Raw genomic sequence first — 130951 nt, 5'->3', positions numbered from 1 at the left:
GTACTTATTCTGGGGCCAGAGAGGAAAATATTTGGCTCGAGGTCATGATGTATGAACCGAGTGCACCCCTGAGGGTCTACGTTAGTAGTTCTTGGCAATCTTACGGATACTGGGATTACTTACCCGTGATTGCAGATATTGGGGTTTAAAAACCGTAGACAGTAGAACCTCTAGGGCCTGCGTAATCCATGTTTTTTTTTGGTCCAGAGAAAAGTTATAAAATTTTTTGTAGTTAGAAATAATATTAAAAATATAAACAAGAGTGAGATTCCATTTTAACTTATGAAGAATGTCACGTAAAAGAAATCATATTTTCAGCGTCCTTGACGTCCAACCACAGGTAGCCCATGCTCGCACATTTGCTTCTGTAATGCGCATATGTTTTACGTTGCGCAATGAGCGAAATATAAGGATGTGTATGGGGATGAATGGTCGCACTCTCAAACTAAAAAATCTGACCTAGGTTTGAGTAGAAATCATCTCACTTAGCTCAATTGGTTGTTCCTTTGCATCGTATGAATTTATTGGGCTGATTTAGGGCCGATTTTAGACAGTAACGTCCGATTTTCGACACAAGGGTGCGATTTTAGACACTAGCGTTTGATTTTAGTCACCGGTGTCTGATTTTAGACACAACTTTGGACACTAAAGTCCGATTTTAGGCCCTTTAGTTTTTATAGTTTTGGGGCGCCCTTTAGTTGTAGTTTCGTCGTCTTAAAACAATGAATCGCTTTATCACGTTTCCTAGCTATGGTTCTTACTAGCTAGACTGAAATGTGCTGTCGCGTAAAATAATGGATTTCATGAGTATTTCTGTCATTCCTTTTGTTTCAAATTCTCATTTAATATTGAGGTAGTAAAATGGAGAATTCTCACCATGGTAACGCGTAACCACGGTAAGAATTATTCACTTAAAGTACAGCAGTTTTCACTATAATTTCGCGTCAAATTCGATCTGAATGACGTAAGTGTTGTGACGTAAGACCCTACATAGACTATTCCATTTCAAGTTTGACTTATCCATTTCACTTTTGTATTTTTGGCGGTTACAGCTTAAACCAGCGGCTGTAACACTAAACCATTTCGGTTGGTACCAAACCATTTGTCGTCACGTTAAACCATTTCACTTTACGGTGAGTTTCGTTTAATAAATAGGCGTTGCCTCGTGTTGACAGATTTATTCGATGACAAGAATCGTGATTGGCATTAATTTCAATAAATTGATTTAAAAGCGTTAGATTATTCTGTTTCAAGTCAGTTTTTCAGCAGAATCGAAGTGAGAAAGAAATTACTTTGTTATCGTTTTTCTGTCTCTAAATCCGCTTACCTGGAGAATTTGCTAACCCGTAAAGTGAGACTGTTGTAACGACCCGCTTATATAAGTTTATATTGAAGTTTTTAAATTAAGTTACGAGATAAATACTTGATTTGCGTTTGTTCTAATTGCGAACTATAAATGTATTTCTTTTAGATCGAATAATTATTAAAGCGTGGCTTGATATTATACGGTTGGTGGTGGTCATTTGATCTAACCAGTTCCGAGTAAGTAAACGCGGTGAGTAGATTGATGCGATACTAAGCCATTGCGGCTTACGATTAACCATTTGCTGATAACTTAAGCCATTTCACACTACTCTGAACCGTTTGTGTCAAGTCACTGAGCCAAAGTACAGTAAGATGAACTGTCTGTCATTTCGACATTGAACCATTTCAGTTAACACTTGGCCAATCGTTTTTTTATGGAATCAGTTCAGCAAGGGTGGCTACAAAGTTTCTGAATTGTATAAACCATTTTTTGTTTGAATATTTCATTTCACCTAGGGCGACTTGCCCACTTGTATTTTAAATAAATCTCTTGAGATAAGATAAACCGTTCTCCAAAAGACAACTAGACCATTTCTGTTTATTAAAAACTAATTATTAGGCCTGTATTTTTGGCTTTGACACGGCCGCCCATATACCTGTCTTATTTCAGTGAGGGAATAACCTTTATTTTTTTTAGAGAAAATGGTTGACTCCACGCGAGTGAATCCGACGCTCTTGGTGGGCGTCGATCCTTTTTTATCCTTCGTAAAAAAAAAAATTCCGATCATTGAGTTAAACTGTAAAATTTATTTGGCTTACATTCTGCGCTTTACATTAACATGTGTCCTTAACCAAATATTAACAACATACCTCCAATCCGTATCTGGAAAACATTTATATTATGACGAGAAAGCACAGCTTAAATGTTTTGGTTTACTCTCGCCAAAAATTGCCAAAAAAGTAATTGCCGAAAATTCATCCCCAACACCTCGATCGTACTAGGAGCGCGAACTCAGTTCTTCTCTTATAGTAACTAATTGCCAGGCGGACCTTGCATAAATCTTTTTGGTGGGCAAAGCACGTCATGGAGACTCTTGATTTCTACTATTCTGTTACCCTGCCAACGGTCATATATTTGTTGCTTTGCACATTTTACGAAAAATTTAATCGCCAAAAGTCAGTTTTTTTGCATGGGATGTCCGCTTACGAGGGAGTCATGAGGAGCTTTGGCCCCGAAAAAAATTCGCAGCATACATTCTACGGAGGCGCTATATTTCTGTCATCAGTGCAGAGAATGACATCAACGTTTGCGGTCGGTAGGTGTCTATGCGGTTACTTAAACCTGTTGATTATAAGTTAAAGATTCACCTAATAGTTAATACTTCATCTATGCTCGAATTTCAATTATGAAAACACAAGAAATCTGGCATTGAAATCACTCGGCGCGATCTTATCATGAAGGCCGAAGTCTTCGATCGATCGGCTGAGCTTTCTGTAGTTACGGGATCCAATCTCGACCCCAAAAAGTACTGGTATGTGCTAACGAAAAGTTAATGTGAAATCAGGCCGAAAGCTTTTGCAAAGAACGAATTGTTTCATCGATTCCGCGATGACTACAATACTTTCTGTCCCGCCAGCAGGTCTCAAGCGCGCCAACAAAGGCTGTTCGTTCAACGCCAGGTAACCAAACAACATGCATGTTATATCTTCAATTGGTCTCTGTGCCGGACCAAGTAGACAGGGAGAAATCCAGCAGATGGATTCGCGAGGTCTCAAAACATAATCTTGTTGCTGATGCAGTAAATAAAATCGTCCTCGACCGTACACTTGAGGCGGGAAATGCCTCCAGTCGAAATATCATGGGAAATTGCAATGATGTCAGTCAAGAATATCCGAGCTTGACAAAGACATTCGGGAACTAGTAAAGGATAAGAATTACATAAGTTAATGGTGGATGCCTCAACTTTCAGTCAAAAGAAAGAGTCCAGACAAAGAGCGGTCTCCTGATATAAATTAGTGTGAATTCAATTTTTCGTGCCCTCTTGGGTGGTGTATACCTGAGGATTACCTTTAATCTCTTACATACCCTCTTGGGTAGTGTATACCTGAGGGTTATTCTTAGTCTCTCCTGGGGTTATTTTTAACCTTTTCTTATCCCTCTTAACTCGGCAGTCGCGTAAGACGATATTCTTAATGTGAATTTATTCCCAAAGACCTAAAATGCTATAACGATGTTTTAGACCAGCTTCTCCCCTGTAATAGTCGATTTTGGCAAGACTGATGTCTTCGGAAAAGCTAAAAATGCTGTTCCAAACTGAAACCTTCGCACATAAAAGGTCATTATAAGAATAATTGCGTTGCGCCGAAGCTTGTAGACCGAATGGGGAGACCATCAGTTGTCCTCGAACCTTGGCTTGAATTACTTATGGAAATTAGCTGTCTGGACATTGAATGTGCAGCCAGCTAATTTGCATAATATTTTTTTCCGACGCAAAGCTCGTCATGAACTACAAAAAAAAAAAATCCAATTTTCACTTTCAAAGGTGTCCGGGTCCGCTTACGAGAGAGTGACCATTTACAAGAATGTGTAAATACCGAGCTTGACTGGGAGTCAAAAAAGGAGGATTGAAAAAAGTGTCCGTAAATAAAGCTGTTCACTTACGAGAGAGTTGACTGTTCAGTCACCCCTGTGACCAAGGCGTGATTATCATATAGACAATGATGTGATCTTATGATCAAACAAAGGTGATCCCTTGGTTCCATAAACAGCATTTCCATCGCTTCCGATAACGACTATAATGTTTTAAAAACTATTTTGCAATTGATACTGTTAAATTTCAACACTAGGCGCGATAAAAAGCAGAGATACTGAGATTCAAGTCAATTTCAAGTCAATCAGATATCAGATGGAGCTATCGACTGAAAACTTAGATATTCGAGCTGGTTTAGAAGCAGATGTCGTGGTTCATCCCGTGCAGGGTAACCCGAACCAAGAATTTCACGTAGAAGTGAGTTTGGAATCCGCTGAAAAAGTGCAAATCGTCGGTATTTATAAAGGAGACGACGGCAATTTTCACGTCAAGTTTATTCCTGTGGTACCAGGCACCTACGACATCTTTATAGATGGCGAGAAGCTTGTTGACAGTCATTTTACTGTACAAGCGAAAGAACGACAGATGGATGTTATCAGTAAATTAGAATTGAAGGGAGAAATTCCTAAACAGCCCATTGGAATTGCCGTCAACAGCCAGGGGCTAATCGCTGTTGCTGATATCCACAAACACTGTATCTTTATATTCGGCGAAAAAGGAGATTTCCTGAGAACACTCGGCTGCTATGGAAAGAAACCTGGACAACTTAGCAGTCCCGTTGGAGTAACGTTCCTGAATGATGACGAGATTCTGGTAGCAGATGCACTGAATCACCGCGTTCAACAGTTCAATGTAAAGATAGGTAGGTATAAAGATTTTGCCCCAAAATGAAGTAGAGTAAGCTTCGAATACGAAATATGTGTGTTTGCTACGTCTGCATTCGATGTAAGACCGAGGTCGCACCGGAGAAAAATATTTGGAATTTCCTGTATTACTGATGTTTGTCCAAAAACATGTCCAAGACAATTGGAACGATGCATTTTTAGGGTTGCGCTTGACGAATAAAATTAGCTTAAATTAAGCATTTTAATTGCTTTAAAAAAGGCATAATTGAAGAGAAAGTAGATTCTGAAATAGGAAGTCGGCTTAATCTGTAAAATTTCCATTCTGTCAACAGGTACCTTTGTACGAAGCTTTGGAGGAGAAGGAACAGGAGAAGGAGAGTTTAAAAACCCAGCAAGTGTTTGTATGGATGGCAAAGGACATGTTATTGTGGCCGACTGCTTCAACAACAGAATCCAGGTCTTGACACAAGATGGTGAGCTAGTGCTTAAGTTTGGAGACAACGGCTTAGGAAAGCTTGATCATCCCTTTGGGTGTGTCTTTCACAGAGGCAGATTCATTGTCTCTGATGCCTGGAACAACTGTTTGAAAGTGTTTGACCGTTCAGGGACGTTTCTAAAAAGGATTGGAGAGAAAGGGGAGGCTGATGGGCAGATGTGCTCTCCATGGGGTTTGTGTATTGAAAAATATAGCGATCATCAGAATCTTCTTGTCTGTGATGGAAATAATGGTCGTATTCAACAGTTCACAACGGAAGGTGAGTTCACTGGCAAAACTGTGTGTAAGCTGCAATATCCCACGGCTTTAACCACAACGCCTGATGGACGCATTTTGTGCTGCGATTTACAGATGGGTGAAGTGTTCATTCTAAAATGATTGGTCTGCCATAAACTATTGTGATTAGACAAGGAAATTCGTATTTTCACTGGAATCAATCGGAAGCAAAGCTAAAGAAACGTGACTCGGACACACGCTTTTTCAAGCAATTCGAGTATTTATTTTGTCTTTACTTTATCACGACCAGCTCTTGCGAAACTTTGGCCTTCTGCGCAGACGTCATTAGGCTCGCATGTCACGCAATCATTCCCCAGCCCCCTCACAAAAACACTGTTGGGGTGGAACGATTACGTGACGTGACGAGCTTAACAACGTTTGCGAAGGAGGAAAGAGGAACTTTGAATTTTAGTTTTCAACACTCAACTGAAAAGCCTAGCTAGAGATTAAAATTTGCAAGTTACCGAAGAAAACCACCTTTAAAAACAGGAATCGTATTCAGTTTAAGTAATCCTGTTGGTAGACTTAGCACCCATATCTAGAGGCCGGACTTATGCTTATTTATGGAACCGAGTTGAGTGTGTTTTAATTCGTGTGCTTTATGAGGTGGCCGCATGAATTCACACTCACAAGACAAACACGGACTTGAAAGGGATTGATTTTATACTTCAAAGAGCGACAAGTTTGAAATATAGTAAACTGGGCATCTGTTTTTTAGTTACATCGACATTATTCACCTATCACTTTGCTTTATAGAAAGGATAATATCGAGTGACATATAAACAAAAAAAAATTTTGCACATTATAGTCCGATTTTAAAAACTGACGTCAGAGTTTAGTCACCAGTGTCCGAATTCAAACACTGGTGTCCAAAATTGGAGACTAGTTCCTAAAATCGGACTTTAGTGTCCAAAATCGGACTCTACTGTCCAAAATCGAGAAGTTGTGCCTAAAATTAGACACTAGTGACTAAAATCAAACACTAGTGTCGAAAATCGGACGCTACTGTCCAAAATCGGCCCTAAATCAGCCCAAGAAACTCGCTCGATGCAAAGGAACAATCTCTTTAGCAAGGCAAGTTTGGTTTTATTTAAAACTAGTTCAGATTTTCTAGGTTGAGAAAGGGACCGTTTCTTCTCATACGGGTCCTTTCATTTCGGCCATTGAGCAAGCTAAACATATTTGCATGTTATACGGAGGTTCATTTTGTGAGCTTGGGCTACCAGTAGTGAAAGCGTACATCTTGGGTTGATTTCCAAAGCACAAAGAACACTGTTATGGTCGCAATAAAAAAATTACGAGGGAGCATTTATCTGAAAAAAATATTATCCTAGAGCTAGGCACATCTTTTTACATATTATTTCAACTGATTCCTTTCTGTTCAATTTGTTGCATGCAACCTTATTTAATTCCGTCCACTGATTCCTGGAAATTCCTTGGCACGATGTTACGAATTTAGATATTATTTTTTCATCATGATGGTTACCAAAGATGGTAGCTCGTCTAAGTATGAAACACAGCGGAGATGTAAATTCGAATTCAAGCTTTAGCCGTTTTCCGTCAAAACTGGAGAAAATATGTTTGTTTTTGTACGAGAAAAAAATAAAAGAACTATTCTCCCTTAGAAGGAAATGCGTCATTAGTCTTTCTTTCTAACATGATAAACGAAACTCCAATGCATCCGCATACGATTGTTTCTGGAAATCCTTCATCTTAAGCCATGAATATTATTCGTCGATGTTTCTGAAGCGTCTAGCGGAGAAACTTTCGTTTAACAGTGAATGCCGTAGTTCCTAGCCGCCTGTGAACGAATTTAAGTTCTGAAATCTCGAGTCTATCTGGTGTTAGGTATGTCGCACATATCACCATCAAATCATTGTTTACTTGTTATTCGCAATTTTACTTACATTTTCATCAAACTATAGTAGTTTTTAAATCAATATGCTTAGCCTTGAAGTACAATCAAAATTTAAAGGACGAATTTCACCATCAAATATTGTAATGACGGCTGAAATGGGGGAAAACTCTCCTAAATTTCTAATTATTTATGTCTTGCATCGTATGATTCCTCTTTTTGTAGTCTATTGAATAGCAGGTTATCAAATGACGGTAAATTTTCTTTGCCTGCCTCTTGTTAAACTAACGGATACCATCACTGCATGCTCTCATTTCAACAATTTATTTTTTCAAAAAGAGATCTTTCTCGTATTAAGTTTAGGCGTCTCCAGACTTTTCCACCATGCTTAAGCCATTACAATCCCAAAATTACATTGGCAGTTTTGTTTCACCAGGCAGCTGCATGCAATGGTGAAAAACAATACCAGCATTCATTTGGTAAAAGTGTTTGCAGCTACGTTCCTGGCCAGGTTAGCGCAGTGTTCTCTCACCGACTTGATACAGTTTATGGCGAAAGTGACGTTGATGTCAAACGTTTTGAGTGTTTTTGCCACATTGTGTCTGATTTTTTACATCAAGTTCACGTGTCCTTATCTGACAAGCAATGACAGTACCAGACCCCGCACATTCCACAGTGCTCGTTACCAGATCGTTCCGTACAGCCCCAAGGCAAAACAGGACCGCGCTCCCGAGTAAGCGGACAGAATCTTCATTGTCAAACTTTTGGAAAGTATTCCAAAGCGATTGTCAATTTATGTCAATTTTGTTAAGTTAGTCTAATCTTTTGAATTCAGATTGTAAACCGATCAATCATTAAAATCTTCTTTGCTTCGTAAATTGATTTCAATTTCACCAAATATTAATCAGTAACAAACAATAAGTTGATTGCGCCAATGCAGTCTGGCGAGTCATTTTGGTCCCTCCCACTTTTTACTTTGCCCGTGAAATTTTCGGCGAAATCCCAGCTAATTCTTAGCAAAACAAATATTCGAATAACATGCAGTCACCTTATAATTTTAGACAGTCGATAGTATTGATTGGCAATTCTCTAGATCGTCACGCAATACGCCAATCTAGAAATACCATCTTGACATGAGGCAATAAATGTCAGTCAATCACTCACAAGATTCTAGAGACACTTCTAGTTTAGGAAGTGATGATCTACAGGTCAGTGAGTCAGTAGGCGACTGCTTTAACAGAAAAATCATGCTGAGATCAAACCACTTCTGCATGGAGGTCAGGGAGTGTAATCTCAACGGTTGGCTTTTGAAAATTTGCTTAAAAAATTCCTTTAATTTATTCTTAAAATTATTAAGTATCGATTGAGGGTTAACTTGTAAAGCATTCCTTGTTTACAAAATGTAAAAGAAACATATCAACATGAGTAATATAAATCGTTGGGTGGTGATTCTGTGGTATCACAAAGAACTACAACCACAGGAGCCTAATTATGCCAACTCATGATTTACACCTAACCCTATAACTCCCAACATCTTATTAGTTTTTCTCCTGACTGTCCCCTTACAATTCTTATTATGTTAGTTTGGAGAATTTCGAGTTTAATCAACTAATAAACCACTAACCGATACTTTCCTTTATTCTCGTTACTTGTATGCTTGGAATTGTATTGATATTGTAAGGAGAAATTGTGTCTTCATCACTCATGGGAGTTAAAGGGTTAACTCAATTCTGAAATCTTCTGACTAACATTTAAAAGAAACAAGAGAACTGAAACTCGACAAAGGGCTAGAGTATGCGCATCTCTCTGAACCACAATAGTCTTAAAGGCTTACCCACTGTTATTCAAATCCATATCCTCAATGTTATACGCTTGCTTCAGTAGGTTGCGCATCTAACGCCTCACAACTGAGAAGTTGCTTCATTCAACTTCACCAGAGCTCGATCTCTGAATTATTGATTCTTGTAAACCCACTGATTAATGGCGCACGCAAGGTTTTTTTTTTTCCCAAGCCAGCCATCGAGCGCTGACACTACCGTCAGCTGTTTTCGCCACCGATTAGCACCATATTGAACGAGGTACAGGGAGGTGGCCTAGAGAGAGAAATCCCAATAGTCAGAGGTTGCCCCTACTTCCTCAAGCTGGTCTCAAGCCTTACATCAAACATCAGTATGCACATTCTACATTCCATCCCTTTATATTCCTCAGGTGCTGTCAAGGAGAATTCATGTAACAATCAAGAGCGTCTTTCAAGAGCGTCTTTACTAAGTGATCATTTCCTCAATTCTCACGACCTTAATATTTGATTCAGGGGTGACATTGTTAAGAGAAATTAGATACAGTCATTCTATGACGTCAAAGAGTTAAGAAGGCCTTCTCTGATTTAATAAGCCTGCGAAAATGATATGGAATTTTCAAGCCGTCTGTTACAACAGGATCCTAATCAAAACACTTGGAAAAGACCAATAAGAGACTTACCCTTATGATACCAGTATAATGAGGATTACCAGTAAGTCAGATGAAAATACAAAGATGTCAGATGGTAAGAATCAATACTGAGATCTTGGAGAAAAAGGTTCGTATATGCTTATGATCATCAATTAGATAAACTCAATCAAAAGGAAAATGTTTGAATTGGGTGGAATGCTAGATGGCAAACATGATCAAAACTACATTCCTTACAATTTACTCGGTTTTGAATGACCATCAGCACTGCTCTACAAATGAAATTATCCAAATAACAATTTAAGTAATCCAGACAAAATGACTCAATACACTTACATGAATGTGGCTTTAATTTTTAAATTACAATACTCATGTCAATAGGAGATCCTTTCATGCCCGGCTTTTATTTTAAACAAAACACCAGAAGCACAAAGTTGTTTAAATGCTTCTTCAAAACACACATAAAACAATCATAACAACAAAAACAACCAATGGGGGGGGGGGGGGGGGGAAACACTTTCAAACTGTGGAATCACTTGGGCTGATGACATTGAACAGCCTCTAAATATGTCTGAATCCTTGTACTACTCTGTGATGCAGCTTAAGATTCCATGCTGATAAGTGTTCTTTAGAGGGTGATATCAAATATCAACATCTTGCAGTTCTTCTGCTTTTATATTTTGAAGAGGAGATCTCCATTACTGTACACACTTAGAAAAGCAGTTTTCATTGTTTGCATATTTCACCATATTTTATGTCAAGTTCCCGTAGAAGTCAATGGCTTTCATAAAGAAACACTTGTTGCAGTTGAAGCGAAATATTTATAAATCTTTCGGAAGATTCCCGTCATTCAGGAAGTTTTCTTTCAGTGGAAAATGTCCGCCAAAACCCACTAGTAATAAACGATTTGTGTCTTCAAGTGATAGGGTACGTGTAAGACTCTTATTGTTCATCTTTTCCTGTAATTTTCTTAAATAACTATCATATAGGCCTGACAGCTTCACACTTGTTGCATGCACAGGGTCTAAAAGCTTGTAACTAGGTCAGTTCTTGTAACATTATGCCAAAAGCTCCATCATAATCTTCCTAACTCAATGAAGATTAGTTTCAAATGTATTCCATCGCACAAAGAAGGATTTACTGTGGGGGTCCTCCCCCACGGCGTCCACCACGATCACCTCTGGGGCCTCCTCGTGGTCCACCACGAGATCCCCTTCCAGAAGGTCCACCATGTCTCTGGTCCTGAAATAATTCAAAACAATAATATTTACCATACAAATAAACACAATAATCTAAGAAATGCAGTTGTCCATAGTTAGTCTGCCTGGGTTGTCAAAAGTTTGCCTGATATCTGAAAAATTCAATCATCAGTAATTGTCCATCACAAATGGAACATTCAGCTTTATAACTGACGGTGAATATTGAATTTGAAGTATGAACTATTTTTATGACACTAGGGGCAAGAAGCAAGAAAAATAAGAACAGACCTGTTGTCCATATCCCCCTCTTCCACCACGAGGAGGTCCTCCAAATCCTCCTCTGCCGCGCCTATTTCCCCTCTCACCAGGTGGACCCCCTCTACGATTGTAACCATCTCCTCTTCGGTATCCACCTCTACCTCCGCGTCCTCCACGTGAATATCCATTAGAATGATGCACTGTGTCGAAACCTGCTGAATAAAGCCCATCTTAATTTCTGTCAGGGATTCACTTAACCAACTTCTAAGTTAACTAAACAAGACTAGTATTTATCTCCTAAATCATTCATTTTGGCAGTAAGGTGGATAAAAATGTATTCCACTCACCAGTGTCATCCCCTTGATCACCTGGTGTTCCTTTACCCCCCTGATCACCCCATTCTTCATCTCTACCTGTATTGCTCTCAGGGGGAGCTTGTTCACTCTGTTTTTCAAGAGCTGGGGGTATTTCTGCAGAAGCTGGAGGTTTGGATTCGACCTCTGATTCACTGAGGAAGTTCAGACCATGTTCATTAGAGACAAACATTGCAACATTTCCACCTTCTTTCACTTTTGTTGTTGTATTGTTTTCACCATTGACTTGAGAATCTGAGGGTCCATTTGTTGATTCCACTGTCTGGTTCTATAAAAAAAAAAAGAAGGTCTGGATATGAACAGATATGCAACAAGTTTAAGAAAATGAACAACACTTTTAACCCTTTAACTCCCATGAGTGACCAAGACAGAATTTCTCCTTACAATGTCAGTACAATATCAACCAGATAAGTGATGAGAATAAAGAAAAATATCAATTTGGGGATTGTTCATTGATCCAGTACTTAATTATCTGAACTGACATTACAAGAGCTGTATGGTTGACAGTAAAAAGAATCAAAAATTTGATCTAGGAGTTAAAGGGTTAAAAACATGTTTTGGTAGTTCTTCTGTTTTCTTCAGTTCTGAATAATACAAAGTACAAAGTTGAATTTCAAGTGCGTAACAAAATGCTGATTGGACAAAACAAACAATAGTAACAGAACAGAAATAGTAAATGCATACATTGTTCTGTTACTATTATCTGTCCCTAATGTAAAAGAGTAGGAGACAAAGCAATACACAAGTTTTCATCCTTAATTTACAAAATTGGACTCTGAATACAAGATTCATTACAGTAGAGATCTGCCATTTTGTAAATAACTTTGTTGAAATTTCTTCAGTCAAGATGATTTTAGTGCTGCATGGTTAAAATGTACACCAAACAAAACACTCACTTGCGTCTCTGTGGTGTTATCATCTCCTGAGCCTTCCTGATCTTCGTCATTGTCACCTTCAGCAGCAGCTTCCTCCTCCTCTTCATCCTCATTGTTGTCACCATTGCCTTGTGATTGCTCAAAATAGTCACATTTTTTTATTGATGTAACCAGCTCATTGAGTGCTTTGTCTTGTCAAAGTTAAGGAAGGTACCTGTCTTTAACAGACTTGGGACATTTTAGTGTGAAGAACTAATAAAAAATTCTTAAAACTTACTGGAGAATTAACATTCTTTCTGATGTAAAAAAGCCATGCAATTGCCATGTACTTGATAACTGATGCACTAACATTATTAGTTACACAAGAAAAAAATTTTGGTTAAGTGGTAAGTGGTTCATATTCAGAGCATCTCCTTACAGAGTCTTCTCTACGTGATGAGAAACATGCTTCTGATGGAGCTTTTCAAGTTTGTAAATTACTTCATACCTTTCCCACCTCTTTATTCCCATTTTACCTGTTCTGAAACAGTCTGCGCAAAGCCAAGCAATGCAGTCATGAGGTCTCGTTACTGACAGTTTTTTTAAGATTCAAAAAACTCCGTTAACTTGTTAAACATCAAACTCTTAATTAAGATCATGCTGGATACATGTTGTGTCCACAACCGAGTCTGGGCTTCCCTCTAGAAATTTCACAATGTGACGACTAGCGGCCATTTGTTGTTCCTTTATTGGTTCATCAGCATCAGCATTAGGGGTTATCAACTTGTAAAAGTCATCAATTTGAACAAAACTCTCCTCTGACACCACCTATAAGATTAAGGATTAAGTCGAAATTATGGCTCTGGAAAGGCCAGAAAAAAAGTGAAGGTCTTTTTATCTACCATAAATGACCAAGAGAGAATTCCTTCTTTCAATATCAATACAATATCAAGCAAACAAGTGTTGAGAATAATAAGAAAAGTATCAATTAACCCTTTAATCCCTGAGAGTGACCAGCCTCTAATTTCTCCTTTCAATATCAGCCATGAATCAAACATTAAGGTCATGAGAATGAGGGAAATGCTAATCAACCAGAGAACCTCTTGATTGTTAGACTAATTCTCCTTGTCAGCACATCAGGAAATGTATAAAGAACAGTATGGAGAATATGCATACTGATCTTAGGGTGTAAGGGTTAAGAGATTATTATGTGATCTAATACCGAATTATACAAACTAACATCATAAAAACTGTATTACAGACGGTGAGGCCATTGACCAACAGACAGTGTCTTTTTAATACAATACCACCCTGTCAAAACCATTATTTCACCAATACAAAGCTATATCTTTTAAATCTATGACCAAATATTAAACAGACATTCACTCTCAACTCACCACAGCACCATTTGTGCCATTTAAAAAGTCCACCCTCACATCTTCTGAAAGATTGTCCATCAATGACTGCAACTCCAAGACTTGACACACTTTGCTGATGTCACCATCACGTTGTGCTGCTGCCTGGGCTGCCTGATCACGCTTAGCAAGTTTCTTCTGGAGTTTCTGATGCTGTAATAAAGATAGTGTCAAACCTGTTAACCCTGTACACCTAAACATCAGTATGCATATCCTCCATACAGTTCTAGGTACATTTCCTGAGATGCTGACAAGGAGATTTGTTTAGCAATCAAGAGCCTCTTTGGTTGATGATCATTTCCTTTATTCTCATGACCTTACTGCTTGATTCAGGGGTGAAATCATAAGGAGAAATTAGATGCTAGTCACTCTTAAGGGGCCAAAGGGCTAAGACAGGCCATGTTTTAACTGATGAGTCCTCTCCTGTTTTTTTTTTTCAAGCTACACAAGACTCCACAGGGACATCTCCAATAATCAAGGGGTACCACAAACAATTTGCATCATATACGACACTGAATACATTTCTGTTTAATTACCTCATTACAAATCTGAGTGATGTTCTTCTGCAAATCCCTCGCAAATTCCAAGTTTTGTTCAACTTGATTCAATTGACCAACTGCAAGCTAAAAGAAAACAAAAAAATTCAGGACAAAATAATCTAAGAAGAACTTCTTCAATGTTGAAGAATGTAGAGTAAAATGTAGGTAACCAAGTTGCAACTGGCTGTTGTTTGGTAAAGAGGGGTAACAACTCTACACTAATCATATTACACTGGTACCACAATTATGGGTGGAGAGAGGTGTAAAAAAAAGTTTGGGGGCAAGATTTTTACCGTCAGATAACTATGTTAGCACAGGCAACCTGCCTTATTTCCAGTAGCAACCAAATTTCAAGAGCTAAGAATCACCAACTGTCAAACGTGACCTTACTAAAAGAAGTCAAACAACATGTTGCCACTTGAATTGGAGCCAAATGCTGTGACGACAACTCAATTTTTATGCAAAAATATAGTGGCCAAACTGCCATAATGCCTCAGTCTACTAAAAATCATAGTATTTTAAGACACAGGTTCAGTGCCTTCTATTACAACCATTTTAAGGCAAAGGGTTTTTTTCTGCTGATTAGCAAAAGGTTTTCAATTTATCAACTTTTTCAACTGACATCATGTAGTGGGAAAGGTTAAAGGCTTGGGTAGCAACCATGGTCATTAACACAAACTTTTCGAAGTGAGTGACAACTTCCAGCTGCATAAACATTATCAAAAACACTTCACATGTCCACAAATTCAAAAAAGACAGTGTTCATAAATTTTCTCAAATAGATACCTCTTACTAACCAAGCTCAAGGTCTGTAATGTAAGTTATAGGCCATGATTTTCCTCTTGGATTTATTGCCCAAGACAGAAGCACAAGGGCCATGAATAAGGGAAGGAAAAACCAAAGTTCTGTAACTTACAGTGCAGACTGAGAAAATGTGGCCAGTAAGACATAAATAATAACTCTGGGTTTAAATAGGGGGGAAAGATTGCAATTCAAACAAACTTTTGAATTTAGCTGGCTGTACAGTAAAAAAAAGCTCGCTAAATTGACTTATCATAGTGCACATACTAACTCATTTATTACAATACCTCCTTGCTAAAGTTCCTGGGAATGAAGGGTGCTATGCAATGCAATGGAAATAACCCATCACATTATCATTACTTGACTTGTCAACATGAGGCAGTATTGTAATTGCTATTCCCAAGGCTTACAGTGGTTCTAACCACATCAGTTGGATAAAGACTCAGTTTAGAGACATCAACATTTCAAGGTAAATGGGTTGAACCCAACCATTAAAAATAAATAAATAAATAAAAATAAATAAACAAATAAATAAATAAATAAAAAATATTAGTTGTCATTGTCTAAATTTCCAAAACATTATTCCTGCAGGAAGTTAATATCCTAATCCAATAAAATAAATTAATCATGATTTGTTTACAGAGCCAAGAAATAAAATGACTCATCTAACCAAACTGGGAAAACCAAAAAGGAGAAAGACCAAAATATTTCGTATTGAATTTGTTCCATGAACAATTGTCTCCATCAAAACACTTTCCTGATCAGTAAATCAGTTCATGCTTCACTTGTGATCTGGAGAATAACCTGTGATTCACTGACCAAAACATGTCGACTTTAAGCCGGGATAATGCATTTTACCTTTATGTGAAGTCATCATTTCGTAAACCGCGTGGAGAAATTGTCAGATAGTGTGTAAATATTACACATACCTGACAAGATTTCACTATTACTGTAACTCCAAATCGTCAAATATCTACGTTTTCTGGAGATTTCTGCCCATCTCGCGTGTAGTGAACAATTCATTAAATCTTGAAAAGAAACTTGATCTTGCAGTGAAAGACTTTCTAATTTACTCAAGAGCACACCTGGCAACTTCAATCGAAATTGGACAACTGCTCTGTCTTACTCGGCTCATCGCTACGTTGCCCAAAGAACTAAAATTCGCTTTTGATAAACGCACCTTTTGATCATCATTCAATGATTGTCCAGCGTCGACCAGCTTCTTGTAGCCATCAAGCTTTCCCTGCGAACAGAAACGGATATCTCTTTGGACGTTTAAAAAACACAAATATCTTCATAATGGCGTGGTCGAAAAGACCGACTGCGATTGCCGAGCGATTCGACCGAAACCTCACCTTGCGCTTTTCCAAATTACGAACTTTCTTCTCCAACAAGCTCAAGACACTCTTGGTCAGGTCGTTGTTCTCCATTTGCGCTGTGATCTGCATGGAAGATTGCGATGAAGCGCTTGGCATAATTTCCTCACTGGTCCGAGTTACAAGCCGTCTATGTTCTGTACCATGTGCTCCTTCGCTCGTGCCCTGACGTCATCCGCTCTATTCTCAAGGGGTGCGGCCACTTCGATAGCATCATGGGATACATTTAGAAACTAACAACAAAATTTCATGAGTATTGCACAATTTTATATTTTTGTTCTTCATTTCAATACGATACTTGGGATACTTCCAAATTATTTCAGCTTGCTTGCTTATTGCTGCTCGTTATGGAACAGTGACAAGTCACGAAACACAATTGGTTATCTTGCCACCGAAAACTTTTTGACAACTGGCTTGTGTAAAACTTACTATATTTTTCGACAAGAATCAATGAAAATACAGATAAATTCAACATAAATATATTTCAAACAATATTTTGAAAGGAAAAAAAATCAAACCAAATCTAACAGAAATTAGAATTAAATAAAGTTGTAAAAACGAATATAAGAGATCCTCGCAGCTATGAACACTACTGAGCTAGTAGTTGAAATAACACCTGAAAAGAATTCAGGCCCGTACGGGATTTGCACCCACGATCTCTGCACCGATATCGCAGAGGTCATGGGTGTAAATCCCGTACGAACCTGAATTTTTTTTTCAGGTCTTATTTCAACTACTATCTCAGTAGTGTTCATAGCTGCGGATCTCTTATATTCGTTTCTTCACCGCAGTGCATATATATGATTTTCATATATCTACAAACTTGTAATAATCTTGAAATTAAACAAAAGAGTATAACTCAAACGTGTATTTCAGCGTATTGCCTGTTTATTTTAGAAAACACAGAAAGTAATTGAATCCCTCTAACTAACGTCGTTCGAGGTCTCCACTGTTAGTTACAGACCTAGATTTTCCGGTCGAAGCTCGAAGCCGATAAACCAATCACAGAAAGAAGCTGGATCCGCGGCCTCTTACCAAGTGTAATAAGTTTTCCCTGACGCGTATTCTACCAAGATTCGTGCGTTTTGCATATGTTGTTTCATTTTAATTTTTTGATTGATTTATATATATTTTGGTTGTATTGTACCCTTGCAAAACTTATTGGGACAAATTTCGCAAGCACTCGCCGAACGCGTGACCTTTGAACAAATAACAATTGCGATCGTGTGTTACAACCAATCACAGATGAGAAAGAGTGCTAAAGTAATTACTTTAAAATGCTTCGTATCTATGCAGCGCGTGAATAATTAGAGTAGAATAAGCTTACCACGTGGAGAATCATGATCAGTACTTGCAGGAATAACTTTAAGGTAAGCGCAGAGGTTTTTTGCAGTTCAATATTCGTCCAGTGCGATGCAAGCTCCAGCACTATCTTGTTCGAATTAATTGAAGGGGAAGACCTACTGTGCACTGGCTCGCGATGTCGAAAGCGAATTGATTGGCAAGTTCAAAGGTCTCTTGTTTGGATATTTTACTACATACTGTTTGCAATTGGAACTTAATATTACCGCGAATTTTCGTTTATTTACCTTCCCGATCGATGTTGCGTGCAAGACGTGATGTCAGTGTTTTGATTTTTTTACTTATGTTCATTTTGAATGCAAATATTTCTCCCATCGACTTGTGAGTGAGCCAGAAATTATTTCAGATTCAAGGTTTTCCCTAGGAGCTCTGCCGAACGTCATAAATTTATTTATGTAAAAAGTTATGTGTTTTGTGCTCCGAACACGTGGAGTATTGATGAGAATGCTCTTCAAAATCTCATCTTAAATCCATTAAAAAAAAAACCTTTACAGTTATTAATTGGCCGTGTACGTTTGGAAATATTTTAAAATAAATCTTTGAAATGCATTGATTCATTCAGCGATAATAGATTAATGAGTTCTCCATGAAAATTCATCACACAGTCCAGCAGATAGGGAAAGAGAACCAGGAAAACCATCAGTTGTGGTGGTTTTGTCAATGAAAGAGAACACAAACTGAGATTGCTTTTTTCTTATAATTTACAATGGTAATAGGACCGAGTGGAGTCCAATTCGGTCTGTAATCATACGAGTGATTAACAAAATTGGATGAACGTGAAGCAGGAGTCCAATTTGCCAATCACGAGTATGATTACAGACAGAATTGGATGAGAAGAAATCCCGTTATCATAGCCGTTACAATTTCCAAAAACAACAAATACATTTAGGTCAAATATCTCACATAGATGTCTCAAGTAAAAAAAATTTCTCCATTTTGGAAATTCCTCAATTATTTTTTAGGATAAGTGGTTGTTGTTATGGTTATTTTGATTAATTCCGTGATTGGTGGATTGGGCTGAGTGGACTTAGTATGATTAGCTTCTTCAACTGTCCACTTACAGATGTCCGATTATAGCCACCTGTCTGATTACACTGTCCAATTACAGCTCTATAGAATTATTAGTGAAAAATAAAGCAACTAATGCACCAATCACGTTTAAGGAAATTGTAATGGTTATGATTAACTGAAGGATAGAAACAACTATGACATTGCCATTTGTGTTATTATTTTCTGTTACATAAAACAAATGGGCTCCATGTTACCATGGAGCTGTACAGTAATTAATCACTGAAGATGCCAATATGTGTCAATAACTTCATTGGCAAACTCAGCTGTGCCTCTTGTGCCACTTTCTTGTTCTTGCCACATTTTGACATCACTGAACAGATGCACAGCAACATAGAATTTATTTGTTAAATAGCACACAAGCAGAATTTTTGAAACTAGATTTACAGCTTAAGTCACCAATTTAGCAACCTGTTGAAGGGAGTCTTGTAGTGTTAATGCATTTATAACTTGTGTTTATGGTCTTAAGGAAAAGTAAGGTAATCATTTTCAATGATACCACTTACACTCCATAGTTTTTTAGATAAGAATTTGCATCTCTCTCTTTGATTGCTGAAGTATAAAGCCTTTTTATTCTGTGTTAGTGAACCCCAACTCTCCTAAAAATCAATCTTTTAAAATTTAATTACAGAAGTGACTCTTTAGGTACCCACCTGCCATAAAATGTAATCACCTCAATGAAACAATAAAGCATGGCTAGTGAGGTGTCATCTCAAAATAGCAACTCAGTTTTGCTTGGAAGGGGGGATCATTTGCAGATACAAGGCAACAAAACCTGTTACTTCTACTAGAAAATTTGTGATTGATATGTACTTGTGCCAGCATCCTTTGTTACTCTATAACCAAATGAAATTTTTAGGTTGGTTTGTATGATATGCAGCAGATTACCTCTCAGGGGATGCTGAACAATATTTTAAAGGGGATGGGGGGGGGGTGGGGTTTGGGGGCAGTAACTTGCCTGTGATGATAAAAAAAGTAACTTAGACCATTAACCTATTCTAGCCCATTCAGATGGCCAGGAAGGACAGCTAACAGTCTACGTGTAACATAAGAGAGTGGCTAGTCTTAATCTTTGGTTATTAACAAATATGCTGGAAATGAGAAGAAAACCTTTGGGCACTTCCCGTCTCCCATGGAAACTAAAGCACATCTCTTTCTTTCTCCCCCCCTCCCCCCTCCTTTCCCCTACCCCACTAGAGAATCCAACTTATGCCCTTACTGGGAAATTAACCCTAAAGCACAAGATAGTTTCCACTTTGACATTCATTGCTCTAAGGGGATCACTAAATATCAGGTTTCTGCTTTAAGAGTGGTATTCAAGCCGGTATTGTTATCATTTTACGTCACCCTTATCTTGTATGTAAACTGTAATAGTATCCATAATCACTATTTTACCCCTTTTTTACTGCAGTTGACTGTATCGAAGACCTTATGGCTCTTTGCATTCAGGCCTTTTCACTGCAGTGCCCTTAGACAAAGTTTAGAGGTCCATCCATGCCCAGAGAAGTATAGGCAAGGAGGAGACACCAGGCCTGTGGTGGTCCTGTTTGGATGGCTTTTGGCCAAAAGCCGTCATCTCCATAAATATGGTGAGCTGTATCATCAATACGGAGCTGATGTCATTACTGTAAAACTTGAGGTCATGGAGGTAAGAAAAATATTTTGTAGGTGAGCTATGTCACAATGGATCAATGTCAGTATTTCAGCAACTGCTCACCCTACCCCTCCCTTAACCCAACAACAGTGAACTGATAATAAGTTAGGGATAATTTTGGGTTAGGAGAAGGGTAGGTGCATAGGTGTTCAGATACTGGCATTGTTCCGTTACAATACTATGAGTCATTTCTTTGGGCACAGAAAATTGGCTCCTATGAAAATGACACCCTAAAATAATTGGTTTTTGGAACAGAAAAACGTATAGCTAGATGTCAGTAATGTTATTCAGTTGAAGCCCACGTAATAGACGGAGTTCTTTTGTAATATAGGGTACAGATTAAATTGGCTTGCGCAAAGAGCAATCATGTACTGCGCGCCTCGCTTGAGATGTGAACGCGCCAATGCCGCGCGCGAGGGAAAGATAAGAGGAGGGGCTTCTCGCTTAGGCTCGCGGGGGAAGCAACTAGGCATCGATTTAAGGAGCTAGGTCTCTGTATTCTGTCTCGATAAGCACTTTCTTGATAATGAATCTTTCCGCAGTGCCATATTTAAGATTTTGGGCACGATTTCTAGATCTTCCTGACCCACCGCGCAGTAGATAACAAAGCCACAGAATCAAGGAAGAATTAGCTCTAAACTAAACCAGTTTTGATTTATAAACCCTTTTGTTGCAGATTCTCCGGCCTAAAAAAGCGGAACAAGTAGCCACCGAAGTGTTGAACAAGCTAATATCTGACGAAAACAAACATAGGCCTGTGGTAATCCATGGCTTTTCAGTTGGAGGCTATCTTTATAGCCACGTTCTCAACTTAATGGTAAAGCAAGACAGGTTCTCGTCGGTGAAGGAAAGAATCCGCGGACAAGTGCTCGACAGCCCGGTGGATTTCCACGGGATTCCTTACGGTGTTTCCAACGCAGCCTCCGAAAATCCCCTCGTTCGTTGGTTGATGAAATCGTCCATTGAGGCGTACTTGGCGATCTTTGCAAGATACACGACCAAAGTTTACTTGGCGCATTCACACTTGTTCCACAACAACCCCGTCCGTTCACCGGCCTTGTTTTTCTTCTCTAAGGACGACAAAGTCGCTGATGTGGACACGTGCCAAGCATGCGCAGATTACTGGAAGAATGAACTGAACATGACTGTGAGTCAGCAATGTTTCGAGAGTTCACCGCATGTTTCTCACTTTTACGTCCACAACAAGGAATACACTGAGGCGGTGAAGAAATTTCTCAGGGATCTAAATATACCAGTTGTGACCCTTTAGATTTGTGGGACCTGTAGCTTCGTGCTTTTGATTTCATATCCCTTGAACGATTACGAAAAAAGGGGATATGTCACATGGAGCTCTTTCTACAGTATGGATCCGATTAGGGAGAAAAGGCTTGGCCTAGATATTAAACCTTAGTGACATGTAATTTGACACGAACGAAATAAGCGAGTGTACAGCTTATCTATAGCCTAACTGAGATCGAATGATTTGTCAGAGGGATGTATTCGCCCCAGTCTTGTCACGTTGGTGAACGTTTATTACCAAAACTATTTAGCTGATGATGAAATAAATACTATATGACTGTGCTAAACGCCATTTTATTAATTTGTTCCTCGCAATCCCCACTTTGAATAAGCTAATAGTGAAAGATAGTTGGTCTTGATCAGAGACCGCGCAGAGGGAGGGGCTGAGGGGGGAACTTTAGCCCCCCACTTCAAAAAAAAGAAACTCGTCCTGCTAAGAATGCCCCCATCCCCACTTGATATGAATGATTCATTCGTATTCAAGCGTTATTTTCTCCACTTCGTAACACGTGGGGGAGAGATTGCAATTAAGAGACTAAATATGCCTCAGGAGACAAGAGTTGAAACTCTATTGTTATCACGTCTATTTCCTAGCACGAAAAAATAACTTGTTTCGAAGCTACTTGAAACTCACTATATCTCTCTTCAATTTTAAACCGATAAGGGAAATTCTCCCTCCACAATCCCGTACAACTGGGCCTAAATTTTAGCCTGCGTTGATATTAACACTTCCGGATCTCAAGCTTTTAATCATTTTCTGATTTTTCTTATTCTTTTCCCACTCCTCCAGTTTCCGTTCCTTGCTGTAATATCACCCTCTTACTTAATAGCGAGTATTTTCCGATGAAGTCTTAGGGAAGGGAAAAGACACTCTCTCGTTTCAAAGCTTCGGTCGGTAGCCCAGTTCACTGATGGTTGCGGAGGTCTGCGTCCAACCATTTCCCGCCACTTTGGTACGCGCTCTAGCGCGGGGTGAAAAGCGCGGGAAATGTCAGTATCGGCACTCAGGGAGACAGAATTTATTCAGGTGCTGTAAGCGTTTCTCTTTCCTTCTGTAATTAAATTTTGTAGTACTTGAGGATCATCTCACCCTCAGAATAATCACAAGAAAGCCACAGACAATCTTGTTTTCTTTAGGTTGCACAGTGACAGTGAGTTTGGAAAAACTTTCCTGCTGCATAATCACAACCTTGCCTTCGTACGAGCATATATATTTCCGTCATTGACATTTAAGCTCATTATGATACCCTAAGCTAAAAATTAAAGACTTTGACGCTAAGTAGTAAACATATAGGATATTTCCGTTCATTTCTCATTCATATAGTCTAATATGGTGCTTTATTTTTCCAAGTGTTCTCGTGTACAAGTTTATTATGCCCTCCAATCCAAAGAAAGGAAAGACTAGCGCTATAAAGTGCACAGAAAATCTAAAGGAGTTTTACGAAAATGAAGACGAGTTCAAATTCTCTGAAGGTAAGCTTTAGTTTGGAATTTTTAGAAAACCATTCTATCTCGATATGCATTTGGTACAAAAAAGATTTTTTGATTTAAAAAATAACGCAATTAGTACCGACATGATTTTCAAAGCTGACTTGTCTTGATTAAATATTTTTCCTTATGGCGATCCATGTAATTTCTTGATTGAATGTTACTGTACCACGATCTCATTTATATAGAGTCGTGATCAACGTGATTACAATTTAAATGGACACATTTGTGAGATGGGTGCTCTTTGACACAGTCGACGTAAATATTGGGAAAACTATTCATGATTCTTAACATGGAGCTCTCCCCCTGATTGAGAAAAATCATAAAATTCGTCCCACTTCTTTTAGTAATTGACGTTTGATCTTCCTTCACCATCAGAGTGAAACCCTGTGCAACAAAAAAAATTTGCTTAAGCAGTTAGTAAGGTATGCGGCCTACTTTGGAAAAAAGAAATCTTCTCTTGTTATTTTGATTTGTGTGGGCTCCACTCTGGAGTGAGTTTTCAATGTTGAACTTTAATGACTTGAAACCATGCGAGCTTGCATTTGGATTCCTCTTGGTTCTTGGATGAATATTGCTTTTTAAAATTTGGTAAACTCACGTTTAGAATTTTGGTCCATTTGGTATGAAGCAGCTTTTGGATTTAGCTATTGAAATTAGAAAAGCAATTCGTACGAGTTCCAAGAGGAAGCCAATCTCTTTATCCAGAGAGATATAACCACCCCTCTCCCTTGCTTTCTTTAACAACAATTAATCTTCTTTGTTACAGCGAAACCTGAGCAACAGCAACAAAAACCTGCACAGGTGGTCAAGGCGAAAAAGAGACAGGCTGTTACTCCTGCTTCGGAGTTCCAAGATTCTGATCCCGAAGATGATGAATATGACAAGGGGTACGTTTATGTAAGCAGTAAAAAGAAACCTGAAATCGTCTAACTCTTCTAAACTCTCATTACCTTGAAAGAGGGCAAGTTTCTAGAGAAACTGTGGTGCTGCGTCGGTGGGAGAGTATAACAGGATAATTTAGTGTTATTATTTGAGTTGATAACGTAAATTGGCCACCGTAAAGAGTTTAAAGGCTGACGTTTCGAGCGTTGGCCCTTCGTCAGAGCGACAGGAGAAATTGTGGGCTGTGTGTGGGTTTATATGAAGGAAATGGAGGAACGCTATTAGTGGGAATATAGTGACGAGAAAACAAGAATAAATTAGTTGAATGAAAAGCGGTCGTTGATATTATGGGGATTAAGAGTGCCGATTTGGAAGATAAATTTTTGTTCTAGAGTTTTGCGGCTTTCCGAACTGCCTAGATGTTGGGAAAGGCCGCAAGCTGCCATATGCTGCTTAGAATGATTGGGGATTTTGACCCTAGTGGCCGATTTAGGATTTTGGACGCTAGCGACCAATTTTGGATTTAGGACACTAGCGGCCGACTTAGGATTTTGGACACTAGTGGCCGAGTTTGGATTTTGGACCTCAGTGACCGATTTAGGATTTTGGACGCTGACCGAGTTTGGATTTTGGACACTAGTGACCAATTTTGGATTTAGGACACTAGAGGCCGATTTAGGATTTTGGACACCAGTGGCCGATTGTGGATTTTGGACCCTATTGGCCGATTCTGGCCTAGTGGCCGATTTTGGATTTTTGACATTAAGGGCCGACTTTAATCTCCAAGGTATCAACCGTGTGCTTTTAATTCAACTAATCTATTCTTGTCTTCTCGTCTCCATGTTCCCACCGATAGCATAGCTCCATTTTCTGCATATAAACCAACACTCTCCTTACGTTTAGGTATGATCTAAACGGTACCTAGGCTACCTCCAAGGCCTGTCATTTATGTCTCTTTTTTTAGCAATGGTGCTAAAACAGTTCATTACAGTACTGCAGTTTACAATCCATAATGTAGGGGCAAATTGGGGGTTGATCGGTATGTTACACAAGGTCTTTATTTCTATTACTGTTCCTGTCGTTGTTTCTTCTCTTACAGCGGAAGTGATCTTGAGATGCAAGGAATGCTGAACAGTTTTGGAGGTCAGGAACAATTTTTTTCACTACACTCAGGTACTGAAATGAACTAGTTAAGCAAAAGCGTTGACATAAAGCTCTTGGAGTTTTGCTTTTAGCTGACATAACAAAGACGTTGACAGCCAAACGTAAGAGAATTCAAACCTTCACGCAAGCCTCAATGAAGGCAAGCACTCGAAAGTTTGACGAGGTGTGGCAGTCACAGCAACACGAAAGGTAAAAAAAACATACATATATATCATTATCACATCTCCATAGCTTTCTATATATTATAGGTCGCGAAAATGAAGATTGGGTAAACATTTGTGTGCCTAGTTGCCAAGGTCATTTTTTAGACTATTTTTACTTTTTATTAGAGGCACTCATTATGATGAATTCAGCAAACAGGTCATGAATGTGCTCAACCAGTGGGAAACAGATTTGCAAAAAACAAGAGAAGCAGAAGAGAAATTAGAGGTATTGAACAATTGACTAGCAATGTTTGACAGGCTTATATTTTAGCCTGTCAAACTTTATGAATATTTTAGCTAATTTTTTTCAGTCAGTCAGACCATCATTCTACCACTGCACCCATTCATCAAGTCACCAGCTCGTTAAAAAAGGGTCATTTAGTCAGCCAAGCAGAGGCTACAACTAATATGCTTATTTCATTTATACAGAATCTGTACAAACAGCAACAAAAGCTGTTTCAACAACAACGCATTGTGCAGAGTCAAAGACTCAAACGGGTACGCCAGCTTCATGAAGAACATACTAAGAACTTACAACAAATGCAGAAAAATCATCAAGCCCAACACGTTAGTGTCCAGGAGCAACTTCGCAAGGAGATTAACGTCTTGCAAAAAAAGATTCTAATGGATACGGTATGGTGATTTAAACTGTCTTTGATGCTGAAGAGTGTAACTTAATTAGGGAAATGTCAGGGATTACATATCAAATTAAGCTAAGTATTAATGGAAGCAAATGAAGCTCTTTTTTCCAGTTGATCAACAACTTCTAACAGGCTCTTGTATTCTTGCCTTCAGCAACAACAGGACTTTTCAAGTGTTCGAAGGTCTCTTCAAAGCATGTTGGCGCAAGTATAGATTTCAACACGCCAGAAATTTTTATGCCAAAGAATGTGGAATTTTGTACTTGAATATTATTCTACCCGCCAGAGAACATTTTGTCCCCTTGGATTATTATCCTTTTAAAATAATAGGATGGGAATTTTTAGAGGAAGTTATCTATATGATTTTATGATGCTACATATTATTTCTGACCCGTAAGGTCTATGATAAATGTTGTTTATTTATTGCCAACATGATTTCATTTTACCAAGTTGTTTAAGAAAGTACTCTTGTTGAAATAAAAAATGTTATACCTATATACAAACATTTCCGGGAAGCAGGTTTAAGATCAGAATAAAATATTACAAATACAAGGTAGTTCCTTTGTCCTAATTAATCATATAGTTTGCGAAAAAATGAAGTATCATCTGCTATTTCCATCAACACAGATGTAATCCAAACATCACCAATAAGAAAGGTTCTCTACATTTCTATGGTTTCATGATGAAAATATGTACAAACCAACACAAAACAATTACTTCATTATAAATGTAATGCATAAGCACCAAGCAATGAAATAATTTAGATGAACACTGAAATGCCTCAAATACTGGTAGGGAACTGTACAACACAGCAAGGAACATACAATAGTATTACCAAATTAATTGAAATCCATGCATCCCAGCATAATTATGAATATTTTTAAGAGTATGTGATGATTTTTGTTGCATTTAGCAGCTGATATACACAGTCAATAAATAAAAAGTGAGAGGCTTTCACCCTCTGTTGTGCCTCTTCTGAAGCTCCATCCAGCACCATATGGTAAAGATCAGAATGAAGCTACAAAAAAAATGGTCAAAATGAAGTTAGAGAGAGCTAATCCAGTGCATGAGAGTGCATCTTGTTGGACTAATGTTGAAATGAGCATAACTTGTCCAGCAAACATGCACCAAAAATTTGTTAAAAAAAAAATATATATATATATATAGAAATCAACAAAACTGACAAACACACCTGAGTATTTTCAGCAATGTCATGAGAAAGCTCACTATCTTCCTCTTTCATCCTTAGCTTACAGGAGCTATGTGTCCCTATGTTAAACAATGACCAATCCTCCTATTTTACAAAAAACAAATAAAATTGTGTCATAGACTGAAGAAGGATATAATTCATAACAAATATTGCAAAAAGCATTGGCAGCCGGAGGCAAGCAACAAAGTTTTAAATAAAATAGGCAAACATTACTTTAGAAATGACCTGACCTATATTCTTCCATGTCATTGGTTTGTTGAGGAACTTAGTTGCTGAAGAGTAAGTTTCACATTACAAACCAAATCTGATTGGTTGACACAATGACTTATATCCCAAAGAACTAATTGAAAATGTATTTGAGATCTGATTGGTTCATTCAGGAACTAAGATACCTAAAAATTTCAAGTACACATTAAAATGGTGAAGTACTTATTTAAATGGGGAGGTGTTTTATAAAATATATATAATTTGGGGATAATGGTAACCCAGAGATTCTAAAAGTTGTTCTTGATCGAGGAGCTCACAATGCGTAGCAAATCAATATCAGAAATTCTTACCCTACTACTAAAGTTCTAGATGCTATCTTAGGAAAACTATTTTTCAAGATTAACTTCCAGCTGCTATGAAGAAGAACATAAGAAATTCCGAGGCTAGTTTCTTGAAAGTTCCAGTAACTTAATGGGCCAAAGCCATATTTGAATATCAAAATTTAAAGAATAGAGGAGCAGGTTCTGGCACCCTAACCAATCAATTTTGTGTCTTTAGCTGAAAATTCTATTGTAAAATTACCAAAAATTTTGAAACCCACATCTAAAATGAAGATAGAACACTTTAAGGGCCCACTAAGTTACCTGGAAATTTGAGAAACAGGCTTCAGGACTATTAATTATTTTGGAGCCACCTTAAAAAAATTTGTATAGGAAAATGTGAAGATGAGTTGAAGTCTGAAAAAAGATTAGAACTACCTCTAGAGGCTGTTCATCTTCCAGCTGCTCAACAGCTTGTATGATAATTTTATCTTTGCCACAATCAGCATTCCATTTACTCCATGTATAAGCAAATGCTGATGCTGTCAATGCCATTTCCTGGTAAATGTTGTTCTCCAGCCAATCCTCCTATAATTGAAGGATGTTTCATGCTTTTAAACACAGAACTACCGGCACATTAAAAGATACAGCTTTTGTGTCCTCAGTGCAACCATGGCTTTTATCCTCTTTTGAATCCACATTGCTTTTTTAAAAACATTAAAAAATAAATTCTCAGCTGCTATTTTTAAAACTAGATGTGCTGCATTAGGTTCTTACTAAAGAATGTGACCCCTTTTTTTTTGGCAAAACAGAGTGCTTGCATCTCATCTATCAAATGCCATGAATAAGTAAAAAAAAATTCTGGATGTTGCAATAAGTAAAAATTCTTCTGCAGAGAAGAGCTTTTACTACAGCACTTTTCTGACACCAGAAGTAATTATCCACAACATATAGGTACCTTGGAATTTAAGCTGACATACTTCTCTGCATCAACCGCAGGAAAGACATTCACTCCTGCCTTTTGCATGGCCTGTATACAGATTTGGTCAGTCCAATAGTCTAGAGCTCTTTCAAACAATTAATTAACACAACATTCACTGGACAGTGACTGAAGTAGAGGGATGTGGATAGAGGGAAATTCCCCAAGAAATTGGGAACTTGATGGGAATTAGTATGGGAGCTGAAGAGTACAGAATATTAAGTTTCAAGCCGTAAAGAGGATTGTTAAACAACACTAGATGTACTGTAAGTTAGGAATCCCAAGGTTTATGGTACCTGCCATACTCTCTTCATTCTATGTTAAAAGTAATGTATCACATTGTTACTATGGTTCTAATAAAAAATACCTCAATCAACTTATGTGGCTTCATCCACTTTCCCTTCAAATGAGAAAGCTCTGAGACATCATTTGGCTGTGTCAGTGAACACAAAAAATCCTGAAAAAAATTGAAAGTAGTTCAAATTGAAATAAATAAACTAGCTTCACAGTCAGGGATGAAATCCTAAAAATATTCTGGGCCTGATGAACACCTTGTGTTTTAAATCAAAATTAAAAGATTTACAACAGATTGAGGCAGAGACTATTGTTACTATGTTGGTACCATTTTTCTTTTCTTTAAAAATACCTGTTACTAGTATGTGCTAACCTTAATTTCAATTTCCAGTTCAATGATGGCAGCAATGAGTGTAAATAGGCAACTGTTTGTGGCATGAGGACGTAGCTCCCATGACTGAAATGGCATGTTCAGATAAAGATCCTGTAAAAATAACAAAAATAGAACATAATCATCACAAATTTATAAGGTAGAGAATTTTGGATATCAATAAAGAGTGTACAAATTATTCAGTCTTTATTTAAATCTTCCTCATGAAAATCAAGAAACTTTTTCTCTTTTTTCTTATTTGAAATCTAGTTGAGGAAATTTGCTCTGACTAATGAACTTACAAAAAAGAACCATCTAAGCCTATATGCTGAAACTACTCCTAAAAATGATCATTCACAAATTTAATCATACCTGAAAAGTAGCAATGGGCCCAAAGGTAGACATCTTGAATACGACTGTTCTTTCCTCTGTCAAAAGATAAAGATGATACATGAACATCCTAAGTTTTTCTTTGCAAGCCTCATTGACCCACAGTCCAGTAGCTTAGCTCTCTTTCATTCTTGCATTTGTTCAATTTTTTTTTTCTCTAAGACTTTACATAATATTACCCTGGTTGTTAATGACTTGTAGATTTGTGTATATTTCTTTTATTCTTTTATTATTATAAATTCAAAAGTGACTGCTGTGAATCCACTTCTGCCAGTTGTTACCGGTACTTAATTAAACCAGTATTGACTTATTACCCAAGAGTGTTGTTGTCAAAAATGAATAATTATAAAGGGCGAGTTTATTGTTATTATAATGTTTGTATCATCATTGCAAACCTTCATTATACTGGGAGTCTGCAAATGCATCAAGCCTCCAGTTGTTCTTCATGGAGTCCCACAGTGCCAGCTGAGGTTGCTCAAAATACATAACATCTCCTGGAAGCCTAACACATAGGGAAAATACAAAACACCTATTTTCTCCAGCTAATTTTACCCTTTTCTACACTGCTGTAGGGGAGTATGGAGCCTTTTTGGTTGTGACACTTTTTCGGTTATGACATTACTGGAAGTTCATACAGAAGCACTGTCAAACTCACTTGCAGGTGATCATCACTGGAGGGTTGGTTGCTTGCAGCTGTGTGGCCGATGCAGAGTTTGGTGGAGCAGGAGTACTTGTTGTCGAGTTTGTATCTGCTGGAGTCTGCCCTTCAACTTGATAATTGACTCTTTTGAGTTCTGATGATACAACTAACACGACAAAAGGCAAAAGATTTTCTAACTTTGTAAACTACTAAGAGAAATGCAATATACCTCAAGCGGCACTTCAGTAACTTTGATTTTGAAGACAATAATTTGTGTTGGGGTATCACTTCTATCTAAAATACAGATAAGTAGGGATGGAGAGTTGGCCTACATACACTGTGTATTTTCTTGGTTAAAATTTACTTAACTACGCAATAAAGAAATACTTGTAAGAGCCCTTACTCTGCTGCATAATCCACCCATTCGCAAGTTTTGGCTGTGGTGGAAGATCTAACAGTTCAATAATCATGACAGGGCCAATGGCACTGAATGCCCTAAGGTCTACAACATCATCATCTTCTTCCTCTTCTTCCTCTATTCCACCTTCCAAACCTGCCCCAGCAGCCTCATCCAATGTTTGATCAGTAGATGCACGATTTTCTTCCCCTCCTTCACCTAACCAGAAAATCATGTACTACATAAAATTTTCATTCAACAAATACCTCCTCTACTGAAAAGAGTAAGAATTTGTTGCATAATTTAACAAAGATCATTTCAATTTGATCTTGGGATTATCCCATCTAATGCACATAGCATGGCCCCCAAATGAAGGATGCATGTGTGGGCTAAAATAGTGATGAGTGGCAACCATAACTTAGCCCTCTTTCTGGAAATGCAGATCTTGTCTAAAATATCAAGATTTTTAGATAAACACTGCACTCAGTTGGAACCTCTCACAACTAAGCATTGAACTAAGTCTTGTAAATGCAAAAAAATTAAACTAACAATACAGAAGTGCTTTCTAAAATAATACGGTATATAATGAGTTGTGGAAACAAAATGTATATCATACCATCTTGCTCTCCCTCTTTAGTTTCACCCTCTTTGTCCTGCTGAGTCTCATTTTCACTGACCTGACTTTTTACACTCTTTGCACTAGCTTTACGACTTCGACTGCTTTTACCACTACTGGCTCTTCCACTCTGTCAAACACATACAGAAAATCACAAACAATAAAGATTATTTCACTTTACCACCATCAAAATACTAAGAAATTAAAGACAGTAAGAGAACCACTATTCACACCTTATTTTACATAATTTTGAGTTTCATTTAATATATTTAGCAAAGGCTGATTTTTCATATAAGCTGATTAAATCTGTTCAATGGATACCTGAGGGGATGTAATTATAAATAAAAAAAAAGTTAACCTCATTAGTTACAAGATCTCACAACACCTAACTAATTTTAAATAATATGTAATAACTTTTTGTTGAAGCAGTTTTAAATTCATGTTGAACTGACCTAGGCTGTCATTGACAAATAAAAACATAGTGTAACCTCAAGACTTCACAGTTGATTGAAATGTAATGGTTATCTTTAATTTTTTGCTCACCTTTTTCCTACTTGCTTTACTAGATCGGCTCGCTTGTGATGCAGATTTAGGTGGCATGGCCTCAAGTGTGTCATCTACTCCTTCCTTATCTGCTCCTTCATTCCCTTCACCTGCCTGTTGCATCACAAATAATGCAATTAGAACAAAGGACACACTGTCCTGTACTGTGATTTAAAACATTCAACATAATGTAACCCAGTGTTCACCCCAACATCAGTATGCATATTCTCCAAACTGTCCCCTTGACATTTCCTAAGGTGCTGATAAGAATTTGCTCAATGATCAAGAGCTTCTTAATTTGTTGATCATTTCCTTTATTCTTGTGACCTTAATGTTGGATCCTGGGGTGATATTGTAAAGAGAAATTGGAAGCTAGTCACTCTGAGGGGTTATAGGGTCAAGGAATGATTGGTCAGTTATAATCAGAATACTGAATATAAAACTTCATTGATAATTAGTTGGATCTTTGGTTTAAATCTGAAACCTTGCTTTTAGACTTAGTTATAGCTAAAATCATTTTATTAAAACTGTCCAAAACAAAACAAAACAAAAAAAAGAACATCACCCCTTCTCCATCAGCTTCTTCTGCAGGAACAACCTCATCTACGACAACTTCTGGAGGCTTAACCTTTAGCTTTGGATGGAAAGATTTGGACAATGGTGATAGATGATCATACTTAGTGTACATGACACGAACAGCCATACTGCCAATGGAAATAACTCTTGGAATGTCCATTGTAAATCCCATCTTCTCAAATGAAAATGACTTCACTCTGAAGCAAAATAAAGCAAAAAATATATATATCTTGTCAGTATTAACTATTTATCACTTGAAACTTTGCACATGATTACTGGGTAGAAAATAGATAGTTTACCATAATCGCTCATTCTGTAATCAGTTATAAGTATTAATTAAAATAATAAATTAACACTTGATTTAGACAAAAGAATCAGTTAATTAAATGATCAGACTGTTGGAAAAAATCTATAAAGCCTTACAAGTTTTGGTCTACTACGAAAAAAAAAAAAATGCAACAAACCTTGGATTCTTGGCTATGTTTCCCCAGACACAAACCGTTATGTTTTCTGATGCACTCATATACTGTAAATTTTGAGTATCAGGATCTACATCATCAGAAGCATTCTAGGATAGATCATATTGTCACTGTTGAGTTAGTGGACATAAACTGTGTAGAATTTTACATTTAATAATTATTAGAATGTTTACATGTGGTTTTATTTACTTTTGTGATGAGTGGTTCAGAACACTCCTTCTCAGTTCCTATAAAACTGACGAACTTTTCACCTGTCAACTTTTTGTATCTGTAAGACACTTCTCTTAATTAAGGACAAAACATTTCTTTGTTTGCTAATCTTGATTTTCTGAATTCTCATTACCTGTCTCTTTGATGGTCTAATTAATAAATAGCAAAAGGAATTTTAAGGCTGATCATTTCTAAGACACAGCTGCTGTAATTAGTCACCTGCAGAAGATTCATGGTTGCCTCATCCAACTTATAGCTTATCAATTCTTGAAGTTTAATCACTGACTGTAAAAGAGTACAATTTATACCATCATCAAATATTGGAAGCTAAATGTCTTGAGCACAGTGAAGAAAAAAGGAAACATATCTACTAGCCTTGTTTTCAGACAGTCCAGGTCACTTATATTTACATGCACCTCTCTCTTATCAGAAGGGAAAGGAAGAGTGTGTGTCCATGCAGGACCTACTGTCCACCTTCTTCTAAGAAATTCAATATTGGCTGTTTATCTGCTAATCTGGTGTTACTAATTTCTAAGTGAGAGCTATGGAATAGTAACCTTAACAGCTGAAATGCATAGTTGTGTCAAGACTTTGTGGAATTCTTCAGGAACTATCTCCTTCAGGAGTCTGACTATAATCAGGTTATCAACAAAACTCTCATATTATTCAGTCATCCTTGTTGGCAGGTACACTTTGACACTCTATATAATGCATCTTTAGCCACTTGGCCACTCCTTGATCACAGACAATCATGAACAAGTATGTTTAGTCTATATGACTTTGTTTATATTTAATGAATTGTAATTATGATAATACAATACTGAAAGTAGAATGATATCAAAAACAGTATCAACCTGTTTAAGCCTTTGAACATCATCCTCTGTAAAACCCTCATCTTCTGAATTTGATAGAAAACCCTCAAGTTCTTCTATAAGCTGTAAAATAATGATATGTATCCATTTAATTTTCTTATAAACTTTTTTCAGCAAACTGATCCGTGCCGATAAATCATTGAGAACAACTGGCTAACAGTTTCTTCTCCTGAGTAATACACACAACTGAATTCTAGTTTTAATACATCATTGCGGAAATTCTGATCTATTTTACCTTTAAAGTGTTTTCACCCTCACTGAGTACAACTGGAAAGGGTTTGTATTCTTTGTCATCTCTCCACAGGTTCACAAAAGTATTCAGATCACGGGTATTCAGAGGATCAGGGTTTCCATCACACAGCATGTACCTCTCCCACTGTTAAGGCAAAAAAAAAACTTATATCTACACGCAGGTAGCTGTTTTTACACAATATCCATAAATGAAGCACAGAAGAAGAAAAAATGAAGTAACATTTAGTTAACCTGAAGGTGGAAGGAGAGTAGTTCAAGATGAATGAAATGTGAGTGAGGAGGAGGGAAGATTGAAATAAAAATAGGCTGGAGTACAAAGAATAATGGGAAAAGGGGTGGAGGTGAGAGTATGAAAGTGAATAAGGGAAAGCTGAAGGAAGCTAAGGAAAGATGGAGTTTGATTACAAAAGAGAGAGAAAGGATAGAAGGAACAAAAAATAACCTTTTTTTTTCAAGGAGAGTTGAGGGTAGTCCTGAATAATTTTAATGATTAATTTGAATGAGCAACAAGCTCACTATTGTATAATTATATTATTTTAACCACTGATTACACTCCCTCTTTGCTTTTCAAGCCACAATTTTTTTTTCCACCAACCTTTGCCTTTGCACGCTCATTTTCTTGTAAGCTTTTCAACTGTTGCGAATTGTTTTCAATCTTCTCTTTGAGTTCATCCACTTCTGCCTGGTGTCTTGCACTCTCCTGTAACAAGACCATTCAGTGAAGAAAAAAAATTATTTCAGAGCTGCAAAATAATAGAAATTCCTCAGGTTCTCGATTATTTGGTTCATAATTCTTACTTTAACATTACTTCAGTTTTGCCATTCATTGAGTATGTTCCTATTTCATCCAGTTTGTATTATAATTCAAACACCATCAATGGTGATGAGTTGCATTGAAATTTGTTCACCTCAATGAATCATTAAACTCCTGAACAGGTCCAATGCACTCTTCCTTAATTCTTACATAAGTGGAGAATTAATTTTCTATTTTCTAGTCTAACCTGTTGTCTTAGTCTTTCTCTTTCCTCTCTTTCTTGTCTTTCTCTTTCTTCTCGTTCTCTTTGTTCTTGTTCAGCTTGAAGCCGTGCCTCCTCTTAAAATAGAAATGGTATTTTGTTGTCTTGATTGTAAACTGCAAACTGTAGTGAAGGCTGATTTTGTACAACAGTTCTCTAGGATTGGCCACTATATTAATAACTTTGGCTTAAAATTTAAGGCTTTCCCATGGGAGTTACAGTATAGCTCAGGGCGGGAATGCATGAGGGTCCCATTTGGGCCATTTCATTTTCAGCAAACTTAGTGATAATTATAAAGGGGTAAGTTTCTAAAGAAACTGTGGTGCTGCGTCGGTGGGATTTTTTACCCTAAAATGGAAATTTTAAAGTGGAAATTTTACCCTAAAATGCCAAGGACTCTCTGTTGATTACTGAAGTACATCTCTCACCCTCTTCTCTGGCTTTCCTCTCTGCTTCTTCTTTCTTCAACTTCTCCTTCTCTGCTTTTGAGAGTTTTGCACTCTTCTTTCCCTTAGCAGGCGGTTTAGGAGGCTTTTTGTATAAAGGATTCAATAAAACAGTTAAAAAGCAATTCACTGATTTGGTCACCAATTTATGGGTGTTTGAGAGTCAGAAAATTAAGAGTCACAACTGGAAAATCAACTTAAATTTATGCAAGTTCATCATAAATATTAGGCAATGAAGATTTGAACTCAATTCTCTTACTCTAATATGTGATCAAAGAATAACTTCTCCTCAAATGCAGATAAATGTGAACAATGTCAAGCAGACCGGGGGAAAATCGACAAAAATTAAAAAAATATATATATCAAATTGGGGCAAAAAATCTCACGAACATTGTCGCAAATTTATGGTGATAAGGGCGACAGTTAAGATACTGAATCTCACTGAATTTCAGGAGAGAAAGGGGTTACGCCACTTTGATTTGTTACAGCTGACATGTTGCTGACATGTAGGATTTATAACATTAACTGCATGAGCTGGGCCGTCTGAATCGGCAGCAGATCACATTCAGCATCTCAATTAGTTGGAGCATAATGTATAATATAATACTAAAGCTTAGCAATGCATTGCATTTCAGCTTGTCAACTAATAATCAAGCGAATTGTCTACAAAAAATGCAATCTATATGCAATGTACATGATCGAATTATTTCGCATTGCAAACGTCAGAACCGATCTTAGGCCTACACAGGGTTCTGGAACAGTCAAATTATCCTGAGGAAGTGCTAAAAGTAATATTTCTTTAAAAAAATAGGCCTAAAGGAGGATAATTTTCTCACCATCTTCCCGCCGTCCGGGTATGTTTTCAATTTCGGTGCTTGGTTACACAGATCCTAGTGCTCAGTCTCCATTCGGCTCTTTGGAGACTGAAAAAACAATCATGGCGAAAGGTGAAGGAGTCGTTAAGAGCGACGAATCTTCTCCAGATCTTGATCAGTGCGCCAAGGAAGCACTTGATGAGATATTTGGAAAGGAAGAGCAGTCTTACGATGAATTTGTGCAGAGTTTTATGTTCCTAAATAAGAGTGAGTGACAAAAAAGTTCTAATTCAAACTGTGACAGCTTGAAATAGGTACAGCCTAGCTGTTAGAGAAACAAATAGATCCTTTCTGGAGATCAAACAAGCTCATCAACTTTTGGGATAATTTGCTTGATACAGTTTTTAAGTGGCCTTCATCAGGTGCTGGCTCAACTAAAATTATTTCCTTGAACGAATGTACCTTTTACAGATGATATTTCTGGATCAAAAATTGGCAGTTCTCAAGGGAATACCCACGATCTCCAAAATGGTGCGTCCGGTCACAACAATATGGCAAAGCGTAATGTCGACGACCACAACTCAATGGAAACAAAGGGCCAGTGGACAGAGAGTGACAGCGTACCCGAGGAAGTAAGTTCATACTTCCCAAAATGGGAAATAATCAGTTCTGAAAGACAAACGCTCTTTTGAATTAATGGGGTTTTGGGGGAATGAGGCACCTGTCTCAGCTTCAGGGACAGGGGTACTGACATGGACAAGTCTCTTTGAAGATCTGTTATTTCTTGAAACAATTTACACAGTTTTTTAAGTTTTCATTTTTTCTCAATGACCCATCTGAACCGAGACCTGATAAGAAAACTTTTACTGATACTCAATTAAACAGTTACTCTTGATTTTGAACCTGTAGGTACTAGGGCCTGGTTCAACATCGGTTCCATTTCTCATGAGAACACCTGAGTCATCAGGTGGAAAAATCCTCCAGGTAATTGTGTGTTTCATTGGTTGATGTGTGTTACATTGGTTCATATATGTTACCCTCATATAGAGCTGAGTCTATTTGCAATTAACTTAGAGCTTGGAAGATGACATTTAAAATTTACTGTAATAATCTTTGGTTTAATGCTACTAATAAATCTGCACCAATTTTTCAAGTGTATCCTTGGAATTAGATCATTACAAATGCAGACTCTGCTATTTTGGTACTTTGCAAATCAGTTATTTCCAGAAATAGGTTTACCATACGTTTTTTCATCCTTCACATTTCAATCTGCACTGGCGTAATTCAGATCCTAGCATGATAACTCAGCAGAGCTACAGCAGTGCATGTAAATCCAGTTTCAATCCCATGCTACCAGTAAACTGTTGTGTCACAGTCCACTCTCTTTTGGTCCATACAAAAATAATGAGCTGACTTTGCAAAATTCTTCTCATTTTTAAGTTGCAGTTATTGAAAGAAAGATCCAACATGTAGTCCAGTAGGCAACAGCTCAGAATAATAAAGTTAAAATTATTAAGTCTTTGTTTTTTGTTCTTGTCGCAGGTTGATAACTTTGTTGAATGTGAAGATGAGGAGAGTGAGGATGAAGAGTCCATTTCAAATGTTGACTCCGTGTTGGAGGATGGCATATTCACATCTGGTTATTCTCCCTCAGCAGTGACTAGCTCAAATTCTTTGAAGCATGTAGAAGATACGAACTCAGCTGCAAGAGATATGCCAGCTAACGTTGATTTAGGCATTGAAGCAACTAAAGAAATATATTATCTCCCAGGTAATGGATAATATATACACATTTTTTGGGGAGCCTTCATTTATGTCAGTTTTATAAAACCAGATAGCCTCTGGTAACTGACATTAGTTCTTTGTGATAAACTGAATTCCTTCTGGGATGGGTTTAAGAGGAGGTAGATGCAGGGATCAGGATGTTGCATTTCTTGTCAAAGTTATTATCAGATTCTAGTTCTGTTTATCACTCCATTGTCAATATAAGGTCCAAGCCATTGACAGACTGTTGTCTTTACCTGCAGGAGATGCTTCAATACTTCCTGGGGAAGTTGATGATAGCAAAATGAATGAGGAGCAAGGTAAAGGGACAGAAAATAAGCAGAATGTTATGACTCTGTGTGTTTAATAGAAATAAATTGCTGATTGAAATGATTAAAATTTACTAATCTTCTGTCTTTTACTGATTTTTAGATATTAACACTTCTGATGGAATTGTGTCACCTAAAATAACACAATTACAGATTTCCACAAGAATAAATAATTGTGACAGAAAGAATGATCAAAGAAGCCCAAGTGAGGTAATGTGTGTTTAAGTTGGTGCTTTTTTTTTTTTAACCAATAAGAAAAAATGTTAAAAAATATTCACTTCAATGAAATAAATTTGCCAGTTGACCTGGAGAAAGACCCTTAATTAACACTTTCACATTTGTCGACTGGAAATTGGTTCATTGTTTTGACTGATTTTCCTAATAATTGTTTCTTAATATTAAGTTTTATGGAATTCTTCTGAATTTCCAGTAATAACAAACCCCATTGAGCCTGCACATGGGTGTTACATCATGCTTCAATTTATATCATACTGATTGTAGTATTTCAGCTGGATGAATAACCACAACAGGTGTCAAAGCCCAACAGAAACTATACACTGTCATGAATCATCTGTGGATACACCTGGTATTTTTTTTAGTAAGAGAGAGATATTTAGCAAAGTGGTACTTATATAGGTCATTTCCCTTTTTCAGGAAGTTGAAGATACTGATGAGGTTCAGCCATTCACTCTGGATACAGACTTTGACTATGATAATGTGACCCTGACACCAAAGTTTAGTTTCCCACCAAAGCAAATACCATAACCTTTCAGAGTGAGAGCAGTCAGAGTTTTAAATGAGAATATTCAGGCTCACTAGTGTAATCTCTATACAAGCAATTGTTCAAACAGAGATTGTCTACAGAGACTATTGGTTTCTTGACACTTAAGAGCACTGACAAAATGCCAGGCAGAAACCTTCAGTGGAAGGTGAAAGTGCAATACTCCAAGTTGCATTATGCCACAGAAAGAGAGATTTCTATGAACAGAATGGGCCAATGAGGCTTGAAAGCCGACTTTACCCTTCTAACGCAAGCATGGGGACTGAGAAGTGTGTGGCACCAGTTTTTGACTCAGCTCTTGAAGAACAAACATTGAAAAACACCTGATGACTGTTTATTTACTTGAAGAAAAATTCCAAGAAATGTTGAAAGGAGATAACAGTGTATGTCCTCCTCTGGCTAATCTTTATGCTTCTCTCGTGCTCCTTCTTAGTGTGTCACGTCTATAGTATGCAAGTAAATTGTTCTTTCTCTTTTGAATTTTAATACATTGTTCACCAAACAGGTACAAGAAATAGATAGGCTTTCAAGTACAGAGTGTTATTTTGATCCATCAATAAATGCTCTGAACTTATTCACCAGAAAACATTGAGCAGTGAGAGGGGAGAGTTCTCACAATCAGTAGGTTTATGGTTTCTCAGGCTTAACCATTCCTTGGCTATCCACAGAACATGGTTTAAGCCCTTCACACTCCAAAAATTCAGCATTGATTCTCTTGTATCACACACAATATTTCCAAAGGATACATGTAGAGTCAAAATTTCTCTTCACAAGAGAAAAGATGGACATGAATCCAAATTTATCTCTGTGAGAAGTTTGAACTTCAACATGGCTACTGATTAAAGGATGCAAACTTAACAATTTTCAAGACTGTTTGCTTTTTACCCTAGTATGCAGTGTTCTAAAGACCTATTTAATTAGAACTTAGAGAAAAATGACTGTTTCAAGTTATTAGACATGCATAGCTTACCAATATCACCATAATACTTTGTCATCAGACATTTCATCCAATTGTACTGATTCTCTCAAAAGGGTCAATATTCTATTTTCTAGATATAGTAACAACATAAGTCTACAATGGTTGGTTTAACAAGCTTTAATGGGTTTTGTACAGAGATATCACAAAGTTGATGTTGATTGTTGCCATTTTAACACAAACTCTGGTATGAAGTATGACAAAGATTTGTGATTTCTTCTACAGTCCCAACTTGGTTCTACGCCAGTGACGTCTCTTAGCGTTGTATCTGAAATCAAACAGTTATAGGATGAGGTTAATAATCTGAATTCTGATCATCACAATGAGAGGGTCTTCCTTGATTCCAGTGACCAAAAGCTACTAAGATTCATTTACACCAATGCTTGTCTTACAAATTCCAAGAGTTGGTGATCATCTACAAAACCAAAAGCTGTTTACTATCAACTCAAATTGCAAAAATGTTTCAATAGGTCACATTTTATGAATTTGCAGCCGGGCAGACAGTAAATTTTATTTAGTAGGAAAATACTCCGAGTACATAACACACGGGAGAATTCTAAATAACATTATTGGTAAGTAGTTTAGTTTCTTGCTCCACTTTAGTAAGGATACTTCACATGCATATCGACACACGTCTAATACACAATCAGCAAAATTTCTTCTGTGATGGTAAGGTATCTTTTATAGCTCTCATATCGATTGCCATAAGCACCCTCGAAGATTTCTTTACTGTTCCAGCACTGGTTATTCGGTTGTTCGCTATCCGGTGAAGAGCGCAGTATATTTAGTTAACAGTTAGCTGCTGGATGGCACTTTATCCGTCGGATAGTGTTATCCGCCCTTTATACAACTGAGTCCTGATCTTCTGTTTTCCTCCCTACGCTATCATACAAATTGTCATTAAGTTTATAGAGCTTCTGAAGGACGGATAGTGCTCTCGTACAGTTGAACAGTGACCCACCTGATGGTATTTCCAGTCCTGAGCCTCACCCACTGAGGGATAGGCCTGTTCTGTTTCATTTTCTTGCCCAAAACTCTCTTAATTTTGAAGCTTTTGTGGGACGGCTAGAGTAAGGAAATTTAGAACAACATAAACTCAAAGACGGTACAACATTGTGAAATTGTTACAAAATTAGCACTCTCTTTGGTCATCTTGCTGCAATCGCGAGCGAATCCAGTCAATAATACTTTAATAAATGGATCTAGCAGAAGAAACCCTCTTTGTGTGATTCCAATAAAGTTAAATATGACTCAATACTCACCATTTTGAGGAATAACTAGCTCACTCTTCAAGATGGCGTCAAAGAGGACGAATTAAGGGTGAGGGGACTGGTACCGATCATCAATTTTCCCAGGGATCTTTTCCACCGGAGGGCGCCATTTTGAACACGATGTCTACCTCCGAAGCAGCAATGCAAAATGCAGAGTTAAGTAAAGCTCACGAAGAGGTTGATGTAGAAAACGGTGCTTCAAATTTGAAGCGGAAGAGAGCATCTTCCCTCAATGGTCGGTCCCGTCATCAGTGGAAGTTATGGTGAGAGAAATTCCCCTTGGATTAGAACCCTCGGCCTGCAAACCCATTTGTTGTTTTCTTAGGTATGATTGTCATCAAAGTAGATCAGAGAAGCTTTCCATCACTTAAGTGACCCGTCAGATAGTCTTGGCCGTATATTGAACGGAGTTCAGTTGTTAGACCTTACAGACCAGTTTTGGCCAAACCGGCTGAGTCATTTGAGGAACCGGTCGGCCAGTTTTCATGAACCCGTTCTTACTACTTGCGCAGCAACGTACAGAACCGTAACTCGTGCTAGCATAGTTTGAACACTGCCTGTTAGTATGATTCATTGATTCCAAGAAGCGCAATGTTTGCCTAGAGAAAACGACCCTTGCAAACAGACACAAAAAATTAAAAAAAAAAAACAGTAAAACATTACAAAAAGTCGCCAAAGGGGGTACTGTAAAATAGAAAAAGATAGGGTTACCAAAACAGGTGCCCTGATTGGTCGAAAACCTATCGTTTATTGCACAGTAAACCCATAAAAGCAATAGACCACACTTTCTATTGGTTTACCACCTATGCCTCTGGCTAACTATATCTAATATCTGTCTTATGTTAGGCTCTTGAGGAATTATACTTATTCACAAGGTTGCCTGACATTGCTTAATGAAATTGTGGAACATGCTGCAAGAGAGAGAGACAGCCTGGGAATAGAAATCTCTGCAAGTCGTCAATTTTTTGGGGAACTCATTAATCTTTTGTGGGGTGATAGAGTCAAGAAAGTCAAAAGAGGTCAAAGAATTGATAGAAAGGCCTATGTGCTGAATTTAACTCAAAAACAAGGACAAACTGTGCAGCCTCCAGACTATGACGTGACAAATGATTTTGAACAGTTGGCTAAAGATGATACATTCATGCTACCAACGGGTTGGTTTAAGGTTGTGGACAATCCTTGTAGAATTTGCTTTATACATCCTGAGCCTTGGGAATTTGGAAACCAGCGGATTTATAAAGAGATTGTGATGGAATTATCTCCCGAGAAAAATGTATCTTACTCTGTCAAGTCTCGTTCGTGTGAGCTCCATCTGTCCACCCTGAATATTGAAAGAATTGTCAAAGAGCTAACTGTGCATGAACAAGCTAAGCTTGTATTGGATTTTATAGACACTTCTAAATTATGTCTGGGGTGCAGTCTTTCTGATGATGACTCAAGTGTGTCTCCAATTCTGCATCAAACTGGAGTCCTCAAATCTTTAAACAACAGTGAAGTTCCAATGCAAAATAGAGCTTTTTCTTCAAAGTGTCAGTTGTTTGTCTGTCATGCTGGGAAACCTTGTTCCAAGTGCACTGGTGTCTCTTTGAGTTACAAGAGAAGGAAATGCAGAAGAGAAGCAAGGGAATCCATTCACAAGCATTGCAACAAAAGATATCTCACAAAAGATGAAATACTCCAACAGTTGCAAGAGCAGAGAAAATTGAATAGGAAGCATGATCAAGAAGAAGAAGGTGATCAAAATTCAGGAAGTGAGGATGAAAAAAGCAATTCAAATAGTGATTCTGGAAATGAAGAGGAGAAAGAGTAACATGAAATATTAAAATAAGACTTACCATTTTGAACTTCTTCTGACAATCATTGTAAATGTTTTTGTTTGAGTTGGAAAAATGTTACACATGTAATGATTTTCATTTTGTTTACTGCCATTTTGGATTAGGATGATTGAGGAGGCCTAGATGGAATCCTCAAAAGCCAATGAGGAGGTGATAGAAAAAAAGGTTATTTTGACTTAATTGGCAGCAAAAGTTGCTAATTTGGTGTCTTGTATACATTGATGTAGAATAAAGTCTCTTATTACAAATCTGCGATAACAACTGCAATGGTCCAATACCAGCAGGAGCATCTTACCATTTGACTTTTAACTGTGGGTGTGAATACTTGCCTTGAGATTAGTTAAAAAGCAGTTTGTCAGCAAGGAACTTGTTTCTTTGAAAAACTGGTTCATGAATAATTGTGATTCCACAAAACTGATTACAATGAAACAACTACAACAACAACAAGCATTGTAATTTTGATATGTGAGGGCTTCTTGATCATGATACTAATGAACTTTTACAAAATCCAATAGTACTCCCATATGGCACTGCATTTTGTGTTCAATTATAAGTATTTTTTTAATTGTAATCATGTGTAGTAGAAACAACACAGGTGTCTTTCACCAGCGAGGATCATTGCTTTACTTGGTTTTCATACACAGGTCCACCTAAATTCATTTCATTGAAGTTATGATTAGATCCTTCCACGGGGAAACAAGGTCCCTCTAAAAGGTGCCCAGCTCTGCCCAACTAGTAACGGTATCAGGGGAGCTTGGGTTCCAATGCCATCCAAGCCTGGATTTTATTCCAGGCCTTTTCTGCAATCGGATTCGAACTCTTTCGTCAGCTTTCGGACACCTACGTCTGTTTTTGGACGATTCCGAACGATCTCGAAGCTCTAATCCGATTTCGGACGCTATCATTCGACTTTAGACACTTGTCCAATTTAAGAGGTCATCGTGTGCTTTTAGAGTCTTCTGTTTGATTTGAACGCTTTCGTCCGTTTTAGGACACTCCCTCTGATTTCAGAGAATCCATTTTTGTTTTGAACGCAAAAAGGGAAAAATCTTGGGATATATTAAAGTTCACATGGCAACCAGGTGGACAATCAGACGTGGTTTGATGCCACTCTAGTTTACGAAGGCACTAGAAAGAAATGTCGAAATGTTGGGTCTATGAATTGTAACTTTTTCGGCTACATTCATTAAATCTGTAAACCAGAGTAGCATCAAACCATGTCTGAGCACAAAATTTTGTTTAGCGTACTAAATCAGTCGGGATCACATAAAGACAATAATTTTCTATCAATGACGCCAACGACGTCAGTACGTTCGCGTGACGCCCTCAAGAGAAGCTCGCGCTTCTCCCTCTCGGTTAAAAAGAAACACAGAGAGAGAGAGCTTGCGGTAGAGACAATATTCTTTGCGTTTTTCAGACGAGCGGAAGTTAGCGCGAGGCAAGAACGGAGGGCGATTCACGCGCGTAAAAAATGATGTCTGTACGCGCGCAAAATTATTCCTGCTGTTCCGGCGGTCATATATGAACGCGGCTGTCCTGTCGACAAGAGGCCACATCGTGGTTTTCTTTGGTCGAATAAATCACCGAGAAGTTTTATCTGAGGAACCTAAGCCTCTCTTTACAACATGATTCACTTTCCAGTACCATTTACACGAAAGATTAACTCTTTATTAACAAACAAATAATGTTGGAAATTAAGTGAAATTGACCCGCTGGTAGTCTGAGCAAATCTAGCTAGGCGGGCACGTCGTAATTGATATATATATATATATATATATAATTCGTCAATGAAATACATTCCAAGTAAATCAATCACACGAAAAATAAAATGAGTATAAGCTCATTGACAAGTCACTAATAATAATAATAATAATAATAATAATAATGTTTATTTCTTATATTGCGCAGTCTAGCATGCGATAAAGATATGATCGAGTGCGCAACTAACGCAGCGTCACTAACTTAGTTGTAGACTAGAACGACTCGTCTTCTACAAAGTGCCTAACATGTGCTCATTTTCCTTGAAGGGGAGACCCTTCTCACGACGCTTGATAGTCAAATAATCTAGTGCAGCATCTCTTTATAAGTTTCTACTGTCCAGCTTTTTTCGGTTGAGTAATATAACAGGTTTTTTTTCGTAAAATAAGAATTTTTTTTTTAAAAGCAAGAATCTCCACAGGTTCCTTGTGTTATTCAGTCCTTTAACTATTTCTGTAGAAACTTCGGCTAAATAAAGGAACATAACAACAAAATGTTCCCATCACCTTTTACTATTCTAGTGCGCTCAACAATTCGAAGTTTCAACGTTCTCTTCCCCCTCCCGGGCAACCCAACAGTGTTTGATTATCGTCTGTGCCCGGAGTGGTGGATTTGAAGGACTCTTAAGGTAAAAAGTGTGCTTTCGTGAGCGAACGGCTTAGAAAGACAATTCACATCGCAAAATGATACTTACAAACGAAAAAACCTAAAAGCAACACCAAAAACTTATCCTTGGTAAAACTAATCTATTCGTTGATCTCGCAAAGAATCGTTGAAAAGTGGTTGGGGCATTTGAACGCAATCTTCACCAGGGGGAATGGGGTTGCAGGAATTTGAGCCTGGGAGGTTACTAGGGGGGTGGATGTCGAAGCTTTGAATTGATCGACGCATAATATTTCAAAATGTTGAACCAGGGATGTGCAAAAGTGAAAAATAAAGTGCTAGTTAAAGGAAAGAGAGAGGAGCCTTAGCTTCTTCGTATGCAGTTTTGGTCCGCACCGTGGAAAGGATTGCAGGGGCACCCGATAACAGCCATACTGAGGAGCAATGAAAAATTTCATTTGAAAACTATTTTGAAGAAAGGTTCCAGGTGCCTAACGGATCTCTTTTTGTGATTTATGAAAATTTCAACAATTTCCATAACCACCTCTATAGCACGGGCTAAAGGTGATTTATCAATGATATTTGAGTTAACAGCGTTAGTGGATGAAATATTGTTAACTGATATGATAAAATCAATCCAGAACAAAAATTATCGTCCGGTATATAGGTGGGGTTGTTTCAGATTTTCATTTCTCGTGGTGGACAGAGCAACTGTCCACCAGCTTTGTCTTTTTCTCCAATCTCATACAAAAACTTCCATGAACTGACAAGTAGTTTTCAACTACCGTCCTCGTCAGATAATAATGTTAAACTTTTTTTCGTGATAAATGCATCCAACAGGACTGTCACGCTTACCAGGGCCGCTTTCTCCACATTTCAACACAGGTTCACTATCTGTTGTTAAGACCTGGATTCTATAGCTAAAAAGTCAGCTACAACAACATGCCCTTCATCATTTATACAAATGTCTACGGGATTATCAAACTCGCCGTCTCCTTCTCCATTCTTTCCAAAGCTTTTCACAAAGTTTCCTGTCTATAAATTAAATTGTTGAATGCGGTGATTCATTTCATTTGCTATCAGAATTTCGTCATAGTTCAGGAATGTGACTCCAGTCGGATTAAAGAATTGTCCAGGACCCTCTCCAAGACAGCCAAGTTTTCGTCCAAAGGAGTTTCGGTGCTCTTGGTTGAGAGGATCGCGGGCGCACCTGCTTGCATCCATAATGACGGCCAGAGTTCATTTCAATATTTTTGAAGATAGGTTGCATTACGGATCTTTTTAAACAACTTGTAAACATTCTAGCAAATTCACTACTCATTGATACAGTTCGGTCTAACCACGGCTTATCAATGATTTGAGAAATACAGATGGGTGAATTGAATATTTTTCATTAATATATCAAAAATTCAGAGAAAAAATTGCTGTTCGGTACATAAAAGTGAGAGTTTCAGATTTTCTTCTCATTCCTGTTTACATTTTTCCATTTTCGGAACCATAATATAATCATTCATATTAGGACATATATTTTTTTGGCATTGCCATCGCATACCAAAATGCGACCATCTGGAGTTACGGCTATTGCAATTGGATGTTTTAACTTCTCGAAAGTTTTACCAGTAAAGCGACCTTCCATTGTAAACTGTTGAATGCGACCATTCCATTTATCACACACCAGGAGATTCGAATGATCGCCACGTTTCTCAACACACAAATCCCAAGGGAATGACAGCTGTCCATCACCTTTGCCTTTTTCTCCAATCTCATACAAAAACTTCCCCGTACTGTCGAGTACTTTTAAACAACCGCCCAAGCCATCAGATAGTATCAACTTTTGTTTATGATAAATGCATGCAGTAGGAGCAGTGAACTTACCAGGGCCGCTTTCTCCAAATTTCAGCACAGGTTTACCATCTGTTGTAAAGACCTGGACTCTTCTGTTTGAAGAGTCAACTACAGCAATATTTCCTTCATCGTTTATACAAATGTTTACGGGACGATTAAACTCGCCGTCTCCTTCTCCATATTTTCCAAAGCTTTTCACAAAGTTCCCGGTTTGTACATTAAATTGTTGAATGCGGTGATTCAATTCATCTGCTACCAGAATTTCGTTATCATTCAGGTATGTGACTCCAGTTGGATTAAAGAACTGTCCAGGACCCTCTCCACGACAGCCAAGTTTTCGTACAAAACTACCCTCTTTATCGAATATCAGGATACAATGTTTTCCGCCGTCAGTTACTGCGATTAGTCCTTTACTGTTCACAGCGATCCCATGTGGGCTTTGGAGAATTTCCCCTTTCAATTGCAACTCGCCCAGAATGTCAATCTGTCGTTCTTTCACTTGAACTGTAAATGGATTTTCAACAAGTTTGTCTCCATTTATCTTCACTGTGATGTTGTAGGGGCCTGGTATTTTGGGGACAAACTTTACCCTAACATTTTCAGTTTCCTTGTGTACAGTAGTCAAGTTAGCCACTTCTTGAGAAGGTGCAACAAATGCTTCAACGTGAAATTTTCCTTCAGCTTTGCTTGTGAGATCCCCATTGCTCTTCAGTTTTGGACAAACCAGAAACTCTGCTTCTAAACCAGCCTGAAAATTTTCAGTGAGTCCTTCAACAGTGGATCCATGTACATCTGTTTCATTGGTTGTCACGAAACCCAGGCTGAAACTGTCAGGTGCAATAGTTGAGACAAACTTGATAAATGAACTGACCGGAAGTGCTGATGGGATCTGGGTTTTTTTTAGATCTTCAAAACGCTGCTCCAAATTCTGCTTGCTTTGCATGATATCTGAAATTGAGCTTCTTTGAACCAGGTTATCAGCGAATTCAACTGCTTGTTCGAGTTGTTTGGCCAAGGACTGTACTCGTTTGGTTAGGGAATTTAATTTGTCCATGATCGACACGCGTGTATTCTCGAGGGTGGTAATGGCTTCTCGCTCGCATTGTCGAATTCTCGCGACCATTTGTTCTGCTGCTTGGCTGACTTCAAATTTAGCACTCTTGATATTACTATCCAGTTTTAAGGCCGTTTCCTCGTATTCACGAATCACATCGTTGCAAACTTCTCTCTTTTCTTTCAACAACACGGCTGCCGCCACGATGTTGACTTTCGTTTCATCTGCTGCTTTTTCAAGCGGATCAACATCATGACTCTTGTGATCAGTATTTATGCAGATTTGACAAACACAAGCTTTACATTCAAGACAGAAAAACTTCATCAACTTTCTTTCGTGGTAAGGCTGAGAGCAAAAGGATTGTCGCTTCAACAATGTCTCGTAGTCTGCAGGTTGAAACTGTTTGACTGCTGTGACTTTGTGTCCTTTAAAGGCAGTTTCTCTAAACAATTCGTGTGCGTTTGCACAATCACGACAAAGCAATTTTTCGCAAGCGAAGCAGTAGCTGATCTCAACGCTCTTTTTCTTACAAATAGCGCAGTTTATCTGACTTCCATCGCCACTTTGTCGTACAGCGAGAAGACTCAACAAACTGTTTTGCAGAAAACCAGTCGGCAAATCATCGAAACGATTTCCTTCAGGGATGTTAACTTCCGCTTGACAATCTGGGCACCGAAATTGTCCTTGTCTTTGGGTTTTCAGTGCATGTTCCTCCAAACACTTCAAGCAGTAAGTATGAAGACAAGCTATGGTCTTCGGTTTGGTTAAATTATCCAAACAAATCGAACAAGTGACATATTTTTCGAGATTCCTCAAAAGCGACTCCATGGCAGACGTAGGTTACGAAATGACGACGAAATAGAACATACCTTTAGTCAGAAGAGGTATTTTGTATATCTCATATTTCGTTAACCTGTGTACCGCAGCCAGCCCTAACCCCCGGAAGCTAGCGTTTTACCTTGAGGGGGGGGGAGGGTACGGCTACACGTAGGAACTAAGTAGATTAAATATCTATATCAGTGATGGCCGGACCAATTTCTAAAGTCGGACACTTGGAACAAAGACAGGTCATGTCAGAAAACGACATTTCAATCTTAGAATGTTTAATTAGAAAAGTAAATCAATACGTAATTTGAAATGCAAGAGGTTATAGAAGTTTAGAATTCCCCGCACTGCAGTAAATCAAATTTCCGTAGTCGCGAAAAGTTGTGCTGAAGCAAAACCCTGTTTTAAGTGCCATTCAGGAGCTGAACTGATATGATCTCAACATAGTTGTATGCAATTTGTCATGGTGTCCATAACCATAGATAGATGTAGAGCATTATACAAAATTATTCAATTTATCGCAGATAATGTTCAAAATTACTGAAAGAGTTGCTCAAAATTTTTCCGAAGTTCCTCTGATGTAGATAAAATTACAATCTCAGTCATAGTTTGGTCCACAACAAGAGGATTCAAAATCATCTTCTCCAATTAATGATGATATCAAAGAGACAAATTATTTTTAGGCAGAATAGGTTAGACGTCGCAAGCTTTCCAAGGAAACTACCAATCTTGTTCCCTTTCTGGGTGTTGGGTTACCTTCTGTGACGTTCAGTCTGTGAGTTGTCCACCCAGCCCACCCCGTTGGGTACTACTCGTGAAACGCACGCAAGCGTGTCACGTGACTAGTAAATTAATAACGGAAAAATGTCGCTACGCGTAAGCTTGGAAATATGAAAATGTTCGTCGTTTCGTAGACAACTTTCACGGGTTAAAGCTTTGTATTTCCCGGTTTTTGTAGGACGATATCTAGGTCAGTAAATCCAGTGGTAAATCTGAAAGGAAAAAGTGATGGTTATGAACAACGAATCGCAAAAAACAGGATCGCCAACGCAAGCACGACAACTTGCCGAAAGCGACGACATTGCAAGTAGTTTAGTGTTGGACTCTATGCTTGGCTTTACCACTCACAAAATGGCAGCACGATTTCGGCCTCTTAAAGTCGATCAAGAAGTGGTGAAGAAGGCGCTTGAAAGATATCGTCAAGATTGGGATTTGGAACAAGCCTACAACGAAATCGTCTTCAACGCCGGGGATTGGGGAAGATGTTACTTCATCACCAAATCTAAACCTCAAATTGCGGCTTTCAAAGAACATGTAAGTGGAAGAGACTTTTAATCAAAGTAGCATATTAAAACCGTCAATTTCGCTTTAGATTTGGATGTTTTAAGGAGTGTAAGACACTAAGAACAACTGTCAAACTTGCAATGCGCTCTTCGCATTCAATCTTCTCGTCTAAGCGCGTGTTCGTCATTGTGCGACGATCTTTGGTCAAAAGTTTTGTGCGTTCCTAATTAATTTATGCGAAATCGGTTCTACAGATTATTTCAAGGCTCAGCGTAGATTTTTTAACAGTCTTTATACATGTATTTTTGTAGTTTTATATTCGTCCTCTCCCTTTCTCAAGTATGTTTTTCTGAATTTTAAGAATTTCGCTTTCCACATCCCTCCCACTTCCGTAGCCATAATGGTAGTTGGGATTAGTATAATGACGTAATAATTTCGCTGTGATGCAGATCGACGGTTTCACCATTTGCCAATTACTTCCTGTTAGGGCAGTACATTGTGTTCGATATCTAAGCTTTAATACCTCTGCCAAATTTTCATAGTGAGCAAATTTTGGGATAAATTTTTGTACAGTATACACCTGACATGTCCAACAAAAGTGTAGATTGCACCTTGAAGTTGTTTTGCTTAAATTTCTCTGTAGAACTCCAGGCTTGCGGTCCAAGTAATCTTAGCATCAGTTATTTGAATCTTTGTTCTCCAAATGGATTGATAAATAGCACAGTGCCATGGAGAGTACATTGATGATCTGGCAGCATGCAATATTAATCTATTTGCCACCCAATGAACACTTTACCAACAGTGTAACTGATATGAATTTGAAAAGCATAGAATCAGCCATTTCTCTCCTTCTTTGTGTTTTTTTCAACTACAAATTGTTTTGACTTGGCTGTTTGTTATAAGATGTACAAGCCATGTCTTTTTGCATCAAGGAGTCCCTTGGCATGTACACAGATTAAGACATTAAGTAACTTAAACTTCTGTCATCTTCAATTATCATGTTTGATGGTATGATCAGCAAATGTTTGCTGTCAAGCTGAAGAGGGCTCTTTCAGAGTGTTTAGAAAGCACTGGAGATTGAGAAATTCTCAAGCTACATTGTTTTGAATTCTCTGAATAAATTTAAATGACATTAGTAATTTTTTTTTATTCACATGTGTACCACATTATTTATTTTACTGTAACTAAATTTAAATCCTAAAATAGTTTCCATGCTCTTCTCTATTTGCATTTTGATTATTTGTTATTTAACTCCATTAGAAATATTTTTTAAGCATTTCTTTGCATCCTTCCTATTTTTTTAAATTTTTTTGTTAGAAATTCCCTTATGGTTTACTTGTAGGTCTTCAGATACATAGGGATATTCAATAAAAATTCTGGTTACAAAGTTGTGCCTTGCAGTCGTTATTCAGGAGAAGATAATGGAGCAAAAGTGGTGGCTACTTGTGAATGGTAAGTAAGATTCAGTACAGGAGGAGAAGGTTATGATTAAATCTTTTCTAATTGTTTACAAAATGTTATTGGAGAATTCCAGAAGCTCTTTCATGGAATTTTGTTCATAAGGCTTATGCTGTCTTGTGCAGGCTTTGAGCAACCACATACAATTTATGTTACAGTAATGAATATTTTGGTGGGATTTTTGTCTAAGATAAATGTCAAACGTCAAATTTATTTCATTTGACAAACATGGTGTAATACTTGAAAGAGATGGCTGGCTCAAATTATCTCAAGGTTAACATCATTTCCATGAATTCCTCAAAGTTTTTTACTGTCAGGATGTAGATGCTATTCTTGAAACAGCAGCTGTTAGAATTTCCCCACCACACCCTAAAATCAGTAATATGCAAGTTCTTCATACTGTTGTCTAACATTTCCTACGGTACTTTCAAGAAGAATTTGTCTAACAAAAAGAGCCTTTTATCAGTTTGTGATCATTTCCTTTATTCTCATGACCTTAATGTTTGATTCAGGGGTGATATTCATGGAAGAAATTTAATGCTTATCATGCTAAGAGTTAAAAGCGTTAAGGTTGGGGGTCATTATTCTTTGCTGATCAATTTCTTCATTCTCATGACTGTTATTCATGATCATGTGCAATTTGTTTGTGGAGATATTTGATGCTGTGATCATTCTTGGTGCTTAAAAGATTTCAATTTCTCTGCAGGAATAAAGGTGACAAGCTGCCTTATCTGTGTGGATGCATTGCAGAAATGAATGAGGGAGGAGGAAAAGAAGTTACTCCGCCCAGGAGAGAATGACTTCAGTATCATGTTCTCCTGTAGGAAAAATCTATCACAGCTTTGGCTTGGTCCTGCAGCCTACATTAACCATGGTAAAAACATATTTGTAAATTATGAGACAGTTTACAAATCCTGGCATTAAAATGTAGTCAAATTTAGCTATTAATTCAACCTGTGTGAGAAGCATATGGTATCTGTCATAGAAGTGTTGAAAAACTCGGCTATTTACAGCTACACGACCAGTAAAGTACTGCACAGTGATGTGCTTTTTATCCTTGACCTCTGTTTTGTACAATGTGCATAACAAGTATTGGAATTGAAATATGGTGCATTTTAAGTGCTGCATTTTAAATTTCATTGTAAGTGACTCAAGGAAATGTGCTAGGACTGGTTCTTCATTTTTGTGCCCTTTCTTTTTTTGGCCTGCACCTAGAGAAAACCATTCACACCCTTTCTTTCTCTGTAAGGTATTTGCTTACAACAAAGGTTATTTTGTTCACTATGCTGTTGTCATGTGTATTTTAAATTGTAAGAGCAACTGATTGATAAATGGAGTTACGTGTAAATTTCATGTAAATAATGCAACAAGTTTAAGTCTGTAACTTGTGTTTTCTTCTATTGCAGACTGCCGTCCCAATTGCAAGGTGAGCTTCTTTCGTGCCTCTGTAGAATAACCCAAAGAACATGATACTATGTTCTGTAACACCATGACAGTAAACTTTCAAATTTACAAAACTTTTACTGCACTTCTGGGAGTATATTAAGAATTTTTGTTTTAAACTGAGCTATTTATCGCTAGTTAGAAAGTCTAAGAAACAAGACTACCTTGAGTAAAACTCCTTTTCAAAGGACTTCAATTTTTGCACCAATGTGACTCCACTTTAAAAGTTAAATTGTGCTTTTTTTGGTCTAATGCATCATCTTTTTTCTTTTTTTTTCTGGTATCAGTTTGTGTCCACTGGTAGAGAAACTGCCTGTGTTAAGGTATTACGAGACCTTGAGCCTGGAGAAGAGATTACTTGTCACTATGGTGATGACTTTTTTGGTGACAAAAACTGTAACTGTGAATGTGTGACATGTGAGAGGTATTTTGGCATTTTACATGTTTTGCACAATTGTATGTGGGTTATTTGAGTTGATCCCTGGCTAGTTGAAGGGCTCATCTCAGCCACAAGATTGCCTAGTGGTATGTAGGTAGCCACAAAGAAAATTAAGAACAACAGGCTAATTTGTAAGATTGGTCGAAATGGAGGAAGATGGAAACAGAGTGTAACTGGGTTTCTTAAAAAGTTCAAGACAATAATTTCCTGGCTGAATCTTATTAGATCATAAATTAGAGTTCCTTTGGTTTCTGGATGGTGTGATTTCACTCGAATTTCAAGCTTCATGGCAAACAGTAGAAATTGGACAAGACAGAGATCTCTTAACTTTTACTTGCTGGTCCATCCCAAGGGGCAAATGAGATTTTCTGATAATTCCAAGCTGTTTATAAAAAGTACCTAATATTGCTTCCAAATTTGGCTTGCAGACGAGGTGAAGGTGCCTTCAAGTCTAAGGTTAAGACTGTTGACAAGAAACAGAAGTACAGTTTTAGAGAAACGGATAAAAGATTGAAGAGACTGGCACGACGAATGACAGGTAAATGTTGTCTGAATGTTCGCATGACATGTGCTTAGATGTATTTGCAGACCTTGGTTTTTTTATGCTTATTGTAAATGAGTGTGCTGAGCTCTGGTTTTAAGAGGTTCAGGTTGGTAACATTTCAACACTTTACTTATCTCTGTTCACAAGCACAGGTCAACAAACTGTAGTAGAAAGCTCACAAAAACTGATTATATTACAGTTAGTAATCTCTAATTGCTCATCATACTCATCAAGAGAGTCGCAAAACTTCAAATATTTAGTTATGACACAACTGGAGACAGTCGAAACCCTGCATTATTATTTCTGTTGACAGAGGATTCTGTATGTGTGAAAGCAAATATTTTGATTACTGGTTGATCAGGTTACTCTTCTTATTCTGGAAATTTGATTTTGCAGGTGACCAAACAATAACTTACCCAAGGGGTGTTTATAATTTAGGTGCTGTTGAGCCTGGAAATTTACCTCTCAAGTTGCCACTTAAGTGTTTTTCAATACAAATTTATTTTTTTCTTCTTTTTCTTACAGACACATTCCTTGATGTTGATAATGATCCTTCACCAAAAGTGCTGCCACCCCCTGAGGAAGGCGAAGCGGCAAAGAATTTTCAGGAGGAGATTGATTGTTTGATTTCAGTTGACCTACACACAGTTGACAGAGCTGATGGGGTAGACACTTCAGCTGCTATTCCTGCTCACAAGTACTACTCTAAAACAAATAGACCCAAACCAAGAACAAGTGTCACAATTGGCTTGGATGAACTGAATGTTGGAAGGAGAAAACGAAGGAAAAAGGGCCCAAAATTATGCATGCCGACAAAGCGTAAAAGAACAAGACACACTTTCGCAAGTGCATATGAAGAGGTCCCCCCAGACAGCATATGCAAGTACATTCCTCCTGTGCGACATGTTTCGGTAGACAGTGGTGTGGACATTACAGACAATGTTGATGGTGAATTAATTGCATATGCTGATAAATATAACACCATCATGGATGAAGTGGATTGTTTTCCTTCAAGAACATTGGGAAAATCAGTTGGTACATATATGTTGTCTGGGAGACATGTGCCTGTTGATGTGCCAGTGAGCTCTTTTCCATTGTTTAGAAATAGTGCTAGTTATAGATGCCCATGCTGCCCTTAATCTTTTTTATGTGTTGTTAAGTGCAGTAATGTAGCAAAGGACTTACTCTATCACAATATTCATTCTTACTCTAAATACAACCTACCTGAGGATTGTAGCTTCAACCGTGTTTTTCTAGTTCTTAAGTGGTCAAATGAGACTCAGTATGTAGTTAAATGTGCAATGAATTGAAAAAACTCCAAGTTGTATGTAATAAAACATGGCTCTTGCAGCTTTAATGTTGTAAATGATAGACAAAGAATGGCACTCTGCTGTTAACCTTTAACTCCAGTGAGTGACCAAGACAGAATTTCTCCTTACAATATCAATACAGTATCAAGCAGACAAGTGATGAGAAAACAGAAAAATATCAATCAGGTGATTATTAGTTGATCCAATACTAAATTCTCCAAACTTAAATCACAAGAATTTTATGGTAGACAGTAAGGAGAATTACTAATGAGATCTTGGGAGTTAAAGGGTTAACTTCTCAATGCCCCAATTTTTTCTACTCTATCTCTCAACTAACAGATCCTCTTGGCATTACCAAAATCTCTTTAAATAATTAGCCAAACACCCAAAACAAAAAAAGAAAAATGTACGAATTAGAATATGGAAAAAAAGCAGTAGCTGGATATTTTCAGATTCCTTCCTGTAACTTATCATTTTTCGGACCTGTTATTGTGATATTCCTTAGATTTCAGTTGTTTTATGACCAGTTAAAGCCATCTTTATGATAAAATGCAATTTGAAAGGTTGCTTTTTTTCATCAATATTTTTTTGGTAAAGGTAAAAGGTTTGATCATCTTAAGATGCACTGTAGATCAATCATCTTTTCTTGAAACAACCAGTTCTTGGTGTCCAATATGCGTAGAACTGTAATAACATTATTGTCATTATTAAATTATTATGTAAGAAAGTAGGTAATCTTTCAATGATGAATATTTTTGGAGTGGAATTATAATAGAAAGCTGATAATCTGATTCAATCTGAGTTTTATGGTAAAAAAAAAAAAAAGCTTTGGATTGATTTTACTGAGACTGTAGACTTGAAATTTCTACAAATTGTTGAACATGTGCAAACATCTCTAGGGTACCATTTATAAATCTTCATAAATGTTAAATTAAGGTTGAGGTACCCTCTCCAAGTTTTGGAATCTAACTTCTGGTGACAAAAGAAAAAGAAGTGATACGTACTGTATGTTAATTTACAGGGAGTACTAAGGGCTCTGCTAGTTTGTCAATATAATTTTGTTTTTTTTAAGAAGTATTTCAAAATTAACTTCCAAAAAAAGTATTCTCAGTAGGTGAGACAATTTTTGTACATGCTACTCTTGTGAAGTATGACAGCACATGTTGTAGAAGTTTTTTCTGTATGGGTCATAAATTATGACATTTTTGTAATGTGTCAGTCACTGTAATGAGGAAGTGGTCCCCTAGGGTAATATAATAAACTGCCACTTGAAAATCATTTACCTGTTGGTAAGTTAACAATCTCATACAGATTTCTTGAAAATGTTGATCTGAGTTTGATGTGGTGGAGGTTACATATTTTTTTCATACTCAGGCATATACAAAACTGAGAACCAAGAAAATATTTTTGGTTGTAAAACCAATTTATTTGGAACAGGTATAAAAACAGCATATTGTAATCAGATGGGAGAATCACTAATTTTGAGACCTTGGGAATTTAAACAACACCATGATAAAATGACAAAGTTACATGTGCAATTGGAATGACCAGCTGTCATTGCCAGACCCTATTTATCCTGGAGGGGAGGAAGGGAGGTGAATCCACAGCTTCCTGTGCCTTGCTCTCCTGTTGTGTGACTTCCTTTTGAAGAACAATGTTAATTAAATCTACAGATGTTCAAAAGTTTTCATTTCCCACTTCCTATCCTCATCTCTGCCATCTCTTAAACCCAGTGTGGCCCATTCCCCCTCTTGGTTATAACTATAACATGAAGTTTATGAGTAAATCTTTCTAGGTGACCTACCAGCATTGCTTAACTGCCAATACTCTTGAGTGAATATGAACTCCATCAAATTTTAACTATGGGTAATCGTAACTTAACAACACAAAGAGTTTGTTAGCACTTCAACTTTAATTGCCATTATGTATCTTTTTATAATCCCACAGTGATTGTAAAGTGATGGCATTTATTGTTACTTTTATCAATTTTTTTTTTAAAAATACGTATGGTGTAAGGTACGTTACAAAATTTTGCTTTTGGTGAAAATTTTAAAAAATAGAAGGGAAACAATTACATCTTGACTAGTTGACCAGTGAATTATTAACATACCTGGATACATTACCTTAAGGTTTTACTCTTATCAACTTTCATAAATAAAACAATAATTATGATCGAAGTAATCTTATCGACGGAAGACTTGGTATTCATAAAACAGAAGCGACTCTTCTCACAGAAAACAACCAATTACGATGAGTAAATCGATCAGTTTGGTACATTTTCCTTGCCATCTTGATTGCTACTCTCATTCTGGAAAGCGTTCCCAAGTCGTCGTTGACTCCTAAATGAAACAATAAAACTGTCCGTTATTATTTACAAATAAGCTTAAAGGTGCTTTTAGAGTTCTTGGACATACACTCTGCTAGTTCCATTATGGGAAACGTTTTCCAAATGTTTACGAAACAGCGTTAGCCTTCTCTTTTGAAAAGCTTACAACAGAACCTACAGTGAAATCAAGCTGGGATGGTGCAGTCCTCGTTTGGAGACGAGCTTCCGGGTACATGGTGAAAACATGTTGTCTGTTGGACTCATAAAGGTAGGATTATTTGATCTGCAAAGAGATGCAAGAGATAGAAGTAAATATCACATAGTTCAGATGGAGATCAACATCAACGCCACAGAATTTCGAATTTTTATCAACTGTTTCGTTATCCTTTACCTGATCGACGCTTTCGGTGGTTGTTTTTGCACTTCTTCGTCGTATTTCAGACTACAACCCTCCATTTCTTTGTGGATTTATGTTTCTAAGAATTAAAGATTCTTCTATTTTGCTTTGGGGTCGAACGACATCGGAGACGTTTCGTTTTTTCTGACCTTTGAAAACGACCGCTATTTTCCCAAATTTGGTGAACAATGCCATATTTGGAGTAAGTTCTTTTGTCAGGCAACATGGCGGATGGGTTCCATGGTTCTCGTGAGTTAGGGTTAGACGAAACAGGAAAAAAGGTACGGTTGGTGGCTTTTTCCATAAAATACACATAAGTCATTTCTGTATAAACTTTTAAAGTCTACTGAGTTGAGAAGGATTGTGTCAAATCTCCATTTTGCTGGAGGAACGGCGTGACACAACACACGATACCCCAGCATGTCAAATTGTAACAAAGTTATTACCTCTCCCTTCTTTACAAAATCACGCCATGTCGTAATCAGAAGTACACAAGACATTTGTTGTGCAAGTTTTCTCCGTTAACTGAAGATCGAAACTTATATAGATTTACTTTCGTAAAAATATTACCTTAAGGTTGTTTTTGACCAGTACAGATGTGATGCCAAGCAAAGTGAATCATTCCATACTAATTAAATACAGCTTGTTAAAATTTCAGCGTTTGTTTTGAAATTTATCGTTTTGTTTTAACGGAATTATAATAAGAACTAACCTCATCAAGATTGTAAATTAGGCTTGTGCTACTTCAAATGATGTTTAATTTACTTCTCTTGATTTCGAAGTGTGCACTTCATTTAGGCTAAGACATGTTGTGGACTGATAGCAAAAGTTACTGGCACAATTATTACAGAGGTTATCAAAAATGTTTAGGTTATTCTGAGCAAGGAGGAGTTCACGTGTTATTATAAAGAACAAAGTTCTTTGTACACCTGTTTTTTGGCCAGTTGCAATTGATGTTCCATGGTTCAAGCCACCACCCTTGTTTCAGCCAAAAAGGGAGAGGACTAAAATACATTTGCTCATTTTTCCTTGTTATCAATCCCTCAAAGCTTACAGTTTTACTGGAGTTTTGCTCTCAGAAAAGAAGTTGTTTCTCAGACCAGATTGTTGTTGCACACAATTATCTAAGCTTTTTGTCACGCCAAATGGAGACTATGATCTGTTCATTTTTAAGTGTCACAAATGAAATGCTCCATCAACACTTTCTTTACAATACTTAACTAATCATGTCCTTTTCAAATGTGCAGGAATCCATCATGGAAAGTAAGCCATACCCCACTCAACCAGAAGATCCATACAGTCAACATAGTGGAGCATATTACCAACCAGACTACAGCCAGTTTGACCTGGTCCGAGCAACACAGTATGGCATCTTTGACAGATGTGCTGAGCTGATTGACAAGGAAGGAGTAGATGTGAATACTCCTGACAAAGAAAATGTTTCGGCATTGCATTGGGCTGCAATCAACAATAGAATAAGGATTGCTGAGTAAGCATGAATTGATACAATTTTCAATTTGTATCTTCATTATGTTGTTAATACAGGTCAGCATTAAAAGTTGGTCTCAGTCTGAAGCCTGCTTGTTACTGATTTAAGGATTAATTGCTAAATTGACTAGTATTCTATGAGTTTTTTAGTAAGATTTGTTCGTCCAAAACTCCATGATATATTTATTTACAACAGGTATTTTGTCAAAAAGGGAGCTATTGTTGATAGGAAGGGTGGTATTTTGCATGCCACACCACTACATTGGGCTGTCAGGTAGGTAATCTTGCTTCATTGGTGCAAAATTTCTGACCTCTTTGTCTCTTGACTGAACCACCTAACAGTGTTTTTGCATTTTTTATCACAGGCAAGGCCACCTTGAGATGGTTGTCTTTCTAATGAAGCATGGAGCTGATCCATCATTACTTGACATAGAAGGTACATGGGCATGTTTTGAAATTAACTAAGAAATAAAATTACATGCAAGCACTATTCTTACGCATACTATTTTTATCTTTGAGATCTACTACCTAATAATATTCCTTTCATTATTCTGTAAAAACATGAGCCTTTCTCCTTTAAACAACAGAGTTCAAAATTTCATCAAAAGAGTTAGATTATTTGCTCTCAATTTCTGCATGTGATACTTGATTCAGGCTTTGCCCTCATAAGCTGTCATGTGTTAGAATTCTTGACCTCACAATCTAATTGCTCAATGAATTTTGATACTCATTCGTTGTTGTTTACACAACAGGGTGCAGTTGTTTACATGTAGCTGTTCAGAACAGTCAGATGGGAGTTGTGGCTTATTTGATTTCTAAAGGAATGGTATGTATTATTTTGTATTATTATTTCCAACTAACATTTTCCCTTTGTGAGCATAAATTTCTTTGTCATAAAGAAATTTAATATATTTTATAACTGAATTTGTTTATTGCAGGATGTTGATTTGCTGGATAGAAATGGAATGTCACCCTTGATGTGGGCATCTTATAGATGCTTTGGGTGAGTGTAACTTTAAATCTGTATTCCTTGAGATTTAGAGGAGTTAGGATGTTTAAAGCAAGACAGGGGAAATGGAGGAGGTCAAACCTTTGGAGAATGATGTGTATTAGATTTTATAGGCTTCCAAGCATGTACACAAAAAGAAAGTTTACTAAGGAGTTGCTTGAATAAGAAAGGACTCTGTTCAAAGATGTAAACATGCAGAAACAATTAATTTGTCTTTTTTTTTTGACTTAGAAATTTGTTACATTTTTAGGAAATAATTATCATTTCACAATGTTCACTAGGTTGGAGCTGACAAGGATGCTCTTGACAATGAATGCCTCAATAGCACTGGCTGACAAGTTTCATAAAAATACAGGTGCTGGTGTTACTCAAGTAAAAAAAAAAATATGATGTATTTGGCCAGCACTTGTCTTATATGTATGTGCATTGAAAGGCAGCCTGACTGGGATAGCCGCCATGTTGTAATAAACATGTTTGTTGTGTTGTTCTTTTAAATCTGGCCTAGTCCCTTTCTTTTAAACCATCATTGACTCCTTGATATTTAAGAAAAATCAATTTTAAATGAGTTTTTACAGTGCTTTGGCAATTTAACTAAAAAATTGGGCTCATGTTGTGTTCAATTACTAATCTACAAATCAGTTTGAAGACTTTTTCACCCTACAGCAATCAGTTAATAGGCAAGGTTATCCAGACGTAATAGATGTAACTATCCAGGGTTTCAGTTGAACAAACTAAAGGAACAGTACCATGGGTTTGAGTACATGACACATTCAAGTTATCCTTTGTTGAGCAGATGTGACTCCTAAGAATTGAGGGAATTTCAATTGTCCTCCTAAAAAATGGCAACTTTTGTAGAAAAATTAGCAACCAGCATGACCTAAACCTAGTGACAATCATTTTATATTCTCAGCTTTACACTGGGCAGTGATGTCTAACAACCACAATGTGATACGAACACTTCTTAAAGCTGGTGCCAGCATGGATGCTTTGAATGCTGAGGTACACAGTCTGTCTAATGCTCTAAAAGTTCTAACTTTCAACTTTGTGGACAGCCTTTGTTCTTCCTTTTTTAGTCACATTCATTACTGTAAAAATGAGAATTAACTGGTATTCTTTTGACATGAATAAAATCATAGCTGAACCAGACTTATTCCTGTAATATCAGCTGGACATGCAATACCTGTATTGAGTCCTTTCTCACAGCTTTGGTATTGCACAACTGTGGCTATGTTGTGCTGCTTCCAAAAATTGCACATGGATGAGTTCATATGACTTTTGTTTGTGATGTTCTTGTTCCATGTTTTGATTACAATTTTTTTAACTAACACATTGACAGGGTCAGTCTCCATATGACTTGGCAAAACAGAAGAAAAGCAAGTGGATTTTGGTTCAAATGGATTTAATGCAAAAAGACAAAGGAGAAGGAAAGCCAGTATTTTTACAATCTTTGACCAGAGACAAGGTGGGTGTGGTACAGTTAATAGCAGAGCTGGCAGAGCATAGCCCCATAATTATACAAAATAGTAGTAACCCATCAAGCCGAAAAAATTTGGATGTATGACCTTACGACTGTACAAGGTGCTACTTTTGACATGTGTGGTCAGCTGTACCGCAGGCACGCCAACACCATGGCTTTGTTCTGTAGTCCAGTGGTCAGTGCACTGGGCTGTGAGTCAGATGACCTGGGTTCTAGTCCTGGCCGGGACAAGTTGTGTGGGAAAAAAAAAATGCGAGCTCCACTTTTAGGCTTGGCTAAATCTATATATTAATGCTTACCTCTAATCTTGCAATTAATAACAGCTGACTGTTCAGACAAATATGTGACTGTAAAAATGAATAGGCCCTCTTGAAAATTTCTCAATTTTTTTTTCAAAAGAGAAACAATAATTATTATTTCTCTTAGAAAGCTATGGCATAAAGGGTGTAGTTTATTCAGTGACTTAGGCTGCATAAAACTGAAAATACTGATCAAAGCTAACCTGGTATTTGCTGAAATCTCTTCTCAGGCTGTTCAACGCTATGTTCAAATAGGACTGCCATTCTTTACCATCTTCTCAATTGGTGCGATTTTAGAGTATTCATCGGCATGGTTTATTTCTCTGCCACTCTTTTTAGCTGTAGGATTAACAGCGTACTATACAATGCAGTAAGTACTGTTAGATCTGTTCTTTAATATATACAGTGAAGCTGACTCTTTCTTTGATTATCCTGTAATATACAGTTTGGGTGCGAATTGTGGTGACAAGGATTGTTGGAAAGGTGCTTCTTGTCCCACCTGATGTCTTGAGAACTCTTGCTGCTTGTCATGGAACATGACCACTTAGCATGGATCTGATATGCAGCAAGTTTGCTACCTCAATTTAGCTAACTTTTATATGAATCACCTTCTAGTTAATTTTCAAATGGGAGTCAATGAAGGAAGATAAACTGCCTCAGCAAATTTTGATTACTACTGCAATAATTGCCAAATACTTGGGGTTTCAGTGTTTCATAACTTGCGACAGAAATTCACCCTTTTTTGTCAACATGAATTTGATAATCAACCAAGGCTTTCATTTGTACCTGACATGGCACAACTGTTACCTTAGAAGCCAACAACTCAGCTGATCAACTTTAAACATGTCTTTTTGGATTTTATTCCGTAAACTTGGTTTGAACCATTGAAGTTAGTACTAAGTAATCTAAATATATTGTTTTAGAACCGTTTCAGGCATAGCAGCGATGCACTTGTTTTTGCTAATACTTATTTATATTACTACCATTTACTCACAGTTGGTTCACATTAGTCTATTCTGCTGGTAGTGCTGTTGTATTCGGCTGGACACTGGCCACCAAAGCTTATCTTTACTACAACATTTTAACTGTGTATTTGTATTATATCCTTTCCAACATTGCTTTAGTTTTATTAACTGCACAATTAATTATTTCTGGCTTTTTGTCGATGACTTCATCCTTTCTGGGAAATGCTTGTTTTTTTCAAAACTAATTGCTAAAAGTTCTGGTATAGTGTGTAAAATGTTTAAGCAGCTACACAGTGCAGAACCACTGTTGCCCACTTAATTTATGTGCTTTTTAAAACGAACAACCACATAAGAGATACTAAATTCTATTGTTTTTGAGGTGTAAAGAAAAGGCATTGTGTTCTTCAATTTTAGAAAACATGTAAAATCAGAAAAGCAAACTGCATAATTTTAAACAATTTAATTTGCACCAGAATGGCTATCAAAGGTTTAATTTTCTTGAAAGTAAGCGATTGGAACCTATCCTATAAGCAATCTAAGACAACCGTAGATTTTTACATTCGCTACCCACGTATGCCTTATCAAACTGACCAAACCAAAGAAATGATTTTAACTATCCATTTTTATCCATCATGATGTAAAAAAGGGGTTGAAAATTTTCATAAACATATTCTTTCAACACAAAACGAAATTCAAGATTGTTCACGATTAACGAATCAGAAGTTCGAAATTAATTTGTTTCAGCCAGTGCTTTAATCCTTGAAGTCATAACAATTAACATCGTTAATTCTATTCTAGATAAAGCTAACGAATAAACATAGGTAATACGCACAGTAATTTAATGACACGTTGCACGATCACAAGAGCTGAAATTGATCTCCGTCTTTTGTTGTCGGTCTTTATTTCACGGTTGCCTGAATTTCCAACTTGAAATTTTCGGTTGCAGTTGTTGTCAGTGGTAGCAACGTCTCGGTTTGCGGATCACAGCGCTTTACGCTTTTTTTTTTATTTTATTTTATTTTTTTTAATTAAAACAAAAGTTTAATAGCCAGTTAGAAGAGATAGGAAAGATATTACAAAAAGACAATGAAAGCGTGTGAACAAGTTGCGATTTGGCCAGAGTTGGCATCTGATTGGTTGAGTCGAAGGGGTGGCACGATATTTCTTGAACAATCACAGAGAGAAGTAAATGGAATTCATAGCAATCCCAGATTACTTTCGACATCTGAGCTAACCCAATTTTCTGTTTACAGAATTTTCCAGGGGGGCACCCTTTCAAGTCGTATACCCCTGGGTGTCTACCTAGCCACTAAAATCTTCATGTATACCACATGGTTTGTGTTTTTCTGGCCCTATATCCTTTTGACGGAATTCTGTTTACCTACGGAAGTGTAGACTCGTTCCTTTTTTTTTTTTTTTTTTTTTTTTTTTTTTTTTTTTTTTTCGGCAAAGCAACTGAGTAAGGTAGCGGTGGAGCCATTTTAAGTCAAACTGATTGATAAAGATGGTTGTACTGCTTGTGATCCATTTTCTGTGTCGGAAAGTTGAACAATCGTTCCAACAGAATCTGAAGAGTTGTCGACGGAAATGATATCAGAAAAATATATTTTCACAGCGTTTCCATACACCCAGGAGAAGGAATGGATACCAGCGAACTAGGGAAATCACCTAAGATGCTGGCGGGTAACCTGGAATGAACTAACTGGTTAAACATTTGGGATATTAAAAAAGTTTCGATTAAAAACTGATAACTGAAACATTTGATTAAACTTGATGAAACAACAAAAACTTCTACAAAAAACACTTGAAGTGAGTTCTTTAAGATAAAAGAACAGCTTCTAAGTGCTTGATTAACTGTGAGAAATAGTCTCTAAAGTACCTTAGGCAACCTTTTGACTAATGATATATTGTAAACAATTTAATGAGTAGATATTCGGTAAAAACATGATGCAAACAACAATCAAACACGATTAACCTCTGAAAACAGATGTTACAAAGGTAGGGTCAATGAGCAAAGTGGTTGTTGGCGCAAATTCCTAACCAATCACAACTCTCTAAAACCAATTACATGACATGCTTAAACCATTTAAAGCAGAAATAAAATGGGATTGAGAGCGTTTTTCAGTTGATTTTCGTAAAACCACAACTAGAGTTAGCGCAAAGGCTAATCAGAGCAAAGGATAATACACGTAATCGGCTCCAAGCGCAAGAAAACGCACATAACAGAGTCACCAGTGGTTAGAGTTTTGCATCTGATTGGTGAAGAGGATGGTGCGATTTTTTACGACCAGTCACAGGACGTTGTAAAGTTGGGCCAATGCCATCTTGGAATGCTTTCGACACTTGATTAGATCGCTCTCAGTAAACATCATCACAAATGATTACATTGTACCGCTATCTTTTAAATCCATTTGGCTTTATGTATGCTTATATACCAACAATTGCGTAATCTTTATTTATGAATATATGGGACATTTTCCTTAACTTTTAATACATGTTAATAGCCCGTTTATCTTGGCATCATTCTTCGTCAACACCGTTGGTTTGTATTACTGTTTCTACAAGTCGTGGAAGGCAGATCCAGGGTATATCAGCACAACCACATCTGAACAACGACAGGTAGGAAAACATAGGTGTGATTTTAGGCCTACCAACTTCGAAAGCGATAGAGATAAAAAGACACAAAAGACTTGTAAGATTAGCGATACAGAGAAATGAGAGGAATGCTGCGTCTACTGAACCTTGAAGTTTATCCTTGTAACCGCAGAAGGCTTGGCAAGTGACTGCCCTTTGAGAGAATATAGCAAACCTCTTTTCTTTTGGTCTGAAGAATACTTCATGGAATGCATGCATTCTTGAAATTATTTTCAAAAAATGTTTTGAACATAAACACTCCGCGCCATTCCACCGTCGGTTACCTAGAATTTAAAGTTTAAATAGTCAGTCTTTTTCCACTCGAACACCATTGCGACGAAAACCACATCGTGATCGCAAGAGCAGAACGTAGTGATAATGGTATTGCTAAATGGATAGCAACCTTTATTCCGCTGCACCAAACAGCGGAAGAAGTTTTTAGCAGACAATTTCATCGAGCTACTCTAGCAATTGTGAGCCTTTCATTGTTTTATATAATTAATTGTTGTCGTCTGTTTACCTCCTTAGACCATTATAGAACTCGTGGAAAAGAATTCGTTCGACTTTACAAAGTTTTGTTCGACTTGTCTTGTAAGTTGTAAGATGTCACAACGTTCGTTTCTTTTGGCAGAACTATAGCCTGGATTGTAAGCTGTCTCCTTGTCTCAAGCCCCAGGGATGACGTCTCTTTCGCCTGGTTGCCCCTTGGGCGATTGGAACGAGGAGACAGCGGACATACGCAAAACTTACAGAAAATGTTAGAAGTTAGTGTTATTAACAATTGATATTGCACGAGCATGCTCAAAATTGCACATGCTAAAAACACTTCATATTTGAGAAGTGCCACTCGTTACTTAACGGACTATGTTGTTACTTTTACAGTTACGAAAACCTGTCCGATCAAAACATTGTTCCGTTTGTGAACGCTGTGTAGCCAAGTTTGATCATCACTGCCCCTGGGTAGAGAATTGTGTTGGTAGGTACACGCTTTAAAGATTAATTTATGACTTGAGTTTAAAATATTAAAAAAATGAGAAAAATGTTAGTGCAACGAACAAAATCAAATAGGCAACTTCAGGTTGGTCTTAACAGTCTTGTTTTCTTTTTTTCGGTTTTAAACAGGTGTTGGTAACCATCTGTACTTTTTTGGATACCTGTGTTTCCTGTTTGGTATGATTCTCTGGTACATCTATGGAGGAACCGTTTGTAAGTATTTAATCATTTAGTTACATTAAAACCCTCAAGGATTGATTCCCTGTTCGCCTTTTTCCAACCTTCAGCGTTTAAAAATAGTGTGCCATCTTTTTTCAACTAGAAATTATTGTTGGTGTTGTGTTTTTTTTTTCAGATTATGTTACAGCTTGTGGTCCCTACCCTGATGGGATCTGGAAAACCATCGCTCACAGCACGCGTTGTGCCCCTTGGATCACGTGGGGTTATGCCAACGCCCTGTTCCACGTGATGTGGGTGGGCGCTTTATTTTTCTGTCAATGTTACCAGGTATGACTGACTCTTAATGTCAGCACATTTCTTTTACGTTATTAACCCTTTACACCCTAACATCATCATGCATATTCTGCATACTGTTCTCTACACATTTCTTAAGGTGGCGACAGGGAGAATTTGTTTAACAATCAAGAGCCTCTTAAGCTGGTGATCATTTTCTTTATTTCCTTGACCTTAATATGTGATTCAAAGTGTGGGTCAAATGTGTGGATTAAAGCGTGAAGAGATCTTAGCTGAATAAAGGAGATGGTAGGTTGTGAGATTTTAGTTGTCGGTGAAGGGTGACAATTACGAAGCTATGGAATTGTTGAAGAGTCTGGACTCGGTATGATTCCAACATTTTCACCAGCGTACAGAGATCTCTTCCATTGTTGGACTTGAAATGCATCTGCGCATGTTATGGGATTGCTCGGAGAAAGTGAAGATACAACAACCTCGTTCCCAAGGTCCCTCTTAGACCTTAGGAAACATCATCATGGCTCGTCTGAAATTAAGAGGGTTAAAGATAGACTAATTGCAAATTAGTAAATTTAGATGTTTCAATTTGAAGTTAAAACTGAGCAATTTTGTTTCAAAGATCTTCTGGTTGGCAATGACGACCAATGAACGCTTGAACATGTCAAGGTATGCCCACTTTAGCGATGACAAAGGAATGCCTCAGAGCCCGTTCAGGTAAATTAATCGCAGTCTGTTATCTACTATTGCTTTGCTGGTGGGTCTATTAGTTTCAGAAATGAGTCGTTATTTACCCAAGAATTACGATCAGGTTAAGGATGAGAAATTCTTGAAAAAGGCGACTTCAGCACTGATCTTTTTCAGCCACGAGTTAAAAGTTTGACCATTTAATTGGCTATCTGTGTATCTCAAAGCGTATCTCAAGTTTTCTTGTCTAGTGGAATAATGAATCCCTCTTTCGATGGTCATAGAAAATTCACGTGGACATCTTGTTCATTTCTCTCGTTGTCCTAGTGTATTTATATCGAACCATGGAATGATTTTTTTTAAGTATTTTAACATGATTTCTTTTCAAAACTGTACGTAACGATTTAAATTGTTTTTCAGTCGCGGTCCTCTCGGAAATATTGCAGACTTTACAAATACGAATCTTTGCGGTCTGGTGCGACCTCTCCGAGTAGACTGGTATCGACAGTTTAGTAGTGAAGTCAAAAGTACCCAGAAGACTGTGTGATACTTGTGTATTTAGAATGGATATTAAAAAAGTTTGCGATCGTCAGTTTTATCAAGATGATGACTTGTTTCACGTGACAATAGCGAAAACGGCTGCGAAAATAATAATTTGGACCTAAAAACCGACACAGTCCTTCACGTGGTGTAATCGGTGGAGTGTATTCCTGGAAAAGACTGCTTGTGGTGACGGTTACTGTAGATTCGAGGTCCTGAGTGAAAGTCATTATCAAACATTCTGTTGTCGAGGAAAAAAGAGTCTACGGGAATCTTTGCCAGCTGATATTTACGGTAATGCGACCAGTGTCCATAGCGACGAACTGACAGCTGTCAAAATTCGTGCTTTTTTCTGATCGTTTGGGTTGGATACAGATGACATGTTTGACGATTGTTCGGGTTGCGGTAGTAAACGTCTTGCTGGGTAATATTAGCAAAGTAAGACTGAATGAACAATATTTTTGAGACTTAGGCTTTAAGCTTTAGATTTAATATGAAGTATTGGTCAATGAGAGAGCTTGTTTATGGGCCCCTTAGGTATTATAATTCAACAGTCGATAATCTTAACATGGGTGGCTCTGATGACTCCGGTAGTTGACGAGGTGAAGGAAAGTTTGTTCTGTTAGGCTGATCGGGTGGAATGTGCCAATCTTGCCTGCTCGAGATTGCCTCTTTGTTTACGCGTTCTTACTTTCTTTATTTCTGGGCAATTTTTTATGAAGACTAAAAGGTTTCCCAGCAGTTCTTACAACAATTGACTCGCAAAACGCATTATCCGTAAGTCGCCAAAAATAACTGAGAAAACCTCGAAGAAAACTGATAAAACCTGAAATTTTGTTGCGTAATCATATGATGATATGACATATTCTTTGTTGATCCAATTAGTTCACTAAAGACGGCTACATAATGGCCTTGTTGTCTTTTTATTTACAAAGTATCTGCATTTTATTCGGGGGAGAAGATGCCTTTCACGAGATTTTGGCCACCTTGTGCACTCAGAATTAGTCAATAAGGCAGATTTAAAGTGACCTTGGTACGTTTGTTTGTATAATTCGCTGTAAATAAAAACAATCAAGGAAGTATTATAAATGACTGAGCAAGTTTTAGTCAATCCTGTATTTGTTTATTTGTAACATCAGTGTCAGTTGTGAATAGGTTAGCGCAAAGAATTTAGCCAAGAAACAATGAATCAATGTAGTGAGATGTGTACAAGCATGGTCATGAAGCGCACTTGAAAATGAAATTATCTGTGGGCGGGGACACGGGAAATTATTCGAAACTCGTATAATTTTATTTGTGGTCATCAAAACCCAATATTTGCATAGCTGGTCGGAGGTTTTCTGTATAAGTACGTCCCTGCTTGTATACATGTCTTGTGAACTAGTTTTAATTTAAAGTTTTTACAATTTGTAAGTTTAGTGAAAGGATTGATAGGTTTTGTTTGGATCTTTTTCTGAATTTGTGATATTCTCCTTCACATAAAAGACAGTTTCAGACATGTTAAAGATTTTGTAATCCGTTCCCAACGACCCCTCACCCCCTGCCTGCGTACTCTCCCCCCCCCCTTAAAAAAATAAATAATGAAGTTAATATTGGTTTAACCCAGGACCGAAAATTGATCGAGTAAAGTGATGGTCCGGGTGAGATGAGTCTGAATATTTTTTGTGGAATAAACTCAGTTTGTTTCGCTTCGACGTACTGTACTGAACTGATCATCAAAGTGAAATTAACGTTCTGCTAATGATTATTGTGTTCGAATCGTTAAAAGAGAAGCAAAATTGCCTTGTCATGGTCTTGTTGAAATTATTCCTGGGCGAACCTGAAATAAATGTTAAAGGAGTTATGTCATAGTTTACCTGTGGGCCATCCTTGTTCCTGCACGGGTTATTACACCTTCCGTTGCCTCCTTCGAGCCGCCCTGGGATGTAGTAAGACCGTAGTTTTGCACGATGAAAAACACGACCTAACGGTCCATATTTCGCTTCTTACATTTATAAAGAAATGAGGTACACCTCGTTTGATACTTTGTAATAAAGCAATTTAAGGGTAATTTAGTGATTTGCATTTCTCTTAACGTGTGTCTGCCTGGTAGTCAAGGCTTCGAAGGTGAGTTTTGTCAGTTTCTCGCCGGAGTCACGCGATCCGGTCACGCTAGATTAAAAACGCGCAGACTCAGTTCAATCAAAGAAAATCTTGGCGGGCTTTCTTTGTGTTCGTCAGAGTTTGAAAGATGGATTTCAATTCATCAAATGTTTTAGAAACAGCCAAATATTTTGTAGAAGACATTGAAGATCCTGTGAATGTGATTCCAGTGGTGCTGTTGTTGCTATGTTTCCTTTGGACTGGCTTTCCTCGAGGTACACATATGACTCTTGCATGGTGGGCTCTGTTCAATGGCTGCATAATTCACTGTTGGATGGATGGGTAAGAGAACAACTTTATTTGAGTAATTTGCTAGCTAAGTGTCTGAAAAAGAAAATAAGTCTATTGGACTTGCTGTTCACGAGTTTACAAGGAAGGAAATACGAGATAGTTATGGACCTTGACTTAACAACTGAATAAGGGGGTAAGTTTCTGTAGAAACTGTGGTGCTACGTCGGTGGGAGAGTATAACAGGGTAATTTAGTATTATCAACTGAGTTGATAACGTAACTTGGCCACATAAAGAGTTTTTAAAGCTGACGTTTCGAGCGTAAGCCCTTCGTCAGAGCGAAATGAATGTTATGTTCGATCGTGATCTTATCCTTGCCGAAAGTTGTGCAAATTCGGTAACTTTAAATTATTTACTTAATAAATATAAAGCTTTACGAGATTTGAGCTTCAGAGAAGAACGCCTGAGGATCATTATCTTGGCTCCATTTTGCTCTGCCGTAAAACCTCAAACTGTGGGGAAATTTTACCCTACCCCTCCCCTCCCACATAGAAATCAGGCTTCGACTGGAACTAAAGTAATCATTACAGCCAATCAGTGAAGAGTTCAAAGTGAAAATGAACCTATGGGCACTCCTAGTAAGTGTGCAAACTCAAGGGCAGGAAATTGCTGATAATGAAGTTGCAACTGCCTTAGTTTTGTATCTGAGTGGTTAAGGGAGTTGTGTGAAGTATTTTGTAAGCAATCTGAGACAACTTTCGAGACTGTAACTACTAGTTATTAAACTACCAGAGTTGATTGATGTTCATTTGCTCAGGGTCATTGGCACCACTGGTCGTGGACCCAAGTGGATGGTTGTTGAGTATGGAAAACTAGATGCCCGTTACTGGAAAACTAAGGATCCAACTGTGATGATGGTGTCATACATAGAAATCGCCATAATGGGGCCACTTTGTATTTTATGGTAAGCAAAATTTAGTCACTGAATTTCATTTTCAAGTCTGCACAGTTTGGATTTGCATTGACAATAAAGTCAGGCAGCCATAATATCAGACTATAACCACAAGGTTACATATTTGTGACCTTTTAACTCCTTTGAGTGACTAAGACAGAATTTCTCCTTACAATCTCCATACAAAATCAAGCAGAAAGTGATGAGAATAAAGACAAATATCAATCATGGAAATATTAGCTGATCCAATACCAAATTCTTGAACTTAAACCTCATAAGAATTGTATTGGAGACAGTGGAGGCAACTAACCATTGATAAAATAATTCACCTACAATACCTTGTTAAAAATGTTCACTTTAATTCTGCAGGTATAGAGCCATTGTCAAAGACCTTTGGTGGCGCCATTTTATGTCAATCATCACATCAACCTTTCAGCTCATGGGTACTTTTATGTATGTTGGTACAGAAGTGTATGATGGTTTCAAGAATGTTCCATTGGTAAGATACATCATTCTATGTGAACAGTCTTCTGAGCGGTTAGGTTGGGGAATGTAGGAAATAAAGTGTGTTGTATATAACTAAACTAGGTGAAGAGAAGTGAACACTTTCACTACTTACCCTCAGATTATTCAAAGTTCTTTATTATCTAATTTTTCTATGCATTTCTCATCCATCCATGATAAAGAAAGTCACAGCTTAGAGAGCAGCTAGTCCTTCTCTTGTGAGTTGCAAACCATTTAATATTTATTGCAAAAAAAAGATGAGCATTTATTATTTGGAGGCTTAAATCATCTGTGAGTACTTAACCATTTGCAAACAGTTATCACTAAAAAGGCAACACATTCTTCTCAGTTACTGGTATTTACTTTAAGATCCTCTGCCCTGGTCCAGTCTAAGCAGCAAAACCTTTTCCCTCTGCCAAGGCACTGGGGGGCTCTCTAAATAAAAAAATTACACTGGTTTAAAAGGCTACCTTTTTCAGCTGGAGAGATCAATCTTTCAATCCAACTCCTTTCTGTACACTGAGCTTTCCATTCAAATTCAAAGTAAATCTTGCAGATCTGGTTCACTTGATATATAGTAAAGACTTCCAGCCATAAATGAAATCAATAGGTAATACCTGTCCCTAAAGTTTATCCTTATCTTTTCAGGACTGGCCCCCTTCTTTTGACAGCTTTGAAAAGGTCTTCTACTTCTGGACAATCTTTGTTTTTGCCAATTCTATCTGGATTTTTGTTCCTTCCTTGATCATGTATCAGACATTAAGGGAAATGAATGATGTGTATAATTCTCCTCACTCAAGTTCTAAGAAACAGAATTGAAAGGGAAAAAAACAGAGTGTGCTCTCTGGCTAGTCTCACAAGACTTTGCTATGTATGTATGCGTGTTTTTGAAATTTTTTATTAATGAGATCATCCAAATGTTTTTATGCTTTGCAAAGATATCAATTTTCTAAACACAGATACATGTGCATGTAAGGATCTGGAAATAGTAAGCTTTTCAGGGTTTCCCTCTTCTTTTACAGGCTTTGACAAGCCACATGTCTTGATTTTGATAATCAGAATCTTTGGAAAAAATATTCAGTCTTACTTTACAATCAGTGCAGCAAATGACATGACTTTGTTTTTGGCATGACTGCATTTCAAAACAAACTCTTTGTTTCATTTGTTTTTCTACCTTGTGTTGCTTCATTTGTAAGAAATGTCATGGCAAAAAATACCTTTTATAGTTCATAACCATAAATCTCTTGAATTCTTTTGATGTCTTCTTTAACTTCACAAAAAATATGCAGTTGCCTTTTCAGTTGATATTTATTCAATATGAAACATGTTTTAGCACTTGCTACAGGACCCAATACATAAATATACAATTGCATTTTGTTTTTAGATTTCAATTAGTATCTCAGTAGTTAGTATCCTAGTTCTGAACTTTGAATTAGTCATAAACTTGTTTTATGAATTATTTTAAAAAGTAAACAGTTGCAAAGTTGTGGACTCAACTTCCTGTAGCATGGGGTGAATAAGTATGTGTTGCTAGTCCATTGGAGATAAACTCCACCTCAGTCTCTCCACCAGTCCTTTGCTGATAACCTTCACCCCAGTCTCTCCACCAATCCAAAAAGATAACCTCCACCCCAGTCCCTCAGGCAGTTCATCAAGTTTTCTTGAAAGAACACCAGTGCCCATGTATACTCGTGGATGGAGAGAGGCATGGTGAGAGAAAAGTGTCCAGCCTAAGAAAGTGACAAAATGACCCTATAAACATTAACCCAACGTGCCTCCCTTGGTAAAAATGATTCTTTTTTAATTTTACTGAGAACAAAACTAAAAGAATGGAAATATAGTAAAAGCAGAAAGTTGGGGAGAGACTTTGTTTGAATGGACTTAAGTCACCCAAGGTCATTCAGAGCTCAAACCAAACTTCACAATCTTATATTCAGGGCGTGAAATTGCGCCTAATACAGGCGCCAATGTGACTAAATTTTTCACTTTGGCGACCAAATCCTGAAAATTAGTCGCCAAATTGGCGACTAGAATATTTCATCATAACGTTACCCAGAGAAATAGTGAATTAAAAAGCTTTGCAAAGATAAATCCGCGGCAAACTCCCCCGTTAAGTTTGTTTACAAGACGCAGCACATGCATCTCGATCGATAACTAAACGCCATCTTGGATTTAGGTGAGCTTGAACGTTCCATATCATGCATTCTAGTGTCCACTTTGTAGCACATTAAAGATCTTTTCCCTAACTTAATTTATAGAAAGATGACTGCGTAAAAAAGGTTTGGATTGTCTTTAAAAATGGCGACCAACTTTTTTTTTTTTGAATTGACTACCACTTTGAAGAATTTAGAAGCCAAGTGGCCAGCAGAGAAAAAAATTAATTACACGCCCTGCTTAAGCATGATTTCCAACTGTTATGCCAGATGTTGACTGAGTCTCTTTTCCATACACAATGTTTGCACCATCTCATCGTTACACGAGTGGTATGAGATAATTAGAAACAGTTGTGCAAGCTCTCAAAATGCGTTTCGGGTTTGCTACATCCAAGAATTCTTCCAACACAGTTAGTAGCAATTCTGGAAAATTTCAGCTAGCCGCGTGTTTCAGCCCCCTGAGAAAATTTCATCTCGAATTCTTTGAAGAAATAAGGACATTTGTATAGTTTGAGTAAGTGAGTAGGTCTGGTTATTTACTAAACCTTTTTGCTCTTTGCATATAAAAACAGATCAGAATGTCTTCTCTTCCTTTATGAGTTTCGCTCACTTGAAACTTTCAACACATGTCATTTGAACCATGTGCTGTTTTTGCAATGGAGACTGTTTTCGTCTGTGATTAAGTTTAAATTTCGGTCACAGTCTCAAAGGAGGGTCTACTTCCTCAAACAAAGCCTTATCAAATAAATTATAGGTTTTAAAGACCTTTAAGTCTTATTCTTGCTTTCCAAGTTGTCTAAGGGCCTTGCTTCCCCGTTAAATAAAATCCTCAGTAACCTTTAACGCGGCTACGTGTCAACCCGTTAATATTATTGTATTGCAGACGCAGTGTTCAGGGTAAGATGGCAAGATCTAAGTCTGTCATAGAGCAGGGCAGACTATAAAATAAGTAGACAAATAAATCAACAAACAGAAAAAAGTTTAATATCAGCAAAGCAAAATGCTGTAATTCCGCTTTGCCCTGATGGCGCAAACTTCCCGTAAAGGTGGTAGCCCCATTACTGTTTAGTTATTGCTTCATGAAACACATTGACCTCAATTTATGTAATTTATGTAATCTGTGTCAGTGTTCTTCATCTTGAACCAGGCTGTAACTACTTGGTTTATTCATTCACTGTAAGTTTTTTTTTCTTACTGATCAAATGAGATTCTGAAGTATACCTCACGTGAACGGAAGTTTTCTGAGAAGTGATGTCGTGGCTTGTCCATCTAAAATCAAGGGTACAAAGAAATTTACCTCTATAAATCGTCCAGACTTAAGACTTAAGAAACATGGCCAAATTATCAACCTTAACTTACGAATCTAATTGGGTTAGGAAGCAACTAAGTACATTTTCGTGTAACTATGCAGGATGAAACAGGATTAGTGAGCGGCGAAAATTCTTACGCCCTTTTCTGTTTAGGAGGTTAGACTTTGGGGTTATTCCAACGTATCATGCTTCCAAAAACATGAAAAAAACAGTTAAATTGTCACCATAATGATGGTAATTTATTACCTTGATAGAATAGAGCCACAGTAATGCTGTACTGACTATGTCGTCGAGTTGATTTGGAAAGTCCGCCAAGAGGGATGGTAAGATTCCGTGATATGTCTTTGGGTGTTTTTGTTACTTCCGCGATTTCCGTTTGTGGATGTTGCCGGTTGATAAAATTAAACTCTGGGTGGGGTCGAGCGGTCAGGAAAACAAACTAAAGCTATCGAATACATTTCCGAAGCGAGCGAAAAAAAACGAAGTTGAAAAAAACATTGAAGTTTGTTTTGTATGTCATTCGCGACATTTCATGATAATTGACAAGTATTTTGTCTGGCTGAGAAAGACAGATAGTTGAGAAATTCTAGTTTGACCTGCAGTTTCGCGATCACATCAGAAAAATTAAACGATATGCGCTCCCCGCTGATTGGCCAGAAACTGAGTAGATCGACTGCTTAGGCTTGACTAAATCTATATATTATTCAATAATAGCTGTAAGAGAATTATGGTGGCTAACATACACTGGCCAGAGTCTGGTTAAGAATAACACTCAACAAGAATTGAAATTCAATTTGAATTTTTTCATATTTATCATGAACATATTGAAAGCGTTTGCTCTAAGGCCATGAAACCGCTTCTTAAGAGCTCCCTAAAAATTAAAAGTTGTGGCAAAAATTTCAAATGTTTTACCCATCTTCGTTGTGGAGAGTTGCATTTTCGTGAGCAACTAATAAGATTAATAAAAAAGAACTCGTGTAGACTTAATGAAATTTAAACAGGATACGTCTTGCCACAGAAGTTTGCTAACTGTACATACACGGACATATTTCTAAGCAAAATATTCAGGGGGGGGGGGGCCTGCAACAGCTCTTTATCAGCCATTGGGGGCATACTCGGCCCTTCATGACGTACCCCACTCCTAAGTCACGCCCTTGAATAAGGTTTCTTTATTTGAACCTTGTTATTTTGGTTGTAAATAATATCATAATATTCTGTGTTTTGATTACAAACAATGGCTTGGGTGCGCTTCTCTTATATCGGAAAAGGTTTAATTCCTGATACAGAAATGAGGTTTTAGGCAGGATTGGAGTGTGTTCCCATAACAGCATTTTACTCAGTGGTTTATGAAAGCACGACGGGTTGCTTTACCATCATAAGCTGCTTGATTTACAGTAATATAGGACGCATGGACCCGAACCCCCCCCCCTCCCCCGGCTGCACTCTGAACATAGGTTTTGTTATTTGAATTTTACCTTCACTACTGTTTGCGACACCGCAATATTCCGTATTTAGATCAGTAATAATAGTTTGGGCGCGTCTAATCCATGGCGGAAGAGAGGTCAGTTCTCGCGCTTCCCATGTCCTTTTGTGGTTAAAATGACCATAGAGAAACTTCTTTATGGCCCGAATACACTAACCGATTGTATAGATGAAAAATTAGAGAAAACGTTTACAAGGTTGTCTGTGAAGTAACCTATACTGATACTATACATACCTGTACAAATCAAATTAAATATTTCCTCGTTAAGAGAAAAATGCGTTAAGTATACAAAAATTGGATAATTTTTTGACCTTGGGCTTCGGGAAAAACTTACCATTCAACTTACACAAATGATAATTAATGGCCATTGTGAATTTCGTGTAATCATTGCTAATATTGTTTTAAATGACTTCTAACTTTTCCGTTGAATGAGAAGGTTAAGTGTGTCTGATGCAATATTGAAGTGAGATAAATCAACGTTCAAGGGGAAGACATATATTTGAAAATTGGCGAGTTATTGTCTTTATAATTAATTAAGGAAGTAGGTCGAAGTTTCCCGTAGTAAAGTAGATACTTCAAGTGCTAAGAAAACAACAACAACAAAAAAATCAACCACACCCTCAGGAAGTCTTTCATCATAATTTTTAGACCAACGTTTCGTTGACTACAAAAGAAGCTTTCGCTGGTTGTAAAACCAAGTGTAAATACAAAATGCTTGGGTCGACAACCAACTGTAGATCAGCAAAGAGATTCAAAAAAACACACCGGAGTACCGAACAACGAACGGAATTAATCGGATTATAATTAGCCGTGTTACATGTCTATACTTAAGCAAGGAAATCGAGAGAGATCTTTCGATGAATAGCACAGATATTTTCACGAGCCAAATTAATCATGTAACAATCAGCACGGTCCTTAATTTACCGTTAAGAAAAAGTACATCATTATGAATGTTGGCAAAATTTGTGTGGTCACTTTCTCATTAAATGCAGATCTTTCTGCAGCTTTTAAGATCTCCGTATTCGTGGTTCGTTCATGGGTTATTGTAGAAAATTGAAAAAAAAATTAACGAGGAGAAGTAGAGCATAATTGGACTGCGGTGAAATATGAGGTTGTGAGTTTCGCTTTCTTTACGTGACTCAGATTTTCCTCAGTCCCACGTTCGTGAAAGATGAATAAACTTGACCGTCTTTCTAAATCTATTTATAACTCACATGATGACATTTTCGCTTTCGTCTGCAAGACACCAACGTAAAAATCTTTTAAGGTCAAGGCTGAAAACGTTGGCTTACGTTCAAATAAATGACAGCTATTTAGCCGAACCTCGAGGCAGTTCTGCTGAGTTTATGTCTGCGGTGGTCTTATCACATTGAGGATATAATTTTGATGACAAAGTTACGATCTGTTGAATGAAAGCTAATGAACAGGGAAATCGTGAGGTGTTGCACATTGAAACGTGTTGAGTACTTTTTTCATCATTGGTCTCCTTAAGAACAATTTCAGTTTAGATCATTATGTAACAGCTTTCAGTCCACAACCACTCGTATAGGAAGCAAAATCTTTGAGAAGCTGTAAGGAATTTAGTGAACGTTTGGTATTCAGTCCAAGGTAATGTAGATCCGAAAAATTAAACAGTACGTTCAATTCTGAACCATACGAGGAATTTTATGTTCTACCGCTATCCTAGTTTTTCCTCTTTTCAGTAAACCGCCAATGGTTCCTTAATCCCAGTATCTCAGAGAGGATTAAGTGCTTTTACAGTATGATAATCCATAATTAAACAGGCACACTCTCACGCCTTTTCCGCAAACAAATCTCTCCATATCGGACGGTGCGACCACACTTGTCTTCTCTCCTGAGCGCAGCATAGAACCGCCCAAACGTGGAATTTATGGAGAGCAGCAAACTGCAAACGTTTGATACTAAGAAATAAACCAAGGTGCGAAGTATCAAAGTCATCAACAGAACTTCATTCAGTTGCCGCTGGAATAAAAAAAACACACACACACTCCCCAAACCAACGCTTCCTTTTTGTTCGTGAGGCTTTTCTAAACCACCACCCGACTTTGCAATACATCTACACGGTACACCACTAATCCGTGGTTTGTTTTGGTTTTAATCATTGTGACAGGGGCATAGTTACAATGATAAGGGAGCTATTAATCACGATACTGAAGATAATCGGTCAAATGGTGTGATGTTTGAATGCTTTCCTGTAACTACATGAAGAGAGAGCGTAGCTTATGCTGAACAACGAGTTGAAGATCACTAGAACGGTAAAAGTCCTCTCGACCCTGCTGCAATGCAATCCTAAATTAATGTTCACTCATTAAAGTTGCTTATTTACTATTTTCAATCAAATTTGTGGGTTGTGTTTGTAAATAGACATCTCAACGAATGTAAAGTTTATGAAAGAAAAGATTGAGTTGCATATTTTAAGGTCAAATCATCGCTGAACTCTAAAAATATATTTTGAAATGTGTTTACACTGTCTGTGACTGTTTATTTTTTTAAAATAAGAATTTGACTTTCGTTTGGAATTCGTAAATATATCACAAAGGATGCCGTAAAGTCCTTTTCATTTCATAATTCTTTCGATGAAAATTGAGGTCAGCTATGTTGTCCCAGTAATTTGAAAATCTGCTTGTCAAATAAGATAAAGTATGCCAAGGACGGTAACTATTTCCAAACCACATAAAACGGACGTGTCTCCCGCTATGATGTCGTGCTTGTATCCGGCAAAAACGATACTGAGGTTTCATGAAAGGTTTGCAAGCTTCTTTCATCTCCAGCGACTCAGCGCTAAGAGTGTTAGGCTAACGATTTGTGCTTCTTTCGAGCTTTTAACCTTTTGACATAGCACTCTGCTCGTTGTGCTTTGCAATATGTTGCCAACAAAAGAAGATACAAACGTGACGATGACGATTTTAAGCTCTAGTGTTTCTACGCAGCATGGAAAAGTACTTTCTACACTCAAATTTGTCGGTACCACACTCGTATTGGAGTTTTTATGCAGGAAAGATTTTCTTGGCAAGAATCCGGAAATATTCATTAACGTAGGAAAAACAGATATTTAATATCGTTTGAAGATCTGACAATGTCATCATCGCGAGCTGACACAAGTGCCCTGGGCTGGCTCAGAAAACTACATAAATTAACAGCAGTCATATCATCAGTCCACATCGTATGCATTCGGTTCTGAGGAGAAAACTGTAAACTACGTTCGAACCCTGACCGCATAATCTTTACAATCCTACCATTCGAGCCACTTGTGAACGCCTGCTGTCTTAATAACTGTACCATATGGCACTCTGGCGAGCTATTGTCACTTTATCTTTCGTACTGCTGTTGTTATTCCTCATTTCATCCGTGGAATCGAAAAGAAAAGGATCAAAAGGAAGAAAAGACGATCATAAGCAAGTCACTCTTCAGGAGCTGTGCCGTAAATCGGGGCAGAACTCAAGAAAGCACATTTTGGAACTCCAAGCATTTGTCGACCTTAGCAAGGTACAATTACACTTCAAAGTTGTAGAAAACGGCCTTGGTTTTGATTACACTATAAAGCGGAGATTTAGTAACGTTCATTTCTGAAAAGAGCTTTGAGTTTGGCATGTGTCTTTTCTTTTTGCAGGCTTTCGCATGCTTGAAGGTAGAAACATGTTCAAGAATTCCGGTTTGTTTTGTCGAGGATACGCCCGACCTCAAACAAGAAAGTCTGAACGACTGTACAGTATGGAGTCTACTCTTGCATGGGTTGCAGGTAATGTGGCTGCACTTAAAAATTTTTTTTTTTTTTCGTTTTTGCTGTTACATAGGTTGTGCTCCTGGTTCACGAAGCTTCGGGGTCACTAGCTTGCGTAGCTGCCGGAACTATGACACGTAATGAAGGTCCATCTTCCCATGTTGTACAAAATGTTTATTGTATTTTTGATAAGTATAGGCTTTGGAGAAAGTTGCAGCGTAGGCAAACATAAGAGGACGCCATTTCTAGGATCTTTTTAAACTCATTTTCAGACGAGTAAGGAGATTTGTTTGTCGATCCTCCATGAAATTCTGCGAGACTCGGGGAAATGGCTCATTTCTGCTGAAACCACAAAAACTGATTTTATCCATAAGTTAAAGTTTCCTGTATACGAGAAAACGGTTCAGCCCAACTAATGGAGATTCTTTGATAATGATGTCTCGAATGGCAAAAGATCCAGAACACTTTTGACAGCACGTTACACAGCTGAAAGGTATATCGACATCGGCAGCCAAAACAAGGGAAAAAAAGGGGACAATTTAAACTCTATACAATGTTCTTTCATTTGAAAGTCACGTGGAATAAAACATCTGAGTTTAGACATGAAAGATGGGGCTGTGAATATTTTTTACAGGTCTCGTAAATCATCAAAGAACTTTCCAGGTAACAATTAATTTATTTTGTTCTTTCTACACACCAAGATGTTTCCTTATAGTTAAGGTCAGGACGAAAACTCTCGATCGCGTTCATGGGAAAATAGGTTGATGCCGGGAAATGATTTATAATGGGATCAACTTGTCGTTTGGAAAGTTATACAGATTCCTTCGTTCTTGACATGTTGACCTATAATTACTGCCTCACTACATTCCTTGTCATAAGCATATTAGATGAATTTAGTGCTACAGTACATAGATACGTACTCTCTAAAGAAAGTGCAGACAAAGTACTTTTATAATAGTGATTTTTCGACAACTTTTAAAGCGCCCAACTGAGAACTTAATTAACTTGCGGATTGCGTTGACAGATCGATAAATGGTTGTCTTGACGTGGCCTTGTCAAAGATGGGTTAGATGTCTCAGTTAATTGACTCTTCTACGATTGCTCGTGTTGTAATGGAATCGACTGCTGTTTTAGGAGATATTCTCAAAATCATTTCACAAATATTTATGGTTGTCTGTGGTGTTAGTGCACCGAAATTTCTCGGAGTGAGTTCCTATTTCCTCGTGCAATCGCCTTATCTGTGAATCGGTTAATGACAGCTGTTAAGACTGTCATGGCGTGTTCGGTCGAAATCATATCGCGTTTGCCGTCTTGGTTTCAAATAAGTTCTTGACCAAAAACAACCGATTTTTCTTTGATTGACCGATTACAAATTATCTCAAAAGCAAGTATATAAGCTGGTACTTTTTGTCTTCCATAGTTTGGCAGAAGATAAAAGTTTCATTGGGTCAAACTGGAACCACAATGTACCCCAATTGTTTCTTTGGTCGTGATAGATCGTTTGTACAGTAAGTGATAAGCAGCTTCTCAAAACAACTTCCTTTTTTATGCTGACGTGAGTAGCGCACGCTTTGATCACTAAACGGAACCGTGCCTTTTGATGCTCTCAGAGTTATTTTAGCCGGAAATTTAGTTTGGAATTACGTGTTGAACCGCATGCCAGTTTGAGGACGCTCGGGAAGAAGAAAAAGAGGAAAAAGAAAAGAACATTATTCCACTTTAGAACTAGAGAGTGGAGGTCTTGTGAGATCAAAGTTCAGCGTTCCTAATTCTCTTTAAAGAAAAAAAACATCTTGACAGTCTTCCAAGTCTATTAAGTTTGGAGGATACCGTAATCCAGTTAAAGTGATCCGAAAACAGCCGACTTTAGAAAAAAAGCTATTTTTGGCAAGGTTTACTGTGAAAAAAAAAAAAGATAAAATGGAACTTTTTCCAATTTAAGCCAATGTCTCCTTGGATCTATGGTCATGTATTTTCATATCCTCATCATTTTCAGCGTTTTTTTCGTGCTTGTCATAAGCGTTTCATTAAAGGATATTAGGGGATTTTGAGGATGGATTACTCGTATTAATTCAATTTACAGCAAAAAGGCGGCATTATTTTGTCTGAAAGTTAAGCTTATTACAAACCGCTACTACAGAAAATATCCTGACCGTAACTGGTTGGAAAAACGTATTTTTTGATGCTAGAAATACCCAATGATAAAATCAGTTGAAAGTACTTTAGAATTTTTACTGCTTCCGGTGATCAATACAGTCCTTACATTAGATACATGTGAGTCTCTTTTTTACCATACCAAGAATACCGCATATACTTTCCCGCCCTTGTTGACTGATCAAATGAAAGTATTAATTTGGAGGAAATACCCATTTTAGCAATTGAGGATAGCCATTTGAAAAGACAAAATGGATAGAAAACCATGTAGTGACACTTCAAAGAAATAGCATCGACAAAGTGCGTGCAGGGCTTACACAATTTTTTTGCCCAGGTGTCCCCGAGTTCAGGAGAAGCACAATAAACAGATTTCTTCTTCTTTATTTTCTAGACTAAGCGACGAATTGAGCCTGTGAGGGAAAGCTATGCGGTAAGTGGTTTTAAATTATCATGTTATAGTGAGTATGTGACTTCTTTGGTGTAGACAGACAGACAGATGAAGACAAACAGGAAGATGGGAAAGAAAAATTACTTTTTTAGATTTTGGGTAAGATTGACATTACATCTGCATTTTCTTATGACGTTTAACACAAGTTTTGTGCTCACTGATTCCATGGAGTGCTTTTACATCTGAGCTTAAGATTACTTTATGATAACCTACTTAAGTTCACAAAAGAAATGGTACTTGATACACTTTTCCACGTTTAAGTCTCTTGAAAATACCCATGTCCAACATTCCAAGGTCAAAACAGAGACCTTTGGTGAGGTCTCAAATCTTTCAAGTACACTTAAATGAAATGCTGCTCGCTTTGAGTTATCTTAGATTGTTGCTCTCCACTTGACATTTAGGGTCAGCGGGGCGTTTGATACGTGCGGGGCTCGACGTCCTTTACGTCAAATGCAGATCCTTACTCAAATTACCCACCATTTCCTTTGCGTAATTCGCTGGCACAATCATACCTCCTTACAATATCTTAAAATTATGTCCTTCTTGTTCGTTATCGGTTTGTGCCAATGCTTAGGCACAAACCCCTTAGAATTTTCTTACAAAAGACAACTTTGCCGTGTGTAATCCTTGTTGAGCGATCTGTGAAAAGACTAGGAGATTGAATATTTTGCGAGGCCAATTTTGTGTTGTGAGCGTGATAAATCTTTACTTAAACTTTCGGGGAAGTACTATTTTTACATAGTAGCGAACTCAATCATTTAAGAATTTCCCAAAATATCTTTACTACACTGAGACGAAAAAAAAATTGCGAAATGCGTCCGACCTTGGAGTTTTTAATGCCAGAAATCTTAACTTAAATTACGTCTAGTCCCCAACAAGGTGAAAACCTTTGCGGAAGTCGACGACGAATTGAATCGATCTTTGATTTGCAGCTTTGGACAATTCATAATTCTGCAAAATCGAGCTCAATTTGTTTTCATCCGCCTACAGCTGTCTAGGAACAAATGTGTACCGGAATAGAGTCATGAGCGCCCCCCCCCCCCACCCCCCCTCCTCCAAAAAAAAGAAGCAAATCGTGAGCGAATGCGAAGACCATGATTAAGACATGTTTTAGCCTATTTTTTTATGTGACCTACAAATTTCCCTCGGTATTGTAAATAAAAACAAGTTGAGATTTTCCCCAACAATTGCCGCGTTGGTTCTGGACAAAAGTATTTTACATGGACTTGAAAAGACGAAAAAGATAGACTTTTGCTTGAGTAGATGACTTGACAAGTAGATTTACCAAGAAAAATTGTTTGAGGTCCTTGGGGCTTGCGAAGGAGAGATTCTACTCGATGACAAGTTTTTTCTTTTACTAATGTATCTTGGGTATACTTCTCCTTTAGATTCCCACTTCGTGTCAAAGGCGGGTGATTTATTGTCTAAACTGTTTGGAATGCCAAAACTAGTACTAATAAAAATGGTCTTCTATGTTGAGGTATAAACACACACTCGCTATGTAACTCCACCTGCTTCTCTCATTATCAAAGCTTTTGTTGAATATAGTCTGTTCCGTTTTCAGCAGACTCGTCGTAACAATGCCCATGTCAAGCCTCACACGGACAACACCTGGGACGAGGCCGTGAGCAGCCTTTGCCATGGCGCCAATGTATATCGCTTCATACCTGGGGATACTGTCGAGGAGGGAGGGACTGGGAAAAATGGGAGTAAGTGTTGTATTAAATTCAGCGTGATAGGATAAGTCTCAGAGAAAGAGTCCAGACATCTATAACATAAACGTCCTTAAGTTTTTCTCAGAATCAAACTCTCTAGTCTCTTAGAACACCTCTACTAAATGGGTCTCTGACGTTAATCCTCTCTTGATTTGTCATTAAGTCATGCTAGAATGTGTCAGCTGATTCACGGAATGAGGCAAATGGTGGGAGAGGGGGTGGGAGTTGAAATGTTTTATAACTTATGAGTAGCTATAGGTTACGACATCATTTTTCACATCTTCCTTCTTTTTTTCGAAAAAACTCGTGTCATATTTTGATTAATGTTTAGTTAAACACAAAGATACAACTTCATTAATGTTTCAATGTTTTTTGAAGATGTTTTTTCTTTTTTTCTTCTTCAAAAAAGAATCAGATTATTAGACCTGCGCTCTAACTGAAATTTGACGAAGAAAATGAAATTAAACATCGTGACCGACACGTTCTCAAGATGCCACAGAAATTTTTAAATATGTTGTTAGTCATATCAAGGCATTGCCTTGGAATAAATTGACCCATTTTACACTAATATTTTTGTTTATCTTCATCAGCCACCAAAAATTCATCCTCCACAGACACTGGAACTTTGAAACCCAAAACATCCCACAGGAATACAACCCTTCGAACGATTGGCCGCCCTCGAAAGAGAAGACAAGGTGGGGCTTTGTTGGGCTCCCTGCTCAGGAGGCAAATGAAGAAGATGAAAAGACAGAATACCAACAGCAATTCATCTTGTGGTATCCTTGATGGTTGTACTCGCATTTGTGTTGGCCAAAACGAGAAATTTACCCACGTGTCCGACTGCACACAGTTTAAGATCAAATGCACGTCCAAAAGGTTATTCAGATCTCGTTCAAGAACGGGAAGAGGAAAGGATAAAAGGAAAAACCCGCGGAGAAATAATTAAGGAAGTGACTCGGAGTGCGTAACGGGACATGAATGGTTAATGAAGAAAACACTTTAAGACTTTCTGTTTCTGTTTCAGCCCACGCCTCAGTAAATATTTTCACAAATAGGGACTTTTTTAAATCCATGTTACCATTCTAATGCTCATCGAAGTGAATGCAATCTGGGACTATTTTTGACAATCTATTGAATGAAGAAAGAAATCAGCCTGTAGAAGAAAGGGGAACAACCTTTCGTGAAAATTGTGATCAGTTGAGTGATTGCTACAAAATTCTTTAACTGTCTACACACGCTACGTCTAAAAAACTCGTTTGTTGAATAAGGAATTCACTTTTCTTTCTAAATTTTTCCTCACATAATTTTACTTTGAGCGCCACAAAGGCGTCCTTAGAGATCATTAAAAATTCTGTAAGTACTGCGTTGAACATACATTTTAGCAGGCTGGCCATAAAATGGCCGATAATATTAGATATTAACTGCACTCCACTTTGCCTCGATTGCAAAGAGACCGCCGACACTTCCGTGTCACGTGACAATACTTATCTTACAAGGAATGCTCATATAGGGCTATACAGTAAGATTAAGCACTCGGAAACTTGAGTTGAGTGGGGTGAACAACACAACAATAACGACCTTAAAGATAGAATCTATGGTTTTGTGGACATAATAACATATAAAGATGAATTAATCTCAGTTTTCTCATTGGTTGAGGGTAGAAGATATTGCAAATATCGCCACCTTTCTTTTGAAGTGATGAGAAGAAACTGGAAAGCTAGAAAAATGTCACCACAACCAGTGGCTCTCCAAAATTTTGCTTATCCACACTCTTGATTTAGCACTTTCGCGTCGAAGACGATGCTCTGCGCTTTTGCTCGCGGAGATTTCTCTTGTGTTAGTGATAAGTAGTAAAGGATAGAGTAATGCATGTCTGCAATGCATGTCTGCGATGCATGTCTGTGATGCATGCCAGCAATGCATGTTTGCAGTGCATGTCTGCAATGCATGTCTGCAATGCGGAGAAACCATCCCACGATGGAATGACGGCTTGCAAATGGTATTGGTTGCCTGTAAATGATTTTTTGAGTTGGATTCTGTAAATAGAATACGTAGTTTGTTATGGAAAATTTGGATGGTTCTTAAAGAGCCAATATAAGCTCTGAAAATGTCATCAAAGTATTTATGTCATTCATGTACAAGTGGGTCTCCGTCTGACAATTTTATGGGAGAGCGATCGAGGCAAGATGGATTACCAACAAGCTTTGATATCAGTGGTCTTTCAGGATTGATAGATTCTTTTTCTCAAATTCTTCTATTAATTAAACTCCACGTCAAGTGAAGAAACGAATGTTCAAACTAACGCTCTCGGTTTTAACTGTTAATGCACACTTAACTGCATATATCACATGAGGATAAACCTAGGTATCCTTTTCTGCTTAAATAAAACGCGCAGCAAAACTTTTTCTTATTTAGATACGATATATAGGAAACATAAATACGGATGCACAGAAAATAACATTGCTTAATGAGGATCTTCTTTGAACATAAAGGATTAATTCAATGAACATCAATTAAAGTTAGTGGAGTACAACTCCATTGTACTTTGACGCTTGTTTACTAATTGGACAAACAACATGCGGCGCTAAATTGACACCTTCAAATAAAAGGAAAAAGAACTGGTTCTCTTTGGCACACCAGTAAGTGAGAAATTAGAGTTTCTTATTGAATCAGTAAATATAGAATAATTCATGGCATCGGTAGCACTTTAAAACTGGCGCTGAATGTTGAGTAAGCGTCTCTATAAGCCTCCCCTGATACAAATCTTACTTCATACGCTTCTTCATGAAACAGGGCATACGGTTGTATAATCAAACAAATTAAAGCCTATTAGTAGCGTACTGACAATTGTCCTATTTCATAAAACATTCTTGTGACTGACTGTTCGTGCAGACCTTTCATGGTCCATTTGTACCAATTTCTTCCTCAGCGTTTATAAAATGTATTAAAACCTTTTGGGTAGAATTATGGCAGATGGGAAATCAAAGTGAGAAAGAAAACGCATTACTGCTGATCTAGAACGCTGAGTTTGTTTAATTTTCCCTCGTGATCTACGTGTTCAATTTCAAAGCCAAACTTTGCTTGATTAATAGAGGATAATGAAAAGCAGCAAACCATTTCCGACAAAAAAACCGAATATTTCTCTTCATGTTTTTAAACATAGGAAAAGAGGAATATGTTCCTTAAAGTTATCTACGGTTTTGTCATCAAACAATTAGGTGGTCTTCACTTCATATTTCACCTGTATAGAATCAGAAAAAATAGACTTGTACTAGCTAATCAAGAAATTTTTATCACTTAATCTTATTTGCAATTCTAATAAAATAAATGTGCGGAAATTTTCCATAACTGAACAACACCACGTACTTAAAATCAGAAACACATCTCCACACCTGAGAAGATTGGCAAGGAACCTCAACGGCTGCTAGTTACAGTGCGTGGTATCGAATCCTTGGTCCATATTTCACCAAACAGTAAAGGTTTGTCAGAAACTTTTCAAAAACTACATATTCCGCTTAACACATTTTCTTCGACGTCAAATGAAAATTTTAAAGTATTCTATGGATAAATCATACAAACATTGTCGTTTACAATTCATCATCTTTGGTACATTTCGACACAGCTATGATACATTAATGTGTTCCAAGGTCCGTGAACTGTCTCTACGTTTCAAAAGCTCGGCGAATTCTGTTATTATATCATTGTGGTTTAAGATTATTCGCTGAAAACCCTTGTGTTTGATGCTTTTGACTCTAACATGTTTTCTTGTAACAAAAACGAAAATGTGGACCTTTTTGTTCTGAAACACAAATATCGGACAATTTTTTATGTTTTTTAAAGCATGATCAGTCTATGATCCAAAGTTTCGTATTCAAGATAGAATTCTTAATCTAGCAGCATAAACTTCACTAGGTACGTAAGTCCAACAAGCGCACAAGTTGGCTTAAAGTTATGTGGTGAAACAGACTTATTAGTTTGGAGACAGCTGTTTATTCAGTTCTACGAGAATTTGTATAAGAAAAAAATATACTCATGTCTTTAGATACAACTTTTCTTGATTCCTTACTCTCTGAGATTATATCTCTATTTCAACTTCTTTTGGCTACATTTTATGGTACGATGTTTATTCCAAACCTTTCTGGTAAATTCAATCAAACATCAAGACTTTCCTCAATCTGCGAACAACTGGAGTAATTGAACAACGAACATAATAATTTAAGTGCAAAATGGTCTTTAACTTTGGCAATCAATATATCGTGTAAAACTGACACCTTAAAATCAGTAGCCACCAATTGGTGAGAAATACGAGTTATTGCTTGGAATAATTTATTATAAACAGGATCAGGACCATAAACAGCAATTAAAAACGCTCTCGATCAATGACCAAATTGCAGGTATTGTTAACATGTAATTTCTTGAATATTTGATGTAAACTTAACTTTCCGGATGTTTTTTGCAAGCGCATGCGCTGTTAGTTTAACAAGCTTAAACATGTCTAATTTGATAATTATTGAGCCCCATCAAATATTGATTTCTTTTCCAGAGAAAACAGTTTGCGAATGTGGGGGCTCAAAATAGTTTATGCCTTACCAGAAATACACGTCAGCTTTTATTTCAGCGTTCTGGAGTAAAATAAATGATTTGTCTGCTCCGAAACTGAGAGGTCCAGGAAGAGCAATACTCTCTTTTTAAGTATTTTGTGTACGGGCGAACATCCTAAGTAAGGGATCCTAGCCTGAAGCACGCTATTCGCTACTTGGAAATGAGGATTTAAATCCTGGATCAAACCACAACCTAAATTCGTACTTTGAAAATAAAGATCTCAATAGGAGAGTGACTTCAGTTTTGACCATAATTCACTTATTCTACCGAGGAAGTAGTAAAACAAAATGAAATGTTTTGTTTGAGGGCATATGCGATCGAAACAAGTTCGACAAACATGAAAAAAAATTCTAAAATTCAGGAATACAAATATAAAGAAATAATATCGCTGCATTGTTTCATGACTAATCCAACAATAATATACCAAATGAAATAAAGAGATCCTTAAGATGTCTTGACCAAATCTGACGACCATATTTTCCACCTTGTATACCCAACGATTTCGCCATCGAGTTGAAAAAGAATTTAAACGAAAATAAGAAAAAAAATAATACGGGAAAAGCTTGAGAACGCTCGAGGCGTTAAAAAAAAAAAGATGTACCATGAATGTTTTTTTTTTCCCAGTAAGTACCATAATTGGAAAAAATTTGCAATCTCCTGTTATAAGAGTGATATACGTTTCTTTCTGAACATAAGAACCCTCATATTCACTTTAAGATTTTGCCGGGTATTTAGAAAAAATATATTAATTAAATTAAGCAAAAAGGAAGAAAAAACACGATATTTACGCATTTTGTGCTCAGGTTTGGACGAAATTAAGTTATCTCATCATTGAAAACAATGACGAAAATCTCTCACATCACCTGCAAATTGAATCTTGAGTAAAAAGGATTCTTCCGACAGTAGTTTGTGAGGTTGAAATTCGTGCAAAACACCATTTTGCTAAATAGAGTCAGAACTTGATTTGAATATGTCATGATTAATTTTTTCTTCGCACTAAAAGCTAAAAAGTCTGGTGCAAACATAGGACTGTCGAATGTTATATGATGCGCGTGCCCCAGTTGTAAAGAAACATATGAAGGTAAAAGTAGGTTTTATACTGCAACACATTTCGTGTTTGTTAATTTCAGTTCAGAGCATTGAGTTGTTTAGTGAGTGTGCAAAAAGAGTCCTTCAGGATACATACGTTTGCTAATTTACTTCAGAATAATACAGGAAAGAGTTGATAAACACAATATCGGACGGTAAGCTCAGGCGAGAACTAATTGAAATTTTCACACGATAAAAAGCCACTGGTTCAATTGGAGACTATCTTTATTATTGTTATCATCGGTCAGATAAAATCCTTTTTTCAATGGGCAGTGTAAACACTTTGGATGGAAAATCGCCTCGGTTGAAACGAAATGAAAAAATACGCGAAAACCGCAGCAATAAAACGCTTCTTTTATATTGTACGATTCGTCTTTAAGAATTTTCTTGTAAAACGATGTACTGTTGATTGTCAACTTTTACTTTTAAATCAGTGGGGTTTTATTAAACTTTTGCTCTTCAATCGAAATGCTCCTTCCAGTCCCACGAAAAAATTATAGAGTTTTAGTTTTCAAATTTAATTTCATACATGGGAACCAACTGTAAAATTGCGTATAAATTGCCCGTAACGATCAAAACTATAGTAGATTAGGGAAGTGTTACGAATAATTGTGATGTAAATTCACAGTGATTAGGCAGTGATGCTCAAAAAGGCATAATCCAATATTCCATACTGCATTTCCAAAATGCATTTGACTCACGAATGCAACTTTAAGATAAAGTAAAATAAGTAGTTTGTGGATCGAGAAAAAGCTCAAAACCGATGATGAATTTAAGGTTACCACTGTCGAAAGAAAGACACGAAATAGGAGGAAGTTACTATAAACACCGGAAGGTTTTTGCGGTTACTTGCAATCTAGACCAAAAATTAAGCAGAGAGAAAACGTATTTGTGTTTAAAAGAACGATAGCATATGACAAGCATGCGGTCAAACAACATTTAAGGGTGTTATTGACCACGATGAAGCACTTATGTTTTCATGTTAAAGGCAAGTCTTCTGTAAGGATTGTTTGGCGCAACGCGAACATGATTTTAATTGGAAGGAGTATTTGCAAGCTATGATAAAGGCAGGGATGTTTTTGGTTTGAAAAATGACCGAGAGGCATGTACGTGCTTCGAGTTGTAACCGTTTTTCCGTACTTAATTAGTGTTTACCAAAGATTCTATCTAGATCAATTGCCAATAAAGCTTTAGTCTTATAGATATAGTCTATAAAACACAAGACCGGATTCTTCTCCATTTAAAGTACGCTCCCAGTGCATTTGAAGTGAGAAAATCAGAGATAACATCTAGAATTTCGAGAAAAATGTACACATTCTGCATATTCAGATGCTGATTAGATTTTTGCGGGAAGTGGTTGTGGTATAAATACATTAGAATTACAAGCGTCGATTCACTTTAACAAGAAGTGTTCCTCTTTTACAACTTTTCAGAATTTTAGAGGCGCGACTTCTTCAGCGATCTCGTTCTCAGGTTGGTATCCTCACCATTACTTATTAAGAGCGATCAGGCAATTTTAAAAGAAAACAACAAAACTAGCATAAAATTCACAAAACATTTCTATTCCTCAATGACCGAAAATGATCCGCTCAAATTTTATATTTTTGAAACAAACGCATCGCTTGTACCGAAGGTAATGAGGAATTTCACATGAATTTCAAAAATATTTCAAAGCAAAGGGTAATGTGATCAAGAAGATTATTTGCTGGTTAAATTGACCAAAAGAAAGCGAACAAAGCTGCAATACTAAAATTTTGAGATGCAAATAATTTTGAAACGATATGGGTAGGACTTTTTCCCAATCGAAAATTCGAAAGTTAATATGTCATTTAGAAAAATTACAGGAGAAGACAATTTCCCAAAATGTAGAAGAGCAGTCGTGGTTCTATAATTATTATTTGTACATGTTTTAATATATCGGTGCCTGACTTTTAGTCTCTTTTTTTTAATCTGATATTTGTCACCGCGTTTTGTTACGAACCTTTTAATAGTATTTGGGAGTGGTGTTCATCTTTTTTAAATTAGGTTTTAAATTATTTTGGATTAAAAATGGCCCAATGCGATGTTATGTCAAAAGTCATCTTAGCGATATATTTTTTTTCTCTGAAGTAGCTCAGAAGTACTGGGCCAAAAGTCGTCGTAAGGAAATTTGAAACCAGTACCAGTTTGAGAGACTTCAAGAACGGGTAGTTTTCGTATAAATTTAGCACTAACGCACACCATTCATCCGAGTCTTTTTGCTGAAGATATCATCCGCGATTATGTCTCCGCCAGTTAAACCCCATCATTTCATGTGATTGGTTCAAACCTTGTGGGACTCGATAAACTTAATGATACGCTAGTCCACTGAATGCGAGTCGTTACTTTCTTTAGAATAAATCTCCCTCGCAAATCTTTTTTGCAGTACATCATGGATTGCAGTCATTAACAACCCAAGACGAGTCTGAATTAATTATAAATGTGCATGCCAGGTTTTCAATCTTCATGTTGTGTCAAAGAACTGTTGGTTGGGTAGAAAGAATAATGGAGAAAAAGAGTTTATTTAGTTAAAAAAAAAACAGAAAAACAAAACAAAACAAATAAAAAAACAAAACAAAAAAAAAGGTAAATAAAACGAGTCTTACCTCCTAAAATACAATAACAGATCTCTTTCATAGCACAATACCTCATATGCGATCCATTATAGGCATTTCTCATGGTGCTATGTCCTGAAAGCAATAAAAACATTTTAAAACCACCGACATAGGTGCCAATTCGACCACCATTTGTTTTTTCTTCGCCGAAGAACGCCGCAGTCGTATTAGTCAGCGGTTGACAAATAGGTGGAGTAATATGCTCATAAATTCCTGTGGAAGGACGATACATCATCTCACAAGAAATGTTTACATTACCATATTTTCTTAAGTATAGGGCTCTCAGCTCGCGGGTTGGAGCTGCGCTGTTGAAATTCCGAATGCGCGGTCATTGATTCTCAGCTCAAATCTACCACTAGATCTGCCTGAAAGTCACCTCTGATTGTGATTTCGTTACAAATCTTTATTTAGTTAACAAACGATAAGAGTCACGTCAAAATCTCGTAAGAAACGAACGTCTGAACGTTAGGGGCAAGCGGGTTTAACCACAAACTAGTTAAATTCGTGCAGCTTGCCGTAAACTATTTCAAATATGCAGACTTCATTTTGTTTCTTATTTACAGTTTACTTACGACATGGCTGGAAAACTTATTATCCTTTGCTTCTTGTTGGCGGTAGTCACAATTGCAACTTGCAAACCACGAAATCCTTTTGCAGGTCTTTCCCAGCGAGGTAGGTCTTATTTCAAAAGACATCATATGCTCAGATTAAAACGGATCAAACTATGATAGTCTTTCTACAATCCCATAGAAGGTTAACCTGCAATGGACTTGCATCCGATGCTGGAGAGTAGCAATATTTCTAGTCGCCTCATGCTACAGAGACCACGACAAGATGCTGGCTTTATTTATCGCTGGGGAGGGAGGGAGGGAGCGGACGATTTTTACATGATCCCTCGGTTAGGTTCTGTAGGTAACATTCTAACGATTCTCCCCTCCTTGGCTGTTCAACTGCACTCACCATTCCATAGTTCCCCTGTTAGACTCTGTTGGCGACAACTAATCCCCCTTGTTCCACATGAAAAACATATGTTCCTCAAAATCATCGGCCCTACCCATTCCCCCTTCCCGAGAAAAATAATGAGTGGCCCTCAAGCGCTGTCTGAAAGGGGCACTTGGCTCGGGGACAAACTTCTAAAACTTTAACTGCATTTTACAACAGATATTTTGATGCTCGGAGAGGAAAAGCGCGGTGGCGGTTGTCCAAGGATGAGTTACTGTTCCACCTCCTCTAATTGCCAGGGTTCAGTCACCGATCAAAACGGAGAAGAGGTTGGACTTTTTCTTGTTACCCCTGGAACTTGTGGTTCAGGATTTAATACGGTGTGCTGCACGGAGTTCATGTACTATGGTGGTCTTTAGAGAGTTCAGGTACTTCATATATAGAGCGAAAGTATCTTTATTTATTTATTTATTCATTTGCGTTATTTAGATAGCCTGGCCCAGTTCAGCTAGTGTAAACGATAACAAGGCCAGACCTCAACATCAGGAGCTAGGTTTCCTACTTTTTGAGAGAATTGCGCAGGCTCTTTAACGTCCCTGCTAGCCAGCACACAGGCGATTCAATTGATTTTTTCATTTTTGTCATCTTGCGGCGGTGAGCTGTCTATAGACAGGCTTGAGGCTAAGTTCTTTAAAGTACATTAAAATTCTTACTTTTGTTCTTTTTTTAAATGCACAGGTAGACCAGCCAACACAGCAAGCTGCAAGAAGTCATATTTACATCAAAAATAGCCTGTCTCTCATTAGGTGTGATTATCAAATCTCTAAAAGTCTCGATTCGTTTTTTTTGTAATATCATCATGAGAGTATAATAAAGACTGCATTAAACTGGATTCAATTATTGCATTTTGAGATCACTAAAGCAAAACTTTATTTCAACCCCCCCCCCCCCATTACCTCTTTTTCTATCTCATAAAACATGTTATCTCACTTGAGCCGTGGAAGTGGTTCATTTATGACTTCTCATTTCAGTACCAAGAGATGGTCCCACCAACAACTGATGAGACTATAAAACTGAATTAGTTTGAGTAGATCGTCGTACCTTCTCTTACTTATCACGAGGGATGCATGGTAGGAAGAGGGACAAATTAAAATCATTAGTTTTCACATGGGGGATCGGATGATTTTGGTTGCGTCAAAAATTTACCTGATCCTCGCCTCACTGGTATTCGATTTTCTACAAGCCCCCTTTACACTCTGTTAGCAACGACTGACCTTCGCTCCGTTCCCCCTACCCCCCCACCCCGCGACCCCCCTCCCCCGTGACAAATGTTGCTTTTAATCACATGATTATATTCTACCGATTAAAATTAGTGTGATGTTTTATTCGTAAAACAGTCTATAACTGCGATAGAGTTACTAACATGGAAAAATAAAATGGAATAAAAAATATATATTCATCCTCCGACTTATAAATGTAAAATTTGTAGTTTTCAAATAGCAAGGATGATGATTTTCCCAAAAAATGAGTATCGCAGGTCTGTTTTGTTCTTTCAACATCTTCTCTAACAAGGTCACATTTTCTCTTAGTGTACCAACGAACATAATTTATATCAGGCAGTTTCTAAAAAATTTGTCGAATGGTTTGCCTGACAAAATAAAAAATTTCCTCAACGTGCCAAAACATTTTTCATACTGTTACGCGCTCGAATTTACAGCCGGATTTTTGGTGCAAGGAATTTTCTGTCAGAAGTAAGGGGAAACCCGGGCAAGGCTAAGGGAGAACTGTTACCTTTCTGTTTGTGCCCTTGGACTCAGTAAACGTTCACAAACAGCTTACTGACACCGTCGAAACGGATATTATTGAGTATGCAGAGCGTTGTTGTAAAAAAACCCGGTTTTTTCGTCCTCTTTTCTCCGTATCAACGGCAACGGGCTAGGTTCTTTTACTTTAATCAACATTAAATAGGAATCTCTCACGTCATTCAACGCAAGGTTGAAAATTCTCGAATGGCAAGGTTACTGGAGGTTACTATGACGAGTATCGGGCATGTGACCAGAGCTCCTGGGGATGAATGTGTTTCAGTCTAGATCCCAATCTTTCCACGTCCAGTAATATTTCGATATTTTTGCATGTGCATGCTGGAAATCTACATAACCTTTTGTTGCTCATTTTCGGTGTCGTAACGTCACCGTTTTATTTCGAAATCAGTTTAATGCGAAAAGCTTGGCTAGTCCACTAAGCAGTGTCGCAGTCAGAGAGGATGACAAAGCCTAAGGAAGGTGCAAGCCACCAAAATGGTCAGGCACATGATAAGGACATCGTTAGGGCTAATGGACACGATAAAGGAGATGACCGGCGGCCATTCAGCATAAAGTGCGAGTGGGACATCAAACAGACTCAGCAGTTTTCTGACGATGGAACCAACACTTATTTCTGGTGAGCCAAGCGGCCGGTCATATTGGAGAAGTCTCCATAGCTAATGAGGTTTTCGTTGCGCTCGATCGCCCTTATTTGCGTGATAAATTTACTTCCCCAAGCAGGTGTATTAAGTAATCATGTCTTGATTACTTTATGTACATAGCAGCTTCGATTAATAAAGCTCTAGCAGAAGTGCTTTATTTTTTTCATCAGTTTACTACTTTCCTGTATTTTGCAACCGCTGAAGTAAAAACTTTTATCTCAGTTTAGGTTTCATACATGTATCCGATGTATATACACTACTGTATGATTGCTCTTTGTATGTGTCCGGTCAAGCAATGCTATGGTAGCAACATGTGCATGCATGCATGCATGCATGATGCGATGATTTGTAGCCCTTAGAGATTTTTATCACGTAACCAAGTGCACTTTATCCCCATAAGACTTGCCCTTGAAATAAGAAGTTCACAAAGTAATCATGGACACTTCTTGGTTTTTAGCCAAATGAGATTAAAAGAATCAAAGCTGGTGTCAAAATATAATTTGGTTTTATCAACTGAGTTGGTAATGTAAATTGGGCTCCATGAAGAGTTTCAAAGCTGACCAGTGTGGCCAACTCACGTTACCAGCCCACAACACCAAATTATCTAGTAATACCCACCAATGCTGCACTACTGTTTCTCTAGAAACCTACACCCTTTATTCCAAGTTGGTGTCAGTTATGGAACAGTCAGATGCAGTGAGGATCAGTGGCTTATTAAGTGCATGTGAGATTAATGCTTGTACATTTAATGAAGTTGCTCTGTGAAAATGGATGGGACTTACTTCTAAAATTATTATGGCTTATGATTTTTCTCAGGAGAGCGCACACAGTGACAGTACTTCTAATTATGCTTTGTGTGTTGGTTTATGTTGGAGCTTTTGAGAAAACTAAGGAAAACAGTGAATACAACACAAAGAGGTATGAATATTTTTTATAGAAAAAATGGACGTGACCACAAGTATAGTTTAACCCTTTACGCCCTAAAATCAGTAAGCATATTCCCCTTACTGTTCCCTAAACATTTTCTGAGGTGCTGTCAAGGAGAATTTGTTCGACAATCCTGAGCTTCAGTGGGTGATCATTTTATTCATTCTCATGACCTTAATGTGTGATTCAGGGATAATATTTAAGGATAAAACAACTATTTCTCATGTATTAAAGGCTTCTGATTTAAACTGCTGATTTTGAGTGGGTAATCTGCTGCTTTAGTTAATTACCAATAAAATTAATTTAATTAACTTTTTAGATATAACTTGCTCCTTTTTACATTTATACTTGCTTCAAACTCTTTCCAACAATGAAGATTCTTGTGCAGAGCCACTGTTACTCCTTGTTCCCTTTTACTCACTTCAAACTCTTTGTACAAGTGCTCAGGTAAAGGAATCCCCTTTCTTAGCTACTCGTTTTTTTCAAAATTTTCTGGGGGATTGTGCCTCCATCCCCCCCCTCCTCTCCAAAGTAAAAAAGGTGATGACCATGGCATCACAGTCAATGGAGAGGTGGGCAAAAAATTGTTTTTGCAAATAAATATGTGAGTTATGCGTTTATTGAATGAACACCCATATCTAATGTGTGTTGAAGTGGTTAATTGGAGGTTGTAAAATGCAGGTTTTATATGGATGTTATTGTGGCAGGCTAAATGTGATAAAACCAGTAAACTACGCCTAGACATGACTTTGTCTCATAACCCTAACATGTATCTCTCAGTGGTGATCGACATGTAATTTCCTCCTAAAAGTTTGTATGAAATGATTAAGTAAACAGGTAATGAGAATTAAGATGTATTTTTTTAATAAACTCTCAATTTCCATAATCCCTTGACCCTAAGAGTGACTAGCATCTTAGATTTCCTTACAATATCAGCCCTGAATCAAACATTAGAGTCGCAGGAATAAAGAAAATGATTTCCAACCAAAAGAGAATTTGAATTATCACACAAATTCCCCTTGTCAGCACCTAAGGAAATGTAAAGCAAATAGTATAGAAAATATGCATACTCATATTAGGGTGTAGAGGGTTAACAGCCAGTTAATAAGGAACTATAAATCAGCCAGAAGAGAGAATTAGTGATCAAATTCTGCAATTTAGAGCACATTTTGACTGATTATTGTTAAACCAGAATTAAAATACTCAAAATTGCCACTGACAACACAGGAAAATATCACAGGGCATGAAGGGGCAAATCAAAAAAACAAGCGTAGTGCCTGACGACAGTCGTGCCTTTAGTTGTGGATTCACATGTAATTGTTTGTCAGGGTGGTATCAGCTTTCTAGACCAATCACTAATTGTAGAAAAGTAAAACCACTGTCAACCAGAATTAGTACTTAATTACTTTTTGTGACACTTTTGCTCTTAAGGGTGTAACACGATATTTGCATGTTATGTTGTTTCAGAGGACTTATAGCCTGTATAGCTGTGTTTTTGTTGTTTGGGGTTACTCAGATTAGAGATGGTCCATTCAAACGACCTCACCCAGGTATGTGATTGATTGGCCAAAATGTAATAAACCTTTAAAATAGTTTTTTGTTCCAAAGATGAACACCTGAGATGAAACCACATACAGGTAGAGATGGTTTCAATTATAATAGATCAATACATCAAGACAATCACACAGATTGCTAATGACAGATTTGAAAAACTCAGGCTTAATTTTAAAGATGTTTTAAACACCATGAAGCGCATTGGTTTATGGAGGTTTTTTTATTTTCAAAGTCTCCCCTACCTGAAAAATTTTCCCCACCCTGTCCTGTTAAAAACTTTGCTGCTATACCTTATTTAATTCTATTTGCTAAATAGGCACGCTGATTAAGTTGATTCATGTTGGGGGCAAAATCTATTATTGTGGTGGCAAATTCCTAAGGGGCAACCATAGGTTTGACCCCTAGTGTTGCATCAGTATATTGTAAAAGGCATTAAATATTACCATAGATAACATGTTCTTAATCTCAAGTTCTCTGTTTTCATTTTCAGCTTTCTGGCGTATCATTCTTTGCCTGAGTGTTGTTTATGAATTGGCTCTAATTTTTCTTTTATTCCAGGTATGGGTTTTTGGTAAATATATGTTATTTGTCATTGTTAACACCTCTTCAACTGGTAAAGTCTGCTGTTTATATTAGACAATTACTTACACTAACAAAATTATTTAGATTTCTTTGTTGCAATCATGAATGCTGCTGATATTCTCATTTTGGCCCTCATTGTTCTCTTTTTAACTTACCTTTGCATGCAAAATTATTTTCAGACAACTGATGATGCAAGGCAGTTATTGAAGTATCTTGACGAAGATTTGGGGAAACCATTGCCTGAGCAATCTTATGGGGAAGACTGTAGGTTGTACACTCCTGGACATCCCAAGGGATCATTCCATACCTTTCTTGTAGGTGCAAGTTAAATTTTTAACCCTTTAAACTTAAGAGCGACAGGCATCTACATGTAATTTCTCCTCACAGTAATACTGCTGAATCATTCATTAAGATCATGAGTCAGAATAAAGGAAATACTGGTAATTGCTGACTTAGGAAGCTTTGAGAGTTAAACCATCAAAAAATATCAGCACCATAGGAAATGAATAGAGAAGAGTATGGAAATTATGGAGACTGATTTTGGGGTATACAGGGTTTGCTTTTTCACCCCAAATTAAGTAGTTGTTCTGTGTGTTTTGAAAATCAAACATTCATCAAAGAAATTGTTTAGCAGCAGAGATTGCAACATAATTGGTTCAAGTTAGCAAATTTCTATTTGATCAAAAATATTTTCTCAAAGTAAAGAACCCTCAGAATGTTGGAAACATTATTTTGAGTCTAAATGTACCCTTCTCTAAGCACTGTCATTCTTTAATGCCCCACAGGAGAAGTGTGATGTCTTTTTACCAGCTCATTTCTTTGGATGGTGGGCAAAGGTAAGGTGAAGTTGTTGAAGTGAAGCATTGAGATTACAGACATTTCTAGCTGGGGTTCTCCTATCTGTTACTGGTTGGTAGTGAAAGAATCCTATGAGTTACTAATTGCTTGTTTGGCATAAAATCGTCTCTCTTTTGTGCAACTTGCCAAGTGTGTATCCCTTTTTACTTTTTATGACCAATTTTGTGTTTGTAGGCACTCATCCTGCGTGACTATTGGTTATTGACTGTCATCAGTGTTCTCTTTGAAGTCTTGGAGTATTCCTTGGAGCATCAGTTACCAAACTTTAGTGAATGTTGGTGGGATCATGTAAGTTCAACTCCTCAAATGATAATTTTCTTTAATCCTGTGATTCCCTGTAACTACTCAACAGTTTCATTACAAGGGATGATGATAAGCAGGTGTGATGTTGCTTCTCAAACCCTTGACTAATTTATAGGTAAATATACAGAACACCCCTAAAAGAGTCCAGTTGGTAGAAAGCCCTGATAAGTACTTGGATGGTGTGCATTAAAGTGTTCAAAATTGTGGGTTTCGATATCCTCACCCCCTTCAGCCTTTGTAAATCATCATTTACCAGATCAAAAGGTTAAAAAAAATTCAATGCAGCTTGATGGTTGGGTCATCAGGCTTTTGATGAATGTCATTATCTGAACAACTGCTCACCTATCCCTCCCCTGGCCCTAAATTGTTATCAATCGACTGTTATTGGGTCAGGGGAGGGGTAAGGTAGCATTGCCTGACGTGGGGTCTTTTAGGTTCACTTCTTAGAATGCCTTACTTGGCCATAAACCATAACCCAACAGTCAAGCTAGCAAAAATAGACTGCCAAATAATTATACTCTTGTCTCTAAAATGTCCTTTTTAAAGTGCTTCAAATACAATTAAGATCCATTTGGTTTGGATCAAGGGGATAGATGTGTTTGCATTGTATGGTGTGGAGTGTGTTTAGTAACTATTTATTCTGTGAAATTTATGTAAGCCACTTATTCTTTTAACAGTGGATCATGGATGTTCTTGTTTGCAACGGTTTTGGAGCATATCTTGGTATGAAGACTTGTGAATATCTTGGAAATAAGGTACATTGCAGCTGTCATCTTACTCATGCCCTGTCTTAAGGAGGCTCAAAATGCTTTCGGTATTTTTTAACACCAGTGCTTGGGTAGAGTGATATGAATACACTTATTTCGTGTGTTCTCCAATGAAAATGGTGTAAAAATATTGTAAAATTATATCTATAAAACATATGATTATTTTTTTGGACATCTTGGGTACCAGAACCACTTTGAATTCCCCCATAAAATAAGGTGGCTCTGAACCATATTTACAGAAAAGGCGTGGGGGGGGGGCAAATTTTTTTGGAACGTTTTGAAGAAAAGCTTTTTGTTTTTCAATAATTTTATGCTATATATGGGACGTTTCTTTTTACGTTCACAGCCATACCACTGGAGAGGGTTATGGAACATTCCCACCTACAGGTAAGCTTTCCGTATGCATTAATGGATATTTTAACCATCTTTCAAATATTATCGCTGTCGTTCTCTCTGGGGCAACACAATTAAATCCTATAGCCTCAAACCCATTTCAAACGAACCCTTCGTCAAATCGAATAAAACTGTATTTCCCCCAGATTTCTGGTTGAAATCCACTTGTAATTTCACCCATCCCTTCATATAATTTGCGTTCCAATTTATCCTCGATCACCAGAACTTTAGTCCAAATTCTAGTTTTAATTGTAGCAGTCTTGAACTTTTAGCCTTTGGTTTTTCCTAACTCAAAATGACTGTCAGCCTAGTGAAGGTTACAATTTTAAGAGATTGAAGAGACTTCATGTGTAGCACAGGTCCTTAGTGTTGTAGTTCATGAGATACTTCATCCGACATGTATTCCTTTTCCTCTGTGATAGTGATGTTGGACGTAGTGGTTTCGATGTGATTAGTTACACATATTGATGGGTTTTTGCGAAGTCACGTCATGAAAAATAAAACATTTGAGGGGCAGTGTTTTGTTTGTTTGTTTTGTTTGTTTGTTTTATAAGAAATCAGTAATAACATGCATAAACAAGAAGTACCCTTGCCAAACATATTTCAATATTCAACAGTCATTTGATGGAAAACAGTATTTATGCAACACATGTTGTCATTCAAAAGTCATAAAAGGAAAATTACCATGTCAGGCTATAGTGAATAATATGTATGTGAATGAAATACCCACAGAACTATCCACATTAGAAAAACTAGAACAAATACTATAGCTCAACGAATAGTATTTGATAAGATTGTGGTTTTGCATAAAGGACAACAGAGAAAATTAAAGGTGCAATATGCAATGTACCTGTAGAATGTGATCAGGCATGTATACAACTCCCTCGTCCACCTGACAGATCTGGTATAATAATGCTAAAGCTTAAAAGACAGTTACAATTTAGAGGACATGTTTATTTTCAAGCAGTACGACCAGAGTTCATACAGCAAGTTCTTAACTGGCTCAAAGTATATAATCCATTGTACAAAGATATACAAGTTGATATTAGCAATATTGATAGCAACCTCACAGCTTTACAAAATGATGCAGATGATAATGACACACATCAACAAGCTATATAAAACAATGTAACAACAGATAGTGATCTTGCATTGGAGTATGAATCCAGTGGTGAATGCTCGAGTAAAACGCTCGATATGAAGCCCGAGTGAACGCTCCTCGAGCGTGTAATTGGAATGTCATTCAACGGAACAATTTGGAAAGTCATTGTTGTTTTACTGGAAGATAAAAAAAAAAATACTCGGGGAGCTAAAACTTGCGAAAACGTCGATTTCTGCCAAGGTTTTTCATGATATGAAGCTCTGAAGTCGAAAGGACTCGCTTTTGATAGCGATTCTTTGTAACTCAGTAAAAGTAAACTGGCGAATTATTGTGAAACTTCACACTCGTGAACTATAGTTTCGTAATTTTCTCCTCAAATTAACTGACATGCACATAATTCTTTCGTCCTCAAACAGACAATTGATGTTAGTGTAAGTAAACAGACGTTTCGTGGTGTTCTAAGAAACTTGTTTGTTGGCCACCAATCGACAAATAGTTGACTCCTCTTCAATTCCGCTGAAATCAAATGGAGGTTGACCATTTCGACTTGAATATGGATAATAATTCTGTAAGCGATCTTCGGTTACGAGCGAAGGATCAAAAGCACCATGTGTAGTGGACCAAAGCCACTTCAAAAGCGCTTCGATGCTCTCAAACACATATTTTGCGATCTGAGCATCATAACTTTTGACAATATCAAACCCGGCTGCTGAACAATATTGCTCGATCGTTGACCTCGCTTCAAAATTGAACATGTCAAGTAAATGTTCGGCATTTTCTGGATTCAGTTCCTTAAAGGCGCTTGTCATGAATGGGAATAGATAGCTGACGTACTGAGCTGCAATTTTGGCATGACCATTCCGCTTTAGGCTCGCGTACATATTCCGAAACGCATTGGATTTGTCTGGGATCCAGTGCAGCACGTAGTTGCTGAAGATAATGTCGTAGGATTCTGAGCCCATACCAGGGAAGTTTGAAGAGCTCCCCTCGATAAACGAAAGATTGTCGATATTACTGTGTGATTTTTTAGCAAGTTCAAGGCGTTCTTTGTCAGGATCAACACCCACAACCTTTCCACTGTTTCCAACAAGCTGAGCAAGATATGCAGACAGCTCTCCTGTGCCACAACCGAGGTCTAAGATCGTGTCTCCGGCTTGGGGTTGAACTTCGGTCTCTATGAACATTTTACCAGACTCGTTTTACACAGTACGAGAGCTTTGCTTGTAACCCTCAGAGGCAGTGTTGATAGTCGATGAAACATAACAATTTTTCCGTTCCATGGCGCTCAGAATGTCGTAGTGGTCTTAAACGGTTCGACTTTACGAGAGAACCAAGTTATCGATAGAAACTCGTAAACAGTGACGTCATTGAATAGTGGCCATTTGGCATGGACCAATAGTAACATTCGTAAGGTGAGGCTAAAACGTTCGTCACGCTCACTACTCCTTTGGACGGTTGATAACATGAACAATTCATCTCGGTGCCTCAATCATGACATCAGCTAACGTCATTTTGGCATTGATAAGAAGGCCCTCAAATATTGACAGCTTTGAACATCAGATGTGAGATGGACATCTCGGTTTCGTGACTTTAATTTTGTTTTTAATTTAACTCTGTAACTCCCAGGGGTTTCTTAAATGTAAATTTATCCTCACAAGATCAATGCATCATCCAGCATATTTAGTCTCCACCACACAACAAATAGCACAGTGGTGAACATCAAATAAGTTTATTTAGGGAAGCCTGCCGAGAACGAACCCGAGGCATATATTGCCCGAGGCGTGCATACATACATACATTCGCAACTGATATTCCATATACAATCCTGATAAACAGTCGATTCCTTACGCATTCAAAAATAGGTATACATTACTAACATGCATACTTCACCAAGTCGGGATTAACTGAGAAGGGCAACCGCTTACAAGGACATTAATACAGTTATACGGAGGCCAGAAAAAACCTGCCAGAAAAAACGCCTTTGGGGAAAAAATATGACAGGAAATCTGGGTAGGAACCATGGCCCAAACTTAGAGCAGTCGGCAGCCCGTCCTACGAGGCTTCACAGTTGAAGAAAATAATTTTTCAAACTAAAATAAATTTGTCATCAGCCAGAGGTGGACGGTTGATTCTGAGGCCTAGATGGACACCACGTGCTTTACTCTCCCTTATTTACCACTGCATCATTACCCATGATGCTCGGGCCTAAGGCCCAGGCCTCGTCGTAAGGTTTGAGGTATCACAGAAGGAAAATTAGCTTTTCCATTCAAACTGAGGTAGCGTGAAAATTATGCGCGCCAACCCTGTAAAAGTCTACATTTTCCTAAAGCTTAATAAACACTGATTTCGGATATGTAACTTATTATTTTCTTGATTTTTACCACAGAACAAAATAGGAGCTTATTTATTCACGCCGAGACGTTTTTCGAGATACGTTTATTTGACGACGCATTTTAATCAACACGTTTCTTTTTTATCGGAACGTGATCTGCACATATTGACTTAAAAGAGAAGGTTTGGAATTTGCATTTAGCGCTTCGTTATTTACCGAATATCAGCCAGGAATAAAATCATTAAAAATCAGAACTCAAGCCAAAACACTTTACCAGATTTTTTTCGGGGTGTTGGTCACGCCTATGAAGGCTGTCACCTAATCACATCGGAGAGAGCCATTTGAGACTGTTTTGCTGACGCGTGCTAAAGGCAAAGAGCCAAAAAGGAGTTAGGTCGAGAAGGTTAAGTAACACGTGTGGATGTGTAGATACTTATGACGATATGGAAGGAGTAAAAAGAGGAGAAAAGAGGTCAGGGAGAGGAAGGAGAGCTACACTCCAAACACAATTTAAAACAGCTTTTCAACGATCGATGCACGAAGTGCAATGCTACGCGAATGATGATGGACTGTCGGCGAAATTTATCGCGAACTAGCGCCCACAGCAACTTCGATAGACATAGACTCTGGCCAATGAATCTCTTCAGTCTAATAGGAACCCCTGTCACTATCAGTGAACAAAATTTCCACTCCGATGCAAATTGCGAATAAATTTTCTTTTTCCGCAACGGCAAAAGGGATTTGTCACTTTTGAGCATGATAACAGCTTGAAAACAACACATGAATTACAAAAACAATCTCTCTAGCTTTCCGAAAGAACTTATGTAAGTAGACTTGATGACGAATGAGTGATTTCGGAACTGCACAAAACTGTATAGTATGCATTATGAATCAACAGTGGAAATCGTGAATTAGGTGACGAGGTTAAGTTGATATGAGGTGTCTTCAATCTTACGCCTTCCGTTCTACTCTCAAATAACTATTTGCTTTTATCTTCTAATTTTTGAACACTCCTTTTATGACAATTTTTTTTCTCAGTGGCATGTTCAAAAGAGTTGCTGCTCAATTTACTCCTTATTCGTGGACATCTTATGATTGGAAAGCCACCACAAGCCTTACAAGATGGCTGGCTGTCTGTGGAATTGCTGCTGTGGTATGTGGAAAATCCTGCTGTTCTTGGGGTCTGAGAACGCTTTTCAAATGAGTGTCGTAAAACCAACCCCGAAGCGATCAAAACAGCCTGGCATAGCAAGGAAAATATCACCAGGAACCAATGAGTTTTTTTAAGTAAAAATAAGAAAGCTACCTGAAGCGCGGGAAAACGCGGGTGACCAAGTTGCAATTGGTTTTGGTTTGAAATCTGATTGGTTCAGAAAGTGGCGCGAGTTCTCTGGACCAATCACCTAACGAAGTAAAGCAAATCAATGCAATTTCGGATTACTTGCTCTGTTTCGTGTCTGCAATCAAATACGCTAAAAAGCTTTTAATTAATTTTTCAGTTCCTTATGGCCGAGTTAAACTTGTTTTACTTGAAGTTTATTTTGTGGATTCCTCCTCCTCATTTCATCATGCAAGTTCGTATGGCACTGTACCTTGGGATGGGAGCTGTGGCACTGAATGAAACATTTAGATACATGGACGACCCGTAAGTTACTAATGTTGAAGCCTGCAAGCAGGTGCTCATCTTTATTAACGCTTCGGCACCAGTGTTTCCTCGCTCGCGGGAAAGCTTAATGCACGTGAGCTTGCGAGAGGTCTGCAAGGGACAGTTAAAAATTGATTATTAGTGCCAGACCCCCGACAAACCTCTCCCCGACTCGTTTCAAATTTTCCCGGGGACAGGTAGCATCTGTCTTACAGCCCTTGTAATGAGGGCCAGCACGTAGGCTACTAGTTTTAGAAATTTATGTTAGTAAGAACGCGGGGAGTGAATTGGTGTCCAACTTAATAATAAAAATAAAACATAGCTAGCGTGATCGACTGGAGTGATGGTACGTAAAAATTTACAGCCTGGCTTAAAGAGCGAAACTGGTCGGCTATTAAAAGGCCACCTAGATGAAGAATTAACTGATCTCTTGTAGAAAAATTGTCGTAAGAAGCTTTAAGGTATTAGTAAATCTTCGTTGCTCTCTTTTCATTTCAGCACTTGTAAGCGGTTTGGACAGCAGGCTTGGGTGGTCGCGGCTATTGTTGCAACAGAAGTGCTAATCTGCGTTAAATTCGGTTGGGAAACCATCACTATACCATTTCCTACACACGTGACAGTATTCTGGCTTCTTTTCCTCGGCTCTTGGACTGCGTGGACGGTGTGGCAATTTTGGCCTTCGATTATCGGCGGCTTTCGTATCAATCACGATAAAGAAACCGATAGTGGTATTAATAACGCAGATCACAGACCAAAACATGAATGAATTTTTGACAAAATGTTCGAGAATGATTAAATACTGATCAAGATTTTTAGGATAAATAAAAATGGGGAAAATTCCCTTTGGATTTTTTTTCTCATCAGCATCAGGGCAGGTTGCGCTTTTCCTTCAAGCGTAATAAATTAATTTGCTAATTCTAGAGAATGATTTTCAAAGAACGTAATTTGCCAATTTTTGAGAATGATTTTCAAACAGTGCGTTCACGGCTAGTTTCAAATTTGTCAGTATCGTCATCCTCATTATCAACGTCATGAACTTTTCAGTTCTACGTTTTTCTTTTTGGTTACGTTTCTTTTTGTCCTGTCAAGAGAATAATGATTTTAACAATATATTGAGAAATTTGTGTGAAAGAATCAATTCGTATTCAATCGGAACGATCCCAACGAGCTAATTTGTTCTTGTTTGCCGCTTGTAATTAATGTATGCCTTGCAAGTGGCGATCACATGGAGAGACACCCAGCCGGGATAAAAAGGGTGTTGCGCCATTTCTCTTCCAGCAAGATGCCCCTTGAAACATGCGATCGCCAACTGCGACGGATTTGTTATGTGCTACCTATCAGTGAACGGATTTGTTATGTGCTACCTATCAGTGAACACACCAACAATTTGGCGTATCTCGCTGAACTGCTGTGAATGTTTTACGGTCATGCTTTTTGTTACACTGGGGTAGAAGACAAGGCATTCATTTAGTTAGCTCAACTGGGTTCCATGAAATTTCAGCGTATTTTTACTCACGGGAAATATTTATCATATGACCAATTGTTAAGTGAAGGTATCAAAATGGTTCTCGTTAACCAAGGAAGATCAAGGCTTGTGTATTGCGTATTTATAAACAATATGGGAGGAGAGTGATGTGATATCTATGTTCTGTAGTAGGAGGGCCAGACTTAAATTATATTTCAAAGTGTGACGCCTGAAAAGAAGAAGAAGAGGAGGAAATTCTAGTTTCTTATCACCGAGACAGGGGCCGCAAATATTTTTACATCTCCAACCGAACCTAAGAAATATGTACTTTTGATTAATTCACATCAAGAACCAAAACCTTAGTTAATGTAGCTGTAATGCGTGGTTGGTGTTAAACGAAAATTATTCAAGGATAGACAAATTTTTCACAAGGCAAAAGCATTTTTCTTCGATCCTGTGCTTAATTATTAGCATTGTCCTTCTGGATTTTTATGTATTAGTGGTCAAATGTTGCACTATTAGCGTGAAGAAACCAGCTGCCTGTTTTAGTAAAACTTACGATCGTGTATAGTGAGTGATGATTTTAGCTCAACATTTATTGGTTGAAGTAACTGAAGGCACTCACCTAATGTAGGCATGAACACTCGATACTAAGTTAAAAGACGTATTTTTCTAGTTTATGGTAGAGAAACATGTTAATACGCGATTTTGATAAATAAATATGGACAAATGAAAAAGGATGTAGTGTGGGTCAAATTGTGGGCGCACTAATAAACTGAAAGTGACAGATTGTTTGGTGCGTCTTGCTTTAGAACAATTCTCTAGTAAGTGCCCTATGTAATCCGGGAGTGCATTGGGTTTATTTTACTCCACTAAGCATTGATTGGTTCCCTTAAACTCGTTCCATCCTCTTAACCAATCACGGGACTCGATCACTCGCGTTTTCACGCGTTTTACGCTGTTTGCCGACTCTGCCTGACTTCACTTTTTGGTCTCATTGGCTTTTGGTGTGTTTAGAGACTATTTGTGCTGTGAAATTTATGTAAGACACTTATTCTTTTAATAGTGGATCATGGATGTTCTCGTTTGCAACGGTTTTGGAGCATATGTTGGTATGAAGACTTGTGAATATCTTGGAAATAAGGTACATTGCAGCTGTCATCTTACTCATGCCCTGTGTTAAGAGGCTCAAAATGCTTTTGGTATTTTTTAACACCAGTGCTTGGGTAGAGTGATATGAACACACTTATTTCGTGTGTTCTCCAATGAAAATGGTATTAAAATATTCTAAAATTATGTCTATAAATCATTATTTTTTGGACATCTTGAGTACCAGAGCCACTTTAAAGTTCCCCCAGTAACTTAAGGCGGCTCTGAACTGTATTTACAGAAAAGGCATGGTTCTCTTTGGGGCAACACAATTAAATCCTAAAGACTCAAACCCATTTTAAACGAACCCTTCGTCAAATCCAATAAAACTGTATTTCCCCTAGATTTCTGGTCGAAATCCCCTAGTAATTTCACCCATCCCTTCATATAATTTGCGTTCCAATTTATCCTCGATCACCAGAACTTTAGTTCAAATTCTTGTTTTAATTGTAGCGGTCTTGAATTTTTAGCCTTTGGTTTTTCCATACTCAAAATGACTGTCAGCCTAGTGAAGGTTACATTGTTAAGAGATTGAAGGGACTTCATGTTTAACACAGCTGCTTAGTGTTGTAGTTCATGAGATACTTCATCCGACATGTATTCCTTTTCCTCTGTGATAGTGATGTTGGACGTATTGGTTTCGATCTGATTAGTTACACATATTGATAGGTTTTTGTGAAGTCACGTCATGAAAAATAAAACTGACACATTTGAGGGGCACTTATATTGAGAGATGCGGCTGTTTTTCAGTTTTTTATTTGATTGTTTTCTTTGTTGGTTAATCTTACGATGCACTAATTATTTCGAAAACAGAGTCTTCCTATGACAAAGAAACAACGTTTTCAATGTCGGTTATTGGAATGTCACGCTACGGAACAATTTGGAAAGTCATTGTTGTTTTACTGGAAGATAACAATACTCAGCAAGCTAAAACTTGCAAAAACGTTGATTTCTGCCAAGGTTTTCCATGACATAAAGCTCTGAGGTCGAAAGGACTCACTTTTGATGGCGATTCCTAGTATCTAAGTAAAAGTAAACTGGCGAATCGTTGTCAAACTTCACACTCGCGAACTATCAGTTTCGTAATTTTCTCCTCAAATTACCTGACATGCACATAATTCTTTCGTCCTCAAACAGACAATCGATGTTAGTGTAAGTAAATGGATGTTTCGTGGTGTTCTAAGAAACTTGTTTGTTGGCCACCAATCGACAAATAGTTGACTCCTCTTCAATTTCGCTGAAGTCAAATGGAGGTTGACCATTTCGACTTGAATATGGATAATAATTCTGTAGGCGATCTTCGGTTACGAGCGAAAGATCAAAAGCACCATGTGTAGTGGACCAAAGCCACTTCAAAAGCGCCTCAGTGCTTTCAAACACATATTGTGCGATCTGAGCATCATAACTTTTGACAATGCTAAACCCGGCTGCTGAACAATATTGCTCGATCGCTGACCTCGCTTCAAAATTGAACATACCAAGCAGATGTTCGGCATTTTCTGGATTCAGTTCCTTAAAGGCGCTTGTCATGAATGGGAATAAATAGCTGCCGTACTGAGCTGCAATTTTGGCATGACCACTCTGCTTCAGGCTAGCGTACATATTCCGAAACGCATTGGATTTGTCTGGGATCCAGTGCAGCACGTAGTTGCTGAAGATAATGTCGTAGGATTCTGAGCCCATACCAGGGAAGTTTGAAGAGCTCCCCTCGATAAACGAAAGATTGTCGATATTACTATGTGATTTTTTAGCAAGTTCAAGGCGTTCTTTGTCAGGATCAACACCCACAACCTTTCCACTGTTTCCAACAAGCTGAGCAAGATATGCAGACAGCTCTCCTGTGCCACAACCGAGGTCTAAGATCGTGTCTCCGGCTTGGGGTTGAACTTCGGTCTCTATGAACATTTTACCAGACTCGTTTTGCACAGTACGAGAGCTTTGCTTGTAACCCTCAGAGGCAGTGTTGATAGTCGATGAAACATAACAATTTTTCCGTTCCATGGCGCTCAGAATGTCGTAGTGGTCTTAAACGGTTCGACTTCACGAGAGAACCAAATTATCACTAAAACCTCGTAAACAACGCTGTCATTGAATATTAGCCACTTGGCATGGACCAATAGAAACGTCTGAAAGGTTTTTGGTGAGGCTCCAAAAATCTAAAAGATCTAGATCTAGATCTAGATCTAAAAAATGGTGTCTGGGATTTGTATTTTAACGCCTCGTGTTTTTTTATCATTTTTGTTTACCTTCAAAGTACCTTTTTTTGGGAGCTGTGGCACTGAATGAAACATTTAGATACATGGACGACCCGTAAGTTACTAGTGTTGTAGCCTACAAGCAGGTGCTCGTCATTGTTAACGCTTCGGCACCAGTGTTTCTTTGCCCGCGGGAAAGCTTAAAACCAGTGAGCCCGCGAGAGGTCTGCAAGGGACAGTCAAGAATTGATTATTAGTGCCAGATCCACGGCAAACCTCTCCCCGACTCGTTTCAAATTTTCACGGGACGGGGAACATCTGTCTTGCAATCAATCACGATAAAGAAACCGATAGTGGTATTGATAAAGCAGATCACAGACCAAAACATGAGTAAATTTTTGACAAAATGTTCAGGAATGATTAAATACTGATTGAGATTTTTAGATAAAATTTTAAATAAAAATGGGGAAAAATTCCCTTTTGATTTTTGTTCTCATCAGCATCAGACCAGGTTACACTTTTCCTTCAAACGTAATAACTTAATTTTCTGATTCTTGAGTTAACAGCTAGTTTCAAATTTGTCAGTATCGTCATCCTCATTATCAACGTCATGAACTTTTTAGCTCTACGTTTTTCTTTTCGGTTACGTTTCTTTTTGTATGGTCAAGAGAATAATGATTTTAATAATATATTTAGAAATTTGTGTGGAAGAATCAATTCGCATCCAATCCAAATGATCCCAACGAGCTAATTTGTTCTTATTTGCCGCTTGTAATTAATGTATGCTTTGCAAGCGGCGATCACATGGAGAGACACCCTGCCGGGATAAAAAGGCTGTTGCGCCATTTCTCTTCCAGCAAGATGCCCCTTGAAACATGCGATCGTCGACTGCAAAGGATTTGTCGAGTGCTACCTATTAATGAACACACCAACATTTCCGGCGTATCTCGCTGAACTGTTGTAGATGTTTAACGGTAATCCTTTTTGTTACACTAGGGTAGAAGACAAGGCATTCACTTAGTTAGCTCAACTGGCGTCCATGAAATTTCTGCCACTTTTTACTCGCGGGAAATATTTATCATATGACCAATTGTTAAGTGAAGGTAGTAAAGTGGCTCAAATAGTTGTCTTGCGAGCGTTTTCGAGAAGGCTCGCAAAACCAAACGTCATAACCATGCTGAGTATTTCAGTGAAAATTGTTTCCAATCTATTCCATCTTTCATCAAATTAAACAGCGTGTGCTTTCCATCTCAATCTGTCACAAAACCGATACAGGACTTACCAAAAAACTGAGTCAATAACAAAACTGAAGAATTTGTATTCAAATAAATAATCTTTCCATACACTCGTGATAATGTTACCACCGTGATATGCAGTGAGAAATCAGTATTTAAAATAAGCTACAATATAAATCGGCATCACACACGCCTAAATCAAAATTTCTTCGCATTCTAAATTTTAAAATTACGGTTAAATGGACATTATTCGGTGCGATTCTTTCAAGATGTAACATGGCTTGATGTCACAGTTACGCAAGATAACGTTAATAATCTTCCCTTCATATCGCAACTCCGATTCAGACAGGTCTTAAGTGGAGAGATCGCAAAAATAATCTCGAGAAACCCTTTCGAATTGTAATCTAGCCATTCAGAGCCATTTTCAATCGAGTGTCAAGACTAATTCGGGGTTACAATGGGTTTGTTTTACTAAGTTTAGTGTATGTTTATTAAAATTTGCGCCATCCTTTCAACCTTCAAAGATGCTCAAACAAACACAACTAGCGCTTTGGTGCTTTTATTTAATTCTTCGATCTGATTAAAAGGATTTTGGTTTTACGACACCCAATCGAAATGCGCTCTTTAATGGAAAGATTTCCTTTGGATTCTGACATACTGAGCTTTAACACTTCTGATGGGTACAAGCGCACTCCCTACTTAATAAGTTATTCGTTAAGGATAATAATATTTCAACATCTTTTTCGCTAATGAGCGAATCTAAGTATGTACTCATCTCCCAAGAGCCATACGGAGCGCAAAGATTGACTTTAAAGATTTCTGGTAACAATAACTCAAAGAAAGCCTAATGGAACGTAATTAGAGAAGAAAAAAAATGAAAATTGTGTTCTACAGAAGATCAAAATTACATCAGACTGTTTATGTGCTGCATTCTGACTTTCGACGACAAGAAGCAAAGTTTGTTATACTCCCCCGTTGTGTTGTTTAAGGAATTTTCGTAAAGACGACAGTATTGCATCTATACCTAACTTTTAAGAAGGGAAGTATCTAATTTACTTCAAAAGGAACTGGCTAAAGCTGAAAGTAGAACAATAGACCGTTGTGTCTTCGCAATTAACTAAGAAACCTACCGTACTAAACCCAGAAGTGAAAAAGTCTATTTAACCAAACCTTAGAACTTAAAAAGTTGATATAAACTCACTTAATTATCTCAGGGTGAGGGGGCGTTATCAGATGCGATTAATAACTCAAATTCCAATACAAATTACAATACATACTTTTAAAAAAAGAATTATTTTTGCCAACCACCTACTCAACGACAACACATGACCTATCAGTTCTTGGTAACTTCTCACATCAGTTGATACCAGACGTTATCTGTCCTTTCGGTTGGTATATCAAAATACTATTGGAGGGTTTGAAAAAGCCACTGTTTGGTGGCTCGCTTCAGAGCAATTTTCAGTTGAGTGTCAAAAAAAGAAAAGGAAACAGCATGTTCATGAATAGGGAAGACACACAGGAAATAAGATCAACGGGATCGTTAGCATGCTAACAGCGTAACGGACTCACAAACCAATTGGACGACGGTCGGCGAAACGTAAATGGCTTTTTCGCTTGTAAGGACAAATTGGATTGGCTTAGTAAAATTTTCAAAAATTTATCGCGTTTTTGACAGACAGATTTACAGATGAAATAGTTCGTTAAGGTCGGAACGCACCAAGCAACAAGTCGCGGCGACAAGACGAACAGACATCCCAGGGGTAAAAAAAAAAAAAAAGAATTCACTCAGATAAAAATAAGAGCAAAACATCAAATGCTATGCAAAAGGTTTACCGCAGTATTGTTACATACTTGAGTTAAATAGAGATATTTTTGTGTTTGAAAGCCTATAAAGTTTCTATTTCACGCATTGTTAAAACAAACTTATTTGAATTCCTGCGTATAATTACAGCAAGACTATCACTCTTATCGACTTGCTTTTCACCCTCATCGACTTGCTTTGAAAGCAATGCACACGGAAATCTGTAGCACCGACTTACTGCCCGGCGCATCCCGACCTTCACCTAATGCAAGCTTTCCTGTAAAGTTACAGCAGTTGATGACATTTGAAGGAAGAACCCAGCCAACACCGAGTCTTGATCCCATTTGATCTGGGTTTTACATAAGTTTCACGCTAAATACCGCTCAACACAGTTCACAAAATGGTCAGAAAAAAGATCAAAGGAAGGAAAAGCAGGGGTTACCCTTAACAAGTGGAAGGTCTCGGCGCGCTATTTGTCCTTCTCCTTATCCATAGGTTTTATTCTGAAGTAGCTGATGTCAAGGTAGTCACAGATATCCGTACCAAGAGCGAAGTTGTACCGTAGCTGTTCAAACAACACATGACCCTAGAATAGAGGGGTAAGACACAGTCAATGGAGAAGATGGGCAACGGACAATGGACAAGACACTTCAAGTGCTTCTCTCCAACCAGTATGAATGGGTGCCAGCAACTTGTCAGGAAATCCTGAGTACGATAGAAAGAGGAAAAGATGGGAGGGGAGGGGAGGGGTTGCGCGCGACGAATTCGCATTCTATCCATGAATGGCTAGTTCCAAGCGTTCAGTTGTAAAACAGCTCTGTAACAGTGAAGGGATGAAAGACGAGGGAGGTTTGGGCCGGGTCGCGTCAGCTTCTACCGCGCCGTCTTCAATTTCGCTCTTTTTTACTAACTGAGCGCTTGAAACATGTTCATGGAAAGTAACGATACCTCATACTAAAGAGAATTCCACAGCCTTGGGGCACACACAGCGAAGGACTGATCATACACTCACCCGTCATCACAAAAACAGTTTTGGATGAGTTTGGTAAAGGACAGCAAAATCCATTTCCCTGTTTTAAGATTCTGGTATAAAGCCTCGCCTATTTTTGTTGCGTGGCCAAAAGTATGGCGCCATTTCTAAAAGTTTGCACTCTTCACTTATTTTGTGGTTGCAATTTTCCCAATTTTTTTTTAAATAGAACATTTACATTGTGTTCGATTTAAAAATACAAGAAGACTCACCATCATACACCACAATAAAACGTATTCATCAATTGGGGAGCCATAATGAATATTAAGAATCTGAAGAATTCCTCCGATCATTGTGGAATCTTTAAATTCAACAGGACTCCGTGTCATACAACCAACCTATTGGCAGTGAAGAAAATGTTAATGAGGAATCTAAAAGATGAACAACTGAAAGATTCTAGGTAAAAATGTTCTTACAGTTTCAAAGTAATAATCTGCTTGCTAAGATCTGATCTAAGAACTGAAGGACAGTTGTGCCCTCTGATGCCAATACGCTTCTTTATGGGTTAGGTCTTCCCACTGTGTATTGAAACTGCTTGTTAAAAATTATATATGAAAAGATAATATGACCTCCATATTAGTCCCAGATAACAGACAACCCATAAATAACAAAGCCCTCAGGCATGCCCCAAATGCTAATAACACATTAAACGAGTGTATAGCTCTCTCTGCCCACTCATGTCCCCTTACAAAGAACTTTGCCTGTGCCCCTAATACTGGATACGACAAAAGTAACTAAGACACAACACAATCACATAGTAGTAACAAAAACACTCCCCACAATAGCACATACCACTAGTTTGATTGTAATCTTGGAACACGCCATTCCAAACGCCATGACGAATAGACATGGGTGCTTATGGAATACACTTGTGGAGGAGGTTGTTGCAGTAAGATAAGCCATGTATAACATTGCAGCAATAGGAAATAATGGTGATAAAACACTAGTGCCCTGAAAGACAAACACAACTAAGTGATTCTTTGTATGACAAGTAATTTAGAAAACAGGCACATGATTTTGCAACTTTTGCAGATAAATTGTAAGTTCTTAATTATATGTAGGTACAGATAAAATGTTTATTAATGGTTACCAAAGTCATTGGTTTTCAAAACTCCTTGAGATTTCTGTGCACAGTACAGTTCAGTAGCAATTTCCAGTCTCCCTTTCAACAAATATTTTTACCCACTGAAACATTTAACATCACATTTCGACTTCTTAATAGTATGACATTTCTGAATCAACAAAAACTTGGAAAAAGGACAATTGATTGCTAATTACCACAACTGAAAAGGCAAGATTTAAATCTAGATGACCCAGGAAAGTTACTTTAGAATCAGAATTGCATTGTTGTTCATACATACAGCAACTATACCCTTGTCAAGCAAGTGCAGTTCTTGGAAATTACATGCATGCTCCATGTTAAGGGTGGGGGAGAAACACTTGCAATCATTTTACTATAAGTACACTACTCACTGAGCACTTACCAGCTACAACAGTAAGGCAAATTGCATGATGTTAAAAAAAACTTACAGCAACTGTTGATCCATTTTTCCCTTTTCCACCTTCATATATTTGGAGAAATATTGATGAAAGATTGTAAATTGTTCCACACAGGGTACCCCCGAAGATAACATCCTTGTATGTGACACTGAAGTAAGGAACCTGCACATTATCAAAAATCAGGGAACTCAACAATTGATTCTTTAACCCAACAACGTGTAGAGAAAAAAGAAGTACACTAATTTTATATAAAAGTACAAATAATACAGAAAGGGGAAATATGGACTGAAGAAGCCATCCACTCATACAGGCAGGGATTTATTTTCCTGCAAGGCAGTCAGCTCTGTTTCCTAAGTGTCTGCCAGGTAGAGCCCTGAACAAGCCACTTTTCAACTCAGTTCCTTAAAGGCCACATTTTGGGTTGATGACACCTGTTCATTATCATCTCCTGGTATTTCCTTTTCACAAATGTGTACATCAACCCTTTCACTTCCAAGATATCAATGGTACTTCTCCTTACTGTCTGCCTTACAATTCTCAATATGGTTTTGAGAATTTGGTATTGGATCACCTTAAAATCCCCTAATTCATATTTTTCTTCATTCTCATAACATGTCTGCTTGATATGTGGGAAGAAATTCTGTTTTGGTCACTCATCAACAATCCTAGTACAGTTCATGATTACCTTGGATGACTACATACATTCAAAAAATACAGATGTATACAGCTTGTCAATAAATGCCCAACATTAGTCATGTGACATATTAGAATTGTAGCAGCAGGCCTACCTGCTGGGACCATACTTGAACACCAAAGATTCCAGACACCATGAATATACCCATACCAGCAACTTGGATCTCTGTTACATCCACACTGAAATTTCAACACGCCAAAATATTATTAACTTTGCGTCATGTACATGCAAGTGTATGACTGTGTAACTCTAGTTTGGTTAACTTTCCAATAATGAGACCTTTCACCCACTGGTACTTCCTTTAGAGAAAAGCCAGGCCTGCTATAGGAGTTTACATCTTTAGGGGTGGAGTTTCTCTTAAATCAGTAATGTGAAAAGCTAATACTTTCTCCTGCAGTTGAAACAGAAGTAAAAATTTTATTCACTTACGTTCCAAACTTTATAGTACCAGAGACATATGCTTGCCAGTGAGCACAATAAAACATGAAGGTTGCCGTGAATGTTATGAAGAACATCCAGCTAGGGTGTGTCCCAAGCTCTACTGCAACACTGATAGCCAACATCATTATCACCATGGAAACAGAGTCACAGCCATGATCTACTAATTCTCCTAATGGTGAAGCACTTTTTGTACGTCTTGCTTGTTTACCATCAACTGCATCAAGAGACTGATATGCAAACAGTCCCAGAGCACTCAAGAAAAAGGCCCACCAAGGTGCCTGTGGAAATAAAGAATATCAACCATCATAAATATGGCTATATGCAAATATTGATGGTAATCAATGTCCAGGTTAAAAATCTTGGTATTTTTGTGTCATTAAAAGGTTCAGTAACAGATGTGTGTGTAACACATGTGCATCCTTACATGAGAGATTTACCTAAGCGATCCAAATGCAAGTTAACCCTTTAACTCCCAAGATCTCATTAGTATTTCTCCTTACTGTCTACCATACAATTCATATGATGTTAGTTTTGAGAATTTGGAATTGAATCAACCAATAATCACCTAACTGATATTCTTCTTTATTCTCATTACTTGTATGCTTGACGTTGTACTGATAGTGTAAGGAGAAATTCTGTCTAGGTCACTAGCGGGACTTAAATGGTTAAACCACAAGTAGTTGTCAAACTACACTTGAGCTCCATCTAGACACCAAATGCTTACATGTATCAATGTCTAATTTGATCTACAATTTAGATCTCCTCTACATATGGATACATAACTGATAAATAAACTTTGCTCTCTCTCCACTTGATTATGTGATACCCATCATTCAACAACAACAACAACTACAACAACAAATATCATGTCAGGTCATCTTTGAAAGGTTAATAAAATGTTTTCACTATAAAAAGTTCACCTGGTTTTAAGCAAATGCATGGATGATACATTGGTTTAATTTAATGAGGGCTAAATAAAATAATAACTTACTAAAAAGCTAGATAATGAAAATTAAAATGTCACAGCTGGATGCATTACTGCGTAAAATACAGCGTTTAATTAAATACATTTACTAATTCCCTTTAATAGACAATATCACGGTTTAATGACACACACGAACAATTTGTTGGTAGAGTTTCCTTTAGAAATTCGTGAACGTTCCAAGTTTGATTGACTGATGGGACCGCGAATAAATTAGTCTCACACAAATGATTTATGCTAAGCCGGCAATTCAAACTAAACAATCATTCTATCAGTAAACATTTACTATCAAAGCACGCTATTAAAGTTCCAGAGCTTAGCTAAATACAGGCTTAACACGACAAATTCATTGCTTTCGTGTAAATTCATTGCTGTGAGCAATTGAGATCTTGAAGCTGAAGTTATGTTATCAGTTCTAGTTTGGAAAAGAATGTTTTTATTGAATCCAATTACAAGCTAAAATGAATGAAACAGAACAAAACATGTATTATTCACCAACAGGACTCGCTTCAAACACCGCGATTATCTAAAGCCTGAACAAACTGAAACGGAAAGTTATCTTTTATTTTACATCATATCTTACCTCTCCTTTGGCTTGAGGACAATACCACATTAAAATAAGGGAGGTGACTACATTGATGACTAATCCTGAGATTGTAATGGTGTTTGGAGCTAGCCACAGAGGAAGTTGTTCCACAAGCCATCGCCAGTAAACTTGGAAGCAAGGGTCTAGAATCGATACACATTGCGCGCTGTATTTGTGCTCTGAAAGGCGTTTTAACTGAGCCTCGTTCAAAACCGAATTCATTGTGACACGTCCTGGCTCACTAAAATTTCCTCCGATTCAATTCGTAGCCAAAGGGAAGATTTGAAGACCACCAAAGCCACGTAAATATAACATTCAGTGATACCAAATGTAAATGCATTAGTCCGTGACTAGTTTCATTCTTCGAAGACCGAAGGCCAGGTCACATTTCCATTACTGGCGCGGGCGCTAAGAGAACCGGAAGTTAGTGTTCGTTTCCGGTAAGCTTGATCAAGAGACAGTTAACATCTGACAACTTACATTCAAGAAAATTGGATACAATTCAGTTTCATTTTAACGTCGTTGATTATAATTTCAGCTTACGAAGACAGAAAAAAAACTTTTATCGATTTGAGATGAATATTTCCTTTAGATGAACGTCAAGGAGTCAGAAGTTTCCGTTACGTACATGCAAATAGGTTTTCAGGTTTTTTGTTATGCAAAGTATTGCACTAACTTTTACGAACAATTTGCATACTGTTCATAGAGTAAGTTTATAGTGATTGTTTAAAATAATGCCTTCAAACTGCTGATAAAGCCCGGTTATTTAACCGTAAATCAAGACTGAAACGCCATTTTTGAAGGGCAGGTGAGAATTTTTGCATTACGGAAGTATTATCTATAACTAAGATCGATTTGATAACCTAAGAACATTTCCAGGGATAGTAAACTCAATTTACGGAGCGAGCCTTGATTTAAACAACGTTCTTTCGGTTTTTCACTCTCATCGAAAATCCGGTCATTAATCTCTTAATAGGGAGGAAACTAAGAAGTTCTTCAGACATAAGACTTCTTTCGGTTGTTTGGGTAATCGTTTGAAATCGCAAATTATCTCTCATGACCTGAGTAGCCTCTGCTATTACATAGCAAAGTAACCTCCTAATGAGACAGAGTGGAGGTAACTGATTACAGAAATTTGAGAAAGGAAAACTAGAGATTTACTCAATTAACGATTAGGACAACAATGCTGGTTTCGATCGGTCTCTGATTGTTTTTTTAAGCTGCTTAGAGTTTTAAGCACAAGGTTATAAATCATTAATATTTTCTTCTTATTGAATTTCAAATGTACAGGCTGTTTGTTCGTTCTTAGGTTGAAAATAGCCAAAATGTAATTTTTTTTCAAATTTACGTCAATTGTGTTTCACAGGTTTGCTTCCAATATCAGGGCGTGAAATTGCGCCTAATACAGGCGCCAATGCGACTAAATTTTTCACTTTGGCGACCAAATCCTGGAAATTAGTCGCCAAATTGGCGACTAGAATGTTTCATCATAACCTTACCAAGAGATATAGTGAATTAAAAAGATTTGCAAAGATAAATCCGCGGCGAACTTCCTCGTTAAGTTTGTTTCCAAAACGCAACACATGCATCTCGATCAATAACTAGACGCCATCTTGGATTTAGGTGAGCTTTAAAGTTGTATATCGTCCATCCTAGTGTCCACTTTGTAGCACGTTAAAGATCTTTCCCAAGTTTAATTTTGGAGGGTCTATCTAGAACGCCGACGGCTTAAAAAAGGTTTTGTTTGTCTTTGAAAATGGCGACCAACTTTTTTCCACTTGGCTACCACTTTGAAGAATTTAGGAGCCAAGTGGCAATCGGAAAAAAAAATTAATTTCACGCCCTGAATATGTTTGTCAAGTGAACCTTTTGCCTATAGCCTAGATGCCAATTCCCCTCTAGTAGATCTGAGATAAACATGGCGGACAACATCAGACGAATTCTCGCTGGAGATGTCACGAATCTACCGCGAAAGGAATCCAATATAGTCCGAATATTTACAAGCTCGACCTTCACAGGTAATCCTTTTGATTAAATATAGGAGCTTGAAACATTATGAACAAGTCATAGAGAGTTTTTATACACCCGCAGTTTTCCCTGTTCTGAATCAGCTATCACGTGACCCTGCTCAAATAAAGATGTATCCCGCTCAAGGTACAAATATGGCCAGGTTTTGCACGTGATCGGGACGTGTTTGAAGAGGGTGGTGTGATTGTGGCGTGATACTTTTAAAGCTCTCTTCTTTGAACTTCTTGTTCCCTGGTTCTCTTACAGTCCAGGTCGATCGCAGTCACACATTCTCTTTCTTCCCTACTTCCTTCCCTAACGGGGAGGGGAGAGAAATGAAATACCATCCTAAGCACTCATGTTTAGCTTGTCTTCCGGATATTCATATATACTGGTCCCTCGGGTAATGGTCAGTTTTGTTTTGCTTTCGAGTCTCAGGAAACCAAAACTAACTGTTTCCCATGGAAGCAGACATTCAGTGTATATATATATAATATTCAGAATGAATGATTGAAATGTTCAAAGTTCCTATTGAATATGGATAAAAACTTTCCTCCTGACTCGGCTCATAATTAATGTTTATCTTCAGATACCACGGAAGAGAGAAATCGCCTCATAAGGGATGTGTATCCGAGCCTGCGGACTTTCTGTCAGCAACGAGGATTAGAATTTCAAGTGGTGGACATGAGGTGGGGCGTGCGAGATGAGGCTACCGCTGACCACAAAACCAACGAGCTGTGCATGCAGGAGATCAAGAACTGTCAAAGACTCACGCCTGGGCCAAATTTTGTGGTAAGTTTACATTTTTGAAAGAACCAAAGAGTTATTTTGATATCGTGTTATCATAGGTTTACATTTAGTGTAAAGGTTCCATTGTTTTTTTTTACGGGATAATTCGACTAATGAATTCAATTCAGTGTCTTTTAGGCGACAAATATGGCTATCGACCATTTCCTCACAAAATCAAAGCAACTGAGTTTGAGGTCCTGCTAGAAGTGGCTCGAGAAACTTACGACCAGCCTGAACATATTGATTTACTTCTGGAATGGTTCTGGAAGGTAAAATGACTTTGAGCTCATTTATATGAATTCTCTGAACTCCATGTCCATCACTTGTAAGAGCTGGGGCACGTTTCCTTTAAAGGTTTAACCCGGAAATAATTATCTGTCAAGGAAGAGAACACTGAGACTAAAAAGGACGTTAGGGTGAATCCATTCATTTTTTAAGGGGTCCAATGCAGTCCTGTAGTTGGAAGAATTTTGGTCTCAGACAAGTCGTAAAAATACCCAGGGGAATAGGGAGGGTATGGACCCTCCATATGGATCCTTCATTAGGATAAGGATGGTTAAAAATAGCGGACATGAACAAGGATTAGTAAAGGCAAATGCTATCCTTGAGTTTTTTAAGATTGACAAACATTGCTGTACACTTTTTTGTATTTTTTAAAAAAATTTTTTTATAAGGAGTGAACAATTCCTACCTTTTGACTTACAGGACACAAACGCCATCCCAGCAGAATACGTCCTTCAGCCGATCACTTATCATTTTCCTCACTACACTGACTTAAGTGAGGCGAATGAGGAGCTGAACAGGCAGGAGAGGGACCAGTGGTGGAAGATCTTCCAGTCGTTTCAGAGAATTTTCAAATGGACAGCAAGGATCGCCACAGAAAGGAGGAAAATTACATTGCAACAAGCTCACAAGTATTTCAGCTCAGGTGCGGACGCATCATATACAGACATCTCACTTTTTATAAATAACATGTGGCCACCACTGATATCAGAAGATTGGGCATATACCGCGGGCCATTTTATAGTGCTGTTTGTGCGTGACATTTTAAGATGAACGCCAACTTGGATTTGTCACCAATTGAAATTGTAGTTATCCAAAACAAACCGCATTAAAAGTAGAGTAATGCAACAGAGCGAGCCAAATTAATGTTTTGGAGCTTTCAAATTTCATTGAAAGTGTATGCGCCAAAATAGAATTTAAAGCCAACAAAACCTACAAGATAAAGTTTCGGTTTTGATTTTTTTCGGTTTCAAAAGACAGCGAGTCCCGTTAAACTCTAGTTTCTAATGATGTAATCTTTACCATCATATTTTAGTGACCGAGAAAGAAATTGAACATGGTATTCTTGGTTCTTCAAGCCCTGACGACCAAACTCTTTGCTACATACGCCACATCTCGGATATCCAAGTAAATCTTACCGACCAGAATTCCCGAAAGTATACCGACGTTTCCGAAGGGGAACATGACCTCGAAGCACAAGACCTCCTGATCAAATTGAAACGTGACCGTTTGCTTCAGAGGCTTGGGGAGAACAACATCACCCGCTTTGAAATTCCTTGGAGCAACGGGGGAATAAATGTTTCAGACAGAATGCACGAACAATACCTAAACAATTTCTGTCACAAGTTTGAATCAGATGTTCAGAGATTGATCAATAAGAGCTTACAAAATGCGGTAAGAGAAAAAGCGATGGAGTCCAGCTTGTACAAAGAGGTTCTGCATCATGCTTGGTTTTGCCAAGACAAGTGCGAAGCATTTAGAGGTCGGGAGGATGTTCTTCAGAAGATACGAACGTCATTGAAAGACTTTGAAAAGATCGAGCCTTTGGTAATTTATGGTTCGTCAGGCTCTGGTAAAACGTCCATTATGGCTGTTGTCGCTAAGTCGGCAAGGCAGTGGCTCGGAGATGGCACCGTATGTGTTTTCCGTTTTCTCGGTACTTCCCCTGACAGTTCATCGATTCGATTCACAATAACAAGTATATGCCTCCAAATATGTGAAGTATACAGTTTAGAGGCACCAAAGGGCGATATTTTAGAAGATTTTTCTCAATTAGTACGATTTTTTCACGGTCTTGTCACTCGTTTGCCTGTCAGTGCTGCTAAGCCATTGGTTCTTATCTTGGATTCGATAGACCAGTTGTCTGCAACAAACAATGCTCATTTAATGAACTGGCTCCCCAAAAAGGGCCCACAGTTTATCAAGATTGTAATTTCGGTACTACCAAATTATCACCAAATTCTATCAAATCTGCGCCGAAGTCTTCCCATAGGGAGATGTTACATTGAAGTCCCATTCCTCACCATCGAAATGGGCAAGGAGATTTTAGAAGCCTGGCTCCAAGGAATTGGGAGAACCTTGACACAGGAACAATTCGAGTTGGTCTTATCAAGTTTCGCCAAATGCCCTCAACCTTTGTTTCTTAAGCTGATATTCACAGAGGCATCAAGATGGGATTCTTATACAGATGTCACTGGGCTGGATCTTGGAGGTGATGTTCGCCAAGCCATTCAACTTCTGTTCCAACGCCTGGAACGAAAACACGGCAAGACACTCACTTCGCGCGCCCTTTGTTACATTACAGCTGGTAGAAATGGTATCACTGCAAACGAGCTAGAAGATGTGTTGTCACTGGACGATGACGTCATAGACGACGTTTATCAGTATTGGGATCCTCCTGTTGAAGGTGTTGTCCGCTTGCCGAACCTATTGTGGGCACGTATACGTCATGACATCGAAGAATTCTTGACAGAGCGACAGGCAGATGGAAAAACTGTTATCGCCTGGTACCATCGACAGTTCTGGGAGGCTGCACAGAGCCATTACTTGTCAAAACCCGACGAGAAGCAGGCCAGACATTTATTACTCGCAGAGTATTTTGAAGGTATGATTTCGGTGACACTTAATTATCCAAGGTCACGTAAATCAATCAAATGTAAGAAAACAAGCCTAGATTCTTATTAAATGTAATTGTACTAGCCAGTGCTTGGGATCAAAACAAAGAAGGTGACAAACAATTGAGATGAACTTTACTTCGTCCTCCTGAATGAGCACGGACTTCTGTCAAGGAATGAGGAATAAGTTATCTTCATCTAAACAAACGATTGCACAGCATGAAGACTTAAACCATGCATTCGCTTCAACTATTTCCCTTTCTTTTTCAGGAAGATGGGGCGGAGGCCGTAAGAAGCGCATCACCCTGACGCACAGAAAGAAAACACTGCCTGACGCAGACAGACAAGTCTCCAGTCAGCCTCTCATGTTTAGTAAGAGTGTGTTTAACTTGAGGAAGCTGAGCGAAATGCCAATTCATCTCATTTACTCTGGTCTCAGTGACAGATTGGCCAGTGAAGTGTTGTTCAATTTTCAGTGGATCTACGGAAAAGTGCGTGGTCAGTCTCTGAGTGAGGTCTTAGAGGATTACGTCGTTGCTTTGGAAGTGAGGCCTGACCTGGATGTAAGGTGGGAATAATTGCTTGAAATTTATTATGCTCACAAGTACTAATAATGGAAAGTTATTAAGAGGAGATGAATCTCTCATGTCTGCATCCACTGTAGTCCACTGTAGACTGACATTTTAATAACCTGAGCAGAAGGAGTTATCCAAGTCACGTAAGGAGTTGTTAGTCATTGGAATGTTAAAAGTCGGGTTCCTTGAGGATGGTCCGTCAGTTTTGTCATGGTTCTGTATGTACAGGCTGTTTGATATGTTGAAGTGAAATGCGTTTATCAAAATTACACCAATTAAGTGATTGGATTCGGCTAAAAAATCTGATGGAAAGTTACTTCATATCAAAAACGGGGAGAAACATTCCTGACGGGGAGAGGAGGAATGAGTTGTGCGGCGTATGAATCACTTGCTTACTTCAACACTTCTTAAACGAAGATTTGAACCCGATTGAAGTTTTAACAGTTAGATGAAAACCATCCTAACTTAGTTTTTATTATCATGTTAAGGTTTGTTCATGACACACTCATCTTGGCATGGAGCAACATCAAGCAGGATGTGGATTGCCTGGCGACTCAGCTTCTAGGAAGACTCCTCACCTTCAGAGAGCAATTTCCACGCATCGCCGATCTTATTACGCAATGTTACTGCTGGTGTGATGCACAGCGGTCTCCTCTCTTTATTCCCCAATGCGCCTGCCTAATCTCAGCCGGTGGACCGCTAAAAACCAATTTGCGCGGGCACGAGCAAAGAGTAAACGAAATCGCCGTCACAAGGGACGATAAATTTATTGTCACTTCAGGCGAGGATTCGCTCATCAATGTGTGGAACAGCAGTAATCTGGATTGCCTTCACACACTAAAAATGGCAGACAAAGGGCCAAGTTGCCTTGTTTTATCCTTAGATGATAAGTACGTCATTGGCTCTGCCATCGCGAGCATAGGAGTATGGGACATCGATTCGGGGGAAGCTGTACAGCGGTTTCACAATGAAGGGGTAGTCACGTGTTTAGCGACTGGTTTCGACGGGGCTTATGTTGTTACGGGCGGAGATGATGGGATTGTTCGAGTGTGGAAGACATTCTCTGGAACGAAGGAGAAAACCCTAAGCGGCCATGAAGGTAAGTAGAACAAAGTAGAAATTAGATACCAACAAAATTTGCATCTACCTATAATTAATTAGGAAATATATTCTTAACTTGAGTTCGTGACATTTATAACAGGTTTGCCTCGTCGCTGTTATTCCTGTGCCCAGTGATTAATAAGCCATGCATTAATGTTGATGAGTTTCTCGGTATAAAATGTGTCGTTTTATTTTTCAATATTTCTTTCCCTACGGTTCATGGAAGATCAGACGTGAACTGGCCTCGAATAAGGAACATGATTCGAGTTGTTTGCTTTGTTTTTGTTTTTTTTTCTATTTAGGACCAATCAACGCTATCGCTATATCACCGAATGATGAAATCATCACTGGCTCCAATGATAGCACGCTAAGGGTGTGGTCGCTCAGCTCTGGAGAATGCCAGGCCGTGTATGACGGTCATATGAGCTCTGTTCTCTGCCTGGTGTTAACATGTGATGGAGAAAGCGTCATATCTGGCTCGGAAGACAAAACTGTCAAAGCCTTGCATCTAAAGACGAAGAGTTGTGCTACCTTTAAAGGCCATTCAGGTAAGTTGAAGAAAAACTCATAGTAGTTAGTGGCATGAAGGGTTGTACAAATGAAACTCCAGTTCAGTAACAAGGGCCTATTCCAGAACCCGGTTGTTAGCCTTGTGTCCAACTTTGAGCCTAGAGGATCGATAGATCAAGTTTTCTCATCGTCTCTCCTCTTTGACTTGTACGACTTGGGCAGCCCAATTGGAAATGATCATCTCGTAGGCAAAACTCCTGTGGCCAATGAGGCAAAAAGTAGGCTAAAGACAGAAACAATGTTGTCCTTAGGGTAGTTGGACAACTTTCATCGTGTCGTCAATGAAGATGGTAGAGAGAAACCTAGGCTCTCGGTCATCTACATCAAAACCCGCTGTGAACATTTGATTTTCTGCACTCTTGCCTTAATGTCACTCGAGCAGTATGCATAAATTAAAGAGTAGCGGCCTCCCAAAGTGAACTTATTGTACTACGCCTAAAGCTTTACTATCCAATCGCAGGCTTGGTGAAATGTCTTGCTTGTATGAAGGATGGCCGGCGAATTGTATCTGGATCAAAGGATGAGTCACTGAAGATCTGGGACCTAGTCACTTTGCAATGTTGTGTCACTCTGAAAGGTCACTCAAACGCTATCTGGCGTGTGGCAGTTGCCTCGGATGACAGTTTTATTGTATCTGCTTCTAAGGATGACACGTTAAAAGTGAGTGGGACTGTTTCACCATCCATTGAGAGATTGGAGGTTTTCCACCTCACAAGCTGCATCATGGAGAGAGTTTAAGCTGCTCCTCCTTTGGACTTTGAATAAGAGTTGTGATAAGTGTTGTGTTGTCCAGTGTCTAGATTTTTTCTTTCTTTTCATAAAACAAGAGGCATTTGCAGGATTCCTATGTATCAGTTGCCACTGCTGTCTATGTTACTCTTGGAAGCAGAGTCGCTGCAAGCAAACTTAAATATAACTTAATAAAGCTAAATTAAAAGCCGTGAACGATATCTAATTTTGTTTAGGCTTATCTCGCGCTGCTCTTGGGTATTCGCTGGTTTTCCTTATTCAGCTCTTAGAATTGTCCCCTGTCAAATCAGCAAGCCAACGGTCTTGTGCATTAAGAACTCACATATACAATG

At 37.8% G+C, this 130951-nt stretch overlaps 15 protein-coding genes and 4 long non-coding RNA genes across 28 annotated transcripts in view; 13 read left to right on the top strand and 6 right to left on the bottom strand.

Annotated features, from left to right (window-relative positions):
* The first annotated feature begins 2713 nt into the window (after window positions 1–2713).
* Window positions 2714–7935, top strand: LOC113667659 (uncharacterized). Of its 2 annotated transcripts, none has more exons than XM_089184699.1 (3): window positions 2714–2985; window positions 4153–4758; window positions 5074–7145. In XM_089184699.1, the coding sequence occupies exons 2-3, from the start codon at window positions 4212–4214 to the stop codon at window positions 5613–5615; spliced, it is 1089 nt and encodes a 362-aa protein (XP_089040825.1). In that variant the 5' UTR covers window positions 2714–2985; window positions 4153–4211; the 3' UTR covers window positions 5616–7145. The 2 variants fall into 2 exon arrangements, with proteins under 2 accessions (XP_089040825.1, XP_027039317.2); XM_027183516.2 differs by lacking the exon at window positions 2714–2985 and adding an exon at window positions 7805–7935 and having other exon boundaries at window positions 4043–4758; window positions 5074–5496.
* A 2210-nt stretch (window positions 7936–10145) lies between these two features.
* On the bottom strand, window positions 10146–16767 carry LOC113667691 (uncharacterized). 2 transcript variants are annotated; one of them, XM_027183551.2, is made up of 9 exons: window positions 16609–16767; window positions 16434–16496; window positions 14450–14536; window positions 13896–14066; window positions 13167–13326; window positions 12541–12710; window positions 11618–11912; window positions 11301–11485; window positions 10146–11055 (listed from the first exon to the last, which is right to left on the bottom strand). In XM_027183551.2, the coding sequence occupies exons 1-9, from the start codon at window positions 16726–16728 to the stop codon at window positions 10951–10953; spliced, it is 1356 nt and encodes a 451-aa protein (XP_027039352.2). In that variant the 5' UTR covers window positions 16729–16767; the 3' UTR covers window positions 10146–10950. The 2 variants fall into 2 exon arrangements, with proteins under 2 accessions (XP_027039352.2, XP_027039353.2); XM_027183552.2 differs by having other exon boundaries at window positions 11301–11482.
* Window positions 16768–17825: 1058 nt separating this feature from the next.
* On the top strand, window positions 17826–22299 carry LOC113667658 (transmembrane protein 53). The gene is made up of 3 exons (XM_027183514.2): window positions 17826–17999; window positions 20471–20707; window positions 21390–22299. The coding sequence occupies exons 1-3, from the start codon at window positions 17970–17972 to the stop codon at window positions 21981–21983; spliced, it is 861 nt and encodes a 286-aa protein (XP_027039315.2). The 5' UTR covers window positions 17826–17969; the 3' UTR covers window positions 21984–22299.
* A 700-nt stretch (window positions 22300–22999) lies between these two features.
* LOC113667753 (synaptonemal complex protein 3) lies at window positions 23000–26949 on the top strand. Of its 2 annotated transcripts, none has more exons than XM_089184709.1 (8): window positions 23000–23039; window positions 23364–23485; window positions 24270–24390; window positions 25485–25528; window positions 25621–25738; window positions 25879–25978; window positions 26182–26385; window positions 26548–26949. In XM_089184709.1, the coding sequence occupies exons 2-8, from the start codon at window positions 23386–23388 to the stop codon at window positions 26605–26607; spliced, it is 747 nt and encodes a 248-aa protein (XP_089040835.1). In that variant the 5' UTR covers window positions 23000–23039; window positions 23364–23385; the 3' UTR covers window positions 26608–26949. The 2 variants fall into 2 exon arrangements, with proteins under 2 accessions (XP_089040835.1, XP_089040836.1); XM_089184710.1 differs by lacking the exon at window positions 23000–23039 and adding an exon at window positions 23045–23163.
* LOC113667752 (dynein axonemal intermediate chain 7-like) lies at window positions 26795–37098 on the bottom strand. Its single transcript, XM_089184681.1, has 21 exons — window positions 37047–37098; window positions 36193–36295; window positions 35750–35841; window positions 35344–35448; window positions 34732–34872; window positions 34479–34559; window positions 33844–33909; window positions 33400–33503; window positions 32925–33132; window positions 32360–32473; window positions 31817–31946; window positions 31207–31419; window positions 30819–30969; window positions 30559–30665; window positions 30146–30201; window positions 29777–29887; window positions 29477–29566; window positions 29089–29160; window positions 28569–28718; window positions 27586–27687; window positions 26795–27411 (listed from the first exon to the last, which is right to left on the bottom strand). The coding sequence occupies exons 1-21, from the start codon at window positions 37047–37049 to the stop codon at window positions 27274–27276; spliced, it is 2337 nt and encodes a 778-aa protein (XP_089040807.1). The 5' UTR covers window positions 37050–37098; the 3' UTR covers window positions 26795–27273.
* A 12-nt stretch (window positions 37099–37110) lies between these two features.
* Window positions 37111–40757, top strand: LOC113667721 (intraflagellar transport-associated protein). Its single transcript, XM_027183580.2, has 7 exons — window positions 37111–37292; window positions 37497–37657; window positions 37935–38009; window positions 38568–38796; window positions 39053–39109; window positions 39222–39328; window positions 39773–40757. The coding sequence occupies exons 1-7, from the start codon at window positions 37148–37150 to the stop codon at window positions 39881–39883; spliced, it is 885 nt and encodes a 294-aa protein (XP_027039381.2). The 5' UTR covers window positions 37111–37147; the 3' UTR covers window positions 39884–40757.
* Window positions 40758–40980: 223 nt separating this feature from the next.
* Window positions 40981–42183, bottom strand: LOC149038370 (uncharacterized). The gene is made up of 3 exons (XR_016180387.1): window positions 42138–42183; window positions 41837–41940; window positions 40981–41143 (listed from the first exon to the last, which is right to left on the bottom strand). It is a non-coding gene; the product is annotated as an uncharacterized LOC149038370 (long non-coding RNA).
* A 41-nt stretch (window positions 42184–42224) lies between these two features.
* On the top strand, window positions 42225–44425 carry LOC113667720 (uncharacterized). 2 transcript variants are annotated; one of them, XM_027183575.2, is made up of 2 exons: window positions 42225–42409; window positions 42993–44425. In XM_027183575.2, exons 1-2 carry the CDS (start codon window positions 42267–42269, stop codon window positions 43954–43956), a joined length of 1107 nt encoding a protein of 368 aa, XP_027039376.2. In that variant the 5' UTR covers window positions 42225–42266; the 3' UTR covers window positions 43957–44425. The 2 variants fall into 2 exon arrangements, with proteins under 2 accessions (XP_027039376.2, XP_027039377.2); XM_027183576.2 differs by having other exon boundaries at window positions 42237–42471.
* A 2369-nt stretch (window positions 44426–46794) lies between these two features.
* On the bottom strand, window positions 46795–50157 carry LOC113667667 (E3 ubiquitin-protein ligase TRIM45). Its single transcript, XM_027183526.2, has one exon. It carries the CDS (start codon window positions 50067–50069, stop codon window positions 47853–47855), a length of 2217 nt encoding a protein of 738 aa, XP_027039327.2. The 5' UTR covers window positions 50070–50157; the 3' UTR covers window positions 46795–47852.
* Window positions 50158–50902: 745 nt separating this feature from the next.
* LOC113667740 (histone-lysine N-methyltransferase KMT5B) lies at window positions 50903–57819 on the top strand. The gene is given in 8 exon segments (XM_027183597.2): window positions 50903–51380; window positions 52693–52802; window positions 53515–53569; window positions 53571–53682; window positions 54215–54234; window positions 54539–54675; window positions 55119–55228; window positions 55760–57819. Coding segments are annotated over 8 exon segments (1464 nt in total). The 5' UTR covers window positions 50903–51074; the 3' UTR covers window positions 56374–57819.
* Window positions 57820–58437: 618 nt separating this feature from the next.
* On the bottom strand, window positions 58438–59425 carry LOC149038369 (uncharacterized). The gene is made up of 3 exons (XR_016180386.1): window positions 59262–59425; window positions 59049–59153; window positions 58438–58883 (listed from the first exon to the last, which is right to left on the bottom strand). It is a non-coding gene; the product is annotated as an uncharacterized LOC149038369 (long non-coding RNA).
* A 29-nt stretch (window positions 59426–59454) lies between these two features.
* LOC113667738 (palmitoyltransferase ZDHHC17) lies at window positions 59455–71332 on the top strand. Of its 2 annotated transcripts, none has more exons than XM_089184687.1 (18): window positions 59455–59548; window positions 60515–60756; window positions 60952–61029; window positions 61121–61191; window positions 61508–61581; window positions 61694–61758; window positions 62046–62119; window positions 62675–62763; window positions 63101–63226; window positions 63771–63910; window positions 65759–65861; window positions 67002–67124; window positions 67668–67730; window positions 68022–68115; window positions 68262–68345; window positions 68488–68639; window positions 69223–69317; window positions 69708–71332. In XM_089184687.1, exons 1-18 carry the CDS (start codon window positions 59492–59494, stop codon window positions 69832–69834), a joined length of 1857 nt encoding a protein of 618 aa, XP_089040813.1. In that variant the 5' UTR covers window positions 59455–59491; the 3' UTR covers window positions 69835–71332. The 2 variants fall into 2 exon arrangements, with proteins under 2 accessions (XP_089040813.1, XP_089040812.1); XM_089184686.1 differs by lacking the exon at window positions 65759–65861 and adding an exon at window positions 64537–64642.
* Window positions 71333–71963: 631 nt separating this feature from the next.
* LOC113667741 (emopamil-binding protein-like) lies at window positions 71964–75150 on the top strand. The gene is made up of 4 exons (XM_027183598.2): window positions 71964–72251; window positions 73016–73162; window positions 73520–73649; window positions 74303–75150. The coding sequence occupies exons 1-4, from the start codon at window positions 72058–72060 to the stop codon at window positions 74471–74473; spliced, it is 642 nt and encodes a 213-aa protein (XP_027039399.2). The 5' UTR covers window positions 71964–72057; the 3' UTR covers window positions 74474–75150.
* A 2220-nt stretch (window positions 75151–77370) lies between these two features.
* Window positions 77371–81091, top strand: LOC149038368 (uncharacterized). The gene is made up of 2 exons (XR_016180389.1): window positions 77371–77440; window positions 80732–81091. It is a non-coding gene; the product is annotated as an uncharacterized LOC149038368 (long non-coding RNA).
* A 436-nt stretch (window positions 81092–81527) lies between these two features.
* Window positions 81528–88772, top strand: LOC113667681 (uncharacterized). 2 transcript variants are annotated; one of them, XM_027183542.2, is made up of 5 exons: window positions 81528–82107; window positions 82232–82360; window positions 84888–84926; window positions 86512–86653; window positions 87250–88772. In XM_027183542.2, the coding sequence occupies exons 1-5, from the start codon at window positions 81904–81906 to the stop codon at window positions 87603–87605; spliced, it is 870 nt and encodes a 289-aa protein (XP_027039343.2). In that variant the 5' UTR covers window positions 81528–81903; the 3' UTR covers window positions 87606–88772. The 2 variants fall into 2 exon arrangements, with proteins under 2 accessions (XP_027039343.2, XP_027039342.2); XM_027183541.2 differs by having other exon boundaries at window positions 81703–82107; window positions 86509–86653.
* Window positions 88773–93542: 4770 nt separating this feature from the next.
* LOC113667769 (uncharacterized) lies at window positions 93543–96817 on the top strand. Its single transcript, XR_003445921.2, has 5 exons — window positions 93543–93595; window positions 93784–93823; window positions 95547–95655; window positions 96145–96353; window positions 96664–96817. It is a non-coding gene; the product is annotated as an uncharacterized LOC113667769 (long non-coding RNA).
* Window positions 96818–98001: 1184 nt separating this feature from the next.
* On the top strand, window positions 98002–111106 carry LOC113667751 (phosphatidylserine synthase 2). Its single transcript, XM_089184692.1, has 12 exons — window positions 98002–98364; window positions 99206–99307; window positions 100784–100866; window positions 101361–101428; window positions 101632–101766; window positions 102238–102288; window positions 102485–102598; window positions 103291–103368; window positions 103727–103767; window positions 108246–108360; window positions 108707–108852; window positions 109351–111106. The coding sequence occupies exons 1-12, from the start codon at window positions 98189–98191 to the stop codon at window positions 109616–109618; spliced, it is 1377 nt and encodes a 458-aa protein (XP_089040818.1). The 5' UTR covers window positions 98002–98188; the 3' UTR covers window positions 109619–111106.
* Window positions 111107–114953: 3847 nt separating this feature from the next.
* On the bottom strand, window positions 114954–122300 carry LOC113667768 (cholinephosphotransferase 1). Its single transcript, XM_027183623.2, has 7 exons — window positions 121928–122300; window positions 120351–120640; window positions 120016–120100; window positions 119258–119389; window positions 118520–118678; window positions 117940–118065; window positions 114954–117283 (listed from the first exon to the last, which is right to left on the bottom strand). The coding sequence occupies exons 1-7, from the start codon at window positions 122150–122152 to the stop codon at window positions 117167–117169; spliced, it is 1134 nt and encodes a 377-aa protein (XP_027039424.2). The 5' UTR covers window positions 122153–122300; the 3' UTR covers window positions 114954–117166.
* Window positions 122301–122598: 298 nt separating this feature from the next.
* LOC113667713 (NACHT domain- and WD repeat-containing protein 1) overlaps window positions 122599–130951 on the top strand; it is a 10246-nt gene continuing 1893 nt past the window's right edge. The window contains exons 1-10 of one of the 4 annotated variants that reach the window (XM_089184667.1): window positions 122599–122738; window positions 123836–123948; window positions 124527–124729; window positions 124865–124995; window positions 125432–125654; window positions 126045–127613; window positions 127894–128191; window positions 128687–129297; window positions 129602–129847; window positions 130330–130529. In XM_089184667.1, coding sequence (XP_089040793.1) covers window positions 126320–127613; window positions 127894–128191; window positions 128687–129297; window positions 129602–129847; window positions 130330–130529 — 2649 coding nt within the window. In that variant the 5' untranslated portion in view covers window positions 122599–122738; window positions 123836–123948; window positions 124527–124729; ... (1 more) ...; window positions 125432–125654; window positions 126045–126319. Of the gene's footprint in view, window positions 122739–123809; window positions 123949–124526; window positions 124730–124854; window positions 124996–125431; window positions 125655–126044; window positions 127614–127893; window positions 128192–128686; window positions 129298–129601; window positions 129848–130329; window positions 130530–130951 lie in introns of all 4 variants that reach the window. The other 3 variants (XM_089184666.1, XM_027183568.2, XM_089184665.1) reach the window with 3 other exon arrangements.

The sequence above is a fragment of the Pocillopora damicornis genome, chromosome 10, assembly GCF_964200805.1.
Source record: "Pocillopora damicornis chromosome 10, jaPocDami1.2, whole genome shotgun sequence".
NCBI lineage: Eukaryota > Metazoa > Cnidaria > Anthozoa > Scleractinia > Pocilloporidae > Pocillopora > Pocillopora damicornis.
This window is presented reverse-complemented; position numbering and strand designations above follow the sequence as displayed.

What these genes read in the sequence shown, in the direction of transcription:
- LOC113667659 (XM_089184699.1), top strand. Translation starts at nt 4,212, where the DNA reads ATGGAGCTATCGACTGAAAACTTAGATATTCGAGCTGGTTTAGAAGCA. An exon ending in ACAGTTCAATGTAAAGATAG is followed by an intron (nt 4,759 to 5,073) that starts GTAGGTATAAAG and finishes TTCTGTCAACAG; the next exon opens with GTACCTTTGTACGAAGCTTT.
- LOC113667691 (XM_027183551.2), bottom strand. Translation starts at nt 16,728, where the DNA reads ATGCCAAGCGCTTCATCGCAATCTTCCATGCAGATCACAGCGCAAATG. An exon ending in ATGGCACAAATGGTGCTGTG is followed by an intron (nt 13,327 to 13,895) that starts GTGAGTTGAGAG and finishes TTAATCTTATAG; the next exon opens with GTGGTGTCAGAGGAGAGTTT. An exon ending in CTCGGTTGTGGACACAACAT is followed by an intron (nt 12,711 to 13,166) that starts GTATCCAGCATG and finishes AACTTTGACAAG; the next exon opens with ACAAAGCACTCAATGAGCTG.
- LOC113667658 (XM_027183514.2), top strand. Translation starts at nt 17,970, where the DNA reads ATGATCAGTACTTGCAGGAATAACTTTAAG. An exon ending in CTTGCAGGAATAACTTTAAG is followed by an intron (nt 18,000 to 20,470) that starts GTAAGCGCAGAG and finishes TTTTTACTGCAG; the next exon opens with TTGACTGTATCGAAGACCTT. An exon ending in TAAAACTTGAGGTCATGGAG is followed by an intron (nt 20,708 to 21,389) that starts GTAAGAAAAATA and finishes CTTTTGTTGCAG; the next exon opens with ATTCTCCGGCCTAAAAAAGC.
- LOC113667753 (XM_089184709.1), top strand. Translation starts at nt 23,386, where the DNA reads ATGCCCTCCAATCCAAAGAAAGGAAAGACTAGCGCTATAAAGTGCACA. An exon ending in AAGCAGAAGAGAAATTAGAG is followed by an intron (nt 25,979 to 26,181) that starts GTATTGAACAAT and finishes TCATTTATACAG; the next exon opens with AATCTGTACAAACAGCAACA. An exon ending in AAAAGATTCTAATGGATACG is followed by an intron (nt 26,386 to 26,547) that starts GTATGGTGATTT and finishes TCTTGCCTTCAG; the next exon opens with CAACAACAGGACTTTTCAAG.
- LOC113667752 (XM_089184681.1), bottom strand. An exon ending in CAACCATGAATCTTCTGCAG is followed by an intron (nt 33,504 to 33,843) that starts GTGACTAATTAC and finishes GATCTATCCTAG; the next exon opens with AATGCTTCTGATGATGTAGA. An exon ending in AAGAAGCTGATGGAGAAGGG is followed by an intron (nt 32,474 to 32,924) that starts GTGATGTTCTTT and finishes GTGATGCAACAG; the next exon opens with GCAGGTGAAGGGAATGAAGG.
- LOC113667721 (XM_027183580.2), top strand. Translation starts at nt 37,148, where the DNA reads ATGGCGAAAGGTGAAGGAGTCGTTAAGAGCGACGAATCTTCTCCAGAT. An exon ending in AGAAATATATTATCTCCCAG is followed by an intron (nt 38,797 to 39,052) that starts GTAATGGATAAT and finishes CTTTACCTGCAG; the next exon opens with GAGATGCTTCAATACTTCCT. An exon ending in CAAAATGAATGAGGAGCAAG is followed by an intron (nt 39,110 to 39,221) that starts GTAAAGGGACAG and finishes ACTGATTTTTAG; the next exon opens with ATATTAACACTTCTGATGGA.
- LOC113667720 (XM_027183575.2), top strand. Translation starts at nt 42,267, where the DNA reads ATGTCTACCTCCGAAGCAGCAATGCAAAATGCAGAGTTAAGTAAAGCT. An exon ending in CGTCATCAGTGGAAGTTATG is followed by an intron (nt 42,410 to 42,992) that starts GTGAGAGAAATT and finishes GTCTTATGTTAG; the next exon opens with GCTCTTGAGGAATTATACTT.
- LOC113667667 (XM_027183526.2), bottom strand. Translation starts at nt 50,069, where the DNA reads ATGGAGTCGCTTTTGAGGAATCTCGAAAAATATGTCACTTGTTCGATT.
- LOC113667738 (XM_089184686.1), top strand. Translation starts at nt 59,492, where the DNA reads ATGGCGGATGGGTTCCATGGTTCTCGTGAGTTAGGGTTAGACGAAACA. An exon ending in GCATCTTATAGATGCTTTGG is followed by an intron (nt 61,759 to 62,045) that starts GTGAGTGTAACT and finishes AATGTTCACTAG; the next exon opens with GTTGGAGCTGACAAGGATGC. An exon ending in TAACTGTGTATTTGTATTAT is followed by an intron (nt 64,643 to 67,001) that starts ATCCTTTCCAAC and finishes CTTTTAATACAT; the next exon opens with GTTAATAGCCCGTTTATCTT.
- LOC113667741 (XM_027183598.2), top strand. Translation starts at nt 72,058, where the DNA reads ATGGATTTCAATTCATCAAATGTTTTAGAAACAGCCAAATATTTTGTA. An exon ending in ATTCACTGTTGGATGGATGG is followed by an intron (nt 72,252 to 73,015) that starts GTAAGAGAACAA and finishes TCATTTGCTCAG; the next exon opens with GGTCATTGGCACCACTGGTC. An exon ending in GGGCCACTTTGTATTTTATG is followed by an intron (nt 73,163 to 73,519) that starts GTAAGCAAAATT and finishes TTAATTCTGCAG; the next exon opens with GTATAGAGCCATTGTCAAAG.
- LOC113667681 (XM_027183541.2), top strand. Translation starts at nt 81,904, where the DNA reads ATGGCACTCTGGCGAGCTATTGTCACTTTATCTTTCGTACTGCTGTTG. An exon ending in CATTTGTCGACCTTAGCAAG is followed by an intron (nt 82,108 to 82,231) that starts GTACAATTACAC and finishes TTCTTTTTGCAG; the next exon opens with GCTTTCGCATGCTTGAAGGT. An exon ending in AGGGACTGGGAAAAATGGGA is followed by an intron (nt 86,654 to 87,249) that starts GTAAGTGTTGTA and finishes TATCTTCATCAG; the next exon opens with CCACCAAAAATTCATCCTCC.
- LOC113667751 (XM_089184692.1), top strand. Translation starts at nt 98,189, where the DNA reads ATGACAAAGCCTAAGGAAGGTGCAAGCCACCAAAATGGTCAGGCACAT. An exon ending in GATCATTCCATACCTTTCTT is followed by an intron (nt 101,767 to 102,237) that starts GTAGGTGCAAGT and finishes AATGCCCCACAG; the next exon opens with GAGAAGTGTGATGTCTTTTT. An exon ending in GTGAATATCTTGGAAATAAG is followed by an intron (nt 103,369 to 103,726) that starts GTACATTGCAGC and finishes TTACGTTCACAG; the next exon opens with CCATACCACTGGAGAGGGTT.
- LOC113667768 (XM_027183623.2), bottom strand. Translation starts at nt 122,152, where the DNA reads ATGAATTCGGTTTTGAACGAGGCTCAGTTAAAACGCCTTTCAGAGCAC. An exon ending in GGTACTATAAAGTTTGGAAC is followed by an intron (nt 120,101 to 120,350) that starts GTAAGTGAATAA and finishes TTGAAATTTCAG; the next exon opens with TGTGGATGTAACAGAGATCC. An exon ending in AAAATGGATCAACAGTTGCT is followed by an intron (nt 118,679 to 119,257) that starts GTAAGTTTTTTT and finishes TTTGTCTTTCAG; the next exon opens with GGCACTAGTGTTTTATCACC.